General features: G+C 38.3%; 8 protein-coding genes and 3 long non-coding RNA genes across 24 annotated transcripts; 5 read left to right on the plus strand and 6 right to left on the minus strand.

Annotated features, from left to right (window-relative positions):
* The first annotated feature begins 23,691 nt into the window (after positions 1–23,691).
* On the plus strand, positions 23,692–34,732 carry ngfb (nerve growth factor b (beta polypeptide)). The gene is made up of 3 exons (XM_081718148.1): positions 23,692–23,861; positions 31,488–31,598; positions 32,881–34,732. Exon 3 carries the CDS (start codon positions 32,895–32,897, stop codon positions 33,489–33,491), a length of 597 nt encoding a protein of 198 aa, XP_081574274.1. The 5' UTR covers positions 23,692–23,861; positions 31,488–31,598; positions 32,881–32,894; the 3' UTR covers positions 33,492–34,732.
* A 5,999-nt stretch (positions 34,733–40,731) lies between these two features.
* tspan2a (tetraspanin 2a) lies at positions 40,732–55,302 on the plus strand. The gene is made up of 8 exons (XM_027019194.3): positions 40,732–40,973; positions 44,681–44,780; positions 49,942–50,039; positions 50,292–50,366; positions 50,504–50,566; positions 50,883–50,945; positions 53,151–53,234; positions 53,346–55,302. Exons 1-8 carry the CDS (start codon positions 40,905–40,907, stop codon positions 53,409–53,411), a joined length of 618 nt encoding a protein of 205 aa, XP_026874995.1. The 5' UTR covers positions 40,732–40,904; the 3' UTR covers positions 53,412–55,302.
* Positions 44,798–50,022, minus strand: LOC113583083 (uncharacterized). Of its 3 annotated transcripts, none has more exons than XR_014124627.1 (4): positions 49,888–50,012; positions 48,675–48,760; positions 46,840–46,887; positions 44,798–46,271 (listed from the first exon to the last, which is right to left on the minus strand). It is a non-coding gene; the product is annotated as an uncharacterized LOC113583083 (long non-coding RNA). The 3 variants fall into 3 exon arrangements; XR_014124626.1 differs by having other exon boundaries at positions 47,830–48,760; XR_014124625.1 differs by lacking the exon at positions 48,675–48,760 and having other exon boundaries at positions 49,888–50,022.
* slc25a55a (solute carrier family 25 member 55a) lies at positions 54,990–60,453 on the minus strand. Of its 5 annotated transcripts, none has more exons than XM_081718146.1 (10): positions 60,342–60,453; positions 59,374–59,495; positions 58,968–59,093; positions 58,537–58,592; positions 57,195–57,285; positions 56,975–57,093; positions 56,613–56,805; positions 56,325–56,479; positions 56,153–56,228; positions 54,990–56,023 (listed from the first exon to the last, which is right to left on the minus strand). In XM_081718146.1, exons 2-10 carry the CDS (start codon positions 59,391–59,393, stop codon positions 55,864–55,866), a joined length of 996 nt encoding a protein of 331 aa, XP_081574272.1. In that variant the 5' UTR covers positions 59,394–59,495; positions 60,342–60,453; the 3' UTR covers positions 54,990–55,863. The 5 variants fall into 5 exon arrangements, with proteins under 5 accessions (XP_081574272.1, XP_026874992.2, XP_081574271.1 ...); XM_027019191.3 differs by having other exon boundaries at positions 60,288–60,440; XM_081718145.1 differs by having other exon boundaries at positions 60,222–60,345.
* Positions 60,454–62,088: 1,635 nt separating this feature from the next.
* tshba (thyroid stimulating hormone subunit beta a) lies at positions 62,089–63,364 on the minus strand. Its single transcript, XM_027019208.3, has 3 exons — positions 63,256–63,364; positions 62,828–63,030; positions 62,089–62,519 (listed from the first exon to the last, which is right to left on the minus strand). The coding sequence occupies exons 2-3, from the start codon at positions 62,987–62,989 to the stop codon at positions 62,238–62,240; spliced, it is 444 nt and encodes a 147-aa protein (XP_026875009.1). The 5' UTR covers positions 62,990–63,030; positions 63,256–63,364; the 3' UTR covers positions 62,089–62,237.
* A 2,760-nt stretch (positions 63,365–66,124) lies between these two features.
* On the plus strand, positions 66,125–74,592 carry slc5a8l (solute carrier family 5 member 8, like). Its single transcript, XM_027019210.3, has 15 exons — positions 66,125–66,844; positions 67,210–67,275; positions 67,514–67,565; positions 68,051–68,118; positions 69,658–69,812; positions 70,397–70,537; positions 70,662–70,791; positions 70,895–70,983; positions 71,101–71,213; positions 71,823–71,890; positions 72,544–72,630; positions 72,857–73,050; positions 73,212–73,321; positions 73,669–73,754; positions 74,103–74,592. Exons 1-15 carry the CDS (start codon positions 66,491–66,493, stop codon positions 74,226–74,228), a joined length of 1,839 nt encoding a protein of 612 aa, XP_026875011.2. The 5' UTR covers positions 66,125–66,490; the 3' UTR covers positions 74,229–74,592.
* A 265-nt stretch (positions 74,593–74,857) lies between these two features.
* On the plus strand, positions 74,858–76,684 carry LOC145658767 (uncharacterized). Its single transcript, XR_014124628.1, has 3 exons — positions 74,858–74,998; positions 75,605–76,425; positions 76,546–76,684. It is a non-coding gene; the product is annotated as an uncharacterized LOC145658767 (long non-coding RNA).
* Positions 76,685–76,816: 132 nt separating this feature from the next.
* Positions 76,817–86,519, minus strand: sycp1 (synaptonemal complex protein 1). Its single transcript, XM_081717083.1, has 33 exons — positions 86,388–86,519; positions 86,206–86,290; positions 86,007–86,050; positions 85,724–85,885; positions 85,554–85,621; positions 85,402–85,475; positions 85,243–85,301; positions 85,008–85,074; positions 84,748–84,821; positions 84,463–84,571; positions 84,282–84,376; positions 83,973–84,157; positions 83,009–83,076; positions 81,949–82,010; positions 81,742–81,858; positions 81,158–81,262; positions 80,964–81,067; positions 80,307–80,424; positions 80,127–80,197; positions 79,948–80,041; positions 79,732–79,794; positions 79,588–79,650; positions 79,439–79,501; positions 79,195–79,311; positions 78,907–79,017; positions 78,735–78,827; positions 78,536–78,610; positions 78,388–78,462; positions 78,181–78,252; positions 77,797–77,871; positions 77,611–77,715; positions 77,430–77,513; positions 76,817–77,304 (listed from the first exon to the last, which is right to left on the minus strand). The coding sequence occupies exons 1-33, from the start codon at positions 86,517–86,519 to the stop codon at positions 77,170–77,172; spliced, it is 3,024 nt and encodes a 1,007-aa protein (XP_081573209.1). The 3' UTR covers positions 76,817–77,169.
* An 838-nt stretch (positions 86,520–87,357) lies between these two features.
* slc16a1a (solute carrier family 16 member 1a) lies at positions 87,358–96,121 on the minus strand. Of its 3 annotated transcripts, XM_035524667.1 has the most exons (6): positions 95,900–96,121; positions 94,466–94,705; positions 89,375–89,518; positions 89,139–89,234; positions 88,449–89,024; positions 87,358–88,312 (listed from the first exon to the last, which is right to left on the minus strand). In XM_035524667.1, the coding sequence occupies exons 2-6, from the start codon at positions 94,680–94,682 to the stop codon at positions 88,044–88,046; spliced, it is 1,302 nt and encodes a 433-aa protein (XP_035380560.1). In that variant the 5' UTR covers positions 94,683–94,705; positions 95,900–96,121; the 3' UTR covers positions 87,358–88,043. The 3 variants fall into 3 exon arrangements, with proteins under 3 accessions (XP_035380560.1, XP_035380559.1, XP_035380561.1); XM_035524666.1 differs by having other exon boundaries at positions 88,449–89,234; XM_035524668.1 differs by lacking the exon at positions 89,375–89,518 and having other exon boundaries at positions 88,449–89,234.
* A 10,842-nt stretch (positions 96,122–106,963) lies between these two features.
* LOC113583071 (monocarboxylate transporter 1-like) lies at positions 106,964–111,405 on the minus strand. Of its 6 annotated transcripts, none has more exons than XM_081718143.1 (5): positions 111,249–111,405; positions 110,144–110,407; positions 108,497–108,679; positions 107,601–108,386; positions 106,964–107,172 (listed from the first exon to the last, which is right to left on the minus strand). In XM_081718143.1, the coding sequence occupies exons 2-5, from the start codon at positions 110,358–110,360 to the stop codon at positions 106,967–106,969; spliced, it is 1,392 nt and encodes a 463-aa protein (XP_081574269.1). In that variant the 5' UTR covers positions 110,361–110,407; positions 111,249–111,405; the 3' UTR covers positions 106,964–106,966. The 6 variants fall into 6 exon arrangements, with proteins under 6 accessions (XP_081574269.1, XP_026874984.2, XP_026874980.2 ...); XM_027019183.3 differs by having other exon boundaries at positions 106,964–107,281; positions 108,497–108,586; positions 111,249–111,404; XM_027019179.3 differs by having other exon boundaries at positions 106,964–107,281; positions 108,497–108,658; positions 111,249–111,404.
* A 347-nt stretch (positions 111,406–111,752) lies between these two features.
* Positions 111,753–120,106, plus strand: LOC113583074 (uncharacterized). The gene is made up of 4 exons (XR_003411223.2): positions 111,753–111,788; positions 117,495–117,572; positions 117,687–117,755; positions 120,017–120,106. It is a non-coding gene; the product is annotated as an uncharacterized LOC113583074 (long non-coding RNA).
* The last annotated feature ends 24,073 nt before the right edge of the window (positions 120,107–144,179 follow it).

A 144,179-nucleotide genomic window follows, 5' to 3' on the forward strand; every position in this document is an offset into this window, starting at 1 on the left:
TAGGTATAGCCTGCTTCCCTGTTTGCCTTCGTGTGTGTGTGTGTGTGTGTGTGTGTGTGTGTGTGTGTGTGTGTGTGTGTGTGTGTGTGTGTGTTTGTTTGTTTTGTTAAGTCATGTATTCCCGTATTGTCCATGTCGGCTCTATGACCCTGGACTGCCTAGATGACTCTGATTTTGCATTTGCCCATAATAAATCTTGCTCCTCTCCACACACACGTCTGCTTCCTTACCGCTCGGCGTTACAGTCTTCGTTTAATGTTAAATGTATAGAGATGTTTACTGTGAGTGTTATGTGTGAGTGCCACCTGTGTCATATATGTTTTATGTTAATAAACGGGTATCACCGATGAGGAAGTCTGTGCATCCTGCCCCGTGCCCTGTGGCACTCAGGCCAGCTACGTTACAATAACAGCTTCAACTCTTCAGGGAAGGCTTTCCACAAGGTTTAGGAGTGTGTTTATGGGAATTTTTTACCATTCTTCCTGAAGCGCATTTGTCAGGTCAGACACTGATGTTGTACGAGAAGGCCTGGCTCACAGTCTCCGTTCTAATTTATCCCAAAGGTGTTCTATCAGACTGAAGTCAGGACTCTGTGCAGTCCAGTCAAGTTCTTCCACACCAAACTCACTCATCAATGTCTTTATGGACTTTGCTTTGAGCACTGGTGTACAGTCATGTTGGAACAGGAAGGGGCCATCCCCAAACTTTTCCCACAAAGTTGGGAGCATGAAATTGGCCAAAATCTCTTGGTATGCTTAAGCATTAACAGTTCCTTTCACTGGAACTATGAGACAGAGGCCAACTCCTGAAAAACAACCTCACACCATAATCCCCTCTCCACCAAACTTTAGACTTGGCACAATGCAATCAACTAGTACCATTCTCCTGACAACCACCAAATCCAGACTCATCTATTGGATTGCCAGACAGAGAAGCGTGAGTCGTCACTCCACAGAACATGTCTTCACTGCTCTAGAGTCCAATGGTGGCATGCTTTACACCACTGCATCCAATGCTTTGCATTGCACTTAGTGATATAAGGCTTGGATGCAGCTTCTCACCCAGGAAAACCCATTCCATGAAGCTCTCTACACAGTGTTCTTGAGATAATCTGAAGGCAAAATGAAGTTTAGAGGTCTGTAGCGATTGACTGCAGAAAGTTTATAACCTCTGCATACTATGCGCCCGCTGGCCTACCATTTCATGGCTGAGCTGCTATTGTTCCCAATCGCTTCCACTTTGTTATAATACCACTGACAGTTGACTGTGGAATATTTAGGAGTGAGGAAATTTCACGACTGGACTTGTTGCACAGGTGGCATCCTATCGCAGTACAATGCTAGAATTCACTGAGCTCCTGAGAGCGAACCATTCTTTCACAAATGTTTGTAGAAGCAGTCTGCATGACTAGGTGCTTGGTTTTATACACCTGCGGTCATGGAAGTGATTGGTACACCTGAATTCGTTGATTTGGATGGGTGAGTGAATACTTGGCAATATAGCGTAAATATAAAGCAAATAGATAATGATAATAAAATAGGACCTGGTTAAGTGCTTCACACTTAACCCTGTATGTATCCATGTAAGTATTTTCCTGCACTTCTGATCATACTTATCCAATTTTTCCAGTATCCTAAAGGACATCCTTTCATATACTGCAACTTTTGTCAGTTCAGTAAGCCACTCCTGTACAGAGAGTACCAATGATGACTTCCATCCCCTAAGCTTAAATTGTCTTCCTATCATAATATTATTATGGATCCAATTGGCTTATGACAGTGACAAGACTGTTGGGTATCCAAGATTATAAAGTCTGGAGCAAAAAGAGAATGGAATTTCTGTTATTTCCAATATATGCTCATGCACACTCAAATAAAATTGCTGGACTTTAGGAGAGGACCACAAAGCATGTAACAAGCTACCTTACCCATCTTGCTACCAAGACTTGATGCCAACAATCTGATAATTTTATAAGACCAAGTTTATGTAATCTGCAAGGTGCCCAGTAAAAATGATGCAGAAACTTGAACTGTATTAGTCCAGCTCTGAGATCCCTAGATATTCTTGCAATATTCTGAAAAAGTCTATCCCACTCTTCATCATTTAATGACTAAACTATTGCCTAAATTATCTTGAGACCCACTGAAGCCTTATTATTAGACTGTGTGAAAAGCAATCTATAGTATACATTTCCCTTACTGTATAATATTTGGCATCTTAGAAAGCCAATCTGCGTCTTGATGACAAGTGACCTCACCCAAAAATTTAGCATATTTTTTAATTGCAAATATCTGCAAATTTGTGATCTGGGGATGCTAAATTCCTGCACCATTGGTTGAAAAATTTTAAAGAGTCTTGATCATAAATATCTCCTATATCTATGATACCACAATCAATCCACTCCTTCCACATATTGGGTGATTGCACAATACACAGCTTTGGACTTAGCCATAGATCCTAGAGGATCTATTCAAATAGAAATTAAATTAAACATATGGCTAACATTATTCCTTACTTTTTGCACATATGAAACCACAGGGTTTGAACTACTGTACTGTGATCATTTTATCAGGGGGAAAGTGGGAGAGGGGTTGATAATGAATTCCATACCATGGGGCAGCCCTTTCAGGTGGGAGTAACCTATGAGCCAAATGGTTAAAAGCATCACAATAAAATAAAGGTTTTGAAAGCGGCAGAGCACCACTCCCAACAGCTTACTGTAATTTTCACAAATGCATCTCAAATTCCCAGCCTGACTTCAGAGCAAATCACAGCATGGAACCAGCATTTGTGAAAGTAGAAAATGATCTGAGAATAAATGTTAATCCAGGTGTTGTTTTTTGTACGTATGATTCTAAATTTAATTACTGCATTTGATACTATAGACCATAGAATTCTTTTTAACTGGCCTGAGAACTAGGTTGGTCTCTCTGGAACCATGTTAAACTGGTTCTATGTACTATTTTATAAGTATAGGTAAACATATATAAGATAGCCCTGGACTTGGCCCACTTTTGTATGTTGTCACTTGGTCATCTTATTAAGATCTTTTTTTTTTTTTTTCCATTTGCATAGTTATGCATATGATACACAACTTTTTATGTCTGTAACGCCAGACGATTTCACTTCTGTAGATAAGATTGTAATCTAACTGTCTAGCATTGTTAGCTAGAGGAAGAGCCATTTTTAAAACTTACTTTAGACAAAACAGAAATAATTATAACCAGTAGTGAAGCAAAGTGGATGTCACGGTTAGTCCCTCCCAACTTCCATGTTCCATGTTTTCTCTCTCGTGTGTATTTTAGTTCCATTCCGTAGTTTCATTCCCCCACCCCCACCCCATGTTTTCCATACCTGTCCCTCGTTTCTAGTCTTGTTAAGTCCATGTATTTAATCGCTGTTATGTGCCATCTCCCTGGGCTGTTCATTGTATTTGAATGGTTATAATTCTGCGTTTGGTTTAATGCTTGTTCAAATGTCAGAATATCTCAACGTCTCTATCTGCTTGTTTGTAAGTTTTAACTCCGTGCCTTTGTGTTTCTCTTAGCCTTCATGTTTGTTAGCCTCTGAGTGTTTCCTAGCATCTGCTGTAGCCTGCTTCCTCTGTTTGCTTTCGTGTGTTTGTTTATCATGTATCTCAGTAATCTCCGTATTGGCTCTATGACCCTGGACTACGACTACGACTTGCCCCTAATAAATCTCGCTCTTCTTCGCATATGCATCCGCCTCCTTACCGCTCACCATTCAGTGGAAAAAGATGCATGAAATATTCAGAAATCTGGCTCAACATAGAAAAAACCGAAGTTAGAAGTATTGGTGTAATTCTGGACTCATTTAACTTTTAAACCACAAATTCATATTACATAACTGCATGCTATCATTTAAGGAAAAGAGTAAGAATGAGATGCTATCTCCATCTGCAAGATGCTAAGAAACTGAGCCATGATTTTTTTTTAATTCTAAGTTTGACTACTGTAATGTATTGTTCATAGGACTTCTGGCAACTACAAAAACAAACAACTTTTGCAAAATGCAGCATCAAGCATCACTCCATTAGCTGCCTTTTCCTTTAGAACAGACTATCAAATTTGCTATCTTAAATCTTTTAACAGTTTAACACTTTCATACATATGAGTGCATGATAGTGTAACAAACCATTAGGAGAGGAGGCGATCCAAATGTAAGGTGTAGCTTACATATGTGGCTGAGGCACAGAAAAACAGTCCAAAAAGTGAAAAAAGACAGACAAGTGTCAAAAAAGGTGTTTAACATCTTTGTGCTGTCTTTACTCTTTGGTTATCCTTCCCCATTTCTTCAGTTAGTAAGTTCCCTTTTCTGCTTGTTCTCTGTGGAAGTCTTTATGAAAACTACACAGATGAGTAATAGCTATGCTATACTGCATTTGTTAAATAGTTGACTAGTGTGTAGGTGTTTGGTTCAGGGTGTCCTGTCTTTTATTAGTTTAATTAGCATGTTAATGTTCTATCCTCAATGTGGTGCCTTTTTGTGCATAGCTCCCTCATTTCCCCATTTAGTTCAGTCAACTTTCTGCTTGTTTAATGTGTGTGTTTTTTAAATACTTTGTGTTGCAAGAAATCAGCTGTTCCTTGAGCAGAAAATGACATTCTCTGTTTCTTCTTTAATGCTGACTCTCAAAATTTAAATATATATTTCTATCCCTCTGTGTGTATGTTGCGTGTTTTTGTCTGTGCGTCAGTACACAAACCTAACTTAGCACAATGTTTAATGAAATTGTAATGAATTCATGGGACAGACTCTTCACTCTATCAAACTGTTATCTCTAGTCACTTTTTAGATGACATAAGCAGGCTGTGCAATGTGAGGTAACAAAGTTATTTTTGGTTTTTGTGCTTGCTTAGATTGATTATTTGGCTTGTGACCACATTTGTCAACAAACAAAACATACAAAAATATGTTTCAGGACAGTTTTTGGAAGGTGATAAGAATTACTTAGTTTTGAGCCCGGGACTTTCACTGTCATGCACCCTGCTATAAACATTTTCCTGAATTTCTTCAGTCACCATGAACTTTTAACAAATATTAACATGTTTTCTAAATCACACTAAGTCTTATCTAAAATCATTATTTGTTTAGCAGTTTTAACGCTTAATAAATTGTCAATTACAGTTGAAAAGGTTAATTCTAGCACCACCCTGATTAACAGGGAAAATGGATTTATTTTAATTTATTTATTAATGACTAATAACTCAGTCTGAACTCATGAAAGTTGCCAATTCAATACATAATTATTTCTCATCTACCAAACATTAGAACATCGCTCTTGACTCACAGATGTAATAATTAAGGTATGTTTAATGAGCAGAGATAGGAAAAACGTGCACAACAATGATTCACTAAGATTCTACTAATGACTAGGTGTATTCAATTCACTAGAATCACTATAATAACAATCATAACAACGCAACCAAGAGAAAATTAATACAAATGGTTCATGGTGGATAAAGGTAGCTAACTAGGCTAATAAAAGAGAGAAAATAACTGTTTTAAGCAACCCATGGTAACCCGAAGGAGGAGTTTGGATTCATTACCGGCAGCACAATGGGACTCCAGTCTTTATCAACACAACCAGGCTTGATATAAGCTGTGGTGAGCAAATTCTGAGAAATATAAACTAACGAGATGAAGTGAACTAATAAACAAAGAAAGATAAAAGATTTAAATAAACTAACATGATCTTAGCGAGAGGTTGTTGACTTAGTTTAGAAAAGGCAAAGTTGGAATCTTTGTCTAACCTCACAGAAATTCTTTGGGAAGGGGGAGCCCCACCTTTAGACTTTGTGGGTTTTTAGCAGCTTCAAACCTTGTATCCAACTGACATACTTCCCAGGTATATATGTTGGGGGACAGGGCATGCATGGTTCATGCATATTTAAGAATTTCTGTAGGACATACAAGAATACAAGAATGCATTGGAGCCACCACGAATAAATTAAACAAAGAAAATGATATATTTATTACCAATTTCTACCTCCTGGTCTTAGAATGAGGTTTGTAAAACAAACCCTGGGATGGGTGGAGTAATAGGATAATTAAGTTAATTACTTTCCTAATTTCTAGAAGTTACAAACTACTAACTTTAATATGTTGTCTGATTAGTTCATATAGGATTTCAAGCAAACACAACTAGTTGTGCTAGTTGTGAACAATTTGTTTACAATAAGCATGAGTTGATCTGTGTGAATAATGCAAAAATAATAAAGAACAGTTAGTGAACAGAATAATGAAACAATAGACACTAATCAAATAATAGGAACAAACAGAAATTTGGACATTATATTAAAATAACCACACATTACTGGCTGATTACCATCTGACATCATAATAGGTTAAACGGCAATGGGTTACTTTGTGAATCTGTGGTAAAGAAAAACATATATATATATATATATATATATATATATATATATATATATATATATATATATATATATATATATATATATATATATATATATCTGTGAACATATTTCTGTGGGATGAGTTTGAGTCTGATGGAATTTATGGTCACAGTTCCTTGAAGTATGACCAGGCTGGTAAGAGCTGCTCACATTCCAATCTGTGGGTTTTATGACATCTAAGTAGAGGGGGAAGGGTTAGAAAACCAGGCCAGCTAATAAGATAAGTTGTTTATGGCTTTGTATCTTAGCATCAAGTCACCAGAAGGCTCCTGTGTCCTGTCCATGGCCCAGGGGTGATAGAACGTCCACCCTGACCAGGTCACAGTTTCATCAGGGGAATAAAACTGAAGAAGAAAACTGAAGATGCAGTAGAGCTAATTGACTTCAGAGTGCTATAACACAGATGCATGATTCACTTCAAATACTATAACACAGATGCATGATTCACTTCAGAGTACTGTAAAACACATGCGTGATTCACTTCCAAGTATTGTAACACAGATGCGTGAATTTAAAAGAAAATTGCAAAAATCTGGTCCTGGGTCAAAACAAATTTACACTTTAATAACAGGGTTTCCCCCCATTGGCATTGTGATTCACATGGCATTGAGCCATCTGGTTCTGTGTTTTTGTTTTTGTTCTGTTTCCATGGCAACAATGGCCATGTGATTTTGTTTTGGCTGTTTACTAAAGCCTTGTCTTTTGATGTGTGAATCTGCTTTCTTTGTTCAATGCACCCATGTCTCATTTCTCTCCAGTGTACCTGTAATGTGTTGCGAGTAGTCAGATGCTTGCATAATAGCTGGAACGGTTATTTTTATTTTAAAGCACAAACAGTAAGCCATAAGAGATCCAAAACCATAGTTGAAAACACAGTCAAAGAAACAAAAACCAGACTGACAATATGAAGATTGTCAGGTCATCAAATTCCAGAGGAGCAATCCAAAACAGCAAAACCAGAAATGTAAGTAATACAATCAATACACAAAAAGACAAAATACAAAAACATGCTCAGTAAGCACTTGGAATCTAATTGGCAATTGTTATGACCTTGTCTAGGCGCCGGGCTGGAACAGGTCGAGGCAATCTTCCATTTTAGGCATTGGAAATTAGTCTGGGACTGTAACAGTATTAACCTTACAGAGACAAAAAGTGCCAGGTTTTGGCACTAGCAGACACAGAGAACACCACATTTAGCTGACACTTTTATCCAAAGTAACTTACAATTATGACTGGGGACAACTTGAGCAGTTGAGAGTCTTGCTCAGGGGCCCAAATTAGCAGTGGTGGGGCTTGAACCAGCAACCTTCCAAGTACAAATCAAGTACTTGAACCACTGAGCTACTACAAGTAGAGACAGCAGTACCATTTTCTAAAATATATTCTGTTTATGGGGGCAGTATGGAAAAAACATGGTGGAAAAACATGTACCAATCCCACACCCCAAGCAAAATGGCAGTTACTCTCTACTTATCAGTGAACACACAACAATGGAACAAAGTGAAATATGTACAATCAGCAAACTAACTATAAGGGCAAAGACAAGAGCAGGGTCAAAACAGGTCATACACTTGGTTGATTATAGTAGAACAAACTAGTACAAACACATCTGCAAAAAAACAAATCTCTCTGCTCCCCTCCATAGCCTCTCCTGGTGGCCAACTTTCCTCTTCCTTTTATTCTCTCTCAGGCCAGGTGGAGTCTTGTCTCATCATTGGCTTGCAAGCATGAAACTCAGCAGTCCAACTGTGTCATATGTATGTATGTGTGGAGTCATGTTCTGTTCACGTTCAGATTCAGTTCCAGTTTCTCCTTTTGCCTACGTCCTAGTTCAAGTTCAGAGTTCTGCTGCAGTGGTCTTTGTACTCGCTGTCCAGTCCAGTCGTGAAACAAGGCACTGCCCGGAGGAAGGGTATAAGAAAATATTTTGGAGGGAAAAGAAAGAGAAAGAGACACACTTTTAGAACTACCTTGGTCTCCTCTGAGGTTTCTTTTCTTTTAAGTCCACTTACATTTTAGTAGCTGTTTAACCTATAACTCTGCTTATGGCCTTAAGCATAGACAAGGTCATAAAGTGCACTGCAGACAGAGTGAAGATATACATACTTAAGTAAAGAGACAATGCAGACAATAAAAATATTAAATAAAATGTCAACAAGTCAACAATTTTGCACCTCATTTATTGTTATTATTAAAAACCTACAACAGCATGATATCACCATTAAATATCAACCACTGGCCATCCTGCTCTCTCAGCATCGGACATTGAAAAACCTATTGTAACATGGAGCAATTGTAACGTGGATATTGTAACGTGGAGTGGACGCATTTGCTGAGACAAGCGAGAGTTATTAAGGGCAAATCCAGAATCAGAGTCATAATAACAGTCCAGGGTCAAAGAGCCAACACGGAGAGTTGTAGGCAACATAACAAAACAAACAGAAAGCTCAGAAAACTCGGACAGAAAACAAAGGGCATATATACACAGGGTAATGAGGGCTAACAAGAAGCAGGTGAAACTAAAAGAAGCAAATAACTAAACATCAAAAACCAAAACAAGGACTGGAACAGGAACAGAGTAAATGAAACAATAACACGAGACAGGGAAACCATGGAGACATGACACTAGGAGGGGCCAAATGTGACACTTATATCTGTCGGCCACTAGACATGAAGGTAGCATCAGTCATGATATAAAGGGAGAGAGAGTAGGAAGCGTTAGAGCATCAATAAGTCTGGAAGCAGGCATGTCGATGAATCACCATAATGGAGACAAGCAAAAACCCCATTTTGCAGCTGTCAGTGTAATAAACAAATAGAAGGATGGTTTTCCCTGTTGTCTGCTGGCATGAACGAAGATTCATTTGCTCCTTTTATTTCAAACAGATCCCTTCGAGTGACTCTCTCAAAGGACAGTGACAGTGAGAGAACTCAACATTCCACAAGGGATCCTTTATCACATTTCTCATTTAGAGACAACAGTTCAGTAATAGCAGTACTCTTGCATGGCAGTGCCTACCATAAATGGGTAATAAATTGACCTTAATGTATCAAAAGGGAAAAGAGATTTGTTGGTTTTGTTTAGTTTTGTACAGTTTCAGCAAGTCAGCATAAATGGTACAAAAGCCATTGCAATTAAAGGAGCAGCATGCAAACGTGTTTGATATGCTTAATGGTATAGAAGGAGCATGTTTTCTTAAACAAGATACATTCAGATGAATCACATAGTCTCAATGAGCTCTATTCTGCCTTGGCTGTCCACAGCAATGAATGGCTGCTCCAACTAGTTGGGTAAGCTGGAGAGAGGAATGGACTCTGGAGAGAGTGGGGGTTCTCTAGTACATTTTTCAGCTACACTGATGAAATGCAAAGGTCATAACAAAGAGATATATGGGGATTCCAACCTTGGAATTGCTCTTTCTTATTCACACTCAGTGTCTCCTTTTTATTTGTCATGAAAAAAAAAAATCTAGGACAGAATCAATAACTATAGACTAATAACTAATCAAGCTCATATCTTTTAGCCAATAAAAGTGCAGAGAATCTGGGTCAGGGAGGGCCTGTGAGCAGTCTAGCCAGTGTGCTGCCAGTTGGAATCCCCCACTTGTAAGTGCTCTGTTTAAAATGATAGCAGTACACACTGAGGCAGTACATGCAGACTACAACATGCAACATCCCCCCCCCCCGCCCCCATTTCATTTATCAAAGCAAGCGCACAACTGTATATTCGCATGAAACCATATATATATAATCATGTCAGTGGGAATTTTCCACAGAATTAAAGAACCAGAATTGGCTTCCACCCCCCTTCCTTACTCTTCATTTTGTCCAGTCTCTCTCTCTCTCTCTCTCTCTCTCTCTCTCTCTCTCTCTCTCTCTCTCTCTCTCTCTCTCTATCTGTCTATCACTTTCTCTATTACTCTCGTTGCTACACTTCATTATGGGAAACACTCTGTGTGTAGACAGATAAGTCTATGTCTCATGAAATCAAACCATGAGCCTTCAGTAATTAACCCAGATAACCCTGAATTCTCTCTACAGTGCTTTCTTCCAAAAAATCCCGTAAATATATGTATGCATATGGTTGTGCATGTTGGTGGGGGAAAGGGGTGATTGGGTATCATCTCACATAACAAGCCAAATGCCTCTTGTCATTTCTCCTTCACATTTAATACAGCACCAATAGCATGTAGCATAAGAGGGGTGGTTTTGGGTGGCTGTGTGCTTTCATAAGAAGATAATCTTGTCTGTTAATAAACGTTGACATAATTGGGTCTACAATTACAAAAATAATTTATAGCTCAAAGGGAATTTCAATGTGAATTTTAATTTTAGATAATGCTACAGTGGAATTTTTGAATACTAACACAACTCTCCAAAATGTACATTTAACATGTTCTCTGTACACTCATACTTACTCCTTTTTGCCCTTCTATATCCTCCAGGGTATTTAATACCTTACCATTGAGGATGCCAGTCACAGTGAAACACCTACTAGTAATGGTTGTCAGAAGCCTCATGCTCATCATTTCATCAATAGGAAACATGGAGGAAGCAGGACCACTCTTTTGATATATCTCACAAACAGAAACAGTATCAGCAAACAGCAACTCAAATGCCATATGGTGTAGGCCAGGTAAATGATCATTTCATCAGCAAAATATAATTGATGCATAAAGAGTAGTTACATGGAATATGATAGTTTTGCTCCTTCATCATCTGGTTCATAAATCTATTCTTAATCTTTATCCTATTGACATAAAATAATGTCATATTAGAGAAATTGCATATAATCAGATATTACATATTGATGTGGTAGACTCTAAGAACTTCCATTAAGCTCTTAGACTCCATTTTAATTGCTAAAGAACAGGGGGGGTCCAAGTCTGGACCTGGAGGGCAAGAGTCCTGCAAGGTTTAGTGATTGCTCTGCTCAGTCACACCTACTAAACCTAGCAATTGATTGATAAGTTGAGTCAGGTATGTTTAACTAATATTAGTTAATGCAGCACTGTGTCAAACCCTGTTCCAAGAGGGCTAGAGACCAGTGTGGTTTGATGACTGCATACTTACATACCTGATTCAAGTTATCAGGCAGTAGGTGTGTCTGAGCAGAACAATCACTAAACTTTGCAGGACTCCTGCCTTCCAGGACCGAACTTGAACACCCCTGCTATAGGAGATGTGCCTGGTCTGAATAGACTTTAATTATGAGCTGTTCTCTGGGCACAGACTCTGAGATTTCACTGGCATGCTTTAAGATGAAGAATTGCCAAGTATTGTTGGAGCAGGGTGTACCTTGGCTAGCTGGAAGCCAGAGCATTCCAATATAGATTTTATTTGAATGTGTTCCTCATGTTGTATTGCTCATTGATTGCCTGAATGTCTATTTAATCATTGTTGAACTTGCGACATTTTTTTCCAAACAAGAGTAAATGAAAGGAGTAAGGTTATTAAACACCTTTGACTTTTCACGATATACATCTGACAGTTAAATGATGAGGTCTGAAAAATCACAGTGATTTGAAAAAGCATGTTGTGGTACTATAGTATTAAAATATAATATATAATACTCCATACAGTTAAGTTAATAATTACAACAAAGAAAAACTTTCAACCCCAGAGTACTGATATGTATATCAGGTTTGGTCCTATGTGAGGAGGATGGAAAGAGGGCTGGTTAATAAGATGTAAGGCGTTTTTATACTCATATTTATATTAATCAATAAGTTCAACAAATGCAGTATTTGGGCCAATGTCAGCACCAGATTTTACTTGACCACAATTTAAAATATATCTCATAATTATTGAATAGGCATTTGTCTGTGATAACCCACACCGAACAGTCTATAATATATTTAAATCAAAGACCTGAAATATTTATTTGTGTTACTCAAGATCGCATCACCTTAACATGGTTGACTTCATTCCTTTTTAAGTCAGCAGCATGATGCAGGAAAATGTAACCAACCATGGCTAATGCTGGTACACTAAATCAGTGAGTATTTAACCATAGCCTTTCACCAAAAGGTATCTAACCACAGCCTTTCACCAACACCACCAAAAACACACTTCCACAGGGCACACTAGCATCATCTATTCAGTTAATATCAGCATGATCCACTTAACATCAGTCGCTCTGCTCTCTGTGGAAAGTGGGTTAGATCTCACGAGTCAACTCCATCTTCTGCAGGCTACATGGGGTCTTTTTTTTTGGTTGGGGGGTGGGGGGGGTGGCACATGAATCATGTAAGATGTTTATTATGGAGCAAAGAAAAAGAGAGCACTTGCAGAGAAGCACAGAAATGGAAACACCCCATTTGGTTATGTCTCTGTGGACCTGAAATAGACCAAATTGACAGATGTGTCATTATAAATGGAATCTTATTCATTCCTTCTCTTTAACGCCTTTACTGACCTGACATGCTGCTTTCACAAACAAAGAAAAAAGCAGCCAGAGTAGAAAAACATTTTTACTTTCAGTATAAGTCTCAAAAGCAGTCACAAACAGCCCCCCACCTCGTCTACCACCACCTCCATGACTCTATGCTTCAGATTGTCTGGTACTGTTGGGAGGAGTGTAGAGTCCAATACCCAAAGCATCAGCCAACTAGATTACAGCTGTTTCTCTGGCACATTGTCTCCCACAACACACCATGCTACGGAGAATTCTACACGCTAATTATTGCAATCATCTCCTTTTCTACTGCCATCTGAATGACAGGCGGGACAGGAGGGAACTGAGCATGCTCAGTAGGAGACCAGTGTGGGGGAGAGGACATAAGTGATTTTGCCTTTGTAACTTACACAAAACAGCCATCTTAGGCAAAACAGAGAACAGCATGTTCTTCAAACACAGCTATGTAATTTCTGCCATTGTTAAATGCCATTTAGATCCTAATAAGAGTGAATGAGATAAGAGGAGACCAGTAAGGGAATGGAAGGGCATAAACAGGAACTAAAATTAAATGTATATGAACGGAACAGCTGTTACAAGTGAGTTGGCCAAGAGCAACATGCTTCACAGAATCATCTTAAAGTTGAAAGCTTGCTAAGATAAAATGACTACGTTTTTTAGACAAAGAAAGTATTAACGTCATGATTAGATCAATATTCATAGTAGCTATTTTTTCAGCGATAATCCAATTCTTTTGAAAGAATCCCGTGAAATCCTGCAAACAGAAAAAAAACAGACAGTGACTGTAAGACTTAAGTCTGTTTTCTGTTGTCCAATAGTATGAGTTTCATTTTATCTCACCTGGCAGCACAGCTGCAAAGAAATGGAACTCAAAATTTGAAAACACACTTTATGAAGACAATATTTAAATGAGCTAGCATCCTACAATATTTATGATAAATATGTAAATATGTAATTATATCCTTTATGGTTTGAGGAGTAAACCAAAATATAAAAATTGGGGGAATTTTAAAAATCTCATACTTGGTCAAATTTGAAGAACACAGGTTTATACTTTTCATACATTTACATCTGGGGGACAATGTATGAAATTTGGTGATGTGTAAAACCATGTGTGAACATGATGTGTGTCATTATTTGTGGTTTCTCTTTTAATGTATGTAAATAAAGCAAAAAAAAGTACAAATGGGTAAAAAAAGAAAGAAAAAAGAATGACTTTCCCAGAACTTCTAAAATTAGTCTTGTTATTTTTAATGCAGCTTATGACTGATGTTGGCAACTAGCTCTGTTTTGGCAGTGGAGAAGAGAGTGAGATAGATGGGGAAGGAGAGCGAGAGAGGGCGATCTGGGAGGGGCGGGGGACAATAATGGTGAGGAGAAGATTTCAGACGTGGTTGGGGGGAATCCTTATGACCTCGGTTACGGTGTGATGTCAGTGCTTAATATCACTATGCTCTAACGCACAGTCTCCAGTGCACATCAATTTTCCTTGTAAAAAAAACAACCTATTTTTATGTGTTAAGTCAAATCAAGGCAGAACTCCAAATTTGTCTGACATGGTAGCAGATAAAAAATTAAGAGCCATCAAAGCTAACAGTGCTAAAACAAAATCTCAGTGCAATTGCCTTAACCAGTGATTTATGAAAAGGAGAACAATCTCGGCGCAGATGGGACTGCGCACGAGAGGGTATAAATATTCTGGCTCATCAGCGGGGAAGCTTCGATTGCTCCGACGCCCCCGGTGATATACGGTGTGTCTCGATGGCACGAAGCCCTGTTCGCCAGGTATGACTGTCTTCTCGTTCGAGGTAACACTAGGTCTACCGAGGCTACTTTACCATGGGAATTATTTATTCACGGCAATAAACGTGTTTTGTTTTTTTGTTGTTTATTTGTTTTCAAACCAGAAGTGTTTTTGAAGAAAACGAAAAGGCCAAACTACTATACGCAGCTATGTGTTTATAATTGATACAATTTAACTCTTCTTCAGAGGAATCAGCAACTGGATTCCTATTTCATAAAATCACCACGAGAATCAGTGTCTGGTAACTCAGTGATGTAACCCAGTTTAAAAGCATTAAGAACGTTAACTGTAGCATTATTCTTTTGAATAATCTTTTTAAACGCTTCATATCTGCCCCTTTGGCACTTTCTGTTACAGCGCCATCCTGTGTCTGGTGTTCAGTGGTTCAGGCTTCGCCACTTTCACTGTGTTTTAGGCTTTTCATGCGTACTCTTCTTCAATAGAGACTCGAGTTTAATTACCCAATTAACTGAGTCTTCTAAAAGCATCTGTGTGTGCATTTGTTGTTGGCATCTTCTGTGAGAATCTCCAGTGAGAATTAATTTACTCTCCCTGCTAACAACCCATTGCTGTATCAATCTGCCCCCATTTACCCTCTAGAGGGTTTACATCAAAACAAGATGCATGCATAATTACGTTTGGGAAAGTACTCTATACACACCTTTATGGGAAATGTATTGAATGTTAAATAGCGAAAGGTATTCAAATTTGAATTCAAAGCACTATTACCATTTTCCTTGTGCTTGAATGGCTTTACATATTTACGATGATTCTAGCAGCTTGCTGGGTGTATTTCGTTATAGCAGCTGGGCATGAGAATGCTATGATCTACTGTGTTATGAAAGTCGGAGACTTTAAAGCTGTTTTAAAGCTGTTATTGCCCTCTGGTGGGCATGAGGAGTTTAGTCGTGAAAGTACATATTTGTATTAGAATAAAGTGTACAATCTGTGATTTCTGAACATTTTTTACGCATCAACTGAATTGCCATTAAGATTAAAAAAGACATAGAGATATGTTCCTATCAAAGTGTGTTGTGTCTAAAAATCAAATTATAGCAACTGAATGAAATTTGTTTTGTTTTGCTTTGTTTACATTCTCACTGAATATAAAATTGATTAAACAAAAACAATTATGTGTGTCTTGATGGGAATGTGAAACTGCATGAAAATGGAGCAGGGTTAAGAATTTGATCAAAATGGCTTCAAAACTTGACATTCACATGCTATGTCTGTACACATACAGCATTCTTTAAAGAGACTTCCAGTTACTTCATTAAAGTGGTATGGACATAGGTTTACTGGACAGGTTTCATACTGAATAACAGCAGCAGGGGGCAGTAAATGTAAATGCCCTTTTTATCAAACTGCAAACCTCCTCTCACAATTTCATAAAAGACTCACGGTTACACTAATAATGATGATGGTGATTGGAGTAGAAATGTTTCAAAGCAAGCTAACCAACAATATTATTTATTACTAATACTACTCCTAAAAACGTGAAAATTGTTTTATCAATAAATAGTGCATTTATAGTACCATTTGCAGAGCTGTAGGGTGGTACATCTCAGAGCATGCCTGATCTGTCTTAGTCTGTCAGATGTAGCCTAGATGTGTTTACCTGAGGCACGTAGATTAGTGGCTCAGCTGCCACACTTTCAGAAAGCTAATCCTGCAGCTTCTCAGTTGCTAGATATTGTAGAGGAGCTCAAAATCAGTTAAATTACCCCATGAAGAATCACTTTAATTACCCCATGATCCTCCTTTCTCAGTGCAATGAGAGGAAACCACGGAAGGAATGTAGGCATGAGAGGTTAATGCCGTGACATGTCTGAAAATCTCTGATCAAGCACATTACCCCATTTGATCAGTTGTCAGGTGGAGTTTCAGAGCTCGAAGGAGGACAAAAGCCTGTCGGCTTGCTTTGCCTTCGCTGTTGGCTGCATTGACCCTGGGTAGATCCCTGGATAGAAGGAGGCCTGTTCTCCTCTCCCCTTCTATCACCCCCCCCCCCCCCAGCACTGGAGACCACTGTTGTGGGTGGGGGTTGGACAAATAGGAGAGGAGAGGCTCATGGGAGGGGCACCCCAGTGATGTTTTGGGTTAACACATTTGTTGATGACCCCAAGGAACCTGATGGAGTTGTTGATGTGCATACAGATGTCTGGAATAAACCCACACTGCATATTTGCCTAAAACAATGTACTGATGGTTAGTCCCTTGACACTGTTGCCTTAATTAGTTTTATTAGTGCTTTTACAGCTTCTTGACCTCAAAAAAAGAAGCCCTCAAAGATCCTGACTGTTGTCTTTTAATTTTGAGCATTTTGCACCATTGCACTTCCCAAATACCTCCAAATCTAGGAAGTGTTACATAAACAGTGTTACAGAAAAGAGGCATTGTCTGATGATCTGATCAATACTTTTTCCAGTATTCTAAATTAGATCAGTTAATGATAGCAGTGTATGAGGCTCATTGTACTCAGTGAGGTTAGTACTCTGTGGTCTTTGTGCTAATTCTCTTAAGAGATGGCAGTCTGTTGGATCACTTCTTAGATTTCAAAGGTGAAAGGGGTCACTTGATCTGCTGAGGCTGGGGGGGGAGTTAACAGGGGTGGGATTTACAACACTGAGTGGCCTAGGAAACTCCTTGTATAATGGTGTGTGTGTGTGGGTGGGTGTGTGTGCTTGCGTGTGTATGTGAGTGAGTGACTAGTGGGGTGTGGGGTCTGTATCCTAGTATTTGTGATAGCTAAATAGGTCAACCCACCTGAAAGTGAAATTTACTTTCTAACTTTCCTTTATTGTCAGAAAACAAGCCTCTTTATTTCTTTCAAATAGACATGAATACTAGAACTCTGGATTCTCTTAGACTTGCAATACATAGACATTTATGTTAGGACATGATTGATCAAATGTTCCAGTGGACACTAATGAATTTTCTGTGACTAAAGACCTTCAGTCAAATCTACTAAGCATAAAAAGACATGACAGTTGTTATGCTTGGATAATAAAAAATTTAAATGAAAGAAAAATGGGTCTTGATCACTTTTCTGTGAGATGGAATTCAGAATTTTGTTCAGTACAGTACCTTTATTGTCAGCAATGGGGAAATTTTATTTTATGGAGCCATGTGTGATATATGTCAAAGATGAGTAAAAAAAACCACAATATACATAAATATTCACAAAAACATACAATACGTTTCTATCTTGTATACAGTCACTTACGACTGATTTAATTTCCCTGTAGCCCTAAATATAAAAGAGAAAATTGTCACCTTTCAACAGCTGGGTCCAAATGTGTCTTGGCTTAAAGAACGTGATGTTTCACGGACCAGTGAGGTAAGGTATTGGGTCATACTATATGGTCATATAGTTAGCCAGTAAGTGTGTATGTAACATAAGAGTCATGGTCATTCTGACATGCATGAGATTTGTCTGGTAAGTGGGTACAGAATAATTTTCCTGTTCTCACTCTGTTCTCTAAAGCTCAAATGAACCATGGGACAACAGAAAGATGTTCCCTCTCAACCATTCAAATTCAAGTTGAAAAGAGTTCCTGCCGCATTGGCCATTTATCAGGATGTGTCGACAGTTATAAGTGCATGCCGGTAAAAGCTGTTGAGATGGACAGATAGGCCCATTGCTGTGGTTCCTGTTAAAGATGATGATATGTGCAGGCAGATGTTCATAGCCTAGCCATGTCAGGAAGGTCACCGGAAACCTCTGGAACATCTGGAAAAATGAAATAATCCTATAGCACAAAGCATACAACTGACGAAACAGGTGGGACAGCAATTTTACTATATTTCTGTCTGTCTGCCTGTCTACTTGACCCTTCTGTTTCTTTTTCCTTGAAAACCCCATTTCCTCCTTTGCATCTACACTCTCATAAATATGTCCTAGTTGTCCTCCTGAAAGGGCAAACTGTTGATGAAAAACTTTGTGTACAAGTGACTAAAATGAAACTATGAAAACTGTCAACCTGAGCACCTTCAGGAAAGCCCTGTGCAAATGATATGTGACACCACCTGCATATGCATGTTTGTGTGTAATAATGTACATGTTTGTGATAAGAATTTCCATGTAGACCATGTTACACATATCTGTGTCTGTCAGCACAGGAATACTATACTCCATTTGATGTGACCTTCTCTTTAAATCAGCAGTCACACAGCTTTAAACAAATATATGTGACTGAAGGCAACTTTATTTCAGTATTCATTTTGAACATGTGGGACTCTGAGGAAAAATAAAGTAAGTAAAGATCGAAACCAACAGCGATATATATATAATATTAAAGATGGAAGTTTTGGACTCAATAGGAGGGTAGGAGGAACAAGGGGCTTTTAAAATGAACAAGGGGGTTTTAAGATGGCTTTTGAGGTGCCATGTCCTCCACCCCCCACCCCCCACATTAAAGGCTAAATGTACATTTAGATTATCAAATCTTGCTTGAACCTTAAACTATGCCCCCAGTTCATTTGAAATTGCACGATAGACAAGGAAATTGCTTAAATTAAAGACATTTTTGTCTTATTCAATGGCGAATGTGACATGACAAGTGCTCCTTTGAAACTGCATATTTTCACTGATAGAATCCTGTGATAGCTGTTGGCATGAAAATCTGCCATTATTTGATGCATCAGCTTTTAGCTGTTCTGTGCATTTGTGCTTTACCACTGGCAGGCCATTTCAGACGATTAGACGATTATGGTCACAACAACTAAAGCACTGTTTTGTTTAGTATTTAAAGTATTAAAAGCCGTAAATATGTCTTTAAGCTCAGTTCATTCATCACACACTATGCCTGGAAGTAGCTCACAGTGCAGGATGATAGGGAGATTCCTCTGGCTGTTTGCCTAAATGCAAATTCCTTCAGTGTCTGATGGGCAGCTACATTCTTCAAACCTTAGTTCTCATCCTCAGGCTATGAAGATGTTTAGATGAAACATCTATGTTAAGATGAAAAAGGGCTTGGATGGGGAAAATAATATTAAAACGAGCAAGAAAGAAAGCTATGGTATATATATTAACAATGTGGATAATGTGGGGTTTTTTTTTTGTTTTTTTTTTACTTATGATGTGTTGTGTACAAATTGTTGTTAAAAATGTAACTGCTTTAGACCTGTTGTATTTGGTAGTGATGTGATTGCTATAATCAACTAAACAAAAATGGACATATCTGTCTCTAAAATGTAGAAAGTCAAAAAATCTTTTAGCTATCTTTTGAGGAGTGAAAATGTAATCCAGCATGAAAATTGGCCTTTGCATCTAACACAACCCTGATATTGTCTGAGAGAAGTACAGGCGTAAAAGGCAGACTGTGCCACTGGTTTAGAGAAGGTCACAGAGACTTCCGCAGCCTGTCAGAGCAAACCTAGAGCCACTCACAGTAGAACCAAAGACGTCTGTCTTGAAAAAGTTGGCAATTGACTGTAGTGATTACTACTAGATTTCTTAGATTTTGAACAACTTTTATTAGGCTTGTGCACACTTGTTTCAAGTTTCAAGCCGATGGCTTCTCCTATGCAAATAAGGTGCTTGTGAATATTTGAATGAATATTAATTTCCATTTATTGTTTTTTTTTTAGGGTTTTATGTTCATGTAGTAAAAATGAACAGAAGCTGGTCTAGTATATTACATCACTGGACAGTTTCCACTTTGCCTTCCTAATATTAAAAAAAAGTAATAGATATTGCAGAAAGAAAGGAGCCTTCAAAGTCAAGTAACACATCTCTTTTTAAGATTTTGTCTCATATGTCCCTGTGAGTATGAAAGTGATCTGTGTAAAGTAAAACCAGGTGACACTACCCCAGTGTGTTTTGTGACCTTGACCTTGATCAGTGTCGTTTGTCAATGACAGATTGCTTCCCCTTTACCTGGCATACTGTGAGATACTGTACTGTTTTAAGGTTAAGTTACTGAGCCCTCTTCATAGTAGAGGCCCAGTATCTCACCAGATTTACCATTTTAAGACACTCTTTATAAGAAAAGAAACAGAAACATTTCTCTTTCAATCATACCAAACAGATAAACACATTTAAAATTCAGCAAAATTTGTGAATTCGTTCTCTTTGACAAAGAGGCTATCTGGAAATTATAATATAATTCCTTTCATCTGAGGCTGGTAAATGCAAACAGACTGTGTTCATCCTGGGATCTGGTTGTACTTACTGCAGTATTTGTCAGTAATCAGGCCAGGCTTGTAGAAGACAGAGCTGCCTTCACTTGATCACATTAGCCAGAAGCATACAGCATAGAGCTATGGGATCTCAGGTTTTTGTTGCCTGGTTTGTTTAGGGGTCCCAGCTATGGCACATTTGAACCACTGTGATGTTAATAATAGTGTAGGGATTGTGCTAATTTTAATCTTTAATTTATTATCATTTTCATTATTTTTTTGTTCAGTAAATTCTTTGGACCTAGGCATCATTGTAAAAGTAGTTTGATTGAGTCAGACCATGTGCTATTTCAGGTCTGAACACAAAGCAGCCAGAATGGGCTGTATCTGAGCCATACCTAGTCCAGCTGACTTCACTGTCTGTGAACAAAAGCACTTTCTCTTTGCTTGAGTTGTGTTCCTTCTCCAGTTACCTGCTTCCATGCTGTGCGTCCACAGACACCTGCCAGTCATGATAGATGGGAGGTCATGTGACACTGGAGCAGAACTTAAGATTTGCTGCATTTTAAGGCCCTTGAAATATGTTTTATAAGCAATCAGACAAAAGGAATCAATGCCTGGAATTAGTGCTGCCATCAAAGTTCTTACCAAGAATCTTTAACTTAGGTAGCAATATTAAAAGTTATATATTATAGATTTAAATAATATTTTCCTTTACTCTACTGCAACCCTCTCATAAGCAATAGACTGCTAAAATGATGCAGGGTGGTAGGCTATAGCAGTCACAGTAGCAGTTAGACTATAACAGTTTAAAGGAAAATTTAAAAAAGAATGGAAAGTGAATTTAGTATTCTATACTATTCTATACTATTCTATATATGAAATAATGCCTCTACCAGTTCATTCAAGTCAATACTTTTTCTTTCATTTATTAGTATCAACATCCAGGAATGTGCTGGAAATCAAAAATGAGAAACTAATAAGTACTTAATATTTGATGGTCCACAATTCCAAAGAAACATTATGCAATCTAAAAGTGTAGAAAAACATCTGTGTAATGGTGAGGTATACATCCACAATCCTTTTTACTCTCAGTTTCTATTTACCATCAGTTATATGTCCTTGACACCAGATGTGCCACACACTGCTCACTCTTTGCCCAAAGTCAGCAAGAGAGAGTGTATAAGTAAAGACAGACTCATAGAAAATGCTGAAAGTTGAGTTTGATTATAACATTCAAAACAAGACCATCTGCAGAGGTCCAAACAGTACCAGCAAACTGATTTTGGAAATCATGACATTATTAAAAGGCGCGCCTTTGCTGCATGCCCCCTGGAGGAAACTCTCTGGCTCTCAGCACTGGTTCAGTAGAGTAAAAAGAATTGCATTTGCTCCATGTTATCTGTGTGTATTTCTGATGAGTGGACTTCGGTATGAACAGTACAACATTAACTTTGAAAAGTACACTAGTGAAGTGGTATGTGTCATGTGCAACACAAATGTTTCAACACAAAATTCAGATTTTTGCAATCAAAAAATCTTTGTGACACTTTGATGGTAACCATTGACAAATGCTTCACTTAAACTCCATCTCCATTCAGGAGGCTTTTTTGGTTACTTACCAGCATAAATAATGTTTCATGCTTCAGGAATGTGAATTGGCCAGTGTTAATTACTTTTCATCATTGCGAAGACATCTGAAGGAAAAAGTAAAGCACAAGGCTACACAGACTATTATTGTTGGTGAAATAGTACACCTAATTTTTAACATCAGACTACAGTATTGATTTATTTTTTCTGCATGACATAATATCTTTCAGTCAGTAATGGTGTAATGTCAAGCAGCTAAATGTGCTTGCAGGTGAGAATTATTATGTGACACTGCAAACCAGTATGTTATCAATGATAAAAGGAACTTGGTTCAGTTGAATGAGAAACCCTTTAGTAGACTAATATAAAAATTCTAATTCTTTTGATATGGGTTCAGAAATTTCCCCAGGATGCTATCAGAAAATCCACTGTCAATATCTCACATACTTTGGAAATCCATGCTCTGTACTTGAATTCAGAAGCTCTAATGTAGTTTAAATACTTCCTGTAACTCTGAAAAACTGATAGGCCTCCTGAATAGGATATGAAAGACATGACAGATAAGTCATCATTAACTGTGGGCCTGAAAATTTCAACAAATCTTTCCATGCTGATAGTACATCAACAACATCACACTTGTTTCTAAACATATGGAACAAGTTACTGCCAAAAATATGAAACAGGTTATTGCCAAAAATATGGAACAGGCTATTGAACAGGTTATATACAGTCTGGCACTGTGTCATACCTGTGTGTATCAGACTACAATGTAGCCTATACAATGTAGCCTATAGTACTTCATGAATCATTGTGTGAGGAAATAAAGCACTTTCTTTTGTTTGTATTGACTATTTATTTTTAAAAGGATTAGTGATTTCTGCAGCATAGGGACAGGATTTGTGGCTTACAGGGACATGTGTGGAATGCCAGGAATTGCTGTTATTGGTCTGTCTGTACCACTTTGTTCTCAACCTCAATTTTAAGAGGCTAACATCTGCATTGTTTATTGCTTGCTATTAACAGCTGCAAAAAATGCTATAGTCTAGCCAGGCTTCTCATTAGATAGCTGTACTTTACAGCCAAACCAAAGCAATCTTGATTTAAATCAGACATCATTATGCTGGCATTTCACTGCAACTTCCACATGAGCAGTAGTAAACTCAATGATTCAGCATGTCATTTAGGAGGTGGAAGGAATGGCCTCCTACTATAAAGAAACTGAGGATCTGAACTAGTCAGGCACTAGGACCAGGAGCATCCCCCACACTGTGGAGGCACTAAGATAGGGACTCCTTGCTCTAACTTTCATAGCAATCTATTTCTCAACAACTACTACAGAGCTGTACTGCATTGGATGACAGAAGGTTTTAGTTTTCCCAGATCTGGAATTTGGGATTAAGTGGCAAAATACTGGAATATCAACTGTTCATATCAGGAATCCTGCTTTAGGAAGTGACAGAAAAGGATTACTGAAAGAAAACTGGAGGTTTGAGGCACTGTTTGTTCCCATTGCATTAATTATGTGCAAATCATCTGTTATCTAACTCTTGCTTGATTCAAAATATGTCCTCTTGTAAGATGAGAAGTGTTCATCATTTTTACTTTAAATTACTTTAATTTAGCAAAATTAACTCTTGTTAAACTGACTTTATCAATAAGAGTATTCTGTCTCATTAAGGTCCAACTCTCCAAATACGTCAGTTTCTTTTTCATGTTGTGTGTGTCCAAAACATGGCTCTTGAGTTTATAAAAACCCAGTATGTCTCTTTGGTTGCAATTGTGTAAAACCCTGACAGTGCCTCCAGGGGCAACACAGTCCAAAAGCTTCAACAGGAGTCAGCTATCTCATCTGTCCTTCTGAGGTGGGGGTTAGAATGCTCCCCCTCCCCTTCAGATTTCAGGCTCATTGGGTTACAATTGTGATTCGAACTACAACAGATGTGAGCACACACACACACACACACACACACACACTCACTCACTCACTCACACTACACCATGCACATGAATTGAGTGTCTAGGATGTGAGATTGGCATTAGGTCAAATTCGCTGCTCTTTACTCCTGCTACGATCAACCTCCAGGCAGACTGTAATCATTGTTATCATCACCCTCCATTATATCATGAGTCTGATCAGCTCTGTCTCAGCTTACCCCTCAGTTTCTCATTTTTCTCCTTTTCTCATTTTTCAAGAATACCAGTCATTACATCTCATTACATGCCTGGTGCACACATGCAAGCAATGGAGAGGAGCTTCTGACATTATCTGACATACATGAGACATGTTAGTATGCTAACCAGACCCCAGGTATCCATGTTTTTGCATGGAATGCAACAGGAGGGAAGACATGTTAGCAAATGTACAATTATTTGATATTTGTATAAATTAGCTTTTAGGAATTCCAATAGCAGGTTCTTCTGGTATCATGAGTATATATGACTCTTTGACCTGGTGTTTAGTTAAGGAGATTTCTTTGTTTATCTCACACTGGTCAAACATCAAACACTCTGATGTTATCCAGACATTTAACAAACTTGATTTATGTATACCATGTTGGCTATTTGGGCACACTATTCAAAAGATAATTAACTCAAATGTTTAAGCTCTGGCATGGAATTTCTATCCATCCAGATATTTTAAGAAGTTTGTATAATACAGAGAAATGCTTTTTGGTGGTATTTTTAACTTTACATTTAGTTGCTTGAATATGTGAGAAATGGCAAGCAAAGGTAGCCATAACCTCTGAGCTGTGCGTTTCTATGCTTCCATCCATTAGGGTCCTCTCCATCTGGTTACAGATTCAAGACCTCCACACCATGACACACCATAATCTGGCAGTCAGTAACACATGAACAGGAGTCATTTGGCTTCACTAATCCTTCTTGCCCCCCTTTTGAAGGGGTTCCAGCAGCTGGGAAAGGGTTTGCAGTGTCAACCCTAGGGCTTCCCTTTGCCAAGCGGGGGATTACCTGGAGACTAATGAAAGAAATGCGAGAAAAGAAATGTGTGGTCCAGGAGTAGTGCTGTAAAAACAAACACTCTGCACAAGGACTAAGAGGTGATTACCAGGCTCCAGACTAAATAAAAATTAGCAGTTGGACTGGCAGTGTTGTAATGGTTTCAAGAAGTACTAGAGCCGAATTTTTTGTTGGTTGATTGAGGGACAAAAACAACCGATGTTTACTGTATGACAAATTGGGAAGTTCTTGCCAAATTGGATTCATGTGCGGTGTCGCAGGACATTGATGCAGCAGTGTGTAACTGGGCAGGGTAAATTCCATCTCATTTTCCCTTTGAAGATACCAGCTATGGAGCTGAAAAGTGCAACACGTGGCTTCAATTCTAAAGCACTCTGATAAATACTGCCCTAAATGTATGCATCCCATCCCCCTGCAGCTCTAAATCCGAATTTTGATGTAAACTATCTGGAATATTTACCATTTTTCCTCTGAAATAAGTTCAAGAGATGCAGGTGCTTGCCCATGAGAAATTCTTTCACACGTCTTTTTTCCACTGTTCTGTAAACTGTTGGAATATGTTAGAAGCCTTTATCTAAGAGTTGTATCATGGCCAACATTCTCCCTGTACTGCATCCCCAATGCTATCAGAGCTTTTCCCTGTTTCGCTACTTAATAAGAGGGAACTCTTCCAAATGATGCTTTTGTTAAGGCATGTCTGGGTGGATTACTGACCATCAGTATCTCATGCTCCTTCTCATATGACTCAACCTATGATATCAAAGTGTTACTATTTGTTATATGCCTTATGCATCTTCTTGTTTGCATGTCATTAATGTATTGTAGTATAGCTTATGGAATGATTTGCATGATCAAAAAGTAGTATTTAGTAATAAATAATGTTAAAAAATACTGAATGCACTCCACTTAACAGGGGACATTCTATGATCCTTGCTAAATGCACTTGTAATGGTATTCCATTTTCATCCATCTTCATTAAAAAGGCCTGATATGTTTTGTTTCAGGTAGGCTTTGCTTACATTTAAAATGACAGCTTTTTTCCCAAAGAAATAGCTTGTATTTATGTACACACAATCTGTGCATATGAACTAGTACACTTCAGGCAAACATGTGCATTTCACATGCTTTAAGTCCTGTTTATTTTAGTTGTAGATGAGCAATCTACTCTGCTTCATACAAAGAGGATTTATGTATGTCATCTAAACTTTGCAACTAATTTCAATATTTAGAGGAGCCGAAGACAGTTGTATACAGCTGCCATGAAGCGTAATGTAAATCTGAACATCTGGGACGAACCGTGGTATGAGGGAAACAACAGGGGCAGGAACTCACAACTACTATCCACACAGCCAAAGGCCACGTGTTTGCTAATGGAGCTCTATGGTGACTTGACTGCAGGCAGCTAAGACCTAAAACACTTGACTCTTCCAGTAACCCCTCTAGAGGTCCAAGCTGGAATCAAGCAAAGTTGAACTATATTTCAAGTACTGATATCTGACGTAGTGGATAGAAAATCAGGACATGTAATCTGAGAGATGTAATGCAGACATGGTCTTGGCAATCTGTCCAATGGCAATGGAAGACATTCCTAACCATTTAAGACTTACAGTGCTTGCCTTATTATTGCTGCAAGTCAGATAATCCCATCACATCCAGAGAAATTTGAGAAACACAACAGATATAAGGAGAGCTTGGGTGCTGCTATTGCTGTGCCCAGTTGTTAAAAAGACAAATGCAGTCAGATGTTCATTAGATCAAATTGTATATTTCAGTTAATATAAAAGACATTAAGGAAAAAGAAGTTAACTCAGGTTAACTTTGAATGGTGCAAAGCTGGTAGGACATGTCTGGAAGCACTGAGTTCTCCCAAAGGAAGACTTACTCTGTACTGACTGGTAGGGTACCCAAACCATTGTGGGTAGTTAAATGTTTAGTGAAATACTAATTGTGTATAAAACATTTGTTTTAAGTTCATGTACAGCAGTATGGGCTTCAGTGACATAAAGATCCTCTTTACCCATTAACCAGACTTATTATTTGGTCATTAATATTAAGGCATTCATATTATTATTGATAGTCATTAAGGTTAAGGCATAGTTTTCAGTATATTCAGTATCTAAATAATACTGAAACCAAAATGAAAGGTATATGAATACAAAAGTGAGGAAGATTTTGGGCCAAGCAGATGGTCTTTTGCAGTAGGCTATAAATTAGTTGGCAGTATTGCATGTTACTGTATGCATTGAAATATAAGCATAGATCTTTAAAAAACTGTTAAGTATTGTTGTAAATGGCAGGCTAGTGTTTAGCTCTCAAAACAAACAAAAAAAACCAAACTCAGACCTAGTTTGACGGGGGTGCATTCTATTGTATTTGCTATTCTGTTGAGGCTTAAACTGCTGGCAGTACAAAAGAATGTGCACAAGACTGTGTGCGACTTGATAATGTGGCTTTAAAAAACCCTCACTGGACACCATCCCATTTCCGTCATCTACTGCACACTAGTGGTGCTCGCATGACAGGGATGTGTAAACCACTGTTTCACAACTGCAGTCTTGGAGGCCCCCTACACTGCTGTAAACTTCTCTGTGAGGAAAATGTGTTATGGGATCACAAATGTTGACAAGCGTGCTAATAAACTGGGCAAGAAATATTACCACAAGAGACTTTGAGTTTGGATGACTGTTTATGCTTCATGGCAGAAGAGAAAGGGCTCAGATGATTAGTGATTCTACCTGCTCTTTCTGGTCGCAGGAGCCTACACATCTGTTTTGAATCCATACACTCTGACAAATGTGTCCTATTTTCAGGAGTTTTCATGTTTATGGCTGTTACTTCCAGATAGTTAGCCCACAGTATTAGTGTGTTTGCATCTATTGGACATTCTAGGTAATAGAAACAGAAGGCCTGTCATGGAAATGGGAAGCTTGACAGTTAATCACAATTGCATGCTATTATCCTCGGTAGGTCATTCCCTCAAAACAATAGCCATAGGGCAAAGTAGTTGTCTTGGCTCCCAGATTCCTAGCAAGCTGAAGCTAGCTGGCAGTCGAAGTTTCCTTTAAAACACTTGGCCTAAAGCATCAATCCAATGCTTGTGGAATTCTTGTGGAATTCTCCTGAATGTAGACATGATGTTTATAAGTCTCTTTTACTGAACAAGTATATATAGGCAGATTGTCTTATAGCCTAATTAAATTATGGTGCAGTAAACTCATCTCATTATAATGTGTGGGAACAGTGTAATGTATAGCATTCATGATATTGTGCAACTATCAACTCTTTTTATTCAGTGTCTGCATTATAACAGACCCATGGCTGCCCTCTAGTATAATCCCAATTGACAAATCACATAACACACCTTAGACCAAAGTGAATATTAAAATATAATTATAAATGAAAGCTTCATCTATTTATTCAAAATGTTTCTAACTACCTTAGCTGCTTTATGAGTCAGTAATAATCCCAAACATCTTGCTGTTAGGATGTAGGTTAGGATGACAGTTAACAGATGTTAGATATGACAAAACTGTAGAGTGTGTGTATAATTTCACTGATGTGGTAATCTCCAATCTCCAAGAGAAAATTACATAGGCTCAGTTTTATTGCTTCTGGATATATTTAAAAATAATCACTGTATTAGGCCATCATTGGTTTTGAAACACATTTCCTGTTCCAGAGCTGGGAATTACTTTAAAAATATATATTGATCACCTTATTAATTGCAATCATTAAGGGAATATAGAGCATTACATAATCAGTGCTCAGGTGCCTAACCCCCAGGGTTCATGCTTACTGTTAATGTGTCATATTTCAACATTATTTCTATTTTAATTTTTTTTTATTTAGTGAGGGATGTGTTGCTTGCAATTACATGTAAGTGAAAGTCTAGGTATGTCACCTAAGGACCTAAATGTAAAAAACATAAGGTTAAATAAATTAATCAATTAGACAAATTTCTGTTGTGTGATTCTCATCATGAAATGCTTAAGATGAAGTACACGTAGGACTTTTCTGCTGAGTTTGGAACATGTTGAACTCCACATGTAAAAACAACTGTAAAAACAGTTAATCCCAAATCAAAATCTAAGATGGATAGTACTCAGGCGTTACCACGCCTCTTACCGGAACTGAAACAATGCAGACCACACACGGACACATGCAAGAACTCATAACACCTCTGACCTGTCTGTCTAGCAGGGGGAATCTGTCCTGCACATTCCAGAATGCTGACCCTTCCCACAGCGGGGGGGAGACAGAGGTTTACTGCCAGTTCATTTCCAGAGCAGTGGTATAAGTGTGTTCAGAGATGTCCTCTCCACTTTAAGGCCATTTTGGCCTCTGGCTGAGCTTGTGTAATAATACAGGCCTCTTTCCTTTTGCTATTTTACTAACAGGCATGTCAGGAATTGGACATGTTCCAGTGTAACCCACTATGCAACATACAACTCCACCACAATATAGAACCACACCTCTTTGATGTTCCTGACTGAACTGGTTTATCGGTGTCTGAAAAGACACTACAACATGAATTACTCATTCTGTTGGTCTTTCTAAGATGAATAATTTCTCTGTAACAAGGCAGTGCAACTCTGGTCCTGGAGATCTGCCATCTGTAGAGTGTAGTTCCACCACATCTGGCTCTAATAATCAGATCCTGGAGAAGGCATTGATTAACTGGGTCAGGTGTTTTTGGAATTATGGCAACCTGGGTGCTGTGGGTCAGTGACATAGGGTCAGCACAAAGTCACACTTCCTCCATGAGCTCTTCCACACATGAATGCTCAGAGAGGTTTCTGCTGCAGGTCTTGTGATGGCAGAGAAGAACGTATGCGCTTTTGTGTGTGTGTGTGTGTGTGTGTGTGTTTGTGTGTGTGTATGTGTGTGTGTACGCTGTGACTAAAGAGGTTTACATTACCCTTTGAAACGTGTGCCACTTGGGAAGTGTTACCACATGAAAGTGATCTGTGGTTTTAGAGAGAGATTATTTCAGGTCTAAATTCCGTGTGTCGTTTGGACAATTGGGGACCATGCCAGAAGAAATGTGTTAAACTGACTCTATTAGAACTAATGTGCTCTGGGTCTGCAACTAACAGTTTTCTAGACCACCTCAACAAAGCCGCACATACACAGAGATCGGCAGACAGTCACACAAAAACACAAACAAATGCATTTGCAAATAAACCATCACATGATGGTTTAAACACACTGATAGATAAGACACACTGTCCTTACTTTGCAAAATTAGCATTAGTTCCACAATTGAGTTGTCTGAATGTCTAGGCACTCAAGACAAGTTTAATATCTAGGCAATCAAAACAATCCAGTGTCTTTAAGACAACCTGAATAGCACAAATGTATAGACAGACATGTTGTACTGTGTTCTGCATTGACTATTCTGTGTTTTGTACCAGTTTCTGCTTTGGAGCCAGTGGTAGCTCAGTGGTTAAGGTACTTGCCTTGTAATTGGAAGGTTGCTGGCTCAAGCCCCACCACTGCCAAGTTACCACTCTTGGGCCCCTTAACAAGGCCCTTAACCCTCAATTGCTCAAGTTGTACTCAGTCATAACTGTAAGTTGCTTTGGATAAAAGTGTCAGCTACATGCTGTAAATGGGGTCAGATTTAGTGCAGTGCAAAGCTTTGGTGAGTTGTACTTCAGATGAGTGCTTGACTCTAACCGTTCCCACAATGGTTCTATTCTAGAGAATTTTTGTTTTGTAGATTAAAAATCAATAGTTCATGGAAGTTTGTTCCTCACACTAATCACATCTGCCTCTGCCTGCATATATATCATCTTATTTGGGTAATGCTTCTTTTCCCAGGAATAAAGAGGTGAACTGAAACTATTCTAACACCCAGAAATTTGACTCAAAGTGTATTTTCTTCACTAAATTTCATTTACATATAATGAGTGTCAAAGTAGATTTATGTGTAATCTAAGCCTTTGAGAAATTTTTTTTTTCTTGGACTGTGCAAATAAGTGCTATGAAATTATTGTCAACAACCAGTAAGTAGGATAGAATATATATATATATATATATATATATATAGATAGATAGATAGATAGATAGATAGATATAGATATTAGGCACCACTTTCACTTGCACTTCTTTTTATTTTTTTAATACCAAGAGCTTTAGGAAAGCTGATGCCTTGATGGTGAGTGGTGGGACAGCAATGAATCCCAAACCCTCTCCCTGAGGTCAGACTGAAAAGAAGAGTTCACCTGGCCACATCTCCCAGGTAAACACTCCCAACCCCTGCCTTTCACTTCTGCAGCTAGTGCTCAACGAAAGCCGTGACAAGCAAATGTCTTACTCAGCCATGACCTTCTGTGGTGAACATATTTTTAATACCAGTATAGTGTAGGACAGTCTGAAGAGTTTGGAATAAACATAGACTCCAAGCTAAACTTTTGACAGACGTAATAACAAAGGACAGGCCTACAACCTGCAAAGGCTCAGCTTTTATGTCCTGCAAACCATCACTATAGTGGAAAACGGATATCCATAACTTACAGATGTTAACAGAAGAGCCAAGACTTTCTGATCCTGCTCAGTTGTGTAGAGATGTTTCCTTTGCAAGGTCTTTGGTGTCAAAGGGCTTCTGAGTTTTTATTTATAATCCTATATTCTTGTTGAGTAATAGAAAATGAAGGCCACTATATCCACTGAGCCCATGCATATCATTCTTCTGATAATATATACATTAATAAAAATAGCTTTGCCACACAAGCTATAGGGTACTAATGCCTGGTTGGAACAAAATAATGGTAGTTTTAAGCATAGTTTAATAAAAGTGGCAGTGCTGTATTTTCTGTTTACAGAGTCAGTTCAAAATGGAGTGTAGATGTTTTGCAATCCCATGCTAACACGAGGGTATAGGTATTAGGTAAGGAAAAAGTGACAGTGGAATGTTTCACTTTACACAGATAGTTCAGAATGAAGGAGAGATTTACAATCTCGTTTTGAGAGTGGTTGTGCCAAGAAGGAAGATCAAAGGGATTTTTGTTTCCAGTTTGTGTGGTGTCAGCAGCTTGACTGCCTTTGTGAAAAACATATTCCTTAGTCTGGTAGTTCTGGGCCAAATGTCCAGAATCATTTTCAGTATGGCAGTGAATTGACTGTGAGTGTGGCTGGGGTGGGTGTGGTCAGGGACAATGCTTATCACTTTTTTTCCACAGTTTTTGTAGTAGTCTTTTGTTGTAGGTGTCTTCTACATTGATGAACTGAGCAGTCTTCACTCTACTCACTGTAGGGCCCTGCGCTGAGTAGCTGCAGAGCTGCCACATCGCTCCATGATTGTGAGGGTTAAAATGCTCTCTACCATGCATCTGTAGAAGTAGGTCAGGAGCTGGGGAGACAGGGTTAGTCACCTCTCATGGAGGTGCTATTGAGCTTCACAGAAGTGCACAGAAGTCTAAGACTTAATTCTATCAGTTGTCCAAAGGCTTTCTACCAACATTTTTGCTTAGTGGCATTTGTGGCAAGTTTCAATCCGTCTTGCTGACATTTTTGTTCCTCAGGTCCCAGTGTGCTCATGCGGTGGTCCATGCTAGCCCTGCTGCTTCTGTTCTGCAGCCACACACTGTCCCTGAAGCCAGGTGACGTCTGCCCCCTGAGCAGCGAACGCGAGCAGGGCAGCACCAGGGCAGCCGACGCTGCGCCTGCTGTGGATCCCAAGCTTTTCAGCAAGAGGCGCTACCGTTCACCCCGTGTGCTCTTCAGTGACAGGCCACCTGACTCGGAGCCCCAGGGGTCAAAGGGGCGGTTGAAGCGGCGAGTGGGGCAGCCCCAGCACCGCGGTGTCTACTCCGTGTGTGAGAGCGTCAGCTTCTGGGTGGGTAACAAAACCAAGGCGACGGACATCTCAGGCAATGAGGTCACCGTGCTGCCTGACGTCAACATCAACGACGTCAAGAAAAAGCAGTATTTCTTTGAGACGACATGCAGCGAGGCGAGAGCTGCTGGCTCAGGCTGCCTGGGCATCGACGGACGCCACTGGAACTCATATTGCACCAACTCCCACACATTCGTTCGAGCATTGACTTCTTTTAAGAACCTGGTGGCTTGGAGACTTATCAGGATCAACGTGGCCTGTGTGTGTGTGCTCAGCCGCAAGTCCTGGAGACAGTGACAGTCTGGCTTCCATGCCAGTAACACCTACTTGAGGAAAAGGCTGTCTCTCATGATGATGTCATTACTTGAGTGATATTTGATACCTGTCATTCCTGAAAGCTCAAAACATTCAGAAAAGAGTTTATGAAGAAGGCATTAATTTGATATGCCTCAGTCTTGAGACTTCATATCAAGCCATTTGATGACCTTTATAGCAGAAAATTTTGTGCTGTTATTTTCCTGAATGGATCATTGCCTTCCCCAATTATGGCATATGGACTAAGATGCTTCTTTTTGAGAACTGCATGTATTGTACACATGTTGTCATTGTTATTGTTATTGCTATTTATTAACTCTGGAGCATAATGATTCTGCAGTGTAGTGTAGAATTATGCAGCCTGTTTGAGTTAAATTAACTCCAAGCTCCATGTTTATTACTGAATAATAATATGACTGTACAATAAAATAGTTCAGGGTCTTTTAAGGGTAATTTTCAAGGATTTCCTTGGACTTGAGGTGGAGCTTGGAAAGCCTTTAAAAATGTAGACCTGCATATGTTTTCACTTGTGAGCTGCACTTCAAAAGTCTGCCCTCACTACTGCCCACAAGTAAAAAATGACCCACCCACATTTAGCTTCTCTCCAGGAGAGAAATATAAAAATGAAAGCTGGCATGAGGAAGTCAGTATGGTTAGATCTACCTCACACTTCTTTGCAGATGGTATTTCTTGCAATCACAAAGGAAAAAACACATGTAGGTTTACAGAAATATTAAATGTGTTCCACAGCTCAGTAGAGCTAACACAAGCCAAGGAAAATTCAGAGGACAACCTGACTTGCTAAATCAGATAAAAGTTAATCTATGCCTAGATAAAAAAAGATAGAAATCTATCCATCACAGCAATCCATCACAAACAGAGGATATACTCAAAGCAGCGGTTTAGGCTTGTTTTGGCAGTGTGAAGAGAAATGCACATGGACTAGATGGTTTGACCTCGGCAGTGTCAGAGGGCCTGTGTGAACCAAACAGAGGCCCACATGCCAAAGGTCTGAGGGCCTAGAATTCCCAGGTTTAGAGATGTGATGTCAAAGATTAAAGTTCATTTTGATCTAGGTTTACAGATAAATAACTTGGTTATCCATCAGCTCTTGTCTGTTACTGTGATTGGCAGGATCCCACTGTTGTGGTTATCATGCAATTTCAAACAAGGTCTTCCATCTCTCTGTGTCTCTGTCTCGTCTCTCTCTCTCTCTCTCTCTCTCTCTCTCTCTCTCTCTCTCTCTCTCTCTCTCTCTCTTTTCCATCTCTCTCTCCCTGTCTCACACACACACACACACACACACACACACACACACACACACACACACACACACACACACACACACACACACACACACACACACCTACACCTTGCATCCCTCACACATAAACATCAATCAAAAACCATGAGCTCATCTGTGCTATATGACTATCATTCATTTCAAAAGATCAGGTAGACATGTGCAGCTGTCAGCCCCATGTTTCATTCTCTTTGATGGCTGCATGAATAATATTCTTTCTTTAATGAGCAGAGGCACAGGATTTCCTGTTCTTTTGTCACCATCCGCAGTAGAACAAAACATTCCTAATTACAACCCATCGGAGGAATGGGAGTGGGGAGATTTGTGTGGGCCAAGTGAAGGATTTTGCAGAATCTCTAAAGGCTTGATCAAGAGATGGTGAATTATTCCTCACATTCATTTTAATGGGCCATGAGTCTGATTGTTTGCAGAAAAGCTCATCAAGGAGAGTGAGAAAGGTGAGAAAGAGAGTGCGCACTTTGTTCAATGCCCTTACACATTCAAAATTCATGAGATTAATGTGATTTAAGAACGGCAGTATCATTCCATTATATTAAGTCATTAGATTATGATGAGGATGTTCACAGTAATATAATATAAATGGGCATATCCTACCAGATTAAAGTACACTGTCGCCCCCTAATGTTCCACGTTATATTTGCTATTTTATGTAAACAGGTCTCTAAATGTCATCTCTAAAGCCAAAGCAGTGTTTAATTCACTGAGAGAATCACATTGCACAGTATTGATTATTTTATAAGCAAATACTTTATAGGAAAAAGTCAACATGAGCATAACATTTAAAACTTTGTATGAAGTGGCTGTACTTCAGACATTTGTCACACGTCCCTGCAAACACACACACACACACACACACACACACACACACACACACAAACAAACAAACTACTGTATTCTCTTCTGTATTCTCTAATTTGAGTGGACTACATATCTGTAAGAAATCCAGACACTTGAAATGGTATTCAACAAAATGGTATTCAAAGCAATGGAATTTGACATTCAGTGGTTGATGCTGCTCCAGGGGTCTGTTCAGAGAAAGTTTGTTTTGTCAGTGAACAACAATCAGGCAATCTATGAAGTCTCGGGGAGAGATGGACAGATCACTCAAAATATTTCCCTCAAATGTAAACTCCTTATTTTACCAAGTGTGCTAAGCTTGTTTGTTTAATTTTCTAAGATCTCCTAAAAGGATTAAACAGTCTATATATAATAAGGAAACGTGTATGTTATTTGTCCCTTGTGTTTCAATATGTGTTCGGTTGCAAGATGTTTTTCTTGTTTCTCTGTCTCTGTCTTTGTGTGTGTGTGTGTGTGTGGGGGGGGGGGGGGGGGGGGTGCGTGCATGCTTGCAAGCAGGTTTCTCTAACTGTTATTTCACTAACACTAAAAAATGCATGAGAAATAGGTTAGACATATACTATCAAGTGAGCGTCTAAATTGAAGTAAACAAAGCTTAAAATTGCATGCGTTGTGTGCCAATGGGCGGTGCTGATAGGATGCTCGCAGGAGCATCAGTTTCACCTCAGTTTCACCTTAAATGTCATAACTAGCTAGTTGTTCGCGTAGTTCGAGTTGAAGATTAACTTGGTGGCTCAGCGACAGTATTCCAGACGCCGCCATTCATCTGGATGGATTAGTCTCAATCCGTGCCGATAGAGACAATGCACTCTCCGGCAAAACACGCGGCGGAGGAGTATGCATTTATATCAATGAGTCCTGGTGTAAAAACTCTGTGCTTGTCGTTAAGTACTGCTCACCGCTGCTGGAGTTTGCTATTGTCAGATGCAGACCTTTTTATTTACCGCGGGAATTCACCTCCGTGTTTATAATCACGCTGTACATTCCACCCAGCGCGCACACACGAGAGGCTCTCCAGGAGCTGTATGGAGCGATTAGTGAACTGCAGAACGTTCATCCAGACGGACTGTTTATTGTCGCCGGAGACTTCAACCACGCAAATCTCAAGTCAGTACTGCCTAAATTCCATCAACATGTGAACTTTGCAACGAGAGGAGCGAACGCGCTGGATCTCGTTTACACAAACATTTCCGGCGCGTACCGGGCGGAGCCCCGCCCCCACCTCGGATACTCTGATCACATGTCTGTAATGTTGATTCCTGCATATAGACCGATCGTCAGACGCTCGAAACCGCTTCTGAAGCAGGTGAGAACCTGGCCAGCAGGAGCCATCTCTGCTCTTCAGGACTGTTTTGAGCAGACGACTTGGATCACGTTCAAGGAGGCTGCTACTGACGGTGGCACTGTTAACCTGGAAGAGTATACAGCATCAGTGACTGGCTACATCAGCAAGTGCATTGATGATGTTACTGTCTCCAAGACCATCATCACACGCCCCAACCAGAAGCCATGGATGACTGCTGAGGTGCGCATGCTACTGAGGACCCATGACTCAGCCTTCAGAACAGGTGACAGAGAGGCTCTCAGGAAAACAAGAGCCAAACTGTCACGTGCGATCAGGGAAGCAAAGCGTGCACACGCACAGAGGATCCATGGACACTTCAAAGACACTGGTGACATACAGCGCATGTGGGAGGGCATTCAGGCCATTACTAACTACAGGAAAACATCACCTTTCTGTGACAGTGATGCCACCCTCCCAGATGCACTGAATGACTTCTATGCATGGTTTGAAGCGCAGAACAACGTTGCAGCAGAAAAGTCCATCCCTCCGCAAAATGACCAGGCGCTGTGCCTGACGGTGGCTGATGTGAGGCGTACTCTGGACCAGACAACATCCTGGGTTGTGTGCTCAGAGAATGTGCTGACCAGCTTGCAGATGTCCTGACAGACATCTTCAATATCTCTCTGAGCTGTGCCGTGGTCCCAACATGCTTCAAGACCACCACCATCATCCCCGTGCCTAAGAAGCCCACGGTGTCGTGTCTCAACGACTACCGTCCCATCGCACTCACATCCATCATCATGAAGTGCTTCGAGAGACTCGTCATGAGACACATCAAGACCCAGCTTCCCCCTTCTCTGGACCCCCTGCAGTTTGCGTACCGCTCCAACCGCTCTACAGATGATGCCATCTCTACCACACTTCATCTGGCACTCACACATCTGGATAAAAAGGGCACCTACGTAAGAATGCTGTTCATAGACTTCAGTTCAGCATTCAACACCATTGTTCCTCAGCATCTGATTGGAAAGTTGAGCTTACTGGGCTTGAACACCTCCCTCAGCAACTGGATCCTGGATTTCTTGACTGGTAGACCTCAGTCAGTCCGGATTGGGAGCAGCACTTCCAACACCACCACACTGAGTACTGGTGCTCCCCAGGGCAGCGTACTCAGCCCTCTGCTGTTCACAATGCTGTGTGACTGTGCAGCGATGCACAGTTCGAATCACATCATCAAGTTCGCCAATGACACGACCGTGGTGGGTCTCATCAACAAAGACAACGAGTCAGCATACAGAAAGGAGGTGCGAGAACTGGTGAGCTGGTGTAAGGTCAACAACCTGTATCTGAATGTTGACAAGACAAAAGAAATGGTTGTTGACTTCAGGAGAGCAAGGCGAGATCACTCCCCGCTTGCCATCAACGGCTCCTCAGTGGAGATCGTCAAGAACATCAAGTTCCTTGGTGTTCACATAGCGGAGAACCTCACCTGGACCCTGAAGACCAGTTCCATCACCAAGAGAGCCCAGCAACATCTTTACTTCCTTCGGAAGCTGAGGGAAGCCCATCTCCCATCACCCATCCTCACTACCTTCTACAGAGGTACTGTAGAAAGCATCCTGAGCAGCTGCATCATTACCTGGTTTGGGAACTGCCCCGTCTTTGACTGCAAGACCCTCCAGAGAATAGTGAGAACAGCTGAGAAGATCATTAGGGTCTCTCTTCCCTCCATCATGAACATCTGCATAACACGCTGCATCTGGAAAGCCATCAACACTGTGAAAGACCCCACACACCCCTCACATGAACTGTTCACCCTTTTGCCATCTGGAAGAAGGTACCGCAGCATCCAGTCCCGCACCTTCAGACTGTGCAACAGCTTCTTCCCAGAAGCCATTAGACTCCTGAACTCTGGCTAACTCCAATTCCAATTCAGATTCCAAAATCGGCACTTTTATACATGCTTATACACAGTCACACACACATACACATACGCACACACACACACACACACACACATACATACATACATATCTATACACACACTCACACATTGTTTTGCATCGGACTAGTGCTGAAGTCAAACCTCACACAAATAAACTATGCACTCCTGTTGCAGTCTTGCACATTATCCTACTTGCTGCTAGAGTACTGTACTAAACCAGCACTGTACTCTGAACTGTTCTGGCTGCTACCGGTGACTGCTATGTTCAGTGTAGCATGTCACTGACTCCTATGCACAACTCACTTTACATATTCCCAGTACTGTGTACTGCACTAAATAATTGCACTGTCTACTCATTTTGTATTTGTCCTGTTCTGTATTTATTATTGTTTAATTAATGTTTATTTAATGACATTTTTGCACTATATTGGACTGTTTGCACTTGTGTAGCATGTTGTCTGTTGCACTGTTGTTTTGTGTTGCACCATGGTCCTGGAGGAACACTGTCTCGTTTTTGTTGTGTACTTGTATATAACTGAAATGACAATAAAACCTCTTTGAACTTTGAACTTTGGTGACTTAAATAAATAATTGCATGCATGTGTGTGTGTGTGTGTTTAAGAACTGACATGACAGTGGCAAGTTAAGATGACAGCATCTATGTTTTGTCATCACAATATTATTTAGGTGCTTACACCTAAACAAACTACAGAGAAAATAGTGGATGAGAAGGAGGGTGGTATTGACAGGATGCAGAGGTGAAATGGGATTGGTGGCTTTGTATAACTAGTACATTTTTTAAAAACCTGATGTTATAAAGCAATATTAGAAAAATGACCAGCACTGAATGAACTCTTTAAGTCAGTTCACAGCTGAATCCTACAAAAGTCAATTTAACATTGATGTTGTATAGTTTATTTGTAGTTTATGTGTGCTGCCTGATCCACTGGGGATTCCTTTTTGGCCAGAATTACTTGTTGTTATCAGCTTAGAACATGTCCTCCACATTGTTTCCTGCTAAGCTTTTTGTAGAGACAAGTTATTATAGTTGATAATAATTGTGTTATTATTATTATTATTATTATTATTATTATTATTATTATCATTATTATTGCTGAAAGAGAACATAGGATTGCTAGGCCCTGGGCATGACCCCATGTCAACAGACAATACCATGCTTGTCAGAAGAAAGGACTGACAGTGATTGTGACTGATGTATTGTTTAGTGAAAAAGAGAGAGTGAGAGAATGAGGAACACTATGACTGTCTAGTCACATGAGGAGACTATAAACCTTGCATTTGGTCTGTGCACAATTTTAAAACCGTAGCATTTACAGTAGTATCTCGGTATGTGAATCATCACTAGAAATTAAACGTAAAACCAAAAATAACTGGGTGGTCCACGTACACCTTCATATGCGCAAAAGAAACTTGTGTAGGGCGGGGGGTTTAATACCGAAAAAGGCACTAGGCACTGTTTGAGTTTCCTAACCCATCTCACAAATATCAAGTGTCGTGAAGTAAATTAGATCCAAGAGTGTCATTATTAGCTTACTTTGATGAATGAGCACGTACCCTAAAATATGAAGATACTTATTTTCAGTAAAATATATTTAAAATATGTGGTATTTTTGCTTATATGTGCTGTTAGCAGGTTTGTCTAACTGTCATTTCACTAACATTAATTTAAAAAAATGCGTGAAAAATAGGTTAGACATATACTATCAAGCGTCTACTAAGTTTAAGTAAACAAATCTTAAAATCGCGTGCGTTGTGCGCGCGCCTTGCGCTAACCCAATGGGCGTTGCTGATAGGATGCTTGGTGGATTTTCGCAGGAGGAGAGCACTGTTTGACCTTAGTTTCGCCTTAATGGTCGTAACTAGCTAGTTGTTTGTGTAGTTCCAGTTGAAGATTAACTCGGTGACTTAAATAAATATTTTTTTGTCGAAACGGAGGACGCACAGGACGTAACAACCGGCAAAATGAGCAAAGTACAAGGGGGCATGAAATGTGTCAAATATCTTCTTTTCGTCTTCAATTTCATATTCTGGGTAAGTGTGCCTCTCGCATAAAAATATTGTTAGGTCAGGTTATTTGATAGTTTACACATGACAGGTGCATGAACCACACCATTACCTGAAATAACATTAACCCGCAGTTACATGCATGTGTTTGTGTGAGACTTGTACATCAGAAATTCACATGGTTTGCTAGCGATAATTCAACAGTAGACTCATCTGGAGCATACATTCTAGCCTTTTAAAGCATTTTACATCTCAAATTCCCTCTCTTTAAGAACTAAAGATATTTGCCGAAAGAATTTCGTGTTTTTGTGGTCCAGTTCTGAATCGCCTTACTGGCCATAATGTTCGCTAGCAACAGTATTAGTTTAGCTAGTCAGTAAGTTGATAAAAGTCTAAGACAATTTGCGAGAGAAGCAGAGGGTTACCAAGACCCTTTAGTGCGGTGTTGCTTCGTGATGCGAAAGGTGGCTTTTCATTAGCTTGCTAGCTAAGGCAGTATAGATCTGTTTCGACCACTTTCTTTTAGTGTGCTCATAGTTTTCCTGTTCTAATGTTATTCATATTGTTTTAGCTTCTGAAGACCGTAATCGATGTGCCAGATTTGAAAGGGTCCCATAGATTCCAGAAGTGTCTCAAAATCCAGTTCATGGACCACGACTGCAGTCTTCGCTGCATGTTCTGTGTTTTGCTCTGTATGATTGCACACACAGTTCTAAGGAAAAGTGAAAGTCAGTAACGGTCAGTTGTGACACTTCCTCCTTAGCTCAGGTGCGGAACACTCGGCTGTTTTAAGGTAAATTTACACGCCTCTAAGCCTGACAAAGTTCATTTGCACAAGTCGTTACTGAACTGGCGTGATTCATAAATATGGTTTTATCAGCAGGAAGTTATATACATTTATTTCATTACCTATTTTGGTGAAATCAAGAATACAAACTGCTTTAAAGTATAGTGTTCATTCCTCAACTGGTTTTTCTTCAGGACCCTATGGCTGATGAACAAATCATTAAATATTAAAAGATTTATTAAATACTGCTTGTTTAATGCACCCTAATTCTGTTTTTACATGCCAGATATTCTTAAGACCAAATGTAGGTCCAATATTTAAATTATAGTAACTATTATTTATGATCAAACCATAAGCTTTTTATTATTGTCATTTTTAAATTTAAATTTGTCAAATTTAAATTAATTTAGTTATTAATAAGGTCACATAAGCATCTTGATGTATAAAGAATATCACATTTTTTGCAATTTATACCTCAAGGTCCCTAAGATATGAGTTTTGCTGACTGTTGTTTCATAAATACCAGGATACAATATTAGAGCTCTGAAAAAAGCTCAAATGAGCAGTTAAGGGTTATGATAAGTTTTCATGATGGAGCCTGTCTGTATTTCAGGACCATGTTACAGTGCCAGTTGGAATACAACTGAAATTTCTCAATGTTTAGTGATAACGATTAACATTTAATTGAGCATTTAAACTCAACCACTGACTCCAACAATGGTCTAACAATGGTCCTCAGTCATATCACTGAAATAAAATAAGCCAGTCCCCAGTAAAAATGGTAATGTGACACAGGAAGTCACCTGCAAACAAGCAAATGCAGATTTAATTTAGCTTCTGAGTGATGGAAACTTCACGGCTCATTTCAGCGCACATCCACTTATCGCTATCACACTGCTATACTGCACACTAGAAGTGTTTCTGTTTTAAACAATCTTGTAGACCAGTTTTCACTATTGAGCATTTATCTCTGAAGTTCTTGTTAATGAAATGCCTTTTTCTATTTGACAAAAAAATGAACATATTTATATATTATAAAAATATCAAAACTCTCAAACTTATGATGAAACTGACTCAAATGTTCATACTGTCAGTGAAAAGGTGTTGACTCTTGAAGTTATCAGAGCTTCTAGAAAGTTGAAAAGGAAATAATTTAAACTCACTGCACATAACATTCTTCTAACCATTCATTTCCTAATTAAAGTCTTTTATCACCTTTCAGCTATTGAATTAGACTATATTCTTAAATGGGCTATTATAAAGAGTTACATTTACTGATTTTATGAATTTCATTCCATTTAATATTTCCATTCCAGTTACTTCACATATCAAAGAAACTTCCCAATGACCACCCTTGTGCAGTTTTTGCACCTCTCACTCTTTTTGACATGATGGTTTTATCACTGCACTAATGAAGCTGTCAAATTAAATCTGCTCAAGTGGCCTATATAACAAAACTGTAATGAAGGGTGCAGTGGCCGCAGTCATTGGTTATCTGTAGAGTGGTGTCACAGCGATAGATAGCGATGCCTTTGTCTCAGAATGGACAGGCAAAGAAGTGGACCGTTGTTTTTGGCCATTTGGCATAGTGGCTGGAAGGGAGGCGGGACTGGGTATAGAGGGGGTTGTGGGGTCAATACCAAGGCATGGAGGATTCCAGCCAGAATGACGAAAGGCCCGTGAGACTGGCACAGCCTGCCTGCTGATCACTACAATGGGGAGTGATGAATACAGTGATGGGGATCATAGAGATTATCACAGAGGGTGCGTCACAGAGGGTGCGTCACAGAGGGTGCGTCATAGATGGCACATCACAGAGGGCGCATCACAGAGGGTATGTAATAAGGTGTGTCATAGGGTGCACACATAAAGCTTCAAATTGGCTGGGTTTTTTTACAATATTACCTTTTATACAATATTACCTTTTTTTCACAATATTACAAACACATTTTTTTGATATGGTGAGGGTCATTTGGTTTTCAGAGGGGTGTTGTGGGGTCAGTACCAAGGCATGGAGGATTCCAGCCGGACTTACGAAAGGCCTGTGAGACTGGTACAGCCTGCCTGTTGAGAACTGCAAGGGGGAGTGGTGGATACAGTGGGGAGGATCATAGGGCACACCATAGGATCCCATAAAGGGTATGTCATAGGGCTAGTCAGGAGGTGTGTCATTGGGTACACACAAAAGCTTTAACAGTTCACCTCTTTTTCACCCATTTATCTGTGGGATGTTGAGGGCCGGAATAGGCTGTTTCAGACTGTTACAAAGAGTCTTAGGCTACATTGTGACGTAAATCCTTGTCTGCATCATTCCTGCCAGGAGACAGATGAGAATGTTGCAACACTGCACACAAAGTACAACTAGGTTAAGAACACGAAAAAACTGTTGAACATTTCCATGGACAATCTAGTCAAACTTGGGCCAGTATTTTCATTTTTATTTTTGGTGTTCTATGATTAGTGGATTGCAGCAAACATAAATTACTAATGACATTTTGGCACATACTGGTTCTCATACATTTCTTTCTAAGAGATTGATGGAGAACTAAGATATTTGAAAACACTTAACCAAATGTCTTTCTTTATGGATGTCAAATACACGATGTTATGTTTAGGCAGTATGAAACTGATATTTATCTTAGAGCTCTTATAGAGGCAGTATTACCCAAGGATTTTCTGTCATGAGCTTTACCAGGGAAACAAAAATGAGTGTCAAGATGGTGTCAACCTAGGACACTAGAATGTAGATTCTTAAAAGGAAAAAGCTCCTGGTCAGTTAATTTGGGATTTTTCAGCCTGTCTGCTAAGGGTGCCCTTTTGATATAAAAGTGGGAATATTGAAAGTAGTTCAGATCATCTGAAGTATGTATTGGATGATGGCCGAAAATTGGACAAGATGTTACAGCTGCCCATCACTGACGTTCAATATTTCTCATTTGGTATCCAGCTCTCGGGTTCGCTGGTGTTGGCAGTGGGGTTGTGGCTGAGGTTTGATCCCAGTACAACCTCATTCTTGAATGAAGATGGAGTTCCAGCCTTTTTTATAGGTAAGTAGCTTATGGCAGTTAGCTGCTGTGATTCTCAAAGATAGGAGAAATATATATTTTTTTGTCTGTAATGTTATGCACCAAATCAAGTACTGTTTTATTAGAAGAAAGTAATACCTTCCATATAAAATACCTTCTGTCATCCTGTTGAAACAGTGATGGTAAATGGTATAAATGTTGTCTTTTCCCAGGTGTGTTGTTTCTAATATTTTTCAGTCAGATCCATCACTGATAACATATTATACAGTAACCACTGACCTGATACTTATCTGATCTAACTGACTGGTGTCATATTGGCCCAAGGCAATATTCTAACATCAGATGGAAAGTTTTTTTAATGAAAATATTTGCATTACAGTCTGGTTAATAATCTGTTATAATCAGGTTGATAATAATAATTTGGAGCTTTTTTGTATGGTCATGTCACTGTGTGCTCTGTATTGGGGATGGGCAGCCAATATTACACTTAGTCATGATGAATGAGGGAATAACCTGATAAATCCAGCTTTGACTAAATATCTCTCAAAAGGAGAGAACCTATGAAGTGGAAAAGGGCTATTTTCTTTTTGGCCCTAGTATTCTCTACCTCCTGCAGACTGAGCTACTGAGTGAGGACCGATCGAGAGGCAGTGTGTCCCTATCCGCTTGCCTCATTCATTTTTGTCTCTGTTTCATTAGTCTACAAGATCCATTTAGGTGTTGATCAGAGAGAGGTTTTCTTTCAGATTTTGAATGGTTAGGGTTTGAATTTGTGCAGGGGATCCTAGTCATAGACCAGTACTTGACAAAGTCTTTTACTTTCAGACTAATTAGCTGCTAGACCTTCTATGCTTTAAAGCCCTGGAAATGGAGAGAGACCTGGGGTTACTGGGGTAACTGTATGTGAGTTATCATGGCAAAAGAACGGTCTCTTGGGTAGTTATACTTACACTGTGTATTTTTGTGTACACTATATATATACACAGTGCATCCAGAAAGTATTCACAGTGCTTCACTTTTTCCACATTTTATGTTATGTTACAGCCTTATTCCAAAATTGATTAAATTCATTTTGTCCCTCACAATTCTACACACAATATCCCATAATGACAAAGTGAAAAAAAATTGTTTGGAATTGTTGCAAATTTATTAAAAATAAAAAACCAAAAAAATCACATGTACATAAGTATTCACAGCCTTTGCCATGACACTCAAAATTGAGCTCAGGTGCATCCTGTTTCCACTGATCATCCTTCAGTTGTTTCGACAACTTGATTGGAGTCCACCTGTTGTAAATCCAGTTGACTGGACATGATTTGGAAAGGAACACACCTGTCTATATAAGGTCCCATAGTTGATAGTACATGTCAGAGCACAAACCAAGCCATGAACTCCAAGAAATTGTCTGTAGACCTCCGAGACATCCTTGAAGAAAACCTGCTCCAGAGCACTCTGGACCTCAGACTGGGGTGAAGGTTCATCTTCCAACAGGATAACGACCTAAGCACACAGCTAAGATAACAAAGGACTGGCTTCAGGACAACTCTGTGAATGTTCTTGAATGGCCCAGCCATTACCCAGACTTGAACCTGATTGAACCTGATTGAACATCTCTGGAGAGATCTGAAAATGGCTGTGCCCCGATGCTCCCCATACAACCTGATGGAGCTTGGGAGGTTCTACAAAAAAGACTGGGAGAAACTGCCCAAAAATAGCTGGGCCAATCTTGTAGCATCATACTCAAAAAGACTTGAGGCTGTAATTGCTGCCAAAGGTGCTTCAACAAAGTATTGAGCAAAGGCTGTAAATACTTATGTACATGTGATTTTTTGTTTTGTTTTTATTTTTAATAAATTTGTAACAATTCCAAACAAACTTTTTCCGCTTTGTCATTATGCGGTATTGTGTGTAGATTTTTAAGGGCAAAAAAAAAAACAATTTAATCCATTTTGGAATAAGGCTGTAACATAACAAAATGTGGAAAAAGTGAAGCGCTGTGAATACTTTCCGGATGCTGTGTGTGTGTGTGTGTGTGTGTGTGTGTGTGTGTGTATGTATATATATAACTCAAGGTACTTACACAAAACAGCTGGTGCCTTCGAGAGTGTTGTGTGTTTGTAGTGGAGGTCTGTGTGGAGAAACAGAATATTTAATGAAAGTTCTAATTTAGACAGAAATTGCTTGTGTTCCTACAGACAATATGTGATATTTGTAAAGAGTAAGGATGTGGAACGAGTCAAACATTTTAGGGGCAGAAAAAAACTTTTTTTCATGCCAGACACAGAGTCAGTGCAAGAGATTCTTTGTATAGTAATATCCTGTGAACATCTGTGCCATACCATTTGGTTTCAGTGTCCCTCAGATCATAATTAGTCACTGAACTGGTATTGTGAAGCCATCACAATTACTTCTCAGGCTTGGCCTAACCTAACATGAAAGAGACGTTTGGTTTTCTTCCCTGGAATAAGTCAACAGTATATGCAGGTTTCCCACTAGCTTGTTTTTCTTTTATAGCAATGTAGCATTTGTCTTCAGAGTATTAATTTGTGTTTTTGGCCAAATCTGAAGATTGGCATTAAAATATGAGCTTAGTGCTAAGGCAATAGCCCCGCCAATGTGTCAGTATTTATTTCATATAAAGTCCTATTTTTATAGTATGATCTCAGTGTCATAATTTTGCTATTTTTATAGTATCATCTCAAATAAGAAATTTGTATTGTTCTTAAACAGTTTATAAAAAGTTAATTTTCTCACATGTGAACATGCCATTGCAAAATGTAAACTATAGAGCCTCTAGGCTGGTTTAGCATGTTTGATTAAAATGCAGAACGTTTGATAGCATGGCTAGTTTGACCTACTGATTAGAACTGTGGATACAGTGTAAATATCATAACTTGTATAAGTTAGCAGACTAAAGACTGGTAGGGACCATGCCAGGACCAGACAGAGATGTCTTTCATGATGCTGCAACATTCTTTTCAGGTGACTGTCTTTTCATTCGCTCTCCTCCACTTGCTGATGAGCTCATGCAGTCATTGAAGCATACACAGAGTACATAGAGCACACCTACCTATTTCCATACCTTCTCACAGATAAAGCCCACTGAATTTGTTTATTGCTGAGATCATCAATAAAGTCTCTCAAGTTGTTTGCAGGGCAGGGCTATATATCTGAAGTGCACAAGAAGTTTTTACATAGACCAAAATGTTTTCTGTCTGTGTGGTGCTCTATAGGTATATATATAGGTATATTGATTCTCTCTGCCTTTAGACTCACAGTGGACTCATTTTTAGTCTCCTTTCCTTCATGTTGTATGAAGGAAAACAACAACTCTCTCTGCCATCTCCCCTGGGTTTTAATTAAACCAGAGTGTAAAGTGTCAGAAGTCCTTCTTCAGCCTTGATGGAACTGTGGAAACTTTCTTTGCCGCCGTTCCACAAACCCCTTTCCTGAGAAAGTCTCCTTCATTTGATTTGAAAACAAAAGGCAAAACAGGGCAGTTTGCAGTTTCAGCTTAACTGAAACCAATTCCAAAGCAACACTTAGGCCAAGATCAGACTATTTTGGCCTATTAGAAGGCAACATGGTCAGTATATTTTTCGATTGAAATGTTCACTTGCCCTTGGGTTCACTTTCTTTGTTTTCTGCATTATTGTTGCTCATCTAAGAGAACTAGCATGTCTTTCTCATCATTAGTTATTATGGCTCCTGTTGAACTCTAATGTAAAGTTGGTGGCAAGGGAATGTAGTTCGCCTGCGGGGAGATGATGCCATCTTAGCAACAGCATCCTCAGAGGAGCTAGGAGTTCTTGTTGCGCATCCTCAACAGAGTTGTCCTCTGGAACAGCAGTATCTCCTGTGGCTTGTGCTGGCCATGAGGGACTGGTTGCCATGGCAGAGGATGTGGTCACTTACGGCAGAGGAGTGGGGAGGAGGGCCTAAATTGAGCTTTGCAGAAGCAAGAGGTGAAGGATTGAGTCACCATGCAAAACGAAGTGAAACTGTAAAGAAAGCAAAGACTTTCTTCTGTTAAAATCAAACTGAAACACAAAGTAGCAGCAATGACTGTAAAAGATTGAGTCCTCATTTTAATTTAACTGATGACCAAACATGACCAAACTGTAATAATATACTATAGAAACCCTTTCTATCTATGTTTAATTAATTCTGTGCTGTAATGTGTAGTTTAGTCTCCATTAAAAGTATGCAGTAGAGACCTGTTGTAAATAAGATTAGCATTTCAGTGGAGTACAGTGTAAGCTTGTGTTGGCCATATGAGGTTGAGTGTGTTGTGTACACAATGACTGGTTTGTTTCTACTGCAGGGATGTCTGTGAGGGCTTCTGCTTTGTGGTGACTCTGTTGTGAGGAGCCCTGTTTTACACACAGCAGTACACTCTCCCAAACCCACAGCACTGTTAGGGAAAATGCAAAGCAGTTTAAACCAACACAGTACTGGTTCACTGGGTGTGTATTTTGTGCTCTCTGGTGTAGTCGTCCTCAATGTGCAGCAGGGAAGCACCTGATACTCAAAGTGAAACACTTTTTTGTCAGCAATTACCTGCTAAATGTATTTTAAAAAGCAGCTTTCATTTTTATTCGCCTTACCACAAACACCTGCTCTTGATGCAGCATGTATGTAATGGAACACACTATGTTGCCAGTAAAGCTAGCCAGATGGCTTGTGTTCCCCTTTTTGTTTCTTGTTAAGGATGTTATTTCTCCTAGTACTGACCTTGCGAAATTGCCATAAGTTTGAATGTTCTCACAGATGAAAGTTAATAAGTTAAACTAATAAGTAATGTGTGAGTAAATGAATAACTCCCCTCATGTTTTTGTTAAGGCAATAAAGTTTCCTCATATATAACAATATCAATAAAATGGTTTGCTAAAAGTTTGGTATATTATTAATGTCAGTGTTTTTTATTGTTTGACCAGTCTTGTGTATCCATATTGTCAGTTAATTTACCTTTCAGTTTTTTCAGGATTTAGACAAATTCATTCAGACAAATTCAGATCTTTACTTGAAATATGTAAAAAGTGTAAAATATACATATGGGTGAATTATAGACCACTACTGCATTCAGAAGATCATTTAAACTGAATGTAAAGTGAAAAGAGAAACTCACACGTGGTAGGTTAGATGTTGAAGGTCCTGCATCTGCCCTGTCTTCTCTTCCCAGCCGTGTATATTCTGATTGGAGTGGGAGGCATTATGATGTTGGTGGGCTTCTTTGGCTGCTGTGGAGCTGTGAGGGAATCGCAGTGTCTTTTGGGATCGGTGGGTAAGAGCCGTGATCTGCACTGACCTCTGAGTCACCAAACACTACCTTGTTAAATGATTGAATGGTGGTTAGTGGGGAAAGCCAGCCCCCTTTTATTAATGTATTTTTGCCATGTTTGACGTTCTTTGAAGTTTTAACGTTTGTTGCAGGATATGAAGGCATTTCATTCACCTCATTAGCTCAGTTTCACAGTTTGAGAGTTACACTTATGAGATGGTGCTTAAATGTGACTTCTATCTGTTTTCTAGTTCTTTGCCTGTCTTTTGGTAATTTTTGGTGCAGAAGCTGCTGCAGGAGTTTTTGGCTTCTTGAACAAAGATAAGGTAATTGATTCACTGGGAAAATCAATAGTAGTATGTTATTTGTTTGAGTCCAAATGTTAATATCAGCTCATGACAGCATAACCAGACTCTGACTGAGACTCAGTTCTCTGTGATTGATTTATTTATTTATTTTTCAGATTATTACTGAGATCACTATCAACAAAGTAGCTGACAACAGCAGCACCACATACCAGGACATTGTATGTATAACATTTCTATTTATAATCTGCTACTATAACAAACAAGTTTTTCCAAGTTGAAGTGTTTTTCACCTGATTACATTTCTAGGCCTTTTCCTGTTTCTTTTGTTCTTGTACCTATGATTTATTTATAATCACTGTGAATTATTGTTTAAATAATTGATTCATTCATTTGATATATTTATCTATTTTTGTATTCAGTTCCTTTGTCCATTTATGCACTGTATGCTTTTATTCTTATTTATGTAAAGCATTTAGAATTGCCTTTGTGTATAAAATGTGTTATACAAGAAACTTACCTTGCTTTACCTTACAGCTTAAGTGCTGCTGGAATAGAAATAACCCTTCATTGTGTCCTAATGCTGACTCTGAGCCCAAGGTAATTTCTATGACTTGGATTTATTACATTAATGTAGTCAGAGTATTACAGGGCTTCAGAACCCTTAAAATTGTAGAAATAAATGTCCCAATGTCCTTGGACTAACTCAGTTAAAAGAAATACATATACATATTATTTTCCTGTTAATATGAGTTTTGGTTTTTTTTTTTTGTTTTTTTTTTTTCAAGGCTGTTAGAATTGTCTGACTGGTGGGTGTGCATGATGAAAGCTGCAGCTCATTGATGGGATTAGTGGAAGGCAGGCACATTGAAAGGAAAATTGCCCAAAAATGCACTAAACAGCCAAAAAAAACAAAAAAACAAACAGACAAAAACTTATATATGAAACTTTACATAGCTGTTATATTACAGTGACCACCTGTACCTGTACTACTACACAACCCATAGTGCTTGTTCTAGCTCTAGCATGTTATGCTGTCAGGATAGAAGGCCAATTTCAAACTAAATTATTGAAGACAAAAAACACCTTTCCACTATGATTCACTTCTTAAATAATGCAGTTTTTTGTATTTTTCTATTACATTCGTGTTTAGTTTTATTAACTAGGAGTTAATATTAATTTAAAAATAATAATTAAAAAAAATATTTGTTGTCCCTTCAGTTGTTGCTGACAGTACTAATGATGGTTACATGCATCTCATTCATCATTTTATTAAATATATATAATTTGGTGTGGTGTACTGTAAGGGACAATGTCTGTCCAATGATGAATGAGAGACACTGCCTGGCCAAAAAAAATTTGTCACACCCTCTAATATTTCATTGGACCACCTTTAGCTTTGATTACGGCATGTATTCGCTGTGGCATCGTTTCCACAAGCTTCTGCAATGTCACAACATTTATTTCTGTCCAGAGTTGCATGAATTTTTCCCCAAGATCTTGTATTGATGATGGGAGATTTGGACCACTGTGCAAAGTATTCTCCAGCACACCCCAAAGATTCTCAATGGGATTCAGGTCTGGACTCTGTGGCGGCCAATCCATGTGTGAAAATGATGTCTCATGCTGCCTGAACCACTCTTTCACAATTCGAGCCTGATAAATCCTGGCATTGTCATCTTGGAATATGCCCATGCCATCAGGGAAGAAAAAAAATCCATTGATGGAATAACCTGGTCGTTCAGAATATTCAGGTAGTCAGCTGACCTCATTCTTTGGGCACATAACGTTGCAGAACCTAAACCTGACCAACTGCAGCAACCCCAGATCATAGCGCTGCCCCCACAGGCACTAGACATGATGGGTGCATCACTTCAGCCACCTCTGTTCTTACCCTGAGGCGCCAATCACTCTGGAACAGGGTAAATCTGGACTCATCAGACCACATGATCTTGTTCCATTGCTCCAGAGTCCAATCTTTATGCTCCCTGGCAACTTGAAGCCGTTTCTTGCCGGTTAGCCTCACTGACAAGTGGCTTTCTTAAGGCTACACAGCTGTTTAGTCCCTATCCCTTGAGTTCCCTTTGCATTGTGTGGAAATGCTCTTACTTTCACTATTAAACATATCCCTGAGTTCTACTGTGGTTTTTCTACGATTTGATTCCACCACACGTTTAAGTGATCGCCGATCACGATCATTCAAGATTTTTTTCTGACCACATTCCTTTCTTGAATATGATGTTTCTCTACCGTCCTTCTACTTTTTAATAATGCGTTGGACAGTTCTTAACCCAATTTTAGTAGTTTCAGCAATCTCCTTATATGTTTTCTCTGCTTGATGCATGCCAATAATTTGACCCTTCTGAAACAGATTAACATCTTTTCCACGACCACAGGATGTGTCTTTCGACATGGTTGTTTAACAAATGAGAAGCTACTCACTATCCAATGGGAGGCTCTTACCTATTTGCAGATAGTGACCTTTTGTTTGGCCAGGCAGTGTATATGTAACCGTCCTTAGTTCTGTAATACATCCCTGTTCAGTCCAGCAGATGGCAGTAATGACCCTGTTGTGCTTAGAGCAGCGAGGTGATGATGAACTGGTGTGGAAGATTAGAGAGAGGGGGAACAAACAGTGGGGAAGTCTGTAAGCCCAGTGGGACAGATGCCAGCTGTTTGATTTATAGTAGTTGAGCAGTCACATCGATCAACTGCTAAAATGAGAGTGTGCTTGAATCCTCATTAAAAAAAGTGTACCTGATGTAGTAAGAAATGAACTCAAAATCATGAAACATGTTCCCCCAGGACTGTACTAAAGCTATCCATGACTTGTTCAATGAAAAACTCTTAATCATTGGATATGTGGGTATCGGTATTGCAGGACTTATGGTAAGATCCTAAATCTGTTTCATGTCATGTTATCTTCAATCTGAAAATATAGCTGTTTACTTGTTTTTATCATACATCACTCATGTAACATGTATACTGTTTTCTATACAGATAATTGGCATGATCTTCAGTATGGTTCTATGCTGTGCTATTCGGAACAACCGGGAAGTAATTTAGGTGGTAAAGGGCTCTCTTCAAGAAAGACTGTCTTGACCTCACTGAGACAACAAATCTGGTTTTGAGAATGATGAAAGCTCAAATCAGGCAGTGTGTTGTAAGATATCGTTTCAAAGTTCTAATTTTATTGGTTTGTTTAATAATATTCATTGTGTGGACTGTGCCACCAATTCATGAATTGTCAATGTAATCATATTAATAACTTTTGACCTTATTTTTTGTATTTTATTTATCTGGAAGATTTGTACAATTACATGTTTATGGGTAGTATAAGAATTACTAAGTACAAAATCTCTTAGCATTGGCAAACTTCCATTGATACTCTTCTCTTCTCACCTTTCTATGCAGTTTGCTGCTGGATTGGTACTGTAAATACTGTATGTAAAAAAACAAGCAAACTACTGAATCCTTTCTCCTCAGCTGCTTGTAATATTCATTACATAAATCTAGCCTGTCTGCTGTTGTAATTGGTTGAGTTTAGATGATGAATCATGCTCTGTAAACAAGCTGTTTGCATGTGAATTATGGTCATCCCTGTTGGAAAGCACAAGCTGATGTATCATGACACCATAGTTCTAAAATGAAGGCAGCTATAATATTTGATAGCGTTACAAAATTGCACCTCCTTACACTGACACACAGGCCATCGGTTACTTGTAGTAGTCTGTGAATATTTTAACTGTTAATCCTTTTGCTTAAGGACTTCAACTTAGTTAAGACTATTGCCTGCAAACACCCTTTGCAGGTTCGAGTGCCATCTTCATTATTTTGAAGCTAAAAATTGCTTTGTCATCCGTGTGCAACTACATATTCTTTGCATATCACTGATACTAAACTGTCAAAATAAGGAGTGCCAGGTTTGAATGCTCAAAGTGATATGGCTATCATAAGGTTTCAAAGCTCTCCTAAGATCACTGCTTGTTACTCCTTACTCAAGTCACATGAACACAACTGTGTATCGACTGCCTCTCTGGACATTTGTGCAGACTTAAACAGCACAAGCCTTTTGATATGGCTCTCCTGCCTAGATATGCTGTAAACTGTAATCATAAAGATACATAACTGTGTATTTTGCAAGTTTGAGATGCCTCCTAAATCAAAATTTAGTTATTTAGGTCATATTCAAATGGTTGCCGGATGCTTAAAAGAATCCAGTTGTAATTTCAGTTTTGTAACAATATCTAAATATAAGCTGCTTTAAAAAGGCATACACTGGTCCTCCTCAAATAGTGACTACAAACTGGAATTGTGAAGAAAAATAACTTGTTTAAAATCTTTAATTCAAACCAGATTTCATGAACTAATACTTTAAATGGTAACAGTCTTAGTAATGCATGGAATTCACAAGGGTTTCTGGGTTAATGCCAACAGATGTCAACATCCAATTGTCTGAACACTGGTGTTCAAAAACAACTGTTTATAACCTAGAGGATGCTTCTTAGACAATATATCTACCTGCCTCTTTACTAGGTAGTAATGTCAGTAATTTTAAAGTAACAGCATCACTAACACATCTGAATTATTCCTTGATAAATGTACTTATGTTCCATTGTTACTAAATAATTTGAGAACAGGCAGTTACAGCTTTAAAAATAGGAAAGGCACCTTAAGTTTATTTTTAAAGACTCACCAAAAATAGATACAAGAGAATGGGGTACCCTATTGTTAAAAAAGAAAAACGGTTTTAAGTTGTTTCTGTACACATGATGAATATGATTTTTTTTTTTCCCTAACCCTTGTACCCGAACCTGTTCACTGTAGTGAAGCATATGGTACTTTCAGCTGATTAAGAGCAAAATAATTGCTGGTCCATAAAATCCAGAAGAATAATGTTTCAAGTGTGTAACAGACATTTTTCATGACATGCATTAAAAACAAATTTTTTAGTCTGCTCAGTATCCACGGTGCAACCATTGGTGCTGCGTTGCTTCAGAAAATTGGTTGGAATGAAAAATATTTCAAACCTTAGCTACCATGTAAAATAAATCACAGTTCATTTGGGGGGGGGGGGGGTCATGACTGTAAGCCCTCATTACATTAATTACTTACGAAGTAATGCATATGGGGTCAAACATCTAACATCAAAACAGATACAAAACACATTACAGAAAAATAATACATATATAAATGTTTGCAATCATGTTAAATAGTGTCCATATGACGCCATTCTTCCTCATTGAGGGGAATATGTTTATGGATCCTCCTGGAAGGATGTAGAGCACCAATCTCTGGTAAAAAAAGCCCTTACCAACAAGTGCAAAAATCTTAGCCATAGCCTATCAAATAAGGCAGTTAACCAGACAGGAAGTGTAGTAAGGCCAGAAGATGGAACAGGAAGTTGATGTCAGCCATCAAGCTCTCTACAATTTGTATACTTAAGTATATTTGGTGTTTATCTCCTAAATGTTTTCAGTTTAAAATCAAGTAGACTGGAGGCAGTCCTGAGGACTTCTCAAGGATTGTAGAGTTTAAAGGGGCTCTGGCCTAAAATGAATTCTCCAACACCAATAAAGTACATGACTTGGGCGATGCCAAAAAGAGGTGCAATGACAAGAGCCCTGCAGCCTGCCCCTTTGAGGAAAGCAGATGGCCCTTCCCGCTTCATTATCTTACTGCAAAAGAGAAAAACAGAGCAAGGGTAAGACACAGATTACCAACCCAATATGTGCTGCTGATTGAGATTAAGATTAAAAGGATTAAAAGTGCACATGTTAAAAGCCTTCAGTGGTACCAGTAATTACCTCACACAGTCGAGAACACCAGTGTAAGTCTCCTCATTGCTGCCTTTGCTAAGGGATTGCAGCCGGGTTTTCACCACTTTAAGAAGAACAGGAAATGATGAGCCCGCGCAAAAGGATAAACCAGCTTTTTTTTAAATGTTGTGGGGGTGGGGAGCCCTTAGCACTTACTAACCATCACATGGGTTAACCGCAACAGCAGCGGTAGAGCCAGCAACACAGCCAGAAATGAAGGACCAATAAAACGGCACCATGTCGTCTTCTGAGTGCTTACCCAATCGGTTCAGGTTAGCAAAAAGAGGGAAGTAGACAATGGAGAAGGGCACATCTCTGAAAAGACAGGCATCTCATTCAGTTCAACAAAAACTGAACACAAATGTCCATGTACCGAGGAATAGCTTGTGGTGACCAAAGTAAACACATCTTTGTTCCCTTATTTCATACAGTGTGAACATGTGCTCACCTCATGATTGTAGCACCTAGGCCCTTGTAGAGACCCTGGATGCCCTGAGCATGCAACAACTCTCTGGCAATCTGCGTTGCAGAGATGGCTCTTGCAGGTGAGCTTGGCCCGGTGTTATAGGACCGGCTTAGCACTGCGGCAGTTGGAGCCAGTTTACCTGAGGCCCGGATACCAGGGATTCTCTGCTGGGCAGCTACAAGAAGCACAAGGAAGTTAAACTGTAAACACTTTTGTCATGCATACAAAATATTACTATATGGTGTGTAGAATGTATTAAGTATAGGTCCAAAGGACAGCCGTGTTGAGAATAATGTAGTAGTATACTAGTAATCCTGTATTAAATGGACAAAGATTCTAGTTACCTAATCTTCCAGCATCCTGTAGCTGAATTTTTAGCATCTCCATGGGAGTAGTAATGATGACCTGGCACATGCCTGCAGCACATCCTGCCACCATTTCTTTAAATACAGTCAACCCCTTCCTGTAACATAAAAAAGGGACAGGTTACCAGTTGTAGGCCATCTCTCTGCAGGACTTTATGTACAAAACACTGCTTGAAGAATTTGCAATAGGGTGACGCACCCATCTTTAGAGAGGTGATGTCGGAAGTAGTCGTTGGCTGCCAGCTTGATGGCCTTTTCAGGTGTCACGAGTGTAAGATTGACTGCAGCACCTAAAAGACAAAAACATGGAGCCTTAGTCCAAAAGCAGCAATACATCTTCACCCACACTGCTCACAACACAGAATATCAATTCCCCACCAAAATCTAACCCAAATACAACTCAGTATCAGGCTTAAAAATGGAACAAAAACATTATTCATAATTAAGTAAATTGTCACTAGGATAATATGAGCAACACCTGTATAAATATTGAGTAATGATCATGGAGGGGGATCTGGCATTATGACAAAGCTGAGAATCAAGAAGCAGAATTAACTAGACTGATAAAATAATTAATAAATAAGTGACGTTAGAAATCAAGTAAACAGGTATAAATCAGTGCAGACAGAATACACTGACCATGTCTAGTTCAAGATTCCACTGGCTTAAAGAGCAAGGCACAGTGGCAGATGCAGAAAACTCATGTACAGACAGAACTCAAGTAGGGACAGGTAGAAAATGAAAGTAAACAGCAAAGTCAGAAATCAGTTAGACAAGTTCTACAGGACATGGCCAAGGAAGTTAGTAGAAAGAGAGGACAGCATAAAGAAACAGTAAAAAAATGAAAATTGTGGATATGAAGAAAAAGCAAAAAAAACTTTTTTTTAAAAATAAATACAACAAATAAGTACACTTGGTGCCTAATTATAATGGAGCAGAGTAGTAAGAACCATGAAAAACGATTTGCCTCCAGCGTGGCTGCGCCTTAATCGGCTAGCCTTCACTATCCCAGCGGGGAGCCACGTCTGTAACATGAAAAAAACAGATGCAAACACAGCATTCCTCATAGAAGTGGAGACCCAGTACAAACATGGGCTCCAATTTCCTCAAAGAAAGTTACACAGTACTGATTTTCTGCAAACTAAATTTGAACTTCAGCTCATCCAATCATCTAAGTATAATTTTTTTTTTAAATTAAAAATTTTCCCTATAGTACTGTCTTGTCTGTAGATGAGGAAAATGTATTTTAAGTGCAGCTTGTATTTCAGTGTAATTAACTTGCAGATAAATGTTCAACATAAGCTGCACAGTTCCACTGTTATTAACCACCATTCATTGTGTCTGGGGTTTACCTTGGTATAAAACCAGCTAGCCAATTCTAGCTATTTTTGAACCACGGCCAAGTGAATTTTAGTGTACCTTTTTAAAGGAAAAAAAACATGCTCTACTATAGCACTAATGAACTCTATATAGCAAATAAAATACTGTGGGGGGGACAAAAACAAACAAAAAAATAATCTTCAATTTAGAGTGAATTTTACCTCTGTACATGCCAAAATACCCCTCTGATTGTACTGTTTTGACAAGACAATCCAGCCTAAAAAAACCCAGAGAAAAAGAAGGTTAATTTAGTCTTTCCTCTTACACACCAACAAATGGCTGACCATCCATGTGTTGTCCTAGAAGACATCCTAAACTCTCTTCTTAGCATTAAAGTGGACTTTGCTTACACACATTCAACAATCACACAGCAAAGGCAAAAATTGCTTGTCTGAATGACAAAATTAAATGGCATTAGCCATTGATGTTCGAGACTGCACTCAAGGCAGCACATGTTAACATCAACTGTCACCAGCATGTAAGAGCATTTCTAATGCCAACTCGTACATTATTCGAATGTTGTACTTGTCACATATCTATAACTAAATGTTTAAGAAGTGGAAACTATGGATAGATTTGGGGGACTGCTTACAGGTTCTTGTAGACCTGTTGACCTTTTCTCTGATTCTGAAGACGGGTCTTGGCCAGGTCAATGGGGAATACACAAGTAACCCCAACAATGCCAGCAATGCCACCATTGATTAGCTTGGCTGGAAGGCTGAGTGACAAGACAGATAAAGGCAAACAGATTAAGCAGTATTTTAAGAGCATGGTACAAATTTTTCAAAAGTATTATTATTATTATTATTATTATTATTATTATTATTATCTTCATTTTAAAAAAAATGAGATCAAGTGTTTTTTAACCAAAAATCATTAGAACAGTAATCGCATTATCAAAGCTTGTATGAGCTACTCGCCGGTTACTGAGACGGAAATTCAATAATCAGCAGCAGCAAACCGAGGGGAAAAAACAAGTGAGAATTTTAAGTACAAACCTGATCTGTTGTTGAGACATTGTGTAATATCAGAAAGCTGAGGAAAGCAGATAAGCGACGAGAAATACTTTAGATCTTTTCTCAAGATAGAGGTGAGACGATTTCAGAAGTTGCACGGTGATCTGGAGCAAACCAAAACGAGAACGATACAACAATAAGTCTATATGGTTAACCTATAGTAGCTACCCAACAGTACACTTTAGAGACAGTAAACTCATCCCACACAGCTAAGGTGTAGTTTAGTGACACAATAGACAGCCCATTCTCTGTAGCCTTATTTGGCCATTCATGCGCACGTATGTATTAACACTTACAGAGCCGCTTAGCAAGCCAATACGCACTTGCTGGTCAATGTCTGGCAGCTAGTTGACGTAGCTAGAGCTAGCCAGTTCGCTACCTAAAGGTTCCCACTGCGGCCAACATGCTTAGCTAACATTTCGGCGATACACTAGGTTAGGTAGATTAACTACGTATTTGTCTTAACTGGTTAGCGAGCGTTACTGAGGTCAGAGAGATAATATAGTTTACGATAGCTAGCTAGCTAGCTGGCTAACCTAGTGTATCTCTAGCTAGCTTTATTCCAAGGACCAGGAAGCTAGCTGGCTAGGTTAACGAGAACAAAACGTTGGTTTGATTAACAGTCTAATAGCAGAGGCTGAATGTGCAACCAAATATTCCATTTAGCTAAAGGTTATACGAGTTAATCGCCTCCCGCTAAAACTTAACAGCTAACCTAACCTAGGTAAGATAGTGTTAGCTAACCTAACTAGCTCGGTGACGGCTAATCGAGCTGACTGTCAGTTAGTAAGTTAACCTAAATTGCTAAATTAAAAACAAAAATGACTAACCTTCAGCATTTGGGGGGGAAAATGAAAGCATAAAATATATATTTGTATATTTCTTTTCGCACTTACCCTTACAACCCAAATCTAATTGTAGCAATGTAGAGATTAGATGCCGAAACTCACTATTCTCCTTCCGTCCGAACGTGGCCTTTGAATAGCTGAATGGAAAATTCCGAAGAGAAAAAGGGGCGATTAAAGGTTGAAAGAGGGTGGAGAGTTATTCTACCAATCAAACTTTTACATTTACATGTCCATAGTTCATTCGCTGATTCCTATCATAGAGTCATAGAGTCTTTTCCTGTGTGAGTACTGGGGTAAAATGACTCAGGCACTAGTAATCTACGCTTTTAACATTTTTACTTTTACAAATCATGCCTTTATTTTGCAGATTAAAAGTGTGATATACCCAATTTGCATTAATATGAAGTTTTAAATAATTGCTTTTAATCTCTAAACAATCTCTTTCTTTAAACGTAACGTAACGTAAACGTTATGAAAATAATTCTTTCATGAATCCTAACTATGATGTATGACTTCCGTTAGAAGAGAGGAAGCTTCAGGAACAACCATGACTGAACTAATCTGTCTCTGGAGAATTCAGAAAGAAATGATAGAAATGCCTTACTAATTTACTAATTGACAAAATGCAGAATTTAGGTAGTAGAAAGACAGTGAAACTGTAGAAACATTTATTAATTAGGCTGCATTATATTTATAATGCCATAATGTTAATGCTGGAATTTTACAGTGATCGAATTTTTGTTTTTTTAACATTAGTATGAGCGGATAGTAATGTAACAAATAGGTTACTGTCTCGCAGTTGTCTCATATTTTATAGAATTGGATTAGAGTGTGTTATATCTATGCAGAACTGACTTTTGTTTCTGGCAGTATCTTGGGTTATTAAAGATATTTTTCAACACTAACATTTTTGCGCTACCTAATGATACTGAGTAGACAACTAATCACTTTTGTAAGTAACTCTAGGTAAGCATTTCTGCTAAATTCCAGTGTAAATCTAGCCTGAAAAGGTACAACACCTTTTGTAAATTGGTCTGTGGATTTAGAAAACACACACACACACACACACACACACACACACACACACACACACACACACACAAACAAAAAAACAAAACAAAACAAACAAACCCACAAACACACACAAAAACACACAAATAAATAAATAACTTTCAGTAACACTGTGAGAGTCTTTTCCTACAGAACTTTCACTGAGCTGGTAGTACACAAATAAACCACAGCTGTTCCTTTGTTATAATGTATCTACTGGGTGATCATGGAAATACACACAACTGCACCCCTTGCCTTGGTGATGCTCTTTAGTCATGTTAAAGTACTTATTAAAAACATCACACAGGATAATTATCACTAGGATAATATTAACTAAAAATAAATAACACATATAAATATATGAATCCCTCCATTATGTGAGTAGAAAATATTATTTCATGGTATAATAGTAATAAATCCATAACTCTGTGACACTGCTCACGCTATGACCACTTGTAATTTTCTTGTAATTTGGAGGAGTGCTTCTCATGGTGTGTAATTCATTTAAATTAGTATGTACTATCTGCAGCATTTTATCCAGTTTGTGTTAATCTAAACCCAGTTGTACACAGGGTCTTTCTGTGTGTTCTACCGCTATGCAGTAAAAAGCAGTACATACAAAACAGAGCAAACTGATAAAAGCTCACTCATGCTTTGCACTAGCTTCTGGCCCCTTAGTCACAGTTATCAAGGTCATCAGGGCAAGCAGTTTGACGATAAAAGCCCATTATGCCATAATGATTATGGAGTACCATTTCCCATAAAAGACCAGTAGCTGCCCAATAAAAGCACCGTTGACTACATACAAGAATGCTTTTATTACATCTCTTTTTATTACATGCACAGATCTGGCACACCCCCCCACACACACACAGATTTAGGCTTCCGGGGTGCAGGCTGACGCCCAAATGAGAAATTTACTGCAATAACAGTGTCACTCAAAAAGTATTACTCAAACAGCTGGGTGTGGTCACTCGCCGCAGGGTCGGCGTACAAATGTCGTACCGGCTTAGAGCATTTGGCTGCTGCATGGCCGGCTTTGTGGACACACTCGTCACTGCGCGTGTTACACGTGCTGCAGTGGCAGCGGCCAGCAACGGGGTAGGTGAAGTGAGGATCTGCGTGCGGCGCGCAGGCAGGGAGAACAGCGGTGCGGTACTCCACCTCCTCATAGGTGCAGCTTCTCTGGATCAGGAAGCGTGGCCCAACCAGCTCCTTTATATTACTGTCCTGCGGTATACGGAACAGGTTTAAAAAAAATAAGATAAAAGCGTGTGTTACCAAGGAATCAAGTAAAAACGGTTTCTTCCACACCACTAACCGCTGTTCAAATAATTTCTTTTTTTTTTTTGGAGATGTCATATCGGTGATATCAGTTTCTTGCAGAAGTTTCGGATAATCTTATCGCTGTTTTAGGAACATTCTTGGCCTGTTTTTTTTTCTAGAGGATTATATGCAACCTTGTGCGTGTATACTGATAAGTTATTTTTGCTCTGCAGGTTTTCTCTCTTTCTGTTTGTAATAAGCAGATTCCTTACCCTGGAAAAACAGAAGCCCATACAGATGGTGGTGTTCACAGCCACACAGTAGTCACACTCTGGCTTCTCTATGTACAGAGTGTATGCTGTTGGGATGCACATAGGCATGGCCATCTTTACGAGAAGGCCTAGTATACTAGTCACTAACACCAGACCAGGCATCACACCTCTAGCAGTCTATCAACCCTGGAGATTGGGTAATCCTGCAGTGAAATAGTGGTTATTGTTCAAGTTTAGAACTCGGCACAGTGTAACTTAAATATATGCTTCAAACAGGTTTATGATTACCCCTGCAAACTATTACAAGGTCTTTTGTTCTTTACTTGCATGCAGTACTACGTTGTGTTCTTTAGCCTTTTAAAGCTGCATTTCTTTTTGTCAAAGTTTTGTGTTCCATGTTAGACAAAATCAGAAGCTCTTTGCCTTACCTGGTTGACTTGCGCAGCCAGATGCTTACTGATGCTGACAGGGTTCTGTTCTTATACGGTCACTCTAATTCCACCTAATCCCACGTTCTCCTTATCTCCTATCTCTAGCAGGATATTAATAAAACTACTGCCTCTGAACCCAGTCTCTGTGCCCTCAGTGCACACACCACTAGGTCATGCCAAAGGGCCTGCGGGAACTTCCTGTGTTCATATTCATGAGTGACCAGATCAGTACCAATACCATGATCAGTTGTTGTCCTGGTTATGCTTTTACGTAAGACAGCACTGCAGAAGGTCATGATGCAGTTTTTTTTCTTTCTTTTTTTTTAGGAAATAAAATTATTCAAGATGGTTATTAGTGTCTATTGATTCGTCACATTACAGAAACAAGGCAGTCACACAATAAATAAAATAGGCTGGCTAGATTGGCTATTGATAGAGTATATGAGTATATATATTGAGTATAGAGTATATATACAGTATATATTGACATGAAACCTTTTTATTCTTTTGCTTATTCAAGAAACATTAAATGGGTCAACAGTTATAACCATTTTGCAATATCATACCTAATAGAGATGCCATATCCTTCAGCCATAATATTCTGTTAGTTTACAGATTATACTGCAACTGAAGGAGGACATTGCTCTTGCAGCATGTGGTTGAATATCTTACACAATAGCATCAGTGATTTATACCTTGAGTGCTCAAAAGGTCCTTTTTTGGCTGTAATGTTGTAAAACTTTACTTTGCATCCTGGATACCACATCACTACTGTTAAGAAAGATGTTTTTAGAGTGTAAATGATTAACCTCTCATTCATGCTAATGTATTATATGTATGATCTGTGGCGTTGTTATTTTATGAATGTTTGAACAAGTGCAACTGTACACATTCCAAATCCAAACTCTATTCAAAGACCTCAGAAGACACAAATTTGACACACCCAGCAGAGCAAATGTATCTGTCAATCAGCCTGAAACATATCTGTCAATCAACATGAAATACAAACCTTCAAAGCAATACTGATCAGAGCGATAATGAAAAGTGGTACTGCAGTAAGCAGATCTTTCTAGTTATTGCCATATATTTACATATAACATATTTTGTATTGACTAAGAAGAAATGTTTAACTGATATCCACAGAATTTTCATAGCCTACTTCTTTATATATATATATATATATATATATATATATATATCTCTCTCTCTCTCTCTCTCTCTCTCTCTCTCTCTCTCTCTCTCTCTCTCTCTCTCTCTCTCTCTCTCTCTCTTGCTCAGGGGCCAAACAGTGGAAACCTGGCAGTGGTGGGGCTTCAACCAGCAACCATAACACATCAGTGTTATGACTCCTGTCTAGGCAGCATGGCCATAACAGCAACACTGAGTAATTTGAATAACTCAGCCAGGTGGAGTATGGAATAAAAGAACCCAAAGCTAAAGGTGTATAGCAAAAAATGAGCAGTCAGGGGCATAACAAACAGTTTACATAATGTTAATAATTATTTGTTCCTATCTTGTTTCTGTCAGGTTTTAACTACATGGAATACTTTCAAATGTTTCTGATTTACTTAAAGTAGTCAGAAATTTCAGCACAATGTTAATGAATTGCACTTACCTTCTAATTCTAGGAAAACTTATAGGAAACCTAACACAGACAGTTAGTTGGTGAGTTATTAGCTATGCATTTCCAAGCAGCATGAGGGAGTTTACTACTCTTTAAAAAAGTCATAAATTCTAAATACTATAGAGAGAATTAAGGTCATTTATAAACATAGCAATCAAGTTTCTAATTTGTTTAGCAAGTTGAGGGCTGATTAAGGAGCAGTATTTTAGGACTTTAAAGCCATCTAAAAGAAGAATAGAATACAATATAGAACAGAATGTCTTTATTGTCATTGTACAAGTACAATAAAATTGTCTTTTGCAATTGGTGGTGTTGCATGTGAATAGAAATAATGAAAATAAAGTAACATAGTCTTAAAAAACATAATTAAAAGGTTCCCTTTTTATCTATAAAAGGGAAAAACAATGTACAGCATCTTACTGAGAAGTATATGGGCATAAAAGCAGTATAGGGGTTCCCTGCACACCTGTATGGGAAGGAAGGTTTTTTTAAAGCAAGTATCTAGTAAGCTAGTATTTAGTGAATGTGACATGTCCATGTAGTTGACTGGTTGATAACCTCCCTAGGGCTGCCATCTGAAGTAGCATCTTTTCTTAAATGGAAGCTGTAATCAATGGCTAAAGAAGAATTTGTGTACCCATGCAGAAATTATATTAAGGAAAATATCAGTTTATTGTAACAGTGTACATGTTATAATAGTTGCAAACAAACAAGGTTATGGCCTGGACATTGTTATACAGTATATATTTATGAATACTCACATCATTTGGTCAGCTGTGTTTTGGAGTATCCGTATGTCATTTGGTCAGCTTTTAGGGTAGTTGCGTGTCATTTCTGCAAATAATGAACTACTCTCCTAGAATTAATCATACTTTGAAAGTACAATAGTGGAAAAAAAGTTTATGGGAATCTTTTATAAGAGTTATTCTGTTATCTGTTGGTTGAACTTTGTGTTATAGTTACATAGATATTCTTGTGAATGACTTGTAGGAGTGATCTTGATGTGCTCACTCTTATCACACATGAGCTGGAAAGAGCTGACTGAGCATCACAGCAAAGGCAACATGAACAAATATTAGGCACCTCCTTAAACAGAATGTTTTGTTATTTGAACACTGTTGAGACATTATATTTGTCCCACCATCAATCCTGCCAAACCCACAAACCTGGATATAAAATCTTTTCAGTGGAGATCATTGCAGTCAAACAGAACTGCTGCCTTTCAGCGATCATTAACTTGAATTGCTTTGCAGGACAATAGACCCTAGTATTTCTTTAGCACATTGAACTGCAACAGATACATTTACCTGCAATTTCTCTTTATACGATAGAGATGTTGACCAGATTTACTGGATACCACTTGTAATCAGTAGTATGCTATGAGGATTTCTTTGACTTTCATCTCCATTGGATGGATTTTGTTTGATTTAAACTGAAATGTCCATTAACTTTTTGGGTGCTAAAACACTTAACAGCAAAACACCAAAGAAAGCACACCACATCTGGTTAATATATAACCTGAGAGAAACCGAGTTTGTATTCAACAGCTGAAAAGTGGATTTTGAAAGCTTTAGTGTTGAGTTTGTAGCTATTCACCATTCACGAGCTATGCCTGTGGGTGGAGGTGCTGTGGCTATCTTCTCTGTCTGGGACTATGTGGTGTTTGCTGCCATGGTCCTGGGAGCAGCCGTCATTGGCCTCTTCCAGGCCATCCGTGGACGTAAGGGGAGCAGCAGTACCGAGTTTCTACTGGGTGGGAGGCAAATGACAGCTGTGCCAGTCGCCATGTCACTCACCGCCAGCTTCATGTCAGGGATTACTGTGATAGGCACTCCATCTGAGGCATACATCTACGGCACTCCATTCTGGCTTTTCGCCTTTTCCTACACCATCATGTCCACCATCAGCGCGGAGATCTTCGTACCCCTTTTCTACCGTCTGGGCATCACTAGCACATACGAGGTAATAGCTGCCCCACACAGGGGGAAATGAAGCTAGGCGACAACCAGCATGGGTTGGGTGATCACAAGGGCAGTTGATTTGCCTACAGATACTTCCATTTGGGTCAAACTTTTGGAAATAAATCACTAAGCTGAAGTAAACTGTAGTGCGTTACCGTTGATTCTCAGTGTTATAAGAGGAATTTTAGGGTATTGTGTGAAAGTAGTACATTCATTGAATAATATTATATGATGGGTTTCTTTACAGATCAGAGAGGCTTTCATTTTAATTTATTCATGTTGAATGATATGAACTGGAGACATTGAGGCCAGACAGTAACCACATGTAATTTGACCCATGATTTTCAAAATGATTTTGTTTTGCAGTACTTGGAGATGCGTTTCAATAAACTTATTCGAGTGATTGGAACATCTATGTACATAGTCCAGACAGTGAGTTGGGTTTTTATATCATCACTCTTGGAAAATACTTTCCTGCCTCATTAATAATCATACATACTTAAAAACTAATTTTGATTATATCTAAATGGGAAAAGCCTAAGTGGAAAAAGACTTCAGTTGCAGTTTTACATTCTAGTATATACAGTAATTAGCACAAGTACTGCTTTCATAAATATAGACCACAGTGGTTCATGACTAATTATCTAATGGAAGTCATTGTTTCCATTAGGCTTTGTACACAGGCATGGTCATCTATGCCCCTGCTCTTGCACTAAATCAAAGTAAGTCCTGTTCCACAGTACAACTCCCATGTCTCTCATTAGACAAAAAATCTCTCAAAATAAAAAAAAATAGAGTAGGGTTCAGATGTCTGAGTCCAAGAACTTAAGTATTTGGCCCCCAGATAGTTTTCAGCACTCAGGAAAACTACTTCTTTAAACTCATTTAAGGTCAGCTCATAAACAATGTTTCTGTTAGCTCATTTGACATCATTACAAACAGCTACAAAGTATTTTAACAGCTAAAATAGTAGTAGTAGCAGTAATAACACCTTGTAAACTACTGTAGAATATCTGCAGCATATATGATAGCTACACAGCCAAGTTTGTTTTTCTATCACTACTGACTGCTAAAAAGATAACTGTCTCGGTGTCTTAAGAACTCATCAGAAGCTCATATTGAGAAATACATAGTTATATATGGCAAATTAAAGTGTTATGCAAGTATTCAAATGAGGTTATGACTTGCACTGGTGATTCAATTGCAGTCACCGGTCTGGACCTCTGGGGTGTGCTGGTAGCCACAGGGGTTGTCTGCATTGTCTATTGCACTCTGGTTAGTAACAACGTTTCCAATAAATTGCTTAAGGTCAGATCGTTAATTTGGTTTAATCTTCCTCTTAATCTGTGGCAGCTGGCGAAAAACGTTCTAGGCGGGGCTGTTGGTGACACAGTCCGTTTCAACAACAAACTACTAGTGCTCTGTGGAATAGCCAGTAATTGTTTAACCGGCATTAAAATGAACAGGGTAATGACTATTATCATTAGTTGCAGCTCTAACGTGCTCAGACAGAAAGTACAATATGCGTCGTTACATGTTCAAACAAACAGTAATATTAGCCCTTATTAAAATTAGGAATTTCTTGAGATCCAGATATTGCTGGATGACGTCTTTTGCCACAAAGAAGACTGTTATTAGAGATTGTTTTATGCAAGATGCGTAGATTACGTTTGTGGCTTCCACACTTTTGTAAGAGCAACTTTAAAAACTCTTGGGAGTCAAGAATTTTATAGTTTGTACTTTTTAAAATTTGAGGTGAGGCTGTTTTTATTAACGTTCACATTGAAAAACATTTGAATATTTTGTTAACTAAAGGACCCAATTTTAAACAAATAGAAAGCTTACATTTTAAAAGTGCAGTGGCCTTACATATTGCTATAAATTAGGTATCAAAACGAAAGCGCCTACTCACACATTACAAATGCCTAAGCTTCGCAGCTATAAAGCCAGTTCATTTTAGCTTAGTTCCAGTAAAACACACAGCTAGCCAGCTAAATGTTCGCAAGCTACTAAAGCTACCTAGCTAACAGTTAGCGAACGCTGGCTATCTTAACTAACCAGAACCGCTAAATTAGCAGCACAAACTGTTAAACAAATAACAAACCAAGTTAACGCTAGCTAACAGTTAACTAAGTTTCACTAGCGTAGCGAGTTCAGTGATACTATAGACGAAAAATAACCGCAAAATACACAATATAGTTACAACCTGACTTGCGTTAGTTTGCTAGACATCTTAGCAAGATACTCAGAAATTTAGTTTATACACCAAACGCACTCAATTGGATTTTGGAGAAGAGATCCTATGCATTCCACACAGCGCTGCCAGCAAAATCACATGTCCCTACTCCACTTGGGGCGATAAATTAAGCGCGCTTATATTTAGTTTAGACATTAGGTTCGAGGACGCTGATTGGCTAAGTTTATGTCACTATATGAGTATCTTGTGTCATCCATGGCTGTGCTGCTTCTCTGACTGGGCGAAGAGAGAGAGGAAATGAACCTATTGAAGCTAATTCCCCTAATATATTTTATATATTACACACGTATACTAAAAATAATTAGTTATTGAGTACTACTGATTAAAAATGTTTATATTAAAAATTATTTCCACCACGGAGGGCGCCCAGCCGAAAATGCTCTAAATACAGCTTTATTCAGCATACATCAACTCCATACAACTATATACTTATTTATTTCTGTGTAAATATATGTTTCATTGAATGGACTGAAATGGAATAGACCTCAAAGCAATAAAATGTAAAATCTGTCTGATCATAGGGTGGCATGTGTAACTCAGTGTGCTCTTCCTAACAGGGAGGTCTGAAAGCGGTGATATGGACAGATGTTTTCCAGATGGTGATTATGCTCTCTGGCTTTATGGCGGTCATCACTCAAGGGGCTGTGCTCCAAGGAGGCTTTGGAAGAATCTGGGATGACAACTATAAAGGTGGACGCCTAGACACTTTTAGGTAAGTCACTGATTGCAAGTACAGGTATGTTGCACATTAGTCACACACACATTTTATATATATATATATATATATATATATATATATATATATATATATATATATATATATATATATACATATATATATATATATATAAAATCAGCCACAATATTAAAACCACTGACAGGTGAAGTAAATAACAATGATTATCTTGCAACTGTGCACCTAATGGCACCTGTCAAGGCATGGAATACAACAGACAGCAAGTGAACAGTCATTTCTTGCAGTTGATGCAGGAATAATAGGCAAGTGTATGGAAATAAGTGACTCTGACTAAGGCCATATGGCTAGATGACTGGGCCAGAACATCTCAAAAATGGCAGGTATTGCGGGGTGTTCCTGGTAAGCAGTCGTTAGTAGCTCCCAATAATCAGAATGCCCATGCTGAACCCTGTCTACCACAGAAAACACCTCCATGTGAACAGAGCATGAATGCGCATGTGAGTATCAGAATTGGACCATGGAGCATTGTCTGGTCTAATGAATTATGTGGATAGCTGGTGGTCTACTAACATAAATTAACTATGCAAATATATTTCCAGTTTTGATCCAGATCCTTTGAGGCGGCACAGTTTTTGGACTATTGTTGTTGGTGGCAGTGTGATGTGGACATCAATGTATGCCATTAACCAATCACAGGTGCAACGCTATATTTCCTGTCGAACTATGACTCATGCTAAAATGTAAGTATACAGTCAGAGCAACAATCTATGCCCAGTTCAGTCCTCCCCAATCCCAACATTGAAACCTATAAGAAAATGTAATGCTTGAATTCATGTATTGTTCTTTTTCTGTGTCTTGATGTAGGTCTCTGTATGTGAACATGGTCGGATTATGGGTCACTGTGAGCTTAGCCATGTTCACTGGCCTCACCATGTACTCCATCTATAAAGACTGTGATCCTCTTACTAACAAAGATGTTGGTGCTTCAGACCAGGTAAAGTTCGCTATACAAAAATGCAGATAATATTATTTTAATTTGGTTAATTTTAACTATTGGTTACTTTTAAATTATCCCTTATTTGTGTTTTATATGCCAGCTGCTGCCATACCTGGTGATGGACATTCTAGCAGAATATCCAGGTGTTCCTGGATTGTTTGTTGCAGCTGCATACAGTGGAACATTGAGGTGAGGGATAAAAAAAATCTATATTTAGTTAAAGAATAATGATCACTCATTTAATGACTCTAAAAAATGTCAAATTGCTGTAGATTTGTCAGTAATTGGCTAATCGTTATGTCTCAGTACTGTGTCATCCAGCATTAACGCTCTGGTGGCAGTCACTGTGGAGGACTTTGTGAAGCCTATGTGGCCTAGCCTAATGGAGAAACAGGTATCCTGGATTAACATGGGACTGAGTGAGTTTCAGTGCAACCACAGTTTATTAACTCACAGCTGTATGTCATCTTAACCACACATCAAGAGCAGACCAGCTCTTGAATCATTGAAGTTAATGACACTCAACAGTGACATTCCAATTACAAATAACCGCTGATGGACAGTTGCACTTAATGGACACTGCCATGAGTTGGATCCATGATTGTATGCATTTCTGCTATAAAAGTGGTCATGGTTATTGTAGTCTGAGGAACCTCATCCACATTTTCCGTTAACTTAAATACACCTTTTAAGGTTTTTAGCTCATTTCAGTGTAACTACATGCATTACAAGTAATAATGAATCCTTCTCATAACCTCTTCCTAGAAACTTGGCTCTACTCAGGTGCAAACACAGTCCTTCCCAAGATTGTAGTTAGTAGCTATCCAGCTGTGGCAAAAGCTGAAAATAAATAGATGGGAGACACTGTCGGATGGTTTTGATTATAGCTTCTGTTAACAGCTCAGAGCCACTTTTATTCCTGCCTCCCCACCCCCCATATTTAACTTTATCCATTCTAGCTTTACTCAGTAATTTGTGACAAAATTCTCAAATTTTGTGTTATTAATTTCTTTTATGGTGTGTTGTAGGTGTGTTCTTTGGGGGATTGTGCATTGCTATGGCAGCCATTGCTTCCCTAATGGGGGGTATATTGCAGGTAGAACATTTTCCCTACAAGTGTGCTTGCATTACTGAATGTAACAAATACATATTTGTTACCATGACCATCTAGTGTCCACAATTAATATTGCACATAACAGTAAATTACACAGACATAAATAGGTCCTGCGTCAGGGTCTCTCAGTTAAGTGGTAGACAGCACCTCCTGCAGGCTATTAATTTTAATGAATGAATGAAGTTCTGTTTATATAGTGCTATTCAAGGAACCTAAGGTTGCTTTACAATTAACACACACAGCTTTTACATCCAGTCACATGCTGGTCAAAAGCGGCACTGTGCTCTCAATTGGAAACTTCAGCCCACTGGTGGAGGACTGAATCGGGTGCAGGGAGGGGAGAGAGGATAACACCCAGGACAAAGCACCATCCACCACTGGGCACATAACAGACACATAATCATTCACATACACTTATAGCAGGACAAGATTATACACACACATGCACACAATTTATTTAGGATAGCCAGTTGACCTAACTGTGGGAAGAAACCAGAGACCTTGGAGGAAACCCACAGACATGGGGAAAACATGGAAACTCAGATAGGGACACGAACCCAAGATCCTTGCACTGACAAGCAATCATACCTGCCTGTGACATACTGTATGTTTTATCTGATCTATTCTGCCTGCAGGCTGCTTTGTCCATATTTGGTATAATTAGTGGACCTCTCCTGGGCCTGTTTCTAATGGGCATGTTTTTCCGCTGCGCTAATTCCACTGTAAGGTTTCAATCTTATATGTTCTTGTTAAAACTGTTGTACAACTTAGAGATGCTTCCTATCACACAATAAGACAACACAATAATTATATTCATAATCACATAATTTAATTAACAGACAAAAGCAGTAGCAGTTCAGCAAAAAACCCCAAAAAACTTGAAATAATCCCTTTGTTCTGATGAATCTCCTATCAGAAGAAAAATGTTCTCTTGGGTGTTCTCTCCAGGGAGGTCTGGTTGGCTTGATCACAGGACTGATAATAACACTGTGGGTAGGCATTGGTGCTCAGGTGTACCCTCCTCTACCCACTAAGACCAAACCACTGCCCCTCAGTGTAGCTGGATGTGATGCTGATGAGATAAATATAACTACTGCACTGCCAGCATGGTCCAGCTCAGTCCTACCAACCTCAGACCCAAGGCAAGATAAAATGACCTATTTTTTGGATGTTAACTGCTAAATGAATTTCAACACCAGTGAAATTGTGCAATTAAATCATTTTTCTTTCTTTTTCAGTACTGAAATATATCTGATCTGTACCCTAGTTGGCAGAAGTTAATGTCAATTTCTCTATGCACTAGTGTAAGACCAGTTCTTGCAAACTCCTGGTATTCTCTATCCTACCTGTACTTCTGTCCTCTGGGCATGCTGGCAACCATGACCATCGGGCTAATAATTAGTACCATCTCAGGTGAGATAGACTCCTTTTTGCATTAACTAGCCACTGTATTAGAAACACCTTCCTTGTACCTCGATTTTGAGCTGGTATAGGTTTATCAGGCACAAAGGTGTTATTGGGATTTCTACACGTAACAACAACAAACGAGTGATCTGCCAAAATTATTTTAATAGCAATCCTGTGCTCAGAAGCTATTGACAAAAGACTAAAGGATTGCAAACACAAAGTGTGTATGCCAACAGATTGGCTATATCGGCTAACTAAAACTGACAAAGTAGTGGTGTATGTAAATTCTTACAGCTGAGGCTGATGATGGTTCAGGTTTTAATAACTTTGCAGGTTCTGTTGTTTCTCCTTAGGGGGCAATAAACAGGAGATGATACGGCAAGAGCTGTTTATCCAAAAGGGAGACTTCATATGCTTTAGATGCAGTAAAGACACTGAGGTAAAGTTTCTCTGTCGTAGTATAAAAATTGGAATCTGGAACTTGCTTCATAATTCTGATAACAGATCCTTTAAATATATTTGGTTACAGTATTACATTATTACCTAAATCATTAGTACCTAAATAATATGTAGATTTAGACCATCCTGTCAAGTTTATTTGTAGCTACATTGGTTGTCATAAAGGAATCTGTTTAACTCAATAACTTTTTCATCAACTCAGACTATGTATATAGTCAGTGTTTACATGCCACATAACTAAAATATGAAACAGTACTGTACTCTGGATGCCCTTCGATTTTACAAAGATAATTTACCTAATGTGCTTGTCAAAATTTATTGTGAACAGAATCCTGACTCAAACTTGATTGAGAAGGTAGAGTCAGACAATACTTATGGACTGGACAACCCACACTTTAGTGATATGGAACTGGATATAAAAGAGAAGGATCAAGATAAGATCACCAAGCTCTAGGATTCCACTGATGCACGACTTTTTTTAATTATTATTTTTTAAAATTCATAATACAGTAAATATTGGTTTGTATATTCATCTGTTGGAACTCCAAACTTTTTCCCTGATGCAAAAGCCACAGAAAAAATCTTTGTAACTAGTTAACGCATTTTCCTTTGGGAAAAGGAGCCAAACACCAAATTATTATACAAAAACTTCACAAAAAAGGCAAAAATGTAATAATGTAAAGAAACTCTCAAACACTTAGTTAGCAACTGATTGCTCAACTCAACAAAGTGTATGTATTTTTGTACTGAGTATTTTATTTACAATTTGCAATATTTACAAATTAAGTAACTGTACAGTTTTATAATGATGAAATTAAACCCATTTAATTCTATTAAATCTATTTAAGTGTTATATGTGTACTAAGACAATGGGACAAATGCTGAGCTCTGGATCTCAGATGAGGAACAAGCAGCTACACAAGTGCAGTGCAAACATGCAGGGGCTAAGCATACTGTATGACAGTTCCTGTTTCCTTGACTACCTAGTGCAGTGCAAACATGCAGGGGCTAAGCATACTGTATGACAGTTCCTGTTTCCTTGACTACCTGACCATAAGGAAGTAGCATACGCAGGCACTCCCTTTTACCTGCTTGATGTAAGGGCAAGTGTTAGGCACTCCATTTTACAGAGTGGACAATGAATAGAGCTTTCTGAACAAGGAAAACAATAGTAGAAAAACACAGTTCCTGGTTTCATTATTTATAGTTTCTTCCATCTATAAGGTGAGTAGACAAGTGAAATCCTTCTTTATTAGCACTACATAAAAACGAAACTAAAGGTAAATCATTTCATTACTGAGACAAAGATGTAAGATTTATACTTTTTTATTAAAATGTTTAAATTGGTGGTAGTATAAAAAATAAGATTGTATGTATGGAAAAAATATTAAGATCTTTATTTAGAACTGTTTAGACAGACAGTGTGGCTGTCAAATTTTTGGACATGATTTAGACACATGCCTTGTGTGAAATATAATCACCAGAATAGCAGACATGCATCTTGTGTGGAATATAATCATCAGAGTATCAGACTGTCATCTTAATTCAAGTACCTATTATTTAACAAACCCAGCCAAAAATTCCTAGATCCAGTGCTAAAGTGGAAAAACACTTAAATGCAGTAACATAAATAGTCACTGGTTTAAACTTCCTGCCAGAAATGTTATATAAAGCAGACTTAGAGCACTGATGCGACTATTCTAAAAAATTAGAGTAGTGACATTAGTCAGTCTACTATTTACAACAAATATTCATGTGTTGTGATATCTGCTGTCTATAAACTTTGTACCTTTGCTAAATTGATACATTTCTTGTGTGTTACTTTTAAAGGGCACAAGGGACATCTGAATAGTAATGGACAAGTTCAGTTATCTGTTTGTGCTATGTGGTCTCCTAAGTTTGCCTTCCCTTGCTCTATCCAGAATTGCCAGTCCAACATTAACTCTCATTAAACGGAGCACAAGCAGGAACAGCACAAAAGGGAATGTTACAGAAAGTAAAACTTCTAATGCATCATCTAATAATTCAGATCAAAACACTACTGGCAATATAACTACTTCAAATCATAGTGTGAACAACTCAACAAGCCCAGAGATTCACCACAGTACTAACGTTACAAATTCTGATGCCATGCAGTACTCAACAGTGCCAAGCCCAGCAGCACAGACCAAGAATACAAGTTAAAATAACTCCATTCACCACAGACAAAAATATTGCAACAGTCTGCCTCTGAACCCACAGCAACAGCATTAAGAACTACCGCCACAATACTCATTCTCCCGTAACCACTCTGCATGTTAGCAATGAGCGCTTATTCAACACCACACCAGCATACTTAAACACAAAAATAACACTTGACAGGAAAAAAAAAACAATGAAACTAGAGGTAAAAGGAAAACACCATGTTGCCACTGTAATGTAATAATACAGTCATATTTTAAAGATAAAGACAAAAATAAAGATTTTATATTCAATGTACATTCTGCTCAACTTTTTAAGCAGGTCCTGGCCTAAATAATTCAGAAACATCCATGATCATTTTGTTCAGCGTTGTACTAGGTGTGATAGTTCTGGTGCAGTTTGTGTACAAAGTCAGCAGGACCAAACAGAAAAGTGTCAGTATTCTCACCATCCTCTGTATGATGATGCCGGTAAGAGCAACCATATTCCGCTATATGACCCGACACAAACATTTGTGTGAGTCCTATTTCCATTTTACATTAACAAATAATAAATTATAAAATACTAATATTGCACACACACTTTCTTAGGTGATCAGTCAGGTGTGGCAGATGACACGCTAGTGATTTCAGGAGGGCTCTACGATGGCTCTCAAGTCTATAACCCCACATTGACAGCACTGAATGATGAAGACCAGCCCACATTTTCCTACACACCCACCGAGTTCTGTTTGGAGTTCCTGCAAGATGACCAGCAAACAGACCATGAACTCAAGGCTACCACCTCTGAAACCTTCAACATGACTGAATAAGAGTCTTAGGCAACTTTATACTTCAAAATGCAAAATCCATAATCTATGAGATTTAAGATTTGTACATTAAGGATTACTGAGCAGGAAACACTAGAAAACAGAATCTCAGCAAGTGTTTTTTTTTATTTTTTTTTTTAAATATCTTATTCTTCACATTTTTTATTTAATGGAAAGAGGAACACATTAAACTTGTAACATCTGTAACAGTGAATGCTACTTAAAAATATAATACAGCATTTCAACAGCTCTCTCTCTCTCAATACTTTTAGTAAATTCTACATCTCTCTCTCTCTCTCTCTCTCACTCTGTCTCTCTCCCTCCCTCCCTCCCCCCAATTAAATTTAGTCTCTCCATTGAAATTAACTGAATTTAGTAACTGATTCACAGTACTGTTAATCTATGGTCAGGCAAAGATTTTATCGGTTACTTTTTTCTTTTTCTTATCCAAATTGGTAATAGTAGTCCAGCCAGCATCCCGCATCCTCTTCATTGCTGCCAGTTTTAGAGCTTCTCCTGGAGACTTGTACACAGCAGAATTCTGCACCTATAAACAGAATATCATCCTAAGTATATCAAATTTAAGATCATCACATTAGTCAAAGAAAAAACCTGGATGTTAAATAATAAATTTGTAAACACTATATATTCCCTCTTATTCTATACCTTCTTAAATAGGCCCAGACATTCAGTTCCAGTCTCTTTTGCCTGTATAGGCTTCCTTGATTTTATAGGGACTGTAGAGAAACTCTGACAAGACAAATAATGGAAACAAAATGCATAGCAAAATATCAGCCATTTAAACCGTCTAATTAGTATGAAGGAGGTGAATAACGTAACTAGTTACTAGTATATCATTTTGCTCTGAGCTGTCAGATTTTGGGTCCAGCTCCAGGGAGTTTTTCCTCCATGGTTCTTTCTCTATTGATGGTGGTGTGCGTATTCTGAAAGACTGAAGCATATATTTGCCTACTTATTCATTCTGCATGCTTTGTACTTCTGAGCCTGAAGAGAATAGAGCAGATTTACTCACCCTTATACGAGGTGTTAATCCTATTTTTGTTTCCAAGGTCCAAGATGGGGTTTTAAGAAGACTATCGCCCAATTTCTGTTTTTAAACAGATACATTTATTTAAATAAAATCACATAAATCCTACTAGATTAATCATCATCAGCAAAAAACATTAAATAAAAACTTACAATAGATGTTGCCGAAGCATTTCTTGATGGAGTTTCAACTTCTGCCTCCTTTGAAATAGATATATTAGTCGAAGTAACATCTTGTATTTCAGAGCATTTCACAATTTTGTGTGTCATTTCAGATATCTGAAAATAAAACATTTTATTTCATTACTAATGACCTTTCCAAAATATCACAAATTATTTAAATTAAGAATGAAAATCTTAAAGAAATCACTTTTTGAGACTTGTCTTTTTCTAGACATTTGATTTGCTTCTTCAAGGCCAGAATTTTTTGTTCCAGATACTCCTAAATCAAAGAAAAAAGGATTATTACATGCCTTATATCTCTACACATTATGACTATTAAGTCAGCAGGGGCAACTTATCTCTATGCCTTATCTCTCTTATTTTCAATTATGTTACTGCAAAAGAGAAGGAAAACCTCTTTCTCTATGTAACTGTCCTTCTGAGATGTCTGAATCTTGGTCAGGTCTTCTACCTTCTGTTGCAGATTTCCCTATAGATACACAATGAGGTTATGATTTTGTCAAGAAACACTTCACTGATGACAATGCAGAAAAAATGATTACCTTTTCCTTTTTGACCTTTTCAAGATGTTGTTTCAATTGCCCATTTTCAAGAAGGAGGTTGGACAGCTCCAGCTCCTGGAAAAGGGTTTATTTAAAATAGAGTTATCCTATTTTAATTCTATTTAATTCTAAAATTGCTGTTTCCTCCATTTGAAAGCTACAGTTGAAAGTTCAAGCATGAGAAATTAAAACTCATTACCAATGATGTTTTATTGGCCCTAATTTCATCTTCCTGCATTCTTTTCTCGTTCAGTTCTGCATCCTTCTCTTCCACAATTTTGTCATATTCATGCTATTCAAAAGAAAACATATCAGTTTGTTAATTTAAAAAAATAACTGCTGTTCATTAATAACGGTAAAAAATTTTTTACTTTATGTTTCTCCATTAAGGCAATCATGTCAGTTATCTTCTGCTGGCATTTGATTTCAGTGTCCTCTTTGATTTTCATGGCTTCCATTGTTGTCTGCTTTAGTTTCTGCACCTGCAGAAAAGTTTTATTACATGAGAATGTAAGATTACAGAATTATTTGTTAAATCACTTAATGTATATGTTAAGGTAAGGTAAAGAATGGTAAAGATTACTGTTGGTAAGACATATTTTTGGTAAATATCAATTAGGATCTGACTTCACAGTCAGAGAACAGTCAAAAGGCATCACCTCTAGTCTTAATTGAGTCTCTGACATTGATTTGTGTTCCATCTCAGAACCTACTCTCTGAAGTTCTTCTTTATGGTATTCTTTCATGCTTTGCAACTCCTCTTTCATTTGTACGATCTGTCATTTAAAACATGAATAACAATAATATGAATATCATTATAATAAAATGTGTTTACTCTTTCTTGTGAAAATTTTGGAAAAGAAAAAACTACATATGATATGAAATTCTAAAAACACATCTAACCTCTGCTTCGAACTGAGAGCTTTTTTCATGCTCTAATGCTATCTGTTTTTTCAGGCCTTTATTCTGAAATACATAAGTACACTTATGGATAACAGAAAAATAGCATTCAACCTTTCTACTTAATAAATGACTTAACATGTATCACCTACTTCTTTAAGGTTTTCATCTTGAGTCTTGGTTTTGGTTGCCAGCTTATTTTGCAGATTTGTTAGCTGAACAAAATCACAAAGGCATCAAGTAAAAGGCTTTACTCAAACATGCAGTCCATATACAAAGTCTAGGTTAATTTTTACCTTTAGATCTAGTGCTTTGATATGTCTTTCTTTTTTCATCAGTTCACTCTGGGAGCTTTTGTTCTGAGAGGTGGTCATTCAGGGAAAGGAAATATGCATTTGTACAATTACAGGCATGTGAATGACTTATGACTAAAAATAGTAATTAATAACAATAACAATTTACCCAACACATTATTTTCCTTTCTTCCACCGTATGAGTTAATAGTCCATCACAGAAAAATGCAAACTACTAACTACCTGTTTCTGAATATTCTCATTCTCTTGATGTTGCTCCTTAATTTTTGAACTAAGTACCTCCAACTGTGCTCTGTGAGATTACATTTTCACAGTGAGGCAAAATCATGTAATCACAAATGTGTAACATCTACCAAATGTCAAAAATCCTATCTTACTGCAGCTGCAATTTTTCCATCTCAAGTCTCTGTATATCAATTTTCATCTTTTCCCCATTTTCTTGACTTTCCTGTGGTAATAGTTACACATTCATACAAACATAATTTATATATTAGGTTCTTCAAACTTTCTCCCTTCACATGCATGAATAAGCAAGTTTGTCATTTTAAATCATGCACCTTCAGACTCAACTCAAGAACCTTGGCTTCTGAAGCACCACCTTCAACTTGTTGTTCAATAGTGTTTTTTTGAAGCTGAAGTTGATTAAACCTCTCCAATAAAACCTTGTATTTCTCCCTGCAGAGTTGGATATTTCCAGAGAAATTTAGGGAAATTTAGATTTCCTTAATTCAGGGAATTTCCCTAACATTTATATAGTAAAATGACTATTTTAGAGAGCCCAAAAGACACAAAAAAACATTTCAGATGGATTATAGAAGCAGTCTCAATTTTTGTACAGACTGATATTTTTAGTCCATGATTTAACCTCATACGTATTTTTAGTTTATTATTATTGGAATTAAACTCCAAATATTTATCAATATGTTTCTCATGTAAGGGCATTTCTATGCTAATATTATTATGAATGTATAAAAAAAATTACCCAAATACAAAATTGTATTACATCTATAATTTTTATCAACCTAACTAATAGCTCAGTTGTCCCATTTCATCCAAAGCACTTGGGGTTGTTTAAAATACTTATTACTCCTGATAAAGTTAAACACTCAAGACACATGTACCGTTTGGTGATCATCAATAATAGATTCAGGTATTCATATACTCTAACCATAACCATTATAAAGTTTGTCACAATACATTAATTTGTTCCTTACTTGTGTAACTCTATATCCTTTTCCAATTGTTTTAGATTATTGGAAGATTCTATTTTATTCTTCATTGCTTCTGATAACTGCTCTTCAATACCTTTAAGTGTAATCTGATTGAGAGAGATCACAGTACAGTACAATGTAATTCAGTAAAATATTTTTTTTATTCTGGAAATTGACAGTAGTAAAAATTGTGTTACCTCTTTCAAAATAGCATACTCCTTCATTTGTTTTGTTTCATTCATAGCCTGTTCCAGGGATACCACCATGTGCCTATTTTCATCAGAAGTAATCTCCAGTTTTTTCTGTATATAGAAAAATTACAAAAAATATGTTCTGAAAACTCTTTAGGTCTGCACCACCAAACATTAATGCATTTTCAAGACTGTAAATCTGAAGTGTTCACAGAAAAACACATTAAAATGTATAAGATTTATCACATAATGAAATAATGTGGAATTATATTTATAGTTTACATCAAATAAATGAACTTAAATCTTTGCCTCTCCCATATACTTACAAATAAAATACTATTTAACACTATATATATATATATATATATATATATATATATATATATATATATATATATATATATATGTATGTATATATATATATAGGCCCAGTTAATCTATGAAATGTGTCCAAACTCTATATAAATTTCCACACCATTACATTACAAAACAATTTCCACACCACATTACAAAAATTCTGTGTGAATCCATTCAGTTTACTTTGAGTCACTACTTTTATGCTGAATAAAAACAGTTGGTTTTCCTTTTACCTTCAGTTCACTTATTTCATCATGTTTTTCCTCATTTTCTGCAGTGAGCTGAAGAATTTTTCCCATATCTGCCTTTACCTTTTCCTCTAAAGACTTGATGGCAACTGAATTTGTGTCCTTTTATATAAGAGTATTGACATACATCATCAGTTTAGTTAGATCAGTTACCATAAAAAATACAAATGCTTTGGTGAGAATATTACATACCATCTCATCTTTCAAAGTCTGTATCTGACGTTCTCGTTCCTCTTTCTCCTCTCTTATTTTTCCTGTGTGGGGATAATTAATTTTGCATTAAGGCATAAAAGGCAGCAATGGCATAAAAGGCAGTGATGTAATGCTGACACTGAAACTTCAGAGCATGTGTCAAAAAAATATGTAGCAATGTTTCCCAAGGCATTGTCCATATGTTTCTATCATTTTGTTGAAGTTACATGATTGATGTTTGAATTTTCCTCCTCCAGTTCAAAAACATGGAGGTTAGGTAAACTGGCCATCCTGAATAAATTGTCCTTATGTGTGTGTGTAATCAAAGTTGTCATAGTGTCAGCAAGTGCACGAATTATTGTGTCTGCATGCCCAGTGGTGAATGGTGCTGGTGGGTGTTGTCCTCTCTTCCCTCCCTGCACCCAATTCAGTCCTCCAAGGAGCTGAGGTTTTTTACAGTTGCGGGTATGCTGTGTGCAATTGGCTGCTGCGTCTGACCAGTATGACTGGATGTAAAAGCTGTGTGTGTCAATTGTAAAGCAACCTTGGATTCCTTGAAACATTCTATGTAAATATAACCCATTCATTCTCCTTTCTTGCTGGAAATAGAACAATCAAGGAAAAGAGGTTATTCACAAGTTGGTGAATATTTTGAACAAATATTTCCAAATAAGGTGTAAACAGATTAATCTGCGTTGTATTTGGAGCTGCAAGCTCCAAATATTCAGTGTCACTATTGCATCATTAATACATCGGGAAGGACTGTGTAGCCTGCTACCTTACATGGCATCTGGTCTTAGCCAAACTGTTGAGCAAACATTGTTCCTTTTGAATTTATATTGTTACAGTGTTACACAAGCACTCCAGTCACTTTCATTCACCAATCACACAAGCACAATATTTCATTCTAGTTTTGATTAATAGGGGCACTAGTGTGCACTAATGAAAGCTTTAATTAACCATTTTTAAAATAAATTGGTTAGAGAGCTTCTTTGCTTCAGAAAGCTTCAATTTCCTATTACTAATAAAAGAAGTGATTACCTAGACACTATTTACATACCCAGTTCTATGTTTTTCTTGCTCAGTTCACCAGATATTAAGCAAAGCTCTGATTCAAGTTCATTGACCCTATCAAAAAAAGGCAATTCAGTAAAAGAGAACAGAAAAAGCATGTTAATCCATGCCTGTCCATTATTCAGTACTCACAGAATATGGATATTACTCAGAAGTTAACTTATGGTAACTTGTTTTGTTTTCTTCACAGTTGTGCTATATTTCCAGTGGGCTCTTACATAATTAGATTGTTTTGATAACATTTTATATATATATATATATATGAGAGAGAGAGAGAGAGAGAGCGAGCTGGAGGATATCTGGATGGTATTAATATGTGCACTTTATGAACAGAGCATAAACTGATTATATAAAGCAGTCTGCATGCACAGCTGATTAAGGACCTCTGTCCAGAACGTGTATCTTTGAAAACACCGTGAATTTTACTAAAGGTTTGTGTGTATACACACACACACATTCAAAATTGTTGTAAAGTACACAGAGTTTCCAGAGAAAAAGAACATTTCAGACAGAGATCCTTCATCAGATGTGAAAGCAAAATGCATATATATATATATATATATATATATATATATATATATATATATATATATATATATATATATATATATGCATGCATTTATATCAGCTTATGTTCTCTTCATAAGTGTTTGCACAAATTAATTTTATCACCTTTATCAGCTATCACCCACCCTTTTGTTAAAGTGTGGTCACTGGTCACACAAGAGGCCAATAAATGCAATAACAATGTATACAAGGTACAGGACTCCTGATAGGCAAGTCCTCTGACTTCAAAGTACAATAGTGTTGACAGAAATGGAGTATTACAACCTACAACTGATTATAAAACATATGGAAATCTATTTGGTACAGCTATAAGTTATAATAAAGTGATAAAGTGCACTGCTGTATAGCCAATAAATACTTATAATGTGACTTTGGCGACCAACCTCATTTTCATAGATGTTAATGAGGATTCCAAAGACTCTTTTGCCACCTGCATCTCCTTAAATTGGTGTTCCAGTTGCTCTTTGATATTATTTATTTTCTCAAGTTTGGCATCTCTCTCTTGAAGGTCCTTTACATAAATCTCTTTTGTTTGCTCAAATATGCAAGCTAAAGCTTTTTGCTTTTCCTATGGAAAAAACAAACAAAAAACAGGTAACATTGAATTTATGCTTAACAATGCAATGATTTGCGATCCAAGAGCCAGATAATTGAATGACTCAGTAAAAATATTAATAGCTACTCGCATAAACCTCAGTTTCTTCTCTGAGATGTTCTGCCCATTTCAGTTTTGCCTCAAGTGTATCCTGTTCTTGTTTGAATTTTTGAAGTAGTTCCTGCTGTTGTCCTACACAGGTGAAATCACTTTATTTCAATAATCACAATTAAAAATTGAGGTGTTTAGTAAGATGCTATTTATGAGTGCAATTGTACTTGTTGTTTCTTGAAGTTCATTTAAGCAGTGCTGGGTCTCTTGGAGATTGAGTACAAGTTCTTTAATATCACCTTCTTTTTCCTTTAATTTTCCTTCAAGTATGAAAATCTTAAAATAACAAAACACACTTAATAGATAAAATGTAACAAAAAATATTACTTCAGTTCATAAACATCAGACCGATAAAATGGCAGCAATCTGATTTCATTAATAAAAAATACTTTAGAGTGCCAGTACTGCTCTCTAGTGAATAGATATAAGACTTAATATGTATCACAGCATACCTCCTCTTTTTTCAGGTGAAAGTCATTCTCAAACCTCAATTTAAGGTCCTCAGACTTTTGAAAACCTTCTCTAACTGTGTGATATGTGCAAGCAGACATATGAAGAAATTAATAAAAGGTTAGACTGTGATGCAAATCATCTGGTGTATTTTTGAGTGTACTGCATTATAAAACTGAAAAAAAAGAAAGAAACTGAAATTTCATTATTTAGGATTTATTTTGATTTGGAAAACTGGCCCTCAGATTTCTTTATAGTTTACCTCTCAACATTTCTATCTGGTCAGCCTCTGCTTGCATGCGAAGATTTTCAAATGCAGTAACCATTCTCTATAAAAATATATATGGTAACAGAAATTTAGAAAGTAACCAGCCAGAACAATGTTATCATTTTCTATTATAAGACTACGACAAGGCTTAATTCTATATCATATCTGGTTGAAGATAAAGAGCATCCAATTATTATTTTTTTATTAATGTACATAAAAGAACAGTTGCCTGAATGGTTTCATGGTTCTGCATGAAGAGACCATGTGTTTCTTCTCTTTCAGCCTCAACTAAAGGAACAAAATAGATACTAGGTTTAATAATGTATCATTTATAATTACACATCAAAGTGATGACTTCATGGTAGTATACTTATTCAGTGTCACGTACATAAGCTCATTTTCTCAGTAGACCTTTCAAATGTATCCTTCAGAATATTGCACAAAGTCCTTGTTGCATTATTTCTGCAAGTAAAAAAAAAAGATTAAAAAACAGGCATGGCAAAGTTTTTTTTCAGTTAACTTAAAATACGATGTACATACTTATTTCTCTGATCTTCATTTTCATCAAGTTGCTCCTCTAATTTCATACTAAGATGTTCATTTTCAAACTGCAACAAATACATAACTGTAATATTCATTAAAATTAGGGACTGCCATTTGCCTTTTTCATCTTTAGGCTGTGCTTTATGAATAAAACTAATCGTAAATACCTGAAGTTCCTGAATGGCTTTGCGCTGAGTTTCAATTGTTTTTCTGTTCTCCTGAATCTTTCTATCTTTTTGTGAAATTTCAGAGTCCATTTTCAATTTCCAAGATTTTACTTTCTCAGCCTCTTCAAACAGTTTGGAATACAGCTGGCTGGATCTTAATGTCTGTCACAGTTATGTACATTATATCAGCATACTGCTGAGAGTATTACAGTATTGCAATTTTTCAGTTTAATCAATATTGATACCAGATCACCAGAACACAAGCATGAACACATGCACGAACCTCTTCCTTTTCCATTGGCATCACTGCAATCTTCTTTGCTGGCTCTTTATGAATATAGCAAATAATGTTTTAAGTATATTATTTCATATTTGTGCCAAACTACAATCATTATTTATGCCAATATCCAGCCATTACAATTATTATTATAGATTTTAAAGGCTTACAGTATTTCAACTACATAAAAAAACAACAACTTTACCTGCTCTTGGGGACTTTGTAGGTAACACCATACTTTTATGTGAAAGTGGCAATCTTGTCTCTTTATCAAAACATTTGTTATAACCCTAAAAAGAAAATATAGTTTACGTCAGGTCTGGTTAACGCTTATCCTAAAGTAAAGAATGGTGGCTAACCAATCTTTATTTCAGACTGCTAACTTACCTGTCTAGGTGGCATAAGATTATTGTTAATGCTGTCCTCAAATAATCCAGAATCTTGGGGTTTCACGGCTGATATTTGACCTAAATTTGTTCGCGGAGGTACTAACAGCTTGAAATTAAATGATCTTTCCATACTGTAGGTTAGCTAACTAGAATTCGAATGAGGAAGAACTTGCTATTTCCTTACAGTAAACCTTTTACCATAAAGTCAGACAGCATTCTTCTAAATTACCCCTGAAAAGTGTTAGCTCTCCAACCTAGATAGTTTTTCATATGAACTTTGGAATTGAGGAAGACCTAAATTAGCTAGCTATTTCGTTCTAAATTTGTCGATTCGCAAACAGCTAGCTAACGCTAATTAGTTCCACGTATTAGCTAACGCTAATGGTTAGGTGGTTTGTTAGCTAACGTAAAGAAGCTAGCAGATTTTTTTGGTCCTATTTAAGAAAATAATAAAACTGCATTTTTAAAAAGACTAACTTACCAGACCGTTTAGCGATCTTCCAACAGACTAGCTATCTTAACTACCTTAAAACAGGCCAGTAGGCTTTTTATATGTTAGCTATCGAGCTACTTCCCTAGCGTTAGCTAGCTACTTAACCGTCTGTTAACCAGTAACCGTCATAACCGACTCCAATGTTAATTCACGCGCGTAGTCTTGAATTCAGGGCGAGGTGATTTGACCTTCACTGCTCATGTACCAATGCCAATGTCCTGTTTAGCTAAACTTCCTCAGTAATGGTGTCGGCCCTCGAGATGCCATTTATTGCAATGTTGCAACGAACACCCTCTGAGTAACGTGTTATAATATCTAAATAGTATATGTAGGAACCTTTTATAGAAGCATTTGAAAGAAATGTTGGAAATAGTATGTAATGAAATAGCAAACATAGCTAAGATAGTTAGCTAGACGTTTTACTTTAAATCTTTGGCAACCTGTGGGGAATACAGGATAATAAGAACACCTCAGATTACGATATCAGTTTTATTTCGAGTTTGTTCATTTCAAACGTAAAATGCATAAAAACAAAGAAGAGAAAATGACGTCTCAGTTTCCCAATTGGAAAAAAATCCAAAATGAAACAGCACAGTCACTGTCGCAGAACGTATTCTCAGTTTAAAGAAGAGATAGAAAACAAGCATGATATACATTTTCAAGACGTTAGTTTTTAAAGACTGACAACCATTATATTATGCCTAGACTCTACAACCCTTCGATAACTACAACCTGGCTTACGCAAAAAATATATTGAGGGTAGATGTAGATACAAATAAATAAAGATATTTTAAAGTAATGTTTCTTTTCATTAATTGGTTCATGCACAGGCTAATATAACGCATATCTATATTACTACTTGAATGTAATGCAAAAAATAGGGACATGCGATATTTAACTTGAAGAAAGATGTTTCTGGATGTTTGGGGGGTTTTTTTCTTTCTTTTTTGTGAAATTTAGATAAGGCCCATTGTTAATGTCATGTAGATACTGAGCAGCCTTTTCTCATGTCTTCTCAGTAAATCTGTTTTAAAGTGGAATGGGCTTAATTACCACAACTACCACAGCACCCAAACAGCTGAGTTAGAATAGTGCATTGAAATCTGGAAAACAGATTTAATGCCACAAATTAAAACCAATCATTCACAGGCTGGGGCAGCTTCATACAGCATCTTCTGCAGTTTTGGAATCCATATTTGCTCGTACTGCCCCAGCTGCATCACTAGCAGTCCCCTTGTTGGAAATATCCATGGTGGATTCATCCTCATTTCTTTTCAGCTGTGCTCTTTTAGCTTCCTCCTTTGCTTCCTTATCCAGCATCCTGTAGTTGATGCCCATGCCAACAAAGAGGAACAAGCTCGAGACCAAAAGGATTATTCCACAGCTTATGTAAGTGTACTTGTAGTCATGGTAGATGTCATTAAATTTTCCTGTGAATGAAAATAAAATAATTAAAGATATTTATAAGTACCAGGAGTAAATGTTCTGGTTGGTAATACTAACATAAGAAATAGGCAGGAAAAGACTAAGGCAGTCTACAAACATATTTTTTGAACTCGGACTCACCCAATAAAGGAGGGCCAAGTAATACTGGCCCACACTCTACAATGGTCACCAGCCCCACTGCACTGGAGAAGCGCTGGGCTCCTACCAGATCCATCAGTGTCTCAAACAGCACTGAACTCAGCCACCCAAACGCAAAGCCAAAGAAGATCGCATAGACCACAAATCCCATGTAGTCCACAGACAGGGGTGCAAGCACATGGCATAAACCATTAAACAGAACAGAGGCTGCAAAGAAGTGTTGCACTCTGGGTCGCACCCATTTGGTGTTGGCCACTGTTCCCATGGAGGGACGTGCCACCATGTCCACTATGGCCAATACTGAGAGCAAAAAAGCAGCTTTCTCTTTTGCAATATGTTTACTCTTGGCATAATTACTGAGGAATACGAGAGGGCAGAATAAACCAAAGAACATAACAATGTTTCCCATGAGGTACAGGAGAAAGCCACGGTGTTTGAAGAGGGACAGATCAATGAAACTGTTGATAACTTCCATCACAGTCTTCTTCTCACCAGGAGTGTTGGACTCTTTCACAGCAGGCTTGGGCTTTGGCCCAATGGGCCTCATAAGAGATCCAGCTACACAACAGTTAAACAGAAGCCCACCAAGGATAAGGAAACTACCCCTCCAGCCAAATTGGTCATAGAACCAGGTGTTTAGTGGGGCCAAAGTAGACAAAAAAACTGGGCTACCAGCCATTGCAATTCCATTAGCAATAGGCCTCTTCTTGTAGAAGTATTTGCCAATCATTGTAAGGGCTGGATTGAGATTGAATGCAAGGCCAAGACCTGTAATTTAAACACAACAGAAGACAAATAGTTTCCCCATATTTAAATAATTCAGGAAAATAAAGCATAAAGTAGAAAAAAAGGATAAAGTAAACATTGGTAACATTGGAGTATGCATTGAAGTATTGATGCCAACTCACCTCCTATCACACCCACACAGAAATACAAGCCTGCCACTGTGTTACAGAACGAAGCAGCAATGAGTCCAGCTCCCGAGAGGCAGCCCCCTGCTATCATTATGGGACGACTACCATACTTATTTACTAGGATACTGCTGATGGGGCCTGTAGATAATAAAGAGCAGACTGGAGTGATGAGTTGTATAGGTCTTTTTAGACATGAATACAAGAAAATATTTTTTTTGTTGTTGATAAGGCCTCTCAAATTGTTATTTCACATGTACTAATCAGTATTTATTACGGGTTCCTTTGATTAGTAATGTGATTGCTATTTAGTCTTAAATGTAAAAAAAAAATTTTCAAACGGAAATACAATGGACATAATAGACAAAGACTGTAAACTCATTTGGACATTAGAGGGCACTGTTGCTTTAGGGTTATTTCACGTACAGCCGAGGAATTAAATCTTGCCTGCTATTTCTGCAGCCATCATTAACTTTTACATCCTGGTCGAGGCTGCAGTGCAGACCACTTCCTATGCCCGTGTCATGGTTATGTGACCTATAACATGCAGTGTATATCTAAAATGCAAACTTTTCCTTTTTGACCCTTATAATTAAAGTAGTGAACACTATGAGTAAAACTGTTAATACCAGAAATGCTATTAATGTTTATGCTGTTTAAAGTATACTATCACTATGTATCAAGAGTAGAACAGTAGTAGTAGAACAAACTGTGAAGACCAAAATATCACAAAAGGCATATGATATAATCAGAACATACAACAGAAGACACATATATAATGAAACTAAAACTCTAAAACTAAAACTCCCATACGAGCACAATTTTATGCCTTCATAACACCCTTTATACAGTGTAGATGTTGCCCTAAATTGTTATTATTTTTTAAATAATTCATTTATGACAATGAAAAATAAAACAAGAAAACAAAGAAATTAAAAGGTCAGTTTCAGATTTAACCCTCAACAAAAACTTGGTGCAGTGAGGCAGTGAAGCAGTGAGAGCCTCACACTTTAATAGATTTACTTAGGCAGTTAGAGCCTCACACTTTAATAGATTTACTTAGGCAGTTAGAGCCTCACACTTTAATAGATTTTACTTTCAAGATATAAGGCTAAAACTGGGGCCTCTGTAGTAGGACTTAAAGCATCCTGATGCAGGCTTGTATCTTCCCTCAACATGCAGAACATTTTTCAGAAGAATACTGTAAATTACTTTGCATTGTCCCTCTCTAAAAATGGAATAATTCTTGGACCATTTGTGGGTAAATGTTTGCATTTTAAGTCCCTTAATTCTTGCATGTAGAAATCCTGTCATTAGTGTTGAGAAGAAGTCTGTCCAGAAAAGTGGCTGATGGCAGTGCCCACGTCCTCCTGTTTCCTAACACAAAGTCTATTAGTCCTTTTATAATCCACTTCATACTGCTAGTAGGACTAGCCTGTTCAAACATGATGCTTTTGACTCTTTGCTTATATTAATCCAATATGGAAATGTGTAACATCAAAAGATAACAAGTCTAAGGTGATTTTGTATTCTACATTTTAAGTACACAGCGTGTCTTTTGTCAGTTAAAGATTATGCCACTTCTAAGCAATTTGAATGTTTGTCTTCTTACAGTGATAAAAGAGAGACAAAAGTCTAGCACAACACTTGTATTAAGTGAAATTCAAACTACATTACAGTACACTGTCATTTTAATAATTAATTCATCTGAGATGTCACATGATTATAAAAACATTAGACCTGACATTGTTTTCACAAAATCAGCTATAGGGCAATGGTTTTAATTAAAATATTTTAAACAGGACAGTTTGTTAATTTAGTGTTTTACTGTCTTGGGATTTTATTTCAAAAGGAAAATGTACTATCAATCTTGGTTGAGACAGCCTAGCTGCTATACCATATTGTATGTATGGTGTATCTACACATTAGGGGGTCTTTTGTTTCTAGTGAGATGCCTTGGTGTTGTGTGGGCCATCAACAACAGGCAGGAACACAAAAGAGTAAGAACTTAAAGGAAGCCTCAGCTTGTTGTACCAAAACACCGCAGTGTCAAACAGACACAAACACAGTCTGACAGATTTTGCTAAGAGGCTGCTGAGACAAACAGCAAAAAAGTCAAAGTGCACCAATATTTACAAACTGAGACACAGAGAATGGCAGGGAAGCACAACACAATCTGCTGGGGTCAAAACATTGGAGAACACAAGCACATGTTGGGAGAATTGACATTAAACTTCATGTCAATTAGCTGGTGAACTGGCTACTGCAGGGACAAACAGTGCTCTACTTTTGCGCCACAACTGGCTCTGTTTTTTTATTGGGATAGAATCAGGTGTCTTGATTTATCCTTTGGGAATACTGAGGTATTTGTTTCAAATTCATCATTGCATAATGGTGCACAGTGATGGGTTCAGAAGAAATGAGGAAAACAAAAATAGTCCAAGTGTAGTACAATAGTACACATTTCATAAGATATCAGGCAACTATATCAGTATGGATGGATTGCATAAGTATTTTGTATCGCATTACATAGTAGCTTGAGGTAAAGTTAAAATAACAGAGCTATTTTAGCATTCTGCATGTGTGGTTGCATTCATACAGCTCACAAGTACATTTCAGTGGGTTTTGGGACCCTTTGGTCTAGCATGGGCATTGTGGGAGTGCTGAGGTCAATTCTACCATCAGGTGAACCCCTCATACCAGTGCCCACATGATCATATGAAACACACTGAACTAAGCCTCAGGAAGGGGGAGACTTTCCATTATACATGTTTGTATATGTAAAATGCTTAAAATGGGTTATAAACTGCAGTTTTTATCCTATCTGTCAGGGTGGTGTTTGCTGAGCTCCCTGAAACCCTTTGTGAAAAACCTTGGTCTTATGAAATGCCTTAACGGTTCAAGGTATGGGGTTTTGAAATGTGCTTTCTTATCTTTAATTCACTTGGCCTCTACTTTCTTTCTGAACTGGAGGAGTACCCAGCTGACTAGCACTGACCCAAAAAGCAGCAAGCAGAAAGGCTAAAATGTTAAGGGCCAGCACAGCCCACAGCAAGTCCAACATGAAGACAAGGTTGAGAAATAATAAAAGACTTTTTACAATATTCAGTGGGTATTAAACTAAGAATTATATGAGCTTCTGTATGTGCTAAATGTACAACAACTTCAGTTTGAAGATTGAACATAAAAGGCTTGCAAGCTGAAACATATAAGACATCCTGTAAGTAATTAGACAGTTTGTGGTGTTGGCTATATTCTCCTGTATACTGGAAATGTCATTTTGAAGTTACAACTCTAAGGTTAAAGTGCAGAACATCATCTTAGAGGGTATTTAAATATTGGGTGTACCATATAGAAATCACAGTCCTTTATATACATAGATTAATATTTTTCACATTTTATGCCACCATGGGTAATTGGACACCTCTGTTCCGTTACTTCTTGTCCAGTCATGTCTCACTGCATCATTATTTGAATTTGAAACCAAGTGCTAAATTTAATTTAGGATTGTGTTAATTTATTCAATTATCCATGCTACTTATTTCATTTCAAATCATATGTGCTGGATTACAGAGCCAAAATGACAAAAATGGCATCTGTCTGTGCTTTTACTTATGTACTGCACTGTATAAACCATAACCCATTTATCTGGTTAACCTTCATGTAATACAGTGCAGTGTGTTCATGCTATGTGCATGTGAAAGTAGATGCACTGTAACAGCTATCAGCCTGCATAGCTGATTTGGCATATTTCAGCTGCGCTCTACATACTGAGACAGGCTCAGTATTGACAGTGATCATCACAAGTTTGTGTGACTCCAGACCTGGCATCTCTTCTCCTCATGTGTCTCTAAGGAAAACATCTGACACCTCTTACTCATGGAATAAAAGACTGATGGAGAAGACAGGCTAGAGGCAGATCGAATAACCCATTCAGAGCACCATCTTTCATTTGAAAATTTGTCTTGCACTTGGCTGGATCCTTCTAGTTAAAAGGATTAAAGCCTTTTACTTAGTCCATTTTAGCTGATAGATTTTACTGAGGTATTCCTTATTTCCATCATGGTCTCATATTAATGGACCGTGAGACGTGTTGATATAAAGCTGCCTAAAAAAACAGGGGAACAGCTTTGTCCCATCTGGGAACAAAAGGATTAACTATCCAGTAAAAGACATGGGAAGAGGATTACATTATCAAACAGACTCATGTTGTAAGACAAAACTGGATGAAATTTTGTATTGTTTTCAACTGGGCTAAAAGTTCTGCTGTACTTCTCTGATTTTAGGATTAAAAAAAAATTCCTATCACAATATGCTGAATGAAGAAACATTTAACTATAATATTTTTACCAGTAGAAAATAAATTTATATTCAATATCAAAATCAATACACTTGACTGGCACTCTGTTTTGTCTTATCAGTGAGGGCTGTTTCTTTGATCACCTAAATGTAACTATATTGCTTAAAATATTTTGAGGTTAACCAAATTTATGTACCTTTCTTTATCAATAAATGACTGCTTAACATATAATTTATTGTTGTCTTATAATTTTGCAATTATCATGTATAAAAACATCCACAAAATACAGGAATTATATGAAGTCAAAAGGTTATTATGTATGTCTGAATGTATTCTCTGCTATGGAAAAGTGGAATTGCTTATTAAAGCCCTAACAAGGCTAACAAGGCTGCTGGAGTGTGTATGTCTCAGCTTGCTCTCAGACAAAACTGAATGAGGGAAACAAGCTCCCGCAAAAGAAGAGAAACAAATCCTACCACCTGCTTCAGATGGAAACAGTGTTGATTGAGAATAAGTTGTCAGAGAGGTGTGCTCAGTTGCAGCTGTAGGTATCACATGCATCATATATTTTCCTATTTTCCTTGGTCTAATACATTTGGCTTAGCTCAAGAAGATTTTGACAATTACCCAATAAGTGAGTCAGGTATGTTAAAAAGTATGACAAAGTGTAGGTGCAAGCAGTGTACCAGTGAACACATCCCAAGGCAAACCAGGAGACAAATTCCAGATGACCAGCAAGGCACAACACCTACAAACATTAGGCTGCATGTTGGCCATTTTTGTCTCACCTCCTCCATACATGACAGCTAGCATGATGGAAGATATCCAAGAAACTTGGCTGCTGCTGGCATTGAAGATCACTTCAATCTCCTTGAAGAACACTGTGATGGACTTTGGGAAGGCGTAGGAGAAACCAATAGAGATGAAGGCCCCCATCACCACAGCCCAACCCCAGCCCCCCTCTGGAGGAGTGTAACCCACAGGACCTCCGACAACAGGTGCCATGGTGGGGTCTGATAGTTGATTTTCTGTGAAAAGAGAACAGTTCTTTATAAAAAAGTCTGTGTGACTTCAGATGCCATAGTAAAAATAAATTAAATTATAGTCACGGTCTAATATAATAAAGAAACCTTAAGAATAAAGTAACCTATTTTTTCAGATGACTCAAATAAAAACGAACAACTGTTGATCTATCAATAAAATGTAGAATGCACTGCCTTTGAGATATTAGGATTCACAACAACAGTAGCTACCTAATCAAATGGTCAAAGGCCTTTACATAAAGTGTTTAAAACAACATATTGCTCAAAATCACTCATGCCAGCAAACAGCATTCAAAGGGCACCTCACACATTTATTGACTCAGCTTCTGAGTTATGAGCAGCCTCAGTGCAGAAAATATCCTTAAAACAAACAAACAAGCAAACACACACACACACACACACACATATATATGTATATATATATATATATATATATATATATATATATATATATATATATATATATATATATATATATATATATATATATATATATAGTCAAAATACTCTACAAATGGAAATGTGACTCACACTATTTCTGAAGGATCAAGAGTTTGGGTTGGAGAGGTCTACCAGTCTTATACCAATATACAGGTTATTTTTGAATTGGCATTTATACTACTCTGTGGGATCCAGAGAGAATAATTGGAAGGAACCAGTGACTCATCGAAGTTTATCTTCTCTGTTATGTTTGTATTCCACAAAACCTTTCATAAGCACTCTAGCCTCCTCATGACACTACCACTGATGCCTCATTATTTCAGTTATTTATTAACTTTCCCATCTCACTATTATAATCTTCATAATATGCTTTCAAATATTGCCACATGTTCAGTATATTCTAAATGGCACATCTGACTTAAAACTATATATATTCCTCATCTTATAAGTACATGGAAGTAGAAATTATAGCACTCCACAGCACCACAGATTTTCTCATTGTTGTTCAGCTCAATTTAATGGGTAACTTGATTTCATATACTTGCCTTTTGATACTATATCTGCATATTGCATATTTCGAATTAGATTTGGAAAGCTGAAAGCAAGAACTGTATTTTTTACAAAGCCAGTGCAAAAACAAAATGAATTTACAGATTAAATGTTTTTGTCACACAGCAAACTGGAATAGTTAGTGCATTCATTCTCAGAAGACACATATTTCTCACTGTATGTGCCTACCTTTATAACAGCTCTCAACAAAGTCTCTGCAGAAAGCAGCCCAAAGTACACTTGTATTCCTCAATAAAGTCGATTACGTTTTGATGTCAGATGGTAACCCGTACAATGAAGTCAACAATCTAAAACATAAACACTTAGGCCTTTGGGATAAAAGTTATTTTCACCTTGTGATGTAGCAAGTAAGATTCAACTGGACAGTTTCAACCTCTGGTGCTAGATTGAGGTTGGTTCAACTCTTATTGGCTAGTGAAGTCAACAGACAGGTCAACAAGTCTAGTGCCCTGCCTCCTCATGTTGCCTTTCTCCTCCTCCTTGTCCTTTGTTCTACAGTCACATTCAGAACTCTTCTAGCTCTCTGTAAGAAGGGTCCTGAGTTCAGGTTGGGCATCTCAGAGATAACAGTATCATTTCTAATTGCCTGCAATGTCTATTTTAATACGCACCAAATTCACAGTAAATTACATGTTAAAGTAATTCCCGGTATTGCCGTGAGGTTGTACACCGTTCAAGCCATTCCCAAAGCAGATGTGATGTATTTTTAAACAGCTGAGCAGTAGCCAAAGACAGGTCACAGTGAAGTCATCATGTAGTTACTATTTGAATGAGCTACTGGCAGACAAAGAATCTGAGTATTCCTTGTTTGCTAATCCTGTTGAGACAAAACAAACGTGATTCGCCAATGTGCATGGTTATGTGCCAGACGCTGCACAAACTTGCTACATATGACTCTTGTGTAAAGAATATAAAGAGAAACACAAGGGAAGAGGTAATGCTGAGGAACATGGACCAAAGTGCTGTGGAAAAGCCATGGACTCTATTACATTTTCAGAAACTGAATTACTAACATATTGCACCGCCCAGTGATCAGGCATCTAGTCAGCTAGAGTCTTCTTTCATAAACATGACTTTCTTAAAGTACAAGCCTTTCCTTTAATTTCAGAGTGATTGTATTGGCTTGAAATAAGCTCAAATATAGTTATTTTTTCCATGAGTAATGCAATTTGTTTTACTTCATGAACCACAAAAAACAAGCCCTCATTTTCCATCACAGGAAGATGTTTCACATTCACTTTCAGAACTCCCTCTGCTCTTTCCATGGGATTTGATGTCAAGTCTTGGGTCTCAGAGATAACATGGCTACTGCTAATTATCTATAGTATTAATTTTAATATGCACCAAATTTGTCAAGAATTAAGTGTTGAAGTGACTCCCCATATTGTCTTGCTGACATTGGGACAGTGAAATAAGAGATGAGAGCAGCGTCAGATATCCAAAAAATTATATTTTTATGATACATGATCACTTTTAAGGAACTGTAGTAAAATTATTTTCCAAATTAATAAACTTACCTGTTCATGAGTCTTTCAGCTAAGGAGATTCAACAAAAGAACACACACGTTGTTGTACACCCACACAATCACATTACCTTTGTTGAATTACTAGAGAGCTTACTATTGAATGTCACCAAGACTCAGATCAAAATGAAAGTTCACTTTAGAGAAATATAAACTCTGCTCACCAGGTAGAGCAGATTACAGAAGCAACTAACAACATTAAGGTCATGGGTTTGAATCACAAGGGAACACCATACTGTCATACAGATAAATATGTACGTTCCTCTGGATAAGAGGATCTGCCAAATAATGTAAATGTTGAATGGAGTATTAAAACCGAGAGCCGAGCAGGATAAGTTTCATTGGGTTTGTCTCCTCTCAGGGTCTCTTCCCCATGCTGTCTATAGAACCTTCTATTTGCTACTGTTGTTGCTGACTTGATCATTTGGAGTCTAGATCTGGGTTATCTGTAAAACTGCTTTTTGACAATGTCATAAAAGTGCTATACAAGTAAAACTGAATTGAATTAAACTGAATATATTGCAACATTATAAATAATAGCTTGCATAAACTGTCTTTTTATGTGAAACTATAAAGTCCACTTTGTGAACATTTGGAGTAATCTTGAAATGAACCTACAATGTGTTCAGCTCTAAAACTGTGATACTATACCCAGAAGAATCCCCCCCCCCCCCCCATTTATATTATCTGACCTATAAAAAAAACCCATAGATTTTCTTAGATAAAAACATTTCTAGTCACAAATAATCTGGAGACAGAAGGTATCAACAGCAGCTGTCAAGTAAAGTGGGCTGGAATCCATTTTATCTTGCTCTTAATTGAGCTATTGGGTGACCAAGAACCTAAGCAGTCCATGTCTGCTTATTCGTGACTTCACAGTTAAACAAACATAAGCAGGAAATGTGCAGGGATATGAGACTGACAGTGCATAGCCCTGTTGTATGCCAAGCATGTCTGAACAATATAAAGAGAGACAGAACGGTAAAGAATATGAATCAGAATATTGTGGAGAAACTGTTGATTTTCTTATACTTTTGTGACTGTTGTATACTTTTTTGACTAGATTGCATTACTGCATTTCCAAGTGTTTAGATGTCCATCATTTTGATTTTGACATAGCGTTATTTAGGCAATGTTTTATAAGAATCACGTCTTTTCAAACATGATTGTCTTCTGTTGTGCAACAGAAGAAATGACGTCCTTTCAGGCCTTTCAAAGTCCAAGTTCTTCTTTGATTTCACAGTGATTGTGTGCTGGGTCTAGAAATAAACTATAAAATGTTTATTTTTCCATGAGTAATGTAGTGTTTTACCTTATGAACCACACCTAAACACCCCCCCATTCTCTTTCATCTCAGGAAGCTGGGTGACCCAGGCTGGCTGAGAGAGGAGGAGAAATATTCCCATTAGCCCCTGTGTTTGTTTAGCCTCATTGTGAGGACGCCCTCTGCCAAGAGATCTAACATACCACGCCGTGTCCTATACATGGAAAAAAACACCTGGGAAAATAAACACCTACGTCTGTATTGGGATGGAGGAGCAGTGGAGGCTGTGCTCTCCCATTGAGCGCTTCATTGTTAAAGACATCAAGCTTTAACATGATAGGAAGTACCTCACAGTGGCTTTGCTGGGATCTTCTAATAGTTTAACATGTAGCTAAAGTAGTTCAAAGGCCATGTAGTCAGAGAGAAAAAGGCAAAGTGACCAGTGACAGCATTTACTAGTCTTTACTGCTATATGAATGGTCTAAGACCCTTCAGTGACCACTACTGTGGCCTAAAAATGTAAAATAAAGAGTAAAGTGAAGAAGTGAAGTAAAGAGTAAAGTCACTTAGTGCGCTGGCTGTCTCTGTCATAACATTGTCACAAAACAATGTCATCTTTACAAAACTAAAACTTCTGCAGAAAAATGACTCTCCTGCCTCTTTCTCTCTCTCTCTCTCTCTCTCTCTCTCTCTCTCTCTCTCTCTCTCTCTATATATATATATATATATATATATATATATATATATATATCCAAAGAAGATTCCAGGTGAGTAACTGCAGTGTAATGTAGTTTGCACTTTGCTTTCACAGCTGATGAAGGACCACTGTCCAAAACATTCTGTTTCTCTGGAAACTCTGTGTACTTTATTACAATTTTGAATATCTCTACTATATATATCTATAGTGCAACTGTAGGTGTCTGTGTATAGATGCCTGTGAATTCTCATGTTACACCTTAGATCAAGTATAAATACTCTTGATTGGAGATGGAGCAGATTGACATTAGCCTTGTACCATATGTCCGAAGCCCGCTGATATATGTACATGTGACTGGAATTGACCCTCAGTGGATAAAGAGGTCCAAATTGGTTGTTTGATATAGGGCCAGTCCTTGTTAGCAGTGTTCCCCTCTGTCAATTCTTTCCTCTGCTCACAAGGTCAGCCTTCTTCTTCATCTGGACAAATTGGAGTATCTTACTGTGTTTTCAGTGATACACACACATAATCACACACATGTCCTAGTGGACACTCATGGGAGCATGTACACATGCACACACACACATGTATTCTCCATTCTCTTCAAGCTAGACACCTCCCTTCCTTTCACATTTTGAGAGGTCAAAGTAAACAAGAAGCAAAGGAGAGACGTGCAGAAAGCCATAGATACAGGATGTGCTATACACCATAAACTGTGAAAGAACAGGCCAAACAGTTGGGCTACTACATCATTTCATTGCATTATATGCAATGGCTTGGATGTAATATGTCATTTTATATGTGGAAAAAGTCTATTTCAAGCCATTATAGGAGTATTTGCACAATGTGTAATATGTTAGTTCATAAGAAAATATGCACCTTCTCCCTGTACCATGATGTAAGTGCCACCTAGAGGAAATTTCAAATATTTCTCCTCTATAAGTGATCTGCATCCACTGCATGTCAAATAAATGCCAAAAACAAGGTCTATACTCTATGTCAGACATGTATCACAGTCTTCCTAATAAGTAGTCATGCCAGCAAGTTTCATTGTCTGTGCTTGGAAATTTCAATAGATACAGTGACCATGCTACTGGAAAATATAAATATGCATATTGCATATTGGAATTTCTCCTAATTAAAATGCTTTGGCCTGGGTACATGATTGGTGATAGTAATCTGTTGCATTCAATGGTCTATAACCACTAGAAATCATGTTTCTTTTATAGCCTGATTTAAGCAAATGCTACCTAGGCCTGCCTGGAAATTGTGTTCATATTAAGAGGATAATTATTCAATAGGGTGTCAGAGACAATTATTAACAAAAGTTGTTTTAAAATAGTTGAGGATAAATTTAAAGGACACTAAGGGGTGTTTTTTTACACTATTGAGTGTTCAAGATTTGTAAATCTTAGCTATAGTGACAAGGTTTGTGGCCTTACAGTCTACATCTTCTATTTTATATGGTCCCATAGAATAGAATGATTGGTTTACTGGTATTTAAGTAAATTGCTTGATTTGTCTCTAGCTATACTAGCTATATTCATAAGGTATGGAATACAAGTTTTGCATTAATATGGGGGGTAGGGGTGGTCTGTGTCTCACCCCTGTCCGCAAAACCTTGAACTGCACAGTGATTTTAAAAAATAGATGATCAACTTTGTCAACTTTCCCCTCTCTCTGTCTCTGTGGTGTCTTAACCTAGACTATCTTTATGTTCCTGTCTTTCACATTTCTCTGAACTCAGAATGTACAAAGTGTGACTACACTGTAAAAATGGTAGTGATGGCACGTGTAGTGGAGCTGCAGCCCCCTCCTGCAATTAACTCTAAGGTAACCCCAACATCTCGTACAGAAAGTCTCCTTATCAAGATGCTCTGGAATACCAGTCGCTGCGCTACGGACCAACCGAACCTTCCCCCCTGGGGAAAACTCATAATACCAACTCTGAGAGGCCTTGTTTTATAAATACCAGAACTCTTTAGGCTTGGCTAAAAGGACACTCCCTTCCCTTATCAGGTTATCAAAGCACTCTGTAAAGCAGGTTATTAACCCAGCAGGACACATGACCCCAGACCTGGGCTTAGCCATAAAGCCATAAAGTACCCCACTTGCAATTTCAGGATGACTTCACAACGTGGAATACCTAGATCAAGAAATACTTATATAGAACATATTTGTCACGGTTAGTCCCTCCCAGCCTCTGTGTTCCATGGTTTCCCTGTCTTGTGTGTTTTGGTTCCATTCATTAGTTTTTTCTCCACCCCTTGTTTGGTTTTCCACACCCGTCATTACTTTGACCTGATTCTTGTTTCTAGTCTTGTTAAGTTCATGTATTTAAACCCCGTCTTGTTCCCTGTGTCATGGCTGTTCATTGAATATTTGATTGTTTGTTTGGATGTGTTAGAAAGCCCATCTGTTTTTCGAAGCCTGCATTTGTTAGCCTGTGTGTTATCTAGCCATTTGTTTTTCCTTACTCTGTGTGTTATTTCCTAGTCTCTGTTGTAGCCTGCGTCCCGTTTGCCTTCGTGTGCTTTGGTTTAGTTTATCATGTATCCTAGTACTCTACGTATTGGCTCTATGACCCTGGACAAGCCTAACTATAACTCTGGATTTGCCCCTAATAAATTTAGCTCTTCTCCGCACTTGCATCTGCCTCCTTACCTCTCCCCGTTATAATATCCTTGAACGACTACTGGAATTTGACCTCTCCCATTCAAAAGGCTTCTTGCGAGCATTGCAACAAGTCCAGATTCATGTACAGTATATAACCTTTTTGATTTTTTAATTAATATAACAAGATTTTATATTCCATACTGATTGCACTGACAGTGGATCCATAGTGCCCCTCAGTGACTATAACAGACTCCCCCATCTGGATTTGTTAAACATGTATGACCAACAATGCATTGTTATATACATAACAGGCTCAGCACAGTCAATACTGAGTGAAATCTAATAAGGTGTCCTCACTGAACTGTTATGAAATCCACTCTCTCTAAATTGATGTTAACTTTTTTTATGTCTTGTTATTTCACTCATTCATTAAACTATTATATCCATGCCTCAACCTTATTATTCGAGTGTTTGCATATTAACCTTTATACATGTTTTACTTAGTAACTACCTCCTCATCTCAAGTATGACAGAGGAAGATTATTTGAATTATTAATAGTAGTACAGTAACATACATGTGTAATAATCATGCTCTCTACCTTTCTCTATATCATTCTTCTATGGTCCTCTATCTCTCTAAGTAACCAACTCTGTGTCTGAGTAGTATGTTTCTTGATGAAACTGAAACTGCTTTCTTATATATAACTGTGTGCTTTATTGTTTATAAGAACGTCTGCACTATATGTGGACCAAATGGCTGAGGTGAATTAGGGTAACTGACCCCACCTGTTATAGTTTAAAAGACATGTCTCATAACCAGATATCACTACCTAATTGTTATAATCACCTTTTTCTCTTATTTTTGTTAACTTTTTAATTACCCCACCAAAGCTGGAGATGAGACAAAGAAGCATGAATATGCATTAGTGATCCTGAGGATGATCTTTCCCCCTTCCACAAGTTGTCATGGATTGCTCCTCCCCCATAATTTACGTGGTACGGCCTGCCGCGTGCAGGGGGATCCACGTGTACTGTGGCCAGCAGCAACGTTACAGATTGACCAACCACCACAGGACGCCTTCTTCCCTGTCAAGAAATGGACTTCCTAGTGGAAGGAGCATAAGCACATCCCAACCTGCAGCCTCGACCCTAGGAGATTGGGGAGAGTACCGTGACCAGTGTTCAGGGAAACTCCGGAGGTGGAGAGGAACACCCATTAGAAAATTTTTGGGGGGGCGGGGGGGTCTGGGGCGATCGAGTCAGACAGACCTGCATCCAAAGACAAGAGAGCCTGATGTTACTGTATATATATATATATATATATATATATATATATATATATATATATATACACAACCATATACATTGTACATTGTGTATATAATCATAATATATATATATATTGTACATATTGTTAATATATTTTGTACATACATAGAATATATATATTTCTCTTTGCATATATATATTTCACATATATAGAATATCTATATTTCTCTATGCACCCATGTTTTCTTTTCCTCAGTTTGGACAGAGCACTCTCAACCATTTCACTGCGAGTTATACTGTGTATGACTATGTATGTGACGAATAAACCAAACTTGGAACTTGGAACTTGGATGGACCCGAGAGGGGCAGGAGGTCTGCCTTTCTTCCTCGTTCAGGGAGGTCTCCCAGGTAGGAGGTTCCTGGCCCGCCTTTTGTTGGGTGGGGACCAGACAGTGCCGTGCTTTGTGCGTTCGCACGGTGGCCTGGAGTTCACTATCCCGGAAGGGGAAGCGTCGGGAACCGTGCCCCTAGGGAGGGGTCGTCTTCGGGGAATGCTCCACCCCCCCCCCCCCACACTTTACATGGAGCGTACCGGAATACCCCGAATACCTTCCATGGAAGTCTCCCCGGTTGGCGGTTCCTGGCCTGCCTGGTAGTAGGTGGGCACCCGTGCAGTGTGTGTGTATGCACGGCAGCCCGGGATTCACAGTCCCAAAGGTGGACGTTTCGGGAGCCGCGCCCCTTAGGAGGGGGTTCTGTCATGGATTGCTCCTCCCCCATAAGTTAGGCGGTACTGCCTGCCGCGTGCAGGGGGATCCACGTGTGCTGTGTTTATTTGTGTTGTAACCACGCCATGTAACCATGTTTTCCATTACACTGTCAACATAGTTGAATTTTTGTTTTGCATCATTGGTAAAGTTTAAATTAATCCTGTTTGGCCAACAGAAATTAATACTAATTACCCAATCGTACATTTCTACAAAACTATGGCTTCGTCCCAATTGCATACTATTTACTAATACTATTTTTTTTTGAGTATAGAGTATGCAGTGTAGCTAAAATTGTCAGTCGAGAATAATGTTATGTTTGAGTGTGATACTACAAAAGGAATACACTAAAGGTAAGTTAGAAATGACAAATCATGTAAAACATTCTCAGGAACTGATGACACCCGCCTGCTGATAACCTGCCACAAAGGGCGGAGAGATGAGAGACGGAGTGGGGGGAGAGGGAAGAGAGAAGGGAAGGAGAGGCTCCTCCTGCTTTTAGACAAATTTGTTAAGTGAGATTAAAACAAAATGTAAGAGCAATATAATTCGATTTGTTTTTTAGTTTAATTATAGGCATGATTAATAATGATAGTAATATTAATTGTGCTAGTAACTGTTACTTTGAATTACTTTGAACTTTTAAAATCAGAACTAAAACATGAATGTCTATTATACAACCAAGCATCAGTGTTTTTGTGCTTCGGACATCGAAGTCAGGTAGGCTACATATAATCAGATAGGCTATATATAAATGTCAGGAAACCCGATTCCTGGCCACATGCCATGTCTGTGGACAATTGATTCTATTGGTAATTTGGACGGCTCTCTGTCGAGCCCAAGTGACTTATATTCCTGTTTTACTGTTTTCGTTAAATGTTTTGCTACTCAGTCCCACAGAGGATGTGTATTCTGTTAGGATATTACATCAGTGTATACCCTCCATGTGAACTATCACCGTTTACTGTCGTAAAGGCTGCGGTTTAATTAACAGAAAAACTTTAAAAAGAAAACTGGAACCCATACATAAGGTTAGTAATCAAAGCAGCACTCTTCTATGGGATGTCTTTGTCCCCGTAAAGCAGTAGGTTAAAAGTATCGTTAATTTCCATTTTTTTTAAATCAAAGAACATCTCTAATGCTAACAAGTTGTAGCTTACAATTGCGTATGTTGGCAGAGCAACGCTTCATCACTTCCTGTTGGTAGGAAAAGTACTTTGTGTACTAACTTGCCAAACTATTAGGACTAGTATATAGTATACACCTTATAGTATTAGTATGTAGTACGCAATTGAGACGCTGCCCACGTCTAGGATACGCTCTCGCATTGACACCTGCGAAGTCAAGGAACCGTCCATCTCAGCTCTACACTCTCTGTGAAGCTCAGGCTCGCTGATTCGGGACAACTTTTGGTTTGGGGTCGTCGGCACCGCACCGGAGATTCGGGATCAGATTTCCAGCCGACCACGGCCACACCTAAACTTTAATAACCCCCTTTCGCGGAGGGACCGGCCAAATTGCCCGTTGTCCCTGGAAACAGACGTAAGAGCTAACTATGTTTGTTCCATTCGTATGCCATCTCGGGGTGTCTATAGCGAGTTGCATATCCTAGAGATAATTCTGTCCAGTTTAATATTTCTTCACCTCGTTAGTCTATATAGTAATAGGAATAGGAATCTACTCCGCTTTGGACAACCCTCCGGTAGTGACGCTAACCGCTAGGTCCGTTAGCTAAACCATAGCTAAACAGTTCTCTGGCTTGTGCAAAAGTTCTATCCTCTGATCCCAGTTCTCTCCTTTGTTGTTTGTTTATTTTTGTTTGATTTATTTCTTTATCTCCTCAGCCCCTTTCTTTTCTCCTTAAGTTGTCACTCGGTAGGTATTCTGTACGTATGAGCCAAGTCCGCCATAGTAGTCTATAGCACCTGTTAAACTTCGCAATTATTCACCAAGTTATTCATCCTGTCAAATATATTTGAATGAATGGTATTCGGTCACTGCATAAGATGTGAACTCATTTAGGAGTGAGGCTGATATAACGTTAATAAACATTCGGTACTTCACAAATACTAGTTGACTTATTTTCTATATATTTTATGGTGGTGCCCCTTTTTAATAATTCATAAAGTTATACGTTTTACTACATATGTCTGGCAAACCATATTTCAGTCTGTTTTGAACAGGACTTAAGTCTTCTCTTCAACTCCTAACTGTGAAAGTGGCAAGAGAGACAGCTACTGGATATTTTGTCTGTCTTCCCAATGACAATAAGCCTCCTAAAACCAAACAGCTGCACATGCAAGGGACCATTTGAGAGAAAGACTTAAATGTATACATAGACACGGATCTTTTGTTTAATCTTCTTTGCAGAATTTATTTGGGCTATAATGGTAAACAATCTGGGCTTTACGTTTACAGCAGAGCAGCACAGGAAATAAAGAATTACAATTTCTAGTTTGTATTCGGTATTACTAGTACATATTGCTATTGTGTTTATAAACCCTAGATGTCAGTGCAGGTCATTAATAAGTTCTTTCAAAATAAACCTCATGATTTTCATCTTTTAAATAAGCAAGTGTTGTAATTTTCCTTAGGTAACAGCCTTTACGCTGTGGTTTTTATTTTATTTTATTTTTTTCTTTTCTTTTTCTGTGGGTACATAGGTAAATGGCTTAAAAATCATTCAGAGAAGCTGATTTTGTGTTAGTGAGCCATGCTGTAGTTTGCAATGTAGCAATTCTTTGATAGTTATTTTATTTATTTATAACAAGGCTTGTGGACAAACTATAAAAACACACTAATATATGTACTGAAGCAAATAGGACAACACATATTCAGTTATTTCTTGCATTTTAACCCTAATTTAACTATGCATTGACTTGCTAGGTATGCCATATCAATAAATATAATAAAAGGTTTAACACTTTAATTTTAGACTACATTACACTAATTATTAGTAATATTGTGGTAGTAACTCTATTAAAAATATGTAGCCTGTCTCTTAAAATATTATGATATGGCTCATTATTTGTATGCTCTTTTACACATAGACCTGTCCTAGAAGCAGTAAGAGTTTGTTAGGTATATAACAGACTATTTTCACTGCGTGCTTTTCTGTGCATGTGACACATAGGCTAGATCACTCAGTGCACACAGTATCTCCTGCAGCTTTGGAATTATTGGCTGTTTGCATTGCCACTGCCTCCTCACTGCCAGTCTCCTTGGCTGCGGTGTCCATGGATTCATCCTCATTTCCTTCCAGCTGGGCTCTTTTAGCTTCCTCCTTTGCTTCCTTATCCAGCATCCTGTAGTTGATGCCCATGCCAACAAAGAGGAACAAGCTCGAGACCAAAAGGATTATTCCACAGCTTATGTAAGTGTACTTGTAGTCATGGTAGATGTCATTAAATTTTCCTGTGAACCCAAATACAATAAAAGCATTATGCTGCATACACCATTGACTAAAACAGACCCAGTAAAACCTGTAAGTGATAATGAAACCAAATATTTATTTTATGTAATTGCAGTTTCCAAATAATTATTAATAAGTGGCCAAATCTAGGTCCAGCACTACAACAGGACAAATATCAACCCCCTTAATTATTTTGGTGCACAGATGAGTGTTAACTCTAGCATTAGCATCAGTATGTCATAGCTTTCTGAAATTAGCACAAAGTAAGTTAATGACATTAGGCAAATTATAGCACTGATGACCAAGGAGCGATAGACTTACCCAGCACCGGTGGGGCAAGTAACACCGGCACACATTCCAAAATAGTCACCAGCCCCACTGCACTGGAGAAGCTCTGGGCTCCCACCAGATCCATCAGGGTCTCAAACAGCACAGAACTTAGCCAACCAAATGCAAAGCCAAAGAAGATCGCATAGAACACAAACCCCACATAGTCCACAGACAGGGGTGCAAGCAGGTGGCATACACCATTAAACAGAACAGAGGTTGCAAAGAAGTGTTGCACTCTGGGTCGCACCCATTTGGTGTTGGCCACTGTTCCCATAGAGGGTCGTGCCACCATGTCTACTATGGCCAATACTGAGAGCAGAGATGCAGCCTTCTCATTTGAAATATCCCTAGTCTTTGCATAATTACTGAGGAATACAAGGGGAGTGAAAAGGCCACAGAACATTACCACATTGCCTGTGAGGTACAGGAGGAATCCGCGGTGTTTGAAGAGAGACAGATCAATGAAACTGTTGATAACTTCCATCATAGTCTTCTTCTCACCAGGAGTGTTGGACTCTTTCACAGTAGGCATGGGCTTTGGCCCAATGGGCCTCATAAGAGATCCAGCTACACAGCAGTTTAGCAGTAGCCCACCAAGGATAAGGAAACTACCTCTCAAGCCAAACTGATCATAAAGCCAACTGTTCAGGGGGGCTAAAGCGGACAGAAAGACTGGGGTACCAGCCATGGCAATTCCATTAGCAAAGGGCCTCCTCTTGTAAAAGTATTTACTAATCATTATAAGGGCTGGATTGAGATTGAATGCAAGTCCCAGACCTGTGAACACATTATAAGACTTTTTAGACAAGTCTGCAAAAAAACACTAAAATGCATTTTTTTCATTTGTAGAATAATCGACTCACCAGGTACACATTCACTAAACTCACCTCCTACAACACCCACACAGAAATACAAGCCCTCCACTGTGTTACAGAAGGAAGCAGCAATGAGTCCAGCTCCCGAGAGGCAGCCCCCTGCTATCATTATGGGACGACAACCATACATATTCACCAGGATACTGCTGATTGGACCTATGAATAGTAAGAAAACTGCAAGGTGTATATACCAAGCTGTGCAAGAAGACAGTGACATGCATTAAGTTATATTCAGTTATAGGATACTATCTCTAAAATTTCCAGGCCACCTTCAAGAGACCATTAGGTCCATTAACTGCACCCCTACGGTGGTATGTTTATTAGCTCACCCAAAACCTGAACTGCTGCCTCTGGGAAGGGGGACCTGGGCCTCCAGAGGATGCTGGCCAGAAGTAGCCTTAATTTCAAGGGCACTATATATCACTGGGGCAAAATATATAGGACAAACTGACTGAAATTGTAATGGAAATTTGCGAAGGTGAATGGGGTTTTAGTAAATTGAATAATCATTCAGACATGATGAGGTAGAGTTCCCTTACATAGCACTCTCTTACACAGTAAATTATTTTGAATCTAGAATTCACTGCAGAATTCATTATGTCTGAACTTATCAAGCAGGACAAAATGAGAGATCAGCAACCAGGCCACTGAGATCACTAAGTCATGTTTTCTGTTCGTCACTGATTACTGTTAGAATCAGAACAGCACAAGTAAAAATATCTGTAGATGGCGATTTTTTTTTGTCCAATTTTGCCAGAAGACAATGTTACACAGTTCCTGGATAGGAATCATATCATGAACTAAGCAAGATGTTCAGTTCTAGATAGCTAGTTTTAGTATTTTAGAGAATGACTCAGCATATAAATGAATATGGACCATTCTATATTTAATTTTCTTTTCATTCAGTCCATGCCAGGACCTCAATGCTCTTATCAGTGGACCAAGACATAAAGACTAAAGCTTTGTCCCAAAGGCTTTGTCCAAAAGGCTTTGTCCCATAAAGCCTTGTCCTAGAGGAAATAACATCCAACATATACATGCTGTAAGATTAAAGTGAGTGAAAATCTGCTGAACAGATTTTTTAAAAAGTCATGCATGTCCTGGGAAGTGAAATCACATAAGAACACATGGGGGCTTATAAGACTTGTTTCAGATGCTTAAAGAGCTTTACTTTACAGTCACACTAAAAGTGTGGTCACACTGGTATATAATGGCAAAGAGAAATTAACTCTTGCAAAAGCAGCAAATTGTTACTGGCTCTGGGTAGAAACAGCCTCCACACTGCTTTATAACTAGTCTCTCCAACTCTTCTAAACCCTCATGATTAAATGTAAGATACAAATCTTGTCTCAGATTAGCAGGAAAGACTTCCCTGAATCTGCAAATAACATTACTGCACACTTGCTATCTTAGTTGTGTTACAAAATTTAATTTAAAAGTCTGAATACTTTGAATTGTTATTCAAAATTCTTCATGAATGACTAATTTGTTCGATTATTTTGCATTTTCACTGAGCACTCAGCAACTGGAGAACTAATTGAAATGATAACTAATTTAAATCTTCCAAAATAAGGTTTGGGATTCACATTATAATTGCTGACAGACCCCATATAATTTTATGAAGTTCAAATATGAAACTAAAGCGAGCTCTTGTTTTACCTCCTGCATATATGAATGAAGCATTGAGAGAGGAGATCCAGGAGACTCGACTTGTACTGGCATTGAAGATCACCTCAATATCTCTGTAGAACACTGTGATGGACTTTGGGAAGGCGTAGGAGAAACCAATAGAGATGAAGGCCCCCATCACCACAGCCCAACCCCAGCCCCCCTCTGGAGGATTGTAACCCACAGGACATCCGACAGCAGGAGCCATGGCTTCTCAACATACTACAGTATCCACACAGAAAGGAAGCTGGTTTTCTACATGGAATGAGAAATGTCATAAGATAAAAAAGTTTGGTTTTTTTTGTTTGTTTTTTTTTTAAAAAAAAAACACTATTAGATGAAAATTAACTTATAAAACAAGTAGCTACTAGGCAGGCCTCCAAAAAACAAATATGTCAAATTGCACAAACTGTGCCAATTTGTGTGCTTGTGACTTTGCTGTAATGAGCCTATTTTTATCCAAAAATAGTAATTGTGTTATCCTATTTGTCCTTGCTACACTTATTCATCTGATAAGCACCCTAGATGCATAGTTCTCTAGCTTATACATGCATAACAATAACTTGTTGTAGCAGCTCATTATAAGAACTAACTAACCTACAACTGACTTGATAACAGGTATCTAAAACAAGAAAACACTGCTTTTTCACAGATGTTGGCTTACATGGCCATAAATGATTTTACTGAGACATTTGACCATTCAGTGGCTTCATTATGACCAAGAAGGACTACTACATTATTAGTGGGGGGGGGGGGGTTTTGAGAAAGTTTTTGAGAAATCAAAAATAACTTTGAATTCGACATTAGGTGTCCTTTTTACTTAAATTCATATGCAGCATTTTAAAACATCTGGATAGCAACATGAGGACTTGTTTTCATAGCTGTTTGTATACTTTTAAAGCTTGTATACTTTTTGCCCCAAGTTTCTGAGAGCTTTTTAAGTGAACACAACATATACTTGGTACGCACAGAAGTATACTGTATGTCATTACTTTTACAGTTATTGCTAGCACTGAACTCAATTTCAGAAGTGTTTTTTTAGTCATACAATAATTTCTGGTTTATTACATAGACATATAATAATCTTGAGAGATACCTTTATGTTCAGTTTTCTTTCTCTTGCTTTTTCTTCACGTTCTCCCCAAACATTTGGTCTGTTACCTACTGTCCAGTATGTCACAGTGCAGCAAGCTTTTTGTCTTTAGTCCTGGCCATTCTTGTTAGTACTAACTGCAATAAGAGTGAACATACAAATTTCTTGCACAGATATCAAAAGATTTTTTCAATAATGATTGAAAATTCCTTAATATTTTACATGGTTTAGTATGTAAATCACTACATCTGTCTATGTTACTGCCAAAAATTGCACAATGTGTTAATTTTTGTACAGTTACGGTTTAATGTTCACCCACAACTGAAGGAAAACAGGCTATTTTTTAACCCTAGTTCCCTGGGAACCATGTTGTTTTGATGATCTGTTGATCCTTTCCAAAGAATACTACCACGAATAGATGACAGGGCAGCAATATGTGCTTTTTGTAAGATGTTTTAAATACCAGATTTCAGGAATACCACAGCCATTTCTAAGGTTTACACAGAATTTGATTGCAGCAAGTATGAGGCTCCCCAAAGAGTGGTGAGTGCATAGGAGTTCCAGGTAAAAAAAGAAACATTAGTCATACAAATTCTGGTTCATACAAAAATTGCTAATCCCTAAACTGACATTAGACATGCCGTCTGCTATCCTGGAACCCTTATACCCTGTACTGCTTCATGTTATACAGTACCAGCCAAAAGGTTAAGTTTACATGCTTGAACCCTCATAGGCAGCTTTCTCATAGGCATCCATGTTTTATATAAGGTATGCTGTATAGGTTGCTTTGCTATCTCTCTATCTGTTATCATTCTGTCTGTTTTGTGATATATAAATTCTTTGGGACTGTTTTCTAAAAACCTGGCAGGCTTTCACATTCTTTCTTCACAGGATAATTCTTGTACAACTAAAGATCTTCCTAAAGGATAAGTTAAAATTGTTTGATGGCCACAGTCTTTATGGCCAAAGCAATTACAGATTCTTGTAAGGCTTCTATGATTTATCTTAAAGGCTGACCTTTATTTCTAACTCTAATCTTAGACTGAACTTTTTCTTTGATTACTATTTATTAATGTATTGACATTGTTATTGTCCATACATTTTAAAGTCATTGTTATGACACTCATTCTTAATGTTAATTAATGTTATGACAATACAGAATTTTTAGTTACTTCATAGACTACCTATGAGAAATTAAGGCTCTCTGGCCAGCTTCCTGTGGAGCCCAAGATCCCCCTTCCCAGAGACAGTAGTAGACAGCAGCTATTAAATGTACAACTGTATAAGACATTTTTATCCAGATTCCTTTGCATTGCTTCAGGGTCTAATAGTATGTACTACTAGTGATCCCTCCAAGTGTCTTTTTGAACTTGTCAAACAGAAAGCAACTTTTATACCAATATCAGGCAATTGATGCAGTTTTGTTCTGGCATTATATGCATTGTACAGGGGTCTCTACTTTTTAACTGCTTGTTTATATGGTGCACATTTTCTCTTTCCACTTATAGAATTACAATCAAACCAAATTTATTTATATAGCACTTTTCTAAGACAAAGCTAAAATGTTCTGTACAATAAAATGTTAAAAGAAACTATGAATAAATAAATAAATAAATAATTAGAAATAAGTCTATAGAGAAGAGAAACACACACAAAAAAAACACAAAAGCACAAACAACACAACAGATCTATTGCTTATTATTGTCATTCATGAAGGTTGAAGTATAAAACTAACCATTTCTCAAAAATGGCAGTTAAATCAGAAAGTTCAGTATCAAGGCAGAGACTGTTCCAAAGTTTGGGGGATGAACAGCAAATGCAACCATGTTGCTTCAGATTTGCTCTTGTAACAGGCAAAACTCTGATCTGAAGACCTCAAAGATCTAACACCTGAACAGACAATAACAATTCCCTGATATAATCAGGAGCTCCATAATGTAGAGCTTTATACATAAGGACCAATACTTTAAAATTAATCCTATATTTTAGCTAATAAATTGAGACAAGCACCAGACTAGTGTTTTTACACATAGACTTAGTGTGCAGCTTTGTTTTTGACTTCCTGAAGTCTTGCAAAAGCTCCTTGACTAGAAATATTAAACAAGAAATATTAAAACATTGAATTAAAGTCCTAGAAGATGCACAAACGATGAAATAAAATGTGCCCAACAATGGATTCATGGTGGATTCCACATGTAGGATCAGCATTATAAGACATCTGATCTCCAGTAGACATTAAAAAGTTTCTGTAGGATAAATAAGAGTCACACCAATTTAAAGGAGTCCCTGTTATGCTGACCCATGGACTAAAACCTGGTGCAGACTACATGAACTCATCCTAATTGTGACATGATTGACACTAATAATCCTGAATTTAAACAATTATTTTGTGACAATTTTCCAGTGTTGGGCCAGATTATGAGTATAAGGAATGAGCAACAGGTCTTGTAGCGTAACATAATCTAAGAGCAGATACATTTCTGGGTCTAGCAAGAAAAGTCTTGAATAACTGAATATTGTTGTATTGTCTCATCTAGTTTGACAAAAACCTATATGTCTGTGCTAACCACTACTTGTCTGACTACTTTTCCAACCCGAGTAAGTACAACACAAGACTGGGAACAGAACTTTACTAAAAGAGGGATCAATACCAGCTGTCTGTGGCAAAACCCCAAACAAGTGAAGTGTAAGCATTTAAAAAAAAATTATTATAATATGTAATTTTGTAGAAGATTATCGGCTTTTCTTGCTGTAGGATCCACAATATTGTTAATGCTACTAATTAAGCCCTTTCAATGAAAAAACACATATCAGCCATTTCCCCCTTTTATGTAATCAGTTATTTTAGTTTTTAATATTGTACAACTTTTACAAGCTTTTAAAAAGTTATATTAAAATGTTATATATGCTTTATTTAGACTTACCTTTCTACATTCATGTAGGCATTTAAAAATAAAACTTGCAATAATACCTTATATTATTTTTTTATTTTGTAGAATGCTGAAAAACAGTAAATGGACATGCATAGTTTTTTTTTGCTGCAAGGGCTCAATTTGTTAGTTCAATGTCTGTAAGATGAACTTCATCTTATCAACCCATGAATAACAGAGTAAAAGTTACAAAGTTACGTGGTGTTCTACTAAGGTGGTTAGTAATGTTAGCTTGTTGCATTAGAAGAAAATGTTCTTTATGTCCATATGTAATTTAGCAAACAGGCACACTTTGCAGTGTGTATATATGTTGGTGTGTGTCTCTGCAATAGTGAGCAAAGAGCTGACCTCAGCGCACACTCATGGTCTGACTTTCGTTCAAACATTTATGGTTGCAATGCCAAATTTTATCCAGCTGCCATGTTTCTCCCAGAGTTTATGCTTAACACCTGAGATTGTAGTGTGAAGCCCCACTTGTGGCAAAGCCAATGAGGAAGGGGGTTGTGACCACTGGCTTGTTATCATTTAAAGGAACACTCAATCAAATTTGCCATTATGAGCAGCTCTGTTTAGTCAGGGTGAGAAGGGATCTGTAATGCTTGAACCTGGTGGAATTTTGACCAAAGACATTTCATTAAAACCAGAGAAAACTGTGTTAATGTATGTTAACTTTAACAATTCAGCAGTTTTGTTCCAGCAGTGGAAAGAAATCTGTTCAAGTTGCTAAGTGAACGCAGCTGTTGATTAATCAGTCTCTTTAACTGAACAAATTTTCACTCTTTTCTTTATTTCATTGCCTTTGTAAACATGTAGCATGCCAGTTAGTGCATGTTGCTGCATAGAAGAGTATATTCATGCTGTAAGGTTAGAAAGAAAAGATCTGGGTTAGGGCTGGTTCATGTAAACCTTGTATCTCTAGTGAACGATCTAGCAATGTTATGACTGAATCATGAGGAAGTCCGTTGGCTGTTACCATAGATATCTTTGCCTGATACACAATGAAATTCTGTGTGTATGCACTGGCTGAATCAGCAAGAATTAATAGTTTGTAACTATTGTAGTTTTTTAAGGGCTTTGCTATCATATATTGTTTTAGTCTGTATTGCCAATTCTCTGTTTGGGTTGGAAATAATGTAATTTGCTTATTATGCCTATAAAAAGCAGCTTGATTTTTAATAACATCATATCCCTGGGGTTCTATTTTTTTTCCTTCATGATTTCTGGCCCCCTCTTAAGGATCAGAAAGATGTGGGATAATAGGAGGCATTCAAAAACCTGCATCTCCTCATTACTGAGCAGGAGAAAGAGAGTTTATAAGGCTATTTATGGTTGGTAGTTTTGGATTTTTTTCCATTTTACATGCCTATACATTCGAGAATGAGGATCTAACTATCTGCTTACATAAGTACATATATCACGTGATTGAATATAAATTAATTAATTAATGGCATGCTCATGTTAAAAGTATAAATAATTTTGAAAATCCTTTTTTCAAACAAGGGTACTCAAGCAGGTGCTTTTGTACCCTCCCTCTTCTGATCTGGGTCTGCTGCTTAACAGGTATCTCATGTTCAGGCTGAAGCCTTTCTGCCAGTCCCAGTGGAATACTATAGGAGTAAAATGCTGTCAAACACATTCTTCCTAGACATCGATTCATACATGGCTATTTAATCGAGCAACATTTTCTTTGTATGACAATATAATATATATCTATTATCCATGCATTTTTTTCTGCTGTTATAAATGTCAAACTGGATTATTCCAAAAGTGCTCTTGATCACATTCTGGTACAAGTTAGCTGCAGCTCTGATAATAGGCCAGTTCAAATGAAAAACCTGTCAAGCCCTGGTGTTGGTTTCTATTTTTTGCTTCATACTTTGAGAGGAAATGACAATTGAAAAAGAGATGTAAGCTGTATAGCTGTAGATAGCTGTATCCTCCTATAATGTCCCAAAGGCTGTAGCACACTTGATTTAGCTCATAAAATGCTCAGCAATTAAATTACTCATATAAGGCATATCCAGGCAGGGAACACACCAATCTGTACAAGGGCCTTTATGACTTTATGACTTAGAAATCACTTCTACAAACTAAACATAGTAGGGCAACCAGGCCCCTGGAGCCTTCTACTAAGACATTAGTACAACCTAGTGGACACTATAGAATAATTAGCTCTGGAAAATTATTTAACAAATGATTTGTCAGGTCTTATTTATTTATACAATGTCATTAATCAGTGATTTTAACTAACTATATATTTGCCATTATAAACCAAATTATCCTGATCCTCATATCCTAAATTCATACAAGCCATTCTTAGCATCTGCACATATTACAAAACATTTATCAACTTTCAACAATAATGTATTGTCACTGCCTAAATTATATGTTTGTTTTCATTTAACCCATCAGAAATGTTGTAAAACCACAAACGATATAAATATTTAACAAGGCAAAATTAAAACAAATCCTATTTAAAAAGCTTAGTATGTCAAAATTCAGAAGATATAGGAAATTCTTGCACTTGAGATACATAAGATAATTCAAGAAAGGAAAATACAAATTAATGAATCATTCAATTATTGTTACTTGAATTTCTACACTGAAAGTTTCTATGGTTAGCATTCACCAACCAGCCTACAATAACCACAATATTACCACCAACTCCAGCCCAGTTATTCATTTATTCATATATTCTAATCTACTTCTACCTCACCACATCAATTACCAACTTGTTTTGGCCCCCACTCTCCTCTCCACTGGCCTCAAATTGTGGCTCTGTTAGAGGGATAAGTATTCACCCTGGGGTTAGGGCAACAATACCCATGAGATCTCATTTAAGAAATGCATTTCTGCTTTCATTTGGACTCCATACAGTGCTCAACCATCAGCCTAAATGTCAGACAACCTCCTACATACTAAGAAGGTTAATTCATAAAGTAAAAGAAAACATTATTTAAAAAAAAACCCCACCAAGACTAAGACACTAAGATCTAAAACACTATGTTTAAACACAGAAATAAACAGCTGATAGGAAACTGCTGTTTAATGAATGCTATGGAAAACCTAAACCTTAGGTCAGAACTTAGCTCAACATAACAGAGCATCTATTGTTACTGATGTATGCTAGATGTAATTCTAGTTAATTATAGTTTCTAGTTTGTAATAGTGTGTGTAACTTTGCATCTGTTTTCTCTGCAGAGATATATTTACAAAGCATATTTGCAGTATGTTTAGCATAATGATATATCAATAGCCAGCATGTTAAGCCTAACCCATTAGGATGGTATTGCCAGGGTGGTAATGTGATTTCCTTCAGGTTTTGGGCAATGTCACTGCTACATACTGCTTGCACAGTGGCGCACATTATCATAAAGTAGACACAACACACATTTTGGTAAGTGCACATGTTTCTTATCATACCTCTATTTTCTGCATGGATGGATAAGCAAAATTGACTCAGTGATGTTTCCATGCAAAGTGGCTTTGCTTTTCCATTCACATGAATAAGGATGTGGCAGGCCATCAAAGAGGGATGCAGGTGTAGGAGTCAACACTGCTGCGCTTGTCAAGGTATGAGGTAAGAGACAAGAGCAGAACACCGATGTAAATGAACCACACATTGCTATTCAGGGAGGTGCATGATTGCTGTCTCTGTTTGACTCACATTACATCCACGAGCACTAATGCACAAAATTTCTAGACAAATGTGAAATTAAGGCATACAGTACATTTCTAGACAAATGTGAAATTAAGGCATACAGTACATGTACTGTTATAGCAGGTAGTCTTATGTGCATTATGTGCATTTCTATGAGGCAGCATTCAGCTTATAGACTTATGTCTTGGGTTGTGTCAGAAATGCCACCATGGCAACAATGGAGTGAAAAGGAGAAGCTCATAATGTCAGATATTGTCTTCCATGAAGGTCAAACATATCTCTGTGTGCTGCAATGAACTCAGCAGATATGTTAGCATTCTTGATGCAGACAACATTAGTTAACTTATATGAGACAAACACATAAATTACAAACAACATTTCATTGGAAGAGACATGAAGACATGAGAAGCGGAGGTGTGGCTTTATTTGTTCAGGCCATCAAATGTATGTCATGGAAACCTTTCCTCACCAGTGTCCTCGCTCAACTCTTCATAAAGGAATAACTCAGCGCATGGGAGTGAGAGCATGGCGTCTCCCAATAACAAATAAAAACAGCCCAACAATTCCATTTGCATTTTCAACATCTGTTTCAATGACAGAGACCCATGATTTGTTATTTTGCTGCCTGGAGGCCTGTCTTCAAATGGTAATTTAGGTCCCTTATCAAGCGCTTTGTCACTAGAACCCATATTTATGTAGTCCTCGCTGGGGAAACTCTTGTTGAATTATTAATTCATGATTTTTGGGCACTGTTCTACCCACAACACTTCCATACTGATTGCATTAGACAAGAGGATTAGCTGACCAGTCAAACTGAAGCCCCATGTAAAATTCATACTACAAGATGCATTAGGCCAGCTAGTATAGCCTAAGGATTTTGGAGAGGAACAACCCCTGCCCCCCCCCCCCCCCTAAAAAAACAAAACAAAACAACAACAACAGATTTTTCCCACTTGCAAAGCCACCATCAGGTCCAAGTCTCTAGGGTGGATTTGTGGCAGGCGTTTTCCAGTGAGGTCAAATACCTGCAGAGAAGCTCTCTTCTGCACTATTACCACTAAGAGCAGGAATGGCTTGTGTTCAAGTGGACAGAAGGTTGGCAGAGTGACTGCCAGGAGGAAAGACTGCTGATCAGACCTCCCTTCCTACACATTCCAGCCTACAGAAGTGTCCCGTGAGTCAAGAAACAAGTGGACTGCTGCATGTGGATTAAACTTTGATGTGTAGGATGTTAGCTTTATCATGGAGATACATCTAAACATCAACTACATCTATACTGGGTACATGATCAGATATATTTCCTCATGCCTGCCAATCCTAGCACATCTTTTCCTCCTGCCTAGCACATCTTCTATCTGCTCAAACTCTTCCTGTTCTGGGCATTAGTGAAAATGAGAGATAACTTCACGACTTAAATCTTATGACTAAAATATTGATTTGAACATTGAGCCATAAAGGTTTGGAAAAGTAACAGAACAATGATTACAGTACACTAAGTTACTCCTGATCTAGAATACAGAGCTACAAGAACAAAATGGGGTTACTTTCAATAGTTACTTTTTGTCTGTTCAGTGTTCAGTGCTGTTTAAACTTCCCAGGCCAGCAACCAGACAATATAATGAATGGCAGCAGGCTCCAGGAGGCTCTGGAACCAATAGTGTGTTTGGGACTTAAGGCCTGTGGGTCCCTGGGACCCTGCAGGCCTGATCAGTCATATGGACGCAGAGGTTGTCTTGGGGTCTTGGCTGAGCCACTTCCTTTGTTGATTCACTTGATTATCTGGCCAGCAGTGTGCATGGAGGGACAGAGCCAGCATGTCAGGCAGCAGTTTTCTGCACAGTGGGGGCTGTGCTTGCACCTCCAAGAAGGGTGCAGAGGGCGTGTGAGCAGCAGATTCAGGTACAGCAGTGGGGTGCTGGAACAGCAGACAAACAATATAGGCCACCACTTTAGCAGTGGTAGCAGTGGTAGCTCATGCCATGGAAACATGACTCCTAGACTAAAATGAGCAGTCACATGACACATGACAGTTGTTTATCTTGTGATAATGTTTCCTAATCTGACTATATATATGCTTATGTATGCATCATTTATTGATTAATTTAGGTATTTGTGACGATTGAGATGACAATTTTTTGATGATAGTTTTTCAAGACAACATATTTGCCTATATTTTACAGATAACATTTGCAGTGGCAAAACAGACATGATAATGTCATTCTTGGGATCACAAACAATTTGGAAATAATCCATGAAACTTTCCACAATTTTAAAATGGAGCTTACTGCCCCTCACACCGGACACATCTGTATGCAGGCCGGATGGCGGCAAGGCAGAAAGAGACACGAGGAATGAAATATTCATAAAATCCTCTCCAACAATGAACAGACATGACAATGGTCTCCATTTCAAACTGGCAGAGGTCCTGAAAGCCAAGAGGGAGCGTTACCCTACATGATTTCTGCTTGTTCTGCTCTGTCTTCCTGTGCTACACTGACACATGCTTTCAAGACAACACCACACAATTAGAGGGGCAGTGCTGTCAGTATAGCTGCTTAGAGATGAGAGAATGCACAATCAGCTAAGAGGGAAAAAATGTACCAGGTAAATCACATGGAAATTTCTGGGAAAAGTGCCTATATCTATGAGATAGCTGAATCTGCCTTTGCAGATTGTGAGAGACAAGAGCAGCTACCACTTAAAATCAAGATTTTTTTCAGTACACACTTACCAGCTACCTTGTTTGAAACATTTATTAGAAACATGCTGTAGGTTTGAGGTTTGTGACTGCCATCCTCCAGCTCTTCATCAACAACAGAAACTTGTCAGTGTCTCCACAGAGATCATGAATAGGTTTTCCTATAAGGTAAAACTTTTAACTGAAACTATTACTACTTCTACTTTTTTTGTTTTGGTTTTCTTCACATCTCTTTAAAATTCATATTGCTCATTCCTGATCATGCTTACCTGTGTCTTGTTTACCCCTTGTTAACCTGGGTATTTAACCTTCATATTTTCCTGTCTGTATGGGTGGGTGGTGTTCTCTCATTGTTTTGTTCACTCAAGGTTATTCCAGCTCAAGTGAAACCTCTCTGTTATCATGAATACCTGGCTTTCTCCTTATTTTCTCATTTCAGAATTCTTTGTTCATAGTGTTCCTGTGCAGCAGGGTCATGGCGTTATATCCAGACCGTGGTAGGGCTCCCAATAAAGCAGTCTCCAGCTTGCACTTCTGTCGTGTTTTAAACAGTAGAAGGAGTAGGAGTAGCAGTAATAGTTTCATTTTAAAAAGTTTTACCTTATAAGAAAACCTACAAATGATCTCTGTGGAGACACTGACAAGACACCAGACACCTCAGTCTCTGCTCCTTGGTTACAGGTTCTTTATTGCCTCCACAGTTCCTATTCCAGAGTGGCAATTGAAGAAAAAGTGGAATAAAACACAAGCCTTTTCTAGCCTTTGGCTAAGAGGTGTCCAGAAACTTTGTCAAACTAATTGATGGCTTCATTAGATTCTAATCAGAGCGTTTCAGAGTGCCCCCGGCCCCTGACAACCCATTCCTATGCATTTGAGGATAAAGCTTAGGAAATGGAGTTTTACTGTGGAGGATATTGTGCCTGCTGTACCTTTAGGATCAAGCGACAGTGTCTGTCTGTCAGGGATGTAATGTAGATAAAGTGGATCCTGGGTCTACTGGTGTGGAGATGGATTGTAGGACAATAACCTTAAGACTGAAAAATTACAGTACTGAGAAGGATGTGACCACTAACTTTGCAGTCGCAGAATAAGACCCTTATCTTCTTTGTACAAAACCTTTTATGATGAACTACATGAACCAGTGTCTCATAAATGTAGTAATATTCTATAAAAATCACAATGACATTGAATTGGCCCTTAATTGTGTTTACAATATTTTAAATGCACCGCAACTGTGTCTTTAAGAATTCAACAGGTTTAGGAGAGGTAATCTGTAGGTTCAGAAATCCAGAATGTATGGATATAAAGGACAAAAAAAGCCAAATTTGTGTAAAAAATACATCAGAGTGTGCTCAAGAGATCCGACAGCATTTTGCCTCTGGGTTGTATGTATAGGCCATCCTCAGACCAAAACAAGCAGTAGCATCTTTACCCCATTGACAGAGTCCTAAGTGTTGTAACAAAAAGTATACATAGTATGCATTGATAGAGGGTATTTTATACTTATTCATGACAAAATGTATGTGTACATATAATGTTTACATGTCTCTCTATCAGTAACAGTTGTGATGCTTTGGTATACACTGGGGTGCGCCTAGGAGTAAATAATCTGGCAGTGATTGCTGACATACATGCAGACGTGATGTTGCAGACAGGAGGATTCAGTGTCATACAACATACCCACGAAGATGTTCCAAAGAGAGAGACAGAGAGCCCACACTGAGCTGATCAGGAGGAAGCAGACACACACAAAGAAAAAACAAAGCATACAGATTATACCTGCTGATTATTATGAAAATGGCCCTAGCACTTTTTGCATGCAGACTTGTTTGTGTTGTTTGAGAGGTTTTCATCTTTTTCTCTAAATCCATTTGGAAACTTTCAGAAATATTTAGTTCTTTTTTGACTGTGGAGCAGATCAACAACATGCAAAAATTATTTAAAAAAAGAAAGAGTGAGGATGTAGGAAGGAGTAAGAATGTGTGCAAGAGAAAGGAACTAAAGAGGCAAAAGGTGGGGAGGGATGGGGGGGGGGTTAAGATCTCTGCAAGCAAAAGGGGATTAAGGCTGATTTGATGCCAAACAGCTCTTGGCAGATGTAGCTTGATGCTTTTAGGATGCCAAAAAGAGTCAATAAGTCATCAGTGCATTCAGTCCAGGAGATAATACATTTAGGAGAGAGGATTAACAAACACAATAAAAACAGGCCTTTACAATCATAGCCTCGATTCCACCCGCTTTTGTACACAGAGACATATTCAAGGAGATCTTCTCCCCCTGTCATTCTGACACATCTCAAATCCCCTACTGTCTATCTGAGATTTAGCTGTAGCACAGTCTTTGCCATCCTCAACACAAACAATCCCACCCACATACTGTAGTGGTATATAACTGCTGTAAAACTGTGCTGCATTTCTGGCTGGTGCATGCGGAAGGGCCTCATAGACTGGTGAGCGACAGATATAGGACATCTCATAATTTAGCACATTTTTATTTAGAGCAAATATTAAATGCCCCCTCCCACCCCCTGCTCAAAAACCCTTTTCACTAAAAACAAATGCTCACGTGTAGCATTTCAACAACTTCTGTAAATCAAACTTCATAGTAATTCAGAGTTTATTCTCATAAACCTCAAGGAACCATAAATGTTTTGGTCTCGTTAATACATAACTGTCATCTGGTTGATGAATAATAAATATTCATAGCAGTAACTCAGTTATATGCCATATGACAAATAAATAACCTTTGAAATTAAAAGGGTATGGTAATAAATGTTGTAAAATCAATGCATCCCACATGTGATCCTTGATTGTAGAATAATGTGTAGATATGTACTATGCATGTTTTGTCCTCCCCAAGATGTTGGTAATTCTCAAACCAGTTTTGTAATGTTTAAGGTCATGACTTCTATAGCAGCAGTAGAGGACAATCTTCCCCCTGCAATTTTCACACGGAATGAGAGTATTCTGGTCTTATCACAGGTTTAAATGGCATGTGAAATCGGCTCTCTCCCTACCTATTATTAATGACCAGAGTGTTAGGGATTCAAATCTAAGAGGACACAGGAGCGCTAGGCAATCTACATCTCCTCTAAAGGGCAATTTGTCTGAGTAATTGCACTTGCAAAAATCTATCACTGTCACGCTCCCTTGGCCAATTAACACCTGGGCATGAAAATAGAGGGAAAGAACAAGAGAGGAGGAGAGGGTAGAGGTAAGATTAGAAAATGTAGTCTCAACCTATCAACAACTGATAGCATTATTCTACCCTGTCTGATCAAAAGCAACTACATCATTATCATGTCCAATCACAGTGAAAATATTACTGCAGTAAATAGGTCTGAGTCCCTTTATGGAGATGTTTGGAGTCAGTAGTATCTGGTGTTCTGATATGGGTTGATAATCTAGATCATTTAATGGTGTCTGCTTTAAGTATTTAATACATCTCAATGATTTTATACCCACACTATAGGGTGGGTGTGAAAGTGAAACGAGGTGATAGGTTATTCTCATCATGCTACACGGTCAGTTTTCCTTGCAGGCTTGAAATACAGAATAAAATTCTACATTGCTGCTTGTAATTACAGTGCTCAGATATATGGTTTGCCATTAACTTATGGGACATGCCCTTTAACTCTCATGTCCAGATTTGGTTCTGAAAGTAAGGGATCCTCCATGTTATATAAATGAAGAAGACAGTGGGTCACATGACTCACACAACCCAAATGAATAACAAAACCATGTGCCCGTTCATGGAAGAGCTCTACATGAGTTTCATTAGCTCTCAATTAGCAGCTATCTGCTGAGCAGTGGGCTTAACCCACAGAGGACATAAGCAGTGCAGAATGCTTCAGAATGGAGAGAGGCAAAGCGTGACTGAAGCTTCCTGCAGGACGATCGAGCCAGACCAACGTTTCCTCTCTGTGATAATGAAGAGAGTCTGACCCCTCACCTTTGACTGTTTTACATTACCAGAGAGAGTGAGAGAGACAGAGAGAGGTAGAGAGAAAGAAAGAAGAGAAAAAAGTCCACTAGTCCACTGCTATCAGTGTGATTTTTAATTATACTAGAGGTACAAGACAGCAGAGAGCCAATTTCCCCATTCTTTTCCACTTGGGGTTTCCTAATTACATTGTAACTGAAACATGGAGGACATAGCCCAGGATTCCTTGCAGTATTAAAATGAATGTCGTAGTTCATCATCCTGAATGCTGTAACTCACATGCCTCCCAGCTCTAGAAAATCTCTTCAGATCCCATAGTGTTGAAGGAAGTGCCCTTGCACACTAATCTGAGATCCTTGTTGTGGTTTGTATTATGCTACCTTAGACTTGAGCTGATTCTATGCCTGGATGCATATCAGCCACAACAGTGGTAATTGCTGATGTTCTACAGGTAGTGGCCAAATGCTATGGTGGCACACAACAATCATGCATTAGGCCCCTATTATAAGTAGAACACTTACTGATGGAGCAATTTGTTCTTTAATTTAGGGTTTTCATTAGAGCCTAATTATATTAATCACACCACCCACTGATCTCTCCAGTCAAGATGATTAAGCGGAAAGCGAATGACAGGAGCTCTAATGAAGAATGGATTAATATTGGTGATATGAGGGGTGCTACTCTTTGTATCATCAATACTGTGGTCATTCCTCCTGAATACGATGAATCCATCATATGGATGAATGATGAATGATGTCTTCCATTTCTTCCTTTTAAGTCATTCATCTTTTAGCTTATTCAGTACTGTTCAGTCATAGTCTACCTGGGACTTGTCAGATGTCTGAATATTCACTGATATAATGTAGGAATAATCCTTTGACAGGTCACCTTTAAGATGATAAATAACATCTTGTCCTAGAATACTCACACCAACAAAAACAGCAAAAGCTTTCAAGAGAATTTTAATGTGCCAAATTACAATGCAGTGCCACTTTGAATTCAATGCTTAGAATTCTGGAAAATAAAAACAAAAAGAAGCTTAATGTGAACTTGCAAATTATATCCATTAAGATACTGTAATCCCTGGGTGACTGTGTACTGTCATTCCCTTTTCATAGTAGAGTGTGTCTTTGTATCAAAATTAATTTCAGTACAATGAAGCTTTCAATGTGACCATAACAGAAATGGTGGGATTAGAAAGAATAAGTATAGCACACAGAGAGGGTGGAGAGAAAGAGAGAGGGGGGGGGGGTGTATGAGAGGTGGGCAGGGGGTAAACTCATGTTGTTGGTTTCTATGTCCTTTGATTAATAGCTTTAGTACTACTGCAGCTCCTCCTCTCTGAGTCAGTAATCATAGCTATGTGGGGCTGAAGGTAGCTTTAGTGAGAAATTGAAGGCTTAATGATCTACTGAAAGACAGACAACAGACAGGACTCTATAACAGCACACACAATCAAAAAACTGCCATAATTCACTACATATATCAAATTCAAAGCACACAACTTAACATAGCAAAGTTTGTTCAATATGATGACAGTCAATCGGTAAAATACCTGTTGTGAATGACTAAATACCAAATATAAATTCATAATAATTATGAATCAGAATTTAGGGCTTATCTTTAAACTGTTTATTTTATTACGACATCAATAGTTTCACTGCAAGGAAGCAGTTCTGTCAATGCTTACATATAGTAACAGAAACACACACACACACACACACACACAGGTTTTATAACATCTGTTTATTGTTCTTTAGAATTTTGTTCAATACATTCCAGCCACAGGGTGACTAGCTTCTGCCATGCAAAGGAAAGGAAGTTCCTAAGCTTCAAGACAGCACTGCAAGCAGTGCAGAATGATTGGTATTCTAATACCAGATCTTGTGAAAGATCATCACCCCCCGAATCCTCTGCCAAGATTTCCCCACTATGAACATCCACTGCTCAGCAAGCTCCATCTGGGCATAATTAAAGAAAGTCTGTTAGTCCTACAGTATACGACAATAACTCACAACTAATTATGCATCAATTATTAAAACTCTGAAAGCTTATTAAACACAGTGCAATAATCAGTTACCCACACCTGGAGATTTATGGAATGTTGACTTGTCTGTGTAAGGAAAAATTAACAGAAGCAGTATGACAGACCAGAATGATAATAATCATCTTTACACAGAAGGGAGGTGGGTGAAAAAGTAATAGGAAAATATTATTTGCTCATGGCATGTTATAAATACTACTTCCCCAATCTTATTTAAATTTATTTGCCAAGCAATTCAGTGCTATCATACTTAGCCAAAAGTGAGGTTTTAGCACAAATCTGTATTTATCATCTGGAATCCATTTGCAAAGTGCCATATTTTGGCACCATAACAATGGGGCATCTTTGCAGCACTCCATACGTCTTTTTCATGAGCACGTGCCACCTGAAACCGTCAGTCTCGAGGAGACCTGCTTATTAACAAGAATCTCCGGCAATGAAAGCAATTGAGGTGTGACTGAATCCAGCAGGAGTGTTCTCTGTGTATGGATGTGTATGCTTGATGCTTATCAGAAGCAGGGGGTGTGAGCTGAATTGGATATTGATCTGTATATATGGAGTGTGCCATGCAATAAAAGGAGACTGCTTGAATTGCAAAGATTCCTGAACAGCATTCCCGGACATGTGGAATTGCATCACAATGTGACCCATGAGTCAGTACCTGAAGCCACACTCAACCTCAGGCCCTAAGAACCTTAACATCACACCAACTTATCCTTTGTGCAAGGCTTTCTGGGAATTACCAGTGGATGGACTAATTGAAATGGCTGAAATCATAAAATGGTTTATTGCTTTTGGAGTCAATCAATGAAAGACATTGCTGAGACAGGTCTGAAGTTAGCTGGCAAATAGGAAAAAGAAAAGTTAAAGAAGTGGGTATAGCATTTGGTAACCTACATGATGCTAAGGTTCATAGCTGCCGTACACCAGTGTTTGTGTATTCAGATGCTGTGATTTGCTCTTTGGTTTGTAAGAATCAATGGGGGAAAAATGCAAATTCTTTACAGTTAAACACCAAGACATTAATATGATTTATGTGTGGGAGTTTAGAAGGCCGATTGTAATCAGCTTATTGACTGATCTATAGTCACATACTCTCATTTCTATCGATATGGCTTTTCAAAAGACCATTGACTACTGGTTGTCATCAGTGTTTATTTATCTTGGTTAAGACACCAATCCTATAACCTGTAATAGTTTCATGTCCGTTCGCTCAATACTTAATATGCAGTGTATGTGAGTTCTGCAATCAGGTAGATTCTTGATCCAGTTTCAGAAAATGGCATATAAGCACTTCAAAATCTTTAGCTAGATAGCATATTACTCAGATGGTGACATAGTAGTTTACAACAATTTGTTTTGAAAGAGTTCCTTTGTTTGCTCAAGTGAGACAATTCTTCTATTGGAACTCACTTACACAAACCATATGGTTTATCACAAGCAAATATTAGAACCCATTTATCAACTCTGACCCAGTGAAATATTGTAACACATAGTCATTAACAAATGAGTGTTGGCATTCATACTGCAGAACTGCAACATCCCATGCTGATATCTGAGTTAGCTTAAACTGGTTGGCTCTCCCTCAGTACAGTGCCATTTACATTTTTTTAGGTTTTTCCTCATACAACATCTAAATAATTCTCTTTGGTTTAGTATTGTGGTAATGTATATGATGTTCCAGCGATTCAACAAATTTCCTGACAATGCTCTTTGTAATTAAGGATCATCACTGGAAGACATAATACACATCTGTGTGTGAAACCCATGAGCTATACTTTGTTTGGTTAGTCAGTTAATGGTGGTTCTGTACATGGTATAAGAAATCTGTTTCTAGTAAGTAGAGATGGGTTGTTTAAAAAGATATGTATATATACACACTAATGCATTTGCTTTTTAAAATATGCATAAGTGTGGAACACATTACAAACTCTAATACCATTTCTGTATTTAACTTACTGTTACAGAGTACGTTAGAACTGTTTCTGGAAGAGCACTTGGTGGGAACTGATTTTAGCCTGATTGGAAGTGGGTGGAGCTGGTACTCTGATCGGAGCAGGTATTGGTGTCCCAGCCTCTCTTCCTACCTCAGGACTGGGGGGAGTGGCAATTTGGAAGAGAAATGACAAGTGGAACAGGGGGAAGATGCATGTGGGGAACAGGGAAAACAAGCAGCGAGACACAATGCCAATGAGGCAGTGGTGAGGAAAGACGTGACCTGTGTGCACTGAACTGTTTGTTCTGTGGGAAATGAGAGAGAACAGGTCAGGAGGAACAATTACAACTCCGCAGTGCTGAGAAAAGCAAAGACATGTCACGTGAGTGTTGTGCATGCATTGGCCCCAAGTGAGTTTTACTACATTGGTGGACAGTGTTGCAACCCAGTGGCTGTGTTGCTAAGCAAAGTGGTAACACAAACAATGTCACACTGAGGTATTCTCCTCCCTCACACCTGTGTTATACAGGGATGGAAGAACAATGTGAAAAGTATGTGCAGCTGTTTAGCTTCTTTATAGAATCTACTGTCAGCAATGGGGCAATGGAGAAATTATACCTCTGATGTTAGTCAAGTCCAGAGTATTTTAATAAAGTTAATGGATAAGTTGAATCAGAAGGTTGCTGGTTCAGGCCTCACCACTGCCAAGTTGCTACTGTTTTACCCCTGAGCAAGGCCCTTAACCCTCAATTGCTCAAGTTGTACTCAGTCATAATTGTAGGTTTCTTTGGATAAAAGTGTCAGCTAAATGCTGTAAATTCATTTTAAACAGAATTCAGACCAGAACTTATGGGATCCATGTCACCAGGCATCACAAATTGGTTTAAAAAGCACATTCTGGTATTGTGGCACCTGGGAGAGGCAACACAGGGAAAAAGAAATTAAAGATCAAGAAAAAAATATGAAAACATTGCTGGTCTTGGAAAGTAAATAATACAGAATGGAAGTATTTTTAATTTTCTTGGGGCTTTAATGAATCCCTATTCACCTGAAAGTCTCATTAGTTTTGACTAGAACTGCAGCCACATACTGCACAAGCTGTTGTAAAATTCCTGATAGAAATGTCTAACCTACTTTAAACGCCATATTTATTATTGACATCACATATTATCAACATGGTTATAGCCCTAGGTAACATAGTCTTTGGTTCTGTTCCCATACTGACTTTCAATGGATAGATACTCCTTATGTACCTCCACAGGTAATTAACTTATACCAAAATCATATAGTGACGTGATGTAGCCAGTAATATAAATATCCTGCTCATTCAGAAAACATCCTATTTTCTCTTTTCACAGTGACATAGGTCAATAGTTCAGACTGTTTGGGTCTTTGCCCCTTGTAAATCTCAGTGACCTTATTCAGTTTCGCATCCTGTCCTTCACAGGCTGTGAAAGCAGTGACTACTTAGCTACTATGTGCTGTTGGATAATACCAGTGCTGGTGTTATGGTGAATACTGAAGAAATGCAAATCCTGCCAAGGCTTTTTATTGGGCAGCTAGCCACTAGTTCTGAAACTAGAGAAATAGGCAGCTCAAGGTACCACACATGGGCCTCCAAAAAGGTTAATAAATCATTCTCTGCAGCACTGGAGTGTAGGGTGGGCAATTTGCCACTGAGTATGTACCAAATAAAGTCCTTGCTGATGATTCTGCAGCCACACTCAGCCCCTTCTACTGATACCGACCTCTATTGCAGGCAGAAGGAGAAAGCTGTTTTTTTAAATCCTGGTACTGATCTATTGCTGCAACAGATTCTCTTTTTGGTTTCATTTTGTCCTAGGTACATAATCCAGCTACCTCAGAGCTTGCTAGCACAGCTTGCAAAATATTTGGTGACTGAGCTTTTTCTCAAAATGAATGGTTTATATCCACATGTATAAAGGAAGGATCTTTTCCTTCAGATTGCCCTCGAAAGTTTGGTATATATCACCTGCCCTTTGACTAGTCCAAGGATTTTCAAGTAGTGTGTGCAGGCTGTTGTCTTCACTGACATCAAAAGAAATGACATCCTCCGTCACTCTCCAGTTCATTAGCTTCTGTGCTCCTATAGCAGGACAAAAGCTGCTAGTCCCACTAGTTCTGCTGCAGTACATGTCAGGTGTGAACCTGATTTATCCCTGAATCAGAACAAGAACTCAAACAAGGCCAAGTGCTTACTGACTTTCAAAATTTCAGAATTGCTGTACCCCTCAGGTTACAGGGCATTCTTTCATTTAAGCTGCTCTTTTCTAGAGTGGTTGTGCTCACACTGCTCAGTGAGTTAAAGATGAGGTTAACAACTAACAAGATCTTATACTGTGAGGTATTTCTGACAAAAATGCTCATTAATTTTATCACTTTACTGATTCAGACCATCCAGTTCATATGCTTATTAATAAACTCACTGGCTTTATTATCTTCCATATATACTAGGACATCTGCGGTCTCTGTTCCCATGTTGGAATGACCATAGAGTTATTTGAGTCATGTCTTCCAGTCTTCTGCGTTATGCATTCCCTTCACTTCCTTGCATCCTGGAAGCACTACACAATGGAGCTGCACCCATCTTGTTTTACTAGTTACCCTATGCTGCACTACTAGTCCATGATTTTCCCAGTTGCTCTACCTTCAAAAGCACTCACCTTGGTAACTCCCTCTCAGGAAGGACCTTCAGTCTGAGCTGGGGACTGCATGTGGCATGTGCAACCAGATGATCTTCAGTTATAGCTGTGGTTGCAGGGTCAGAGCTGCAACTGATGGACTGCAAGCTGGTAGCCCACAAGTCAGCCCACAGGAAAATGTTCCTTGACAGGTTTGCACCTAATTGGTGCCACCATGTTTTGTACTCAGTCCCTGTGGTGCTGCTATTCCTACAAAACCTGCTAGATAAAGGCCATTCTCCATCCTGCTATTTTTACTAATCATAGGCATGTGGGCAGATTATCACTGGTTTCATAATTCGATCCATGCATTCCACAGGGGCATGTGGCATATTCACCCACTGAGCTTACCGAGCAGCCTGCTTGTATTTTATGTGGCCTAGTTTTTGAACTATAAGTACAGTACACCAGGTTTTAAAAAAGACTGGTCATCCTATCTGGTAATTACTACAGCTATGCTTGTGGTTCACTTGACTCTGGAGTCACACTATGGCCCAATCAAGCAGTTATCCCTACGGTCTCCTTGTGTACATTAGCATATTAAATTGGCTTCTTTCACTGATGAGTAAACCTAGTGCTATGCCTAGTTTGGGTTTTGAGGTATTAGATGGGATTGACTGCTGACATTTGTCAAACAGGACAGGAATAAGCCATTGACAGGAATAAGGTGGCACCTCTTTTGAAGCAGAGGCTTTCCCCCTGGGTGATGGAAGTTTTCTCTAGAACCTTAATCCATCCAGCAGCCATCACCAAAGGCAATGCCTTGTCACTTGTCTCATGGCATATCCACGTCCTGGGCAGTGCTCAATAATGCTTTACTTGTAGATGTGCAGCAGCTATTTGATCATTGCATATCCATACACCCTATTTGGCAAGCAGAAAAGAAATACAACACTACTGACCTTATTACTGTGTTCCTATGAATTCCAGAGGACAGAGCTGTCTGCCACTCAGAATCCTCAAGGATATTTCTAGAGGATATTTTTCCTGTGAGCAGGGTATTTGTATTAATGCCTGCATCACACATCACTGACATGTCTTTTCTTGTCTAAGATCTTGATCTTTATGCTGTTGAGTATCTGTTGTATTTCACTGTATCTCTGACAGTCATTGAACATTTACACACACACATATATATATATATATATTTTTTTTTTTTTTTTTTTTTGGCCAACACTGACAACATGATATTACTACAACAGATAAGGATCACATGCTATATTTTGAGATTTGTGTTTTTTAGGCAAAATATTAAATGACACAATAAACAATAACTTATTATGATGTTACTGATGCCCGAGGCAGATCTTTTTTTATAATATTTTAATATTTAATATTTATATTTTAATACTTAATATTTTGCTGGATAAAAGCTGTCAAAATAATAAAAAATAATAGTTCATCATTATGTTATTTTATGCGTGGGGAAGGAACACTGGGATGTGTGTCAGGGGGAATGCTTACAGAGGACATTAAGGATGAGTTTTAGGCATGCACCCGCCCCCCCCCCCCACTACACTATACACTACACTTATTACATAACTTCCAAAAAACTAATCAGCAACTACATTTTCATTCAGTGTTAGACAAATAACTGGGCAAACAGATATATTTCAAGATTGCAGGTAAAACATAGAGACCTCACACAGCCAAACATTTTCTTAGCTAAAGGCTAAAAATATTTACATGTTCCATTCTTCTATTCTCAGATCAGAGTTTGCTTATAATTAACCACACAGCCAGGTAGTGGAACATACTGTGGAATGCCATTTATTTATATGTTGTACCCTACTGTAACATATGATGTACAGAAATATATAAGGTATCAAAATTGTGCCTTTAATTTCAAATGCTCAATCATACTATGCCATATACACTTTTGCACACCAGAAATTTCCATGGCTTGTGAAAATCTTTAGTGAAGCAGCCTGGAGCCAGAATTCACGCTAAGATGCACCTGCACAGACAGAGCCAACTTGAGCAAGATGAACGAGATCATTAACTCAGCCAGTAAAGCTGAGTCTCTCTGCCTCAGCTGCTGCTGGCAGCCCAGGAGCTAATGGGCTAAGCTAGAGTCAGGCCTCCCCAGCCAGGCTCAGAACATTCAGAATGCACCCAGAATAAACTGTGCAAAAGAGTAGGCCTCCATTGAATTTGTTGTTTTAGCCATGGTATAATGGCCATATAATTATTTCTCAGTCTCTTTATTAGAATACAACCAGAAAATACAAGACATTTGTATGCATAATTTTAAAAACAGAAGAAAAGAAATCAGGAAAAGACATCTTCTATGGGCTACAGTGGCAAGTATTTAGTGTGACCTCCATTTACACTTAAGCAATAGCAGGAACCTGGCTCACTTAAACATAAGTTGAATGGAACCTGAATGGAATGGTACCAGAAGATTATTTAAGAAAACTTCAGGACCGTCTGCCCAGAAGGTTTCAAGAGTTGCTTAGTGCCAAACAAGGTCACACTAAATACTGACTTTTGTCTGTAGGATTCAAAATTTTAACTTTTGTGTACGCAGTTCTTGTATCTTCTGTTTGTATCTTAATAAAGAGACTGAGAAATAATTATATATGGCCACATTTTCTTTTTCATTTACACAGACACTGAAAGTTTATCCTCCTACATCTAAACATAGAAGTAAGCCCAAGTTAGTGGGGGAAAAGGAACTTGCATATAAATCTAAGTCAATAGCTTACTAGCTACAAATGGCTTTTGATACAGTTACAATTGCAACACAAATATATATTTTATTTTTTATGAATACCAATTGTAATGTATGCCTACAAATACTTTTGGTGCATAAATAACATCATAAAAACCTATTGTAAACTATGAATGATGTACTCTATCAGTCAATACATTTCTCCATCACTATTAGCCAGCGGCTCACATGGGTCATATCATTGCCAATACATGTTGATCAAATCTTTCAATTATCGAATAAATGTAAGTTTCATCATTTCCATGATCAACCCTGTAATTGTAACACTGAATATTATTGTATTTCTATGAAAGCCAGGGCATTAGAATAGCTTTACTGGCCCCTTGTGGTATGTTCTCAACTGGCTTCAGAAGTGTCTCCCCTGGTGTCATCCTAGATGAATGGCTCATGAGAACAAATGTCAACCACAACAGGTGTAAAGTGTGACACACATTCCAGAAGGTCAGAATAATCAAGGGAAAACATGGAAACCCTGTCCCCTTCACCCTCACCATTATTGTTTCTCCTCCTCATAGCCATGTCAGCTGAGCTTTTGCCAACACGTCTCAGTGTGGCCATTTGAGGCCACCTGCACTGACTTAAATCACAGGCCAATACTGTTCACTGTCTGAGCATCTTCCGCATTGGCTTCCCCAGCACGCAGGGGCTCTGACACCTCTCGGACGTGCCCTTGACATTTCGGCAGGTTATTAACCTTTCGAGATGGGAGCGTGAGGACCCAACACGAAGAGAAGAGATTCAGGAGATGACCGATGATTCTGGAGTGCTCCATACAGATGCTGGGAGTAGGAGGGAGAGAGAATGAGTGAAAGGGGAGAGGTGTAAGGAGGCTGGGTGACACCAGCAAATGAAAGAGGATTGATATTCTAAAAAAGACGTCCAGACAACCTGTGAAGTGACTGGCTGAAAAGAGTTTCCTGAGTCAAAAATGACAGGGAGTGAACAGGGTAACAGGAAAATGTGCTCTGTGTTCAAGTACTGACTTGATGTTAATTAATTCATGCATATAGTAACAATCAAGTGACAATTGCATACATTTACATAAACAGAAATTTTAAAAGTATGGAGTAGGCTTTAAAAATGGCAAAATATATCAGCACTTTTAAACAGAGGTAAGAACAAAAACAGCTCTGACAGATTATATATTAAACTACAGCAGTATATCACTGGGTAAAGTGGAGTTTCTGAAGCAGTCTGAAGCTGCAATTCAGGAGAGCTCACTGGAGTTATTCAGAAGGCTGTTAGTGGAGTCTATTCTTTGCTCAGGGTGGGTGGTCACCGGGGTACATGTCGCTTACTAGTTGCATTTCTGCCGCTTGTGTCTCTCCTGCTCAGCAGTGTGTTTCTGTCTGGACATAACCAGTTCCAACTCTCTCCAGAAACTTACCCATTACAACTTGTCATTTTTTGTTGAATCCCACCAAAGATACTATATTCAAGACACACCATAATGAGAACATACATAGTCACCAGATTTTCTTTTTATTATTGATGTCTGGCAAGGAGAGTGAAGAAATGCAGTCATTTAGAAAAAAACTATTCACACTTGGGGTTAGAGTCTGAGTGAGCCTTAGTCATTTTTATCATGTACAGCTTGTACTCCTTATCCTAAAGTAGTGCTATGGAACATTTAGAAAAAAGAGACATCTCCAGGATTTCCCCCTTTTTGCAGCAAAATGTTAAGGGAACATTCCCCACCAAAAAGAATTGCCCTGCTGTCAATCACTATCGAAATATCATAAAGTACATTCATAATTCATAGTTTGAAATGTATAATTTATTAAGTATTTACATTTTTTCACAAAACTATATATTTCTCCTAACTGATGGAGCCATTTTGCACTTCCATAGCAACCTGTGGTTGCCCTCACATCTGTTTCATGAGATTACACCACCTCTTACTCTTCATGCAGATATCCTTTCACTGCACAAAACCCACTTGGTGTTCCATTGCCTCCACACCTGTGTTCCACTTAGAATGCTCCTGTGGAACACAAGGGAGCAAGAAAAGAGAGTTCCACATTAAATAAACAATGAGAAAAGAAAAAGAGGGGAACAGAAAGAGAGATAGAGAGGAAGAGAGACAGAAGAGAAAGAGAGACAGACAGAAATAAAGAGGGGCATAGAGAGAGAGAGAGAGAGAGAGAGAGAGAGAAAGAGAGAGAGAGAGAGATGGGTTTCATTATTCATCTCACACTAGCCCAGCTCTGTTCCTTGCCCAAAGGGAGGCGTATGAAATTTCAATTGGCATCATTCTGTGTGTTGAGTTTTAATGTCAATATCGTAGACGCTCTTTCAGCGGCCTTGCAGCCTCCCTTCTGACTCAAACAAGAAACTTCAAAGGAGCAGCTCTCTCAAACCCCTCAGTCTTGAATTAAAAATGTTAACCTTGGAGACGTGTTAACTACGAGGCAGGTCACATTGTAGAATTCTAATGAATAGCCTAAATGTTGCTTGGAGAATAGGAGAAGAGGGAATCGACTGTGCTCATGGTTTCCTTTTAATTCTCGGTCATTTTGGGTATGCGCTTGGAAATGCACTTTCTGCCATAATGGATCAGAATTGCTCCTCTGGTAAAAAGGATCAAATTTTCTTGAAATGTGATCTTTAAAATCACTGGACCTGCAATTAGAGCCAGTGCTAAAAGTGGCAGCTCAAGTACTCTCAAGTGCTGAAATATACATATGTGATTGAAGGGCCTCTGGATAGAGTGGTTGGAAATCTTTTGTGATTAAAGAAGACAAATTAGAAGTGTAATAGCAGCTCTAGTATTACAAAGCAGTTTCTAAGTTTTAATGGGGAAAGGAAGGGTCTTTACCTAATCCCTTGTAACACACTCGCACTTACTCACTCAGTCTCTCTCTTTCTCTAGCTCTCTATCACACACACCTGCCAAAAAAAGATATTAATAAAAAAGTGAACCATACACCAAGCTGTCTGAAGACTTCTCATCTGTAGACCTCACCAGTGCACACACAGCCTGTGTGGTTTTCCTGGTGGAGAGGACGTGTTATTCCTTGCCTCAGGTATGTACCTCATCATGGCTGGCAGATGCTGCTGAATGTGGATGCCAGTACTATGGCTTCTTGTTCAGGCTGACATGCGGCACCATGTGGAACACCCAGAGGGCGGAGCCAGCCCATGGCAAAGCCAACCACATGGCACTATGCAACTCTGCTGCCATACTTCCCACTAGAACACTAAATATGTGACTGCTTTATGCTCTTAAGTGGCTCCCATTTGGTTCAAGCTTTTTGGTGCTTTAAATGGAGTTTCAATGATTATGTATTTGATGCTGTAGCAGAGCTGAATATATGCTGAAATGATAAGAAGAGATTAGTGCTTTTCTGTGTGTGTGAACCTAAGATGCTTTAATCTACTCTGAAATAAAAGACTACAGAGGAGCACAGAAATTGCTTTCTCAGCATTAGGCCTAGAAAGAATAAATGATCATATTCATAGTGATTACCCATCAAAATATTTATTTAGATTTAAGATGGCCCTTGCAGTTTGCACTCTGAGTTTTTTTTCTGAGGAAGGAAACCTTGTTCTGGCAAATCTCATAGCATTATCTCTGCTAACCTCAAAGTGGTTTAAATTGATTTAAACAGACTAATTATCTAGATTCAAGTTCATTTCTTTCAGAGGAATCCCTGGTTGTAATCGGACTGTAATCACATTGGCAGAAGACTTCCTCTGTAGCTCTGACCACTCTTGCCTAAAGAGAGCAATACTCCACATGCTCAGTGAACTGAGGATGTAGCACACAGGCATTTTTTAACATAACCTCAAAGAGCATTAGAGTACAGTCTCACATAATAATCATACATGCATGAAGTGGATCTGTTTTGATGATAAATGGACATGAATAATATGAGCATGACAATGGCAGAAGCACCTTGTATATATGGGCATGGATAATAACCCAAGCCTGGGTACTTATTAGGAGGAAAATTCTTAGATGAACGTGACATGTTGGGAGGGCTGAGTGGTCTTTATAAAGCAGCTGAATCAGAATGTCAGGTGGACAAGAGTCTGAGTGTGAATGTGAGAGCAGGAGAGTGGCTCTGGAGTGCCAAGGGAGGAGCCCACCTCAGCTCAGTTTGAGGAGGAAGACTCCCCTACTCTTCATCTTGCCAGCCTGCTGCAGCTATGCAGACTTCCACAACAGCTGTGCCCAAAGGCTGCAGGGGAGAAGCAAAGTGACTCACTTGCCACAGAGGGTAATGACTGTCAGGTTTCATCTTTGTTGCATCAGTTTATTTCTCTCTCCCTCTCTCATTCTGTCTGTCTCTTTGACTTTTGTCTGTCTTTCTTTAACCCTCTCTCTCTGTCTTTTTCGCTCTCTTTTCTTCATCTAAGCAGCAGGCCACCCACTAACTGGAATCAGTTTTATTAACTAGAATGTATGTTTTCATGCATGCTCTTTGTATGTCAGCCATTATTTTTGCTTTGTTGTGCCAAAAAAAGGCTAGCACAAGTCAAAGCAATCATGATATGGCACTGGTTACCATGGAAACCCTTTAGCATGTTGTTGCAGTGGAATATGTAATAATTTTAAAAGTAGTAAAATGTGGCATAAGAAGATATGCATTTATTATTGCTATGCAATATGGAATGCAAAATGCAAAATATTTTAAATAATAATAATAATAATAATAATAATAATAACTTTTCTCCACACACACACACTGTTGAATCTGTCTTATATCAGGCTATAGGAGAGTATAATGCAAATGCACCCTTGTTGCTATGCTTCCTGCAGCTCAACATGCCTCCTGCATCCAGATGCCTTCTGCATCTGCATCCCATAATGCATCGGTACATCTAGGGAATTACACAACTAAGAATATTTTCAATATTTGTCTCAATGCACCTGCAGCCTGTAAAAGTATTTTTTTATTTAGCCATTTATTTTTGGTCATTTTGAATATTCAAATAGGATTTGAGCTTAAAACTTTAAAACCAACTTTAGTGAAAGTTATTCATGTTGACTAGGAGAGTTGGAGTCTGTACTGGGGAAACACCATACCCCATATATCTGGAATGTTTTTGAGATGAATAATTATGAATGGACTGAATAGACTCAGCTTGCATATTCACTCAATAAATATGAACAGTCCAAGCAGTCATACAAATTTCATTGAAGTTATTAACATACATTAAATTTCATTGGATGCTGATTAGTTAATCAACTAAACTAATTTTGAAACTTATATTATAATTCAAATATGTATTATTCAGTAAGTTTAATGCCTCATATGACTTGCAGAGATATAGACCAGGGTTTTATATAATTAAATTTAACTGGTTTTAGAAAAAGAGTTCTTATTTACAGTTAATTACATACAGTTGACTTTCATATATCGAATATCTCACAGTAATTTGTAAATTTTGGTAAATTATTTCACCTCCTTTCTGAAGTTACGTTGAAGTACCAAATTCCAAGTTTGAAAACACAGTGTATGTTTGAATTTATTAATGTTCACTGTTTCCTCAGTTTAAGTCTTCTATCCTTCTGAAACTTTATGCTAAACATGACCTCTCCAACAGGCACTTACCTGTGCAAAGTGACATGAACTAGTGATTAATATTCATGTCTGGCTCTCACCTGAAAACCATTAGCATGGTCATGGATTTTCACACTAATGAGGCTCCCTGTCTTAGGTCTTGATTAGACTGCTTCACCACAGACTCTTATTGATGCTAGCACTTTGCAGTTTATCATGATAAGTAATGAGTGGATTATTCTCTGGTCATATCTAGTCCTTGGCTTTAGTGGTGAGCTAGAAAAGCACAGTTTCTTTCATTCTGGTCTCTAACCCAACCTTGGAGAACCTCCTAATGTACAGTTTAGCAGGGGTACAAATCCTACTCCTTCGTATTGCTTTCCTAATCCATCCCAGGCTGAACATACTTATATGCTGTTACTATGTTGCTAATACTGTTTATTCATTCATAGCCATGTAATATAAAGAAATGCTGAGTCTATAACACTGCATTCTATACAGCATAAATATATGTAGTCATTTACCCTCAACATGACAAATCACTGGCAAATAATCTAGGAAGCAAAGCAAGTCTGAGACAGAGTGCTTTATCAGAGGAAGAGCTGGTAATCACTTCCCAGAATGCCAAGTGAGTACAGCTGGTGTGCTGCCTGATATCTCAGCCTCTGTAGGAAATTGATACTTACACTTGAAAACAAAACTGTCAAATATAATTTATCTGCAGCCATTTGTTGCATTATCTCTAAAAAGGACATTGCTAAATAAATGAAGTCAGCCAGAGCAGCCTTGCAACTGCAAAAAAGCTGCGCTTGTTCAACAGAAAGGGTAGAATACCCATTGTATCCAAAGTTAGAGGGAGAGAGAAAGAGAACATAGATTTAACCGTTATCTTTCTAGGGAGTAGCTACTACTGCAATACTTTAGCTTAATTTATTGTTCCATAAAATATTTACCTGACTGATTATTAGTCAATATCTTTGCCACTGTTGACTTAGAAATTATGGTATTTTGCAGTGACATGATTAAATAAGGCCTATAGATCTAAACAAATATTACTAAATCAGGCACAAACCTGATTCTTTTACTAACATCTCTCTACCAATTTGTAATAATTTATCAGCTCTCCAGGAGATAACCTGATCCAATACAGCCAACTCACAAAAACAAAATTTGACAGCCCCCTACTAGGTATTACTATGTCCAAACTTAGCCTGTAAAATCCCTCTAAATTTATGAGAAATTGCCTGAAATCCTGCTGGGTGGCAGTACATCAATCTAGTGGCGGTTCGGACTACGGCAGATATATCACAGTGAGCCTGAAGGACAAGGTGAACTCAATAAGTATAATAACTCCCCTTTCGACACATCAGATTATATGAATGCTAATTCATTCTAAAAAGGATGAGCTTAGTTTTACATGCTATGGCCTTGTCTAGTGCGATGCCGAAGCACAGCTGTGTGTGGAGCAGTTATGAAGCTGACAGGAGAGAGAAAGGCTTGAGGCTCTGCATGATACCTCGCTTCATCTCATTAGAGCAGAGAGGAGAACGAGGGAAAGGCCCTGCTAGCTGGGTGCTTGTCCGAGCAGGGAAATTACATTTTGCTTCTCTTCATAAACAGGTCACCGGATTTAGCCGTCAGGGTCAAATGGTAAGTCCCTTTGGCGCACCAAGTGAAGACAATGCTCAAGGCTGTATAGACATGCCACAGCCCAGCATGGGTCAAGCATGCATCACTCTGCACTAAGACCCTCGTACATCAGGTGTTCCACTTTCATTCAGTGGGTATGTAAGGTGGTGGGGGAGGTCCTCCTTAATCTATTTTCCACAAAGCTTCAACATTTCACTGTGCCAAGATGCTGCCGTGCTTTCTGATCGACAGCAGGCAGGATTCGCTCCAGCTGTTTCCCATTCCTGCTTGAATGCCACTCTGACTGACAGGCTTCATTACGTGCTTTGGGAGCTGTCTGGGACCCTGCGCCATGCTTTCCCAGCAGCGGGCGCCTTTCCCCTGCTTTGCCTTATCTAATCATGCAGACGCGAGCTGGCTGCTGGCACTGATGCCCCCAGTGCCACTCTCGCTTGAGGCAAGGTCGGCTACGAGCAGGCATCACCTGGCAACAGGCCATTTTCCCAAGACTTCAATCCTGGCTGAGGTCCAATCATGCATCCTGAATGGGCTTTCTCTGTTAACAGGTATATTAATTTCAGTATTACCATTAGAAAGCACAGTCAACTTGGCCTCTATGAGACATGTGGTTGGATTTTTTTCTAAGGTTATTTCACTATTTCTTGCATAACAGAAATACTGTGAAATGCATCAGCACTTGTCCTAAGAGGCCTCACATCATTCTGGCACCTTATCCATCCTTTCACTGTTTCCATTTATTTATTTATTTACTTATTCATTTATTTTCATGTCTAGCAAATGCACCACTGCTTTCCTGTCATGGTCCTGGCAAACCTCAATATTCTGACATGTTACTTGTGAGAGCTTGGCAGAGCTCTCTAGCCTCCACTCCTCACAGCCCCACCCTTCATGCCCCAAACCAAACACTCACACAGGATTTGGGAGGAATCAAAGCACCAGGAGGTGTTGCACAGAAAACCTTGCCCTGCCTCTCATCTGATGATGAACTGCCAAACGCTCAATTTCCAAAGCAGAGAGGTGGGCCTACCGAAAGCCTCAAAAAAGCATCACCAAACTTCGGCTCTCTGCTTCTCCCTGTCTCACATAGACACATATACACACAAACATGCCATACACACAGTTTGCCTCTGCTGAGCTTGTGCTCCATCCCTTTCTCTCTGTCTGACCTATCCTTTCTATTAAGTGGCTCTGGGAATAACTATGAGAAGTGCAGAATGTATCTTGAGTTTGCTGAAAGAATGAAATACTGGAATTTGAAATCTTGAGAATCTTTCAGCTTTTAATAGAATGGAGTTTGGTCTGCCAATATTCAGTGTTGGCTCATACTTTTTTGTTTTTGTTGCTGGTTTTTAATTCTTTGTTTTTCCATGATTGGGCCTCAGACATGTAACTTCACCCATAGACCTATGTACCTTTTTCAAGAGGACAGAGACGACACCAGTGGCACTGATATTATAAACACTCCCCCATGATTTAGTTTACCCCTATACACATACACAACACTTACATATTACAACATTGTCTTGACTCATTTTGATCAAGATTTAAAACTTCACCTGTGAGTTTGAAGGTACTTCTCTTGGGAGTGATTAATTTTGCGAACTCAGGGTGTCAAAGACAAAGCTAGGATGAGAGAGAGAGAGAGAGAGAGAGAGAGAGAGAGAGAGAGAAAGACAAACAAAGGGAGAGAGAAGTGCAGTGAACTCTAATTAGTTATGTAATATCCCCATGTGGTTTCTTCTGTGATGTTGCATGGGGCAGGATTTTTGGGGAGTTAGCAGTAATCCTGGAGACTGGGGGGATTTACTCCCCGACAGGGTGGAGCTTCACCGTTGACAACTTCTTTATCAGAACACAAAGGGCCTCTCCATTTCTTCCATGTTGATGGTTCTGAAACGCAGTGGGAGGAAGGCTGAGAGGTTACTATAAAATAAATTTACTTTGTGTAATAGAAGTCTAAGCAAATAGATGGAGAAATAAAGATACACATATTGGGAAATGAATGTAGATTTTATGAAACAGTCTTAATAAATGTCTTTCTCTCTACAGTATGTATGTGTGTTGGAATTTTGGCTGTTGTACAGGGCAGCTGTAGGATACAGGACAGGACATTCAGGGCACGTCTGAGCTGCCAGTGAAAATAAAGTTCACTAGATCACAGGCGACTAGGTCTTGCGCTTTGATCACTCAGGGGATGGGGACTGTCCATCAGCTGTCTGACAGTCCCCACCAGGGCTAACCACTGAGATCAATGCTTGTCACTCTGTGCATGTGGTGTGGGGGTGTTGTTTATGGGAGTTAAATACCATAAACAATAGATCATGCGCTTACTGGTCAATGCCTTTACAGTCACTGTAAGACTCTCCATATGTGGAAAAAAAACATTTTGCTGGTGTAACAAGGAGTCACAGGTTCCAGATATGCTAATTAAATGAAAATCATGAATTTAATTCTATGATGTCAAACCACATGGCAGACAGAAGTCTGTATGGAGTCTTGAAGACAGTCATAAGTAAACCTCTTGTGCCCATCTGTACAAAGGCAATCTACATCCAAATGAACTGTTCTTCAGCCTGTGCAAATTTTTTGCAAATTCTCAACTTCAAATCGTCTCCCCATAATCTAGGATTAAGGCAGCTAGATAAAGAAAATGAGGCAATCCATCTTCTTTAAGAGGTTTAATCTTTTATGAAATAGACTGGATTATTTCCTCGGGTAAGAGTGTATGACCGGGATTAATACTAGGAGTGGTTTCCGTTCCAATTTCATGCCTGTAACTCCCCCCAACTCCTCCTGTGACACCACCATCCACTGAGCCCCACGACCCCCAACCTCTTCACCCACTGGCTCCCTCCCATGGCTCCAGGGACATTTGATTAATGGTTGTCATTTGACCTGTTATAGCAACAGTCTGCCAAAAAGTCAAGATTAAGTGCCAGTGTCTGCACTGACTGGGTCCCCTGCTGCTAATTTTACATGATGTATGGAGGTAATAGTGTTGTAGCATCTAGTCTGAAAGGCAGGAGCTCCAGGACCTTTCCCTTTTGCCCTGTAGATATGGGTACAGGATATGTGAATAAATAACTGGCTCTAGGGACAGTAGTGTGTGTCTTCTGCCATGATACAT

This window comes from Electrophorus electricus, chromosome 7, assembly GCF_041902795.1.
Source record: "Electrophorus electricus isolate QZ-2024a chromosome 7, ASM4190279v1, whole genome shotgun sequence".
Lineage (NCBI taxonomy): Eukaryota > Metazoa > Chordata > Actinopteri > Gymnotiformes > Gymnotidae > Electrophorus > Electrophorus electricus.

Excerpts from the sequence above, each read along its gene's own strand:
- tshba (XM_027019208.3), bottom strand. The coding sequence starts at position 62,989 with ATGCCTGGTCTGGTGTTAGTGACTAGTATACTAGGCCTTCTCGTAAAG. Across the intron at positions 62,520-62,827 it reads TGGGCTTCTGTTTTTCCAGG|GACAGTAATATAAAGGAGCT; the intron begins GTAAGGAATCTG and ends CGTATACCGCAG.
- slc25a55a (XM_081718144.1), bottom strand. The coding sequence starts at position 59,073 with ATGGTGGCATTGCTGGCATTGTTGGGGTTACTTGTGTATTCCCCATTG. Across the intron at positions 57,286-57,962 it reads AAGGCGCAGCCACGCTGGAG|GTGCTGCAGTCAATCTTACA; the intron begins GCAAATCGTTTT and ends TTTGTCTTTTAG. Across the intron at positions 56,806-56,974 it reads ACAGGATGCTGGAAGATTAG|CTGCCCAGCAGAGAATCCCT; the intron begins GTAACTAGAATC and ends TGCTTCTTGTAG.
- sycp1 (XM_081717083.1), bottom strand. The coding sequence starts at position 86,519 with ATGGAAAGATCATTTAATTTCAAGCTGTTAGTACCTCCGCGAACAAAT. Across the intron at positions 86,051-86,205 it reads TACAAAGTCCCCAAGAGCAG|AGCCAGCAAAGAAGATTGCA; the intron begins GTAAAGTTGTTG and ends ATATTCATAAAG. Across the intron at positions 81,859-81,948 it reads AGACTTTGAAAGATGAGATG|GACACAAATTCAGTTGCCAT; the intron begins GTATGTAATATT and ends CTTATATAAAAG.
- LOC113583071 (XM_081718141.1), bottom strand. The coding sequence starts at position 110,360 with ATGGCTCCTGCTGTCGGATGTCCTGTGGGTTACAATCCTCCAGAGGGG. Across the intron at positions 108,387-108,496 it reads CTGTGTGGGTGTTGTAGGAG|GTCTGGGACTTGCATTCAAT; the intron begins GTGAGTTTAGTG and ends ATGTGTTCACAG. Across the intron at positions 107,282-107,600 it reads ACTTGCCCCACCGGTGCTGG|GAAAATTTAATGACATCTAC; the intron begins GTAAGTCTATCG and ends TTGGGTTCACAG.
- ngfb (XM_081718148.1), top strand. The coding sequence starts at position 32,895 with ATGCGGTGGTCCATGCTAGCCCTGCTGCTTCTGTTCTGCAGCCACACA.
- slc5a8l (XM_027019210.3), top strand. The coding sequence starts at position 66,491 with ATGCCTGTGGGTGGAGGTGCTGTGGCTATCTTCTCTGTCTGGGACTAT. Across the intron at positions 72,631-72,856 it reads TCCGCTGCGCTAATTCCACT|GGAGGTCTGGTTGGCTTGAT; the intron begins GTAAGGTTTCAA and ends TGTTCTCTCCAG. Across the intron at positions 73,051-73,211 it reads CTACCAACCTCAGACCCAAG|TGTAAGACCAGTTCTTGCAA; the intron begins GCAAGATAAAAT and ends TCTATGCACTAG.
- tspan2a (XM_027019194.3), top strand. The coding sequence starts at position 40,905 with ATGAGCAAAGTACAAGGGGGCATGAAATGTGTCAAATATCTTCTTTTC. Across the intron at positions 50,367-50,503 it reads GCTTCTTGAACAAAGATAAG|ATTATTACTGAGATCACTAT; the intron begins GTAATTGATTCA and ends TTTATTTTTCAG. Across the intron at positions 50,946-53,150 it reads ATGCTGACTCTGAGCCCAAG|GACTGTACTAAAGCTATCCA; the intron begins GTAATTTCTATG and ends ATGTTCCCCCAG.
- slc16a1a (XM_035524666.1), bottom strand. The coding sequence starts at position 94,682 with ATGGCACCTGTTGTCGGAGGTCCTGTGGGTTACACTCCTCCAGAGGGG. Across the intron at positions 89,519-94,465 it reads AGCTGTCATGTATGGAGGAG|GCCCCATCAGCAGTATCCTA; the intron begins GTGAGACAAAAA and ends TATTATCTACAG. Across the intron at positions 88,313-88,448 it reads ACTTGGCCCTCCTTTATTGG|GAAAATTTAATGACATCTAC; the intron begins GTGAGTCCGAGT and ends TTTCATTCACAG.